General features: G+C 40.7%; 5 protein-coding genes and 1 non-coding gene across 8 annotated transcripts; 4 read left to right on the forward strand and 2 right to left on the reverse strand.

Annotated features, from left to right (window-relative positions):
• The first annotated feature begins 3,322 nt into the window (after positions 1–3,322).
• Positions 3,323–46,803, forward strand: LOC121866063 (high-affinity choline transporter 1-like). The gene is made up of 13 exons (XM_042365659.1): positions 3,323–3,464; positions 11,743–11,915; positions 23,460–23,567; positions 31,588–31,743; positions 32,424–32,572; positions 32,694–32,849; positions 33,193–33,322; positions 33,826–33,914; positions 34,251–34,373; positions 34,655–34,758; positions 44,228–44,358; positions 44,794–44,968; positions 45,151–46,803. Exons 2-13 carry the CDS (start codon positions 11,750–11,752, stop codon positions 45,341–45,343), a joined length of 1,680 nt encoding a protein of 559 aa, XP_042221593.1. The 5' UTR covers positions 3,323–3,464; positions 11,743–11,749; the 3' UTR covers positions 45,344–46,803.
• Positions 46,804–49,934: 3,131 nt separating this feature from the next.
• On the forward strand, positions 49,935–89,339 carry LOC121866064 (muskelin-like). Of its 3 annotated transcripts, none has more exons than XM_042365660.1 (17): positions 49,935–50,021; positions 53,754–53,823; positions 53,999–54,141; positions 55,495–55,594; positions 58,438–58,536; positions 62,489–62,681; positions 63,195–63,340; positions 64,291–64,401; positions 65,215–65,328; positions 67,010–67,194; positions 67,876–68,056; positions 68,928–69,125; positions 71,352–71,431; positions 72,306–72,417; positions 75,509–75,648; positions 76,446–76,749; positions 86,313–89,339. In XM_042365660.1, the coding sequence occupies exons 1-17, from the start codon at positions 49,936–49,938 to the stop codon at positions 86,325–86,327; spliced, it is 2,277 nt and encodes a 758-aa protein (XP_042221594.1). In that variant the 5' UTR covers position 49,935; the 3' UTR covers positions 86,328–89,339. The 3 variants fall into 3 exon arrangements, with proteins under 3 accessions (XP_042221594.1, XP_042221596.1, XP_042221597.1); XM_042365662.1 differs by having other exon boundaries at positions 67,010–67,182; XM_042365663.1 differs by lacking the exon at positions 49,935–50,021 and adding an exon at positions 53,571–53,629.
• LOC121866069 (translation initiation factor IF-2-like) lies at positions 87,793–93,513 on the forward strand. The gene is made up of 2 exons (XM_042365668.1): positions 87,793–87,807; positions 92,605–93,513. The coding sequence occupies exons 1-2, from the start codon at positions 87,793–87,795 to the stop codon at positions 93,511–93,513; spliced, it is 924 nt and encodes a 307-aa protein (XP_042221602.1).
• Positions 93,514–104,286: 10,773 nt separating this feature from the next.
• LOC121866066 lies at positions 104,287–108,434 on the reverse strand. Its single transcript, XM_042365664.1, has 4 exons — positions 108,355–108,434; positions 106,956–106,999; positions 105,754–105,913; positions 104,287–105,396 (listed from the first exon to the last, which is right to left on the reverse strand). Exons 1-4 carry the CDS (start codon positions 108,400–108,402, stop codon positions 104,455–104,457), a joined length of 1,194 nt encoding a protein of 397 aa, XP_042221598.1. The 5' UTR covers positions 108,403–108,434; the 3' UTR covers positions 104,287–104,454.
• A 2,716-nt stretch (positions 108,435–111,150) lies between these two features.
• Positions 111,151–111,222, reverse strand: Trnae-uuc. The gene has a single exon. It is a non-coding gene; the product is annotated as a tRNA-Glu (tRNA).
• Positions 111,223–121,447: 10,225 nt separating this feature from the next.
• Positions 121,448–126,567, forward strand: LOC121866067. The gene is made up of 4 exons (XM_042365665.1): positions 121,448–121,918; positions 123,934–123,962; positions 124,715–124,877; positions 125,230–126,567. Exons 1-4 carry the CDS (start codon positions 121,871–121,873, stop codon positions 125,941–125,943), a joined length of 954 nt encoding a protein of 317 aa, XP_042221599.1. The 5' UTR covers positions 121,448–121,870; the 3' UTR covers positions 125,944–126,567.
• Positions 126,568–144,179: the final 17,612 nt, after the last annotated feature.

Genomic DNA, 144,179 nt, shown 5'->3' on the forward strand with positions numbered 1-144,179 from the left:
AAGCTAGAATTATTGTTTGGTTTAATTTGTATTTTATAGTTTTTTTTTTCATATAGAAGTTTATCTGTTTTCTAGTAATATTAGTCTGTGAAGTTCTGTAACGGACACACATTTAACTTTTATGTGACCCAAATTCCTCTTTTCTGCAGCGGAAAGATATTATGTTGTGTAAATACGAGTAAACAACATTGCGTGTCTTATATTCAAGATGTGTAAGAACCCCAAGACCTAAAAAAAATGAATCGTGTAGTCGCTTAATCTGTGCCTGGGAGGGGTAATAGGGGGGGGGGTGGGGTTGGCAAATAGTGGTGGTGACGTCGTGGGGTGCTAGTGGGTGAGAAGAGGGAGGGGGGAGGATTGCCGAGGATCCGAGGTAGATGCGCCATCTATCAACTTTACACCTGTGAGGAGGCCATTCATGCCAAGAAAGCAAGACGGTGAGTCGACCAATAACAAGCAACCTTATCCATCGCACAACCAATCACCGTACAGCTCACACCTGAAAGAGAAATTGTGTTGAATGACCGAGTGTTTGGTGATTCACAACTTAATTCAGGTTAATTGGGGGTTACCTACAGGGTGAAAGAAATGGAAAATTTGGACTGACGAATTAGTTCCATGTAAATTTTTGCTGTACATAAAGGAAGCAAAAGCTGGTCCGTGATTGGTGCATTAGGTAAGTGGAGCTTAGGAAGCCCTGGCTATCATTGGTTGATCTAGTACGATCAGTGGTCGGTTATGTTCCCACAATCCTTTTATACCCTGCTCTTTACCTCTTTAATATCTTAGTCTTTGTTCCGTCCACTCCTGCAGCTTTGTATTCCCTCAGACTGGCTATCTATTTCTAGACAATGTTATCTCGTGGTGTCCGTTCAGCCCCTGAGGTGTACATCCTCTTGGGTACTTACACGATGTTCTCACTCAGGGTCAGGGTACGGATATCTGCTCTTTGCTTATCGTCCCCCAGGGTTGTTATCGCTATTCAGGGCGACCTTGTTGACTACATTTCTTGATTAGTCACATTTAGGGCTTGCTACATATTCAGTATACTTATGATTGACTATTTCTTCCACCGGTGTCATTTCCTTATGTTGGCCGTCTTGACAGTGGTTCCCTCATCTGGACTAGCCATCCTCTTTTTCTTGATGGGTTGAGAGAAGTGTTGTTCTCAGCTGTTTGTAGGGGAGTGTTGCTTGGTGTTCTCCTCGGAGACCTCCAAGCACCCAGACACTGTCCTTGTTGTGCTTGTATACAGGAAGTAGATTACCATTACCATCTAGTACTCAATCCTTGGCGTACACTTAGCTGATGCCTCTGATCATGCCGCCCGTATATAGGTTGCTACTTGTTCCCGAGTGACCTCGTCTGATTTCAGCAGGAACAGATAGACCAAAGTAGGGCAGTACTCAGAGATCTGTTTACATAGCTCATTAATGGTTAGCCAGTACTGTGAGCCTTCACAAAGAAGTCATATTCTGGGACAAAAATTGTAAATCGTTATTTCCCAGTAAGTTCTATCACCCGACTCGTCCTATTAGAGTATGAATAACTTCTCTACAACAACTAAACATCAGAACAGTAGTTGGATGGTTAAGTAAAGTAAACTATAACTTTATTTTACTCAGTTGCCAATAAAAGGGTTAAACAGGAGCATCAACTCACAGTGTTTTATAGTACTCGGTGAAGGTTCTGTACTGTGTGACGACAGGTTCCCATCCTCCACCCCGACAATACAGTAATCACCGCCCAAGACGTACTGGGAATACATCGGATCAAGTGTTCAAGGATCGACCCTCGAGTATTTCAGTCGCCACACCAAGTACGTTCTTCACCTTGATGAAATACCTAAGACGTTTGAGACTTTGTGGGATAAGTTCGGCGGCGGGGTCACTGGCCCGACCACAGTGTAGCGGGGAGGATGTGTCAAGACTGTTTATACATGAGCGAGTTTTTTTAAGCGTGTACATGACGGAAGCCATGCTTACTATGTCTCATTCGTGCAGTCTGAGGAGTGTATTAAAACCATTAAAACCTTACAGTGGCCTTGTGTATGTCGTGTATTTCTCATGGGTGTAGGACAAAAACCCCTAGGACAAAAGTCCCTCAGGAGAAGTAATAAGAATTTTTAAAATAATTATTATTTTTTTTACAGTTTATGAACGCTTCTCTAACCTAACCTAACCTAACCTTCGGGAATTCTGTTATAGTTATAAAGAAGAATACAAGGAATGTTTATTAAATCTGCAATGACGTATGTTTTGTCTACTGGGGTAATTACTCCCCTGACATTCCGTGACCTCACTGGGCCCTAGGGTCACCTCATTAAATACTGAATGAATATGAAGGTAAAATATGTCGTCCTTTTTCTTTTTTCTATTTATTTAATATTGTTCTATATCGAAATTGAAAGAGTTCTAATATTCTAATTATTTAAATTGTAATAATTTCATATTTAAATCTATATATTTTTTATATTTCTAATGAACCTCTCTTTAACATAAAAACAGGGAGCTTCTGTCCCATTTTGCACTTCTACTGAGGGGCTTTTGTCCTCGGGGGCTTTTGTCCGGGCCCCTTTTCTCATCTTGAAGGGTGAACAGAGACTGAGGAGGAGTGAGGAAACCCCTTGGGACAGCAGGCGTCCACCATAATCAGGTCACTAAGCCATTACCCAAACCTTTTTACCTGGTTACAAATTTTCTCAATGATAAAACTTTAAAATTTGTACATGCCATTACTCATATTCTTGGTAACTGATTCAGTAGGCAAAATGGGATTATGTTCTATAATTATTCCTATTAATAGTTAAATTGCAAGGTAAAATTAAGGAGGCATTAACTCAGCCAATGCAATGATATATACCTCTCTTAACAACAAACACATTATTGAATTCCTGACCTATCCTAACACAATATTAATGCTGTAATGCTGTTTGAGTGTAGCTACAAGATCCTTGCCCATCTGGTCCATATTTGTTGTACTTGGCAACCCATAACAACACATCAAATGAATACTTTCACAATGAGGCTTGTGTGGAATCTGCATTCTGTACCTATGGAGTAAAAGGGGAATTCTTTTACTGATAAGAACTAATGGGCGTTATGTGTGTATGATATAGAGAACGTCGCTCCCCTGGAAGTAAGAGATAAGGGGTGTTTTGTAAGAGGTGGGTGGGTTGGTGGGGACGTTTTCGTGGGGATGTAGAGGACACTCCCTGGAATTATGGTGAAAGAGGGCGTTCCCATGGGAGAGCAAGGGGGCGGGGCTGGGGTGACGTGCCCTTGGGGGGAGGCAGGTAGGCTACCTTAACTTGCTGGCCGTGCACTAAGAGTTCACACTGGTTGGCTTGGCCGGCCGTCAGTACCAAGTTTGCCCGCCTCAAGTGTAGGCAGCCACGTCTCGCCTCCACCTCTACGCTCTATACACTCTTGCATAGTCTTCCTATCCTAGTCCCTGCAATCAAGGTGATTATTAGTCTTCCATAATTGAAAGTGAGAACACACTCTATCTAACCTGCTCCGTGTTATTATTAATTTATCAATATGAAAGTGATAATACTCATTTCTATAGTATATGTATATTGTGTCTGGTGAAAACAATTCTTTCAAAATCCTTTTATATAATGAAGAATTACTGAAAATTCTTTGCTTGGTGGTGCACCTCAGCGAGTACCGCATCTTCAACAGTCTGCGTCTGAGGTCTGTAAATGTATACACACGAGGTCTTAAACAGATGGCGTATCTATTGTATATCAGTTTTTTGTATGTTACATAAGAACATGAGAATGGAGGAAAATGCAAGAACATTCTGCATATGTGACTTTGATAATCCGCACAACCTAGCCAACACACTTCATTATACAGGTGTATCGTAATTTTTTTTTTTAATGACTACTTATTAATTTGTCATTGCAAATCAAACACTACCACTCCGGGCGGCGATATGGCTGCTTGTGTCTCACTATATATTAAGAGTGAAGAATAATACGATTTCTAGAGATTAAATTTGATATTAAATTTTTAGACATAAGTGTTTTTTTTTCATTCTTTAGGTGGTCTTGGTATTTTATTAAGTAGATGTTGCTAGACATAACAGTCACCACCGGAACAAGTAGCGGTGGATTTCAAGTAAAATCTGTGTGTAGATACTAATATATATAGTACTGTATCTCAAGTTATCAAGTTTATTCAGTAATCAGTATTTTCTGTGATTAATGTTAAGGGATATGACATCTTAGACTTTGGTGCAACTCGGCGGGAATTTTGGCCAAATTTGTTCCATGCTGGCCAAGGAGGGGGGAGGGACATAGTTTGCCTGGGCGTGCAGTATTCGTCAGCGCGAGCGGCGGCAGATTTTGATTGAATTTGGTATTATATGTTGATAACGACAGTATCATTTCGGATTTATATTATTATTATTATTAGTAATAGTAGTAGTATCTATAATTAAAAAAAATAAGGGCAGTTCTAAAACAAAGGAGCAGTCGTATATACATAACTGTACACTTGAACTGAGTCACCGCATTTTGCATCACTTTTACCTCAGGTGCGCGAGACAAATTAATTCGACAGTGCGAGTATCTGCTAGTGGTCCGCCGAGACTTAGATGCTTTTAAACTAACTGGAGTTGCTCTTAATGTGAAATATATTAAAATATCACCCATTATGACATAAACATTCAGGTTTACAATTTAAGACAGCCGGTTACTCGACACTCCCTATTTCAGTGTGTCCACAATAAGAATTCGTTTGTCGAAAGTCGAGTATTTTAAAAAGCTGATTCAGTGAAGAGAAAAATATAATTAAGGAAACAAAGATTCCATTTCTCTGGCCGAGGAATGTTTACAGTCAGCGAACGAAGATGACCTTGGCACCTCGAAGAAAAATATTCATACCAAATATAAACTCGTGTGTGTGTGTGGCGCAGGGGAATAGTAACGGTGACTAGTGCTAAATTGTTTCTGTGGACAATGGACAATACAAACCTTTCTCATGATGCCGGTAGACAAAGTACAGTACGTCAGCTGTTGAGATGGAAGAGACTAACGGAAGTAATAAATGTTCCTCTTACTCTTGTACAGGTTAGGTTAGGTTACGTAAACTATACCAAATAATGAGAAAAAAGTACAATAAAATTAATAATAAAAACTTAGTAATATCCTGTACATATAAATAAGAAAAAATATGATAAACGAATGAAGAGAATTGTGTTTATATTTATACAGTATTTTGTGTATTACTAACCGCCATAGAAAGCCTCTAACTTCTATATAAGAACATAAGAAAATAAGAAGTCTGCAATAGGCCGGTTGGCCTGTGCACGGTAGCTCCTGTCGAGAGTTATTACCACTCTCTATCATCCATGAATCTATCTAGCCTCCTTTTAAAACTTTCCAGCGTTCCAGCACGTACTACAAAGTTGCTAAGCTTGTTCCACTCGTCCACCACCCTATTTGTGAACCAGTTCCTTCCTATCTCCCTCCTAAACCTAAACTTATCCAACTTAAATCCGTTGCTATGAGTCCTATCCTGCTCGGATGTTAGAAGAACTTTATCTATATCACCTTTATTGATTCCTTTCACCCACTTAAATACTTCTATCATATCTCCCCGCACTCTTCGTCTTTCTAGGGAAGGCAAGTTTAGTTTCTTTAACCTATCCTGATATGAAAGGTTTCTAAGTCCCGTAATCATTTTCGTCATTCTTCGCTGCACCGACTCCAGTGAATTGATATCCATTCTATAATAAGGGCACCAGAACTGAACCGCATAATCGAGGTGCGGCCTGACTAGCGCAAGATATAGTTGCAATAAGACCTCTGCACTCTTATTACTTACACTTCTAGATATAAACCTAATACTCTGTTTGCCTTATTTCGAACATTAACGCACTGTTTTCTAGGCCGTAGGTCCGGGCTTACAAGTACCCCTAAGTCTCTTTCACAAGTCGACTTCTCTACGTTGATGTTGTTAAGGCTGTATACATTGACAGTATTTGTTCTTCCAATATTAAGTACGCTGCACTTGCTGGTGTTGAATTTCATTTGCCATTTTTCTGACCACCCCTGCAGTTTATTTAAATCCTTCTGTAGTGCATTTGCATCCTGCCCTGAATTAATCTGCCGCCCTATTTTGGTGTCATCCGCAAACTTGCTTATGTCACTGCTGATCCCAGTATCTAGATCGTTTATATAGATTATGAACAAGAGTGGGCCTAGAACTGACCCCTGGGGAACCCCACTGGTTACACAGCCCCACTCAGATTTAACACCATCTACGCTGACCCTCTGCGTTCTGTCGGTGAGCCATGATTTTATCCAATTTAAAACTTTCCCCTCGATACCATGAGCCTTAACTTTTCTCAGAAGCCTCTGATGCGGTATTCTGTCAAATGCTTTGCTAAAGTCTAAGTAAATAACATCGTAATTTTCGTCATTATCTACTACCTCGAAGACTTTCCTAAAAAACGTCAGCAGATTTGTTAGACAAAATTTTCCCTTTGTAAACCCATGTTGAGAGCCGTAGATTAATTTGCTTTTCTCTAAATGCGATCGGATGTTATTTGCTATAATTGATTCAAGAAATTTCCCCACTACTGACGTCAAACTGATCGGCCGGTAATTTGACGCTGATGTTCTATCTCCCTTTTTGAATATGGGTACTACATTTTGAAACTGCTTTAGTATATAGATAGATTTTTTTATCAAGAACAGAATACAATATTTATTAAAGAAGAGTCATGTTCTCTTTGCCATAATGATTGATTTTTTTTCGACCTGGGAGTAAATGAACTTATTTATTTAATGTAAGTAACGGTTTATAAACGACCCGTAAACGTGTGAGTACGTGTTATGTGCAATTTTGATTTTCCCTGGTAAAGATAAAATTATATTAAAGGGAAAAGATACTCAGGAACATACATATAGTGCATTCAATCCTTGGCAGTACCAGTAGCAGAGTATGAAGGCTGAGTTTGACAGAGCGACCGTAGTATAAGGGATAACGAGCATAAGAACATCAATAGTAAAGTGCATCCATCCCGTGTTTGGAATACTTGTATGATATTAAGGCAGAGGGGCAACAACAGCACCTTATATCCCATCTTTGATATAAATAAAATCATAAAATTAACGTGAGAGGAAAAACAAGAGGTTGTGTCCCTCCTGAGAGCGTGGGCAGGAGAAGCAGCAGCAGCAGGGTGTGGCTTGTGAGGCGGAGATCGCCTCAACCAAAATAGTAGGTCATGGTGGTCGAGATCAGGCCGCCCCATCTCTCACCTTATGTAGAGGGTTGCAGCCATAACGCTCGTGCCTGTTATAGACCTCCCCACCTGACACTCGGCCACCTACCCACACATCCACCCGCCCGGTCTCCCGCCACCACCACCCACCTTCTACCCTCACCGCTACAAATACAATATAATAGTAATAAGTATAAAATAATTGTATACTATTTAAAATGCTGCTTGTTTATGCAATTGTATTTTCTCAAGTTCATTATCGAAATACCTGTAGTTGGCAGAAGCTACGACACTGGGCGCAGAGCCAGGGAGTAACGCTTGCTGTGTATGTGTAGAAGGACTCGGGGGCGGGCAGCAGGGGTGGGAGGAGATGGTGGAATATGGCTGCCTTCGTTTCCCCTGGCTGTATATTGCCCCGTTTCACTGAATGGATTAAGTTTCATATACCTGACCACGAGCGAAACTATTTGACAACTATATATTTCTAGAAGTATATGGCCCGGGAATGCCTTTATTTTTATACTTATTTTGCTTTGCTTGTTGACATATAGCATACTTTAGGGTGCCTGTTGCTGGTATTACTGTTTCTGTTGTTGGGCTGAACTGTTAGGGGCTAAGGCTTCTGAACGAGATCTCGGTAACTCTTTGACTGGTTTGTTTGTTATCAAGGGTACAGCACACACAAGCGCTCCTGCACTGAGTCAGTTGTCTTCATGTTTACAGGAAGACATACAATGGTGGTTCACATATGAGCATGACGCATGACACACCCTGAGCATATAATGTGAACCTTTCTTTCCTAAGTGATGGAGGACCACACTTCCAAGTAAAATTCAGAACTTGATAAATGTTCTGGGAAAAAACACCACCCCATCCTCGAACACATGCCTTCCAATTCTATAATAAATATGTATTGAGCCGTACAATACATAAGTGTTGTCGCTATCTGCTTAAAACTTACAGGTTCGCGTCTGGGGTAACCTCATTCGGCCCAATTGAAAATGGGTACCTCTCTACATTTGGGAAAGTGAATGCGGTCAAGTGCCGTATCCTCGACACTGCCTGCTTGTGTCTCTGCAGTGACCCTAACTGGCGCTTGGACTTTTGGAACTCACTTTTAAAGCACATAGTAACATTGCCAGACGAATGATAACTCTCACACATGTTGGATAATTTTACACTCGGTGACTAGAAACGAAAACTGATTAGATAATAGCAAATATTTCTTTCCCAACAACCTGAATTTTGCTCTAATACTACTGTAAGTTGTTTAATGATGAGTAAAGAATATATTGGCTGGTTCCCTCTCTGGGTATAACTCACATCAGAACTGCATGAATTATCCGTCAGTTCTGGACATTATTTCTGAAGGTAAACACATTTTGTTTAGACCTGCACATTAGGTACTGACATGAGACACTAAAGATCGTGTTAGGCATCAACGTCTGTCTACTTGCCAGGGTTTTCAGTGTGTTGGAGTGACCAGCGATATGTTCGTCCACATTTGAATAGGTTAATGCTTAGCACCCCAAATGATGATACTAATAATGTCAAGTTAAATAAGCTATCTGTACAGAGACCTGCCAGAGAATGTTGTGAAAAATTGTGAGCTACTTGAAGTTCGGTCTTGACCAACACTGGCATATGCTCCTGTACTATACATTTAAAACCCGTGCATGCCCTGCCCGGTTCGTGTCAACAGTGCATAACAGAGAACAGACCAACCGCCTGACCTAGTAAGCTAACAAGTGGCGAAGAGGAAAAGGCAAAATAATCGTCTTCATTTACAGCCGCCGGGTCTCGTCTGAGCCAGGACTTGATACGCCATACTTCTACTTCCGTTTCTCCCGAGAACTGGGCTCGTGTGTGTTGGATGACGTGTGGCCTACATACTTGGCAAGAGCTACCCCGAGTGTCAAATGTCATATCCACTTGACATCTAATGACCCCTACCACTCACTTGGTTATAACTTCTCTAACAAATATAACCAAACTTTTCTTACGTTTTCAATCCAAACGTAAATTTCTTGGTTGTTGTCTATAAATAGAACGATTATTTTTTTGCATTTGTTTACTCAAGTACTTCTATTTCGTACATTTTTATTATATGAGTATTTAATTTTCTTCTATTTATATTACTATTCAGAAAATTAGCTAAAGATAAGTAAGACCTTCTGAGACACAAAAGTTCAAAGGGATATAAATCGTCTTTCACACACCTTCAGAGAAATAATTGGTGACAGAAAATCCAGTTAACGAGTCGGCCACCAGAGAATAACAAACTCCTTCGTGATGTAGAGCCAAGTGAGACTCCCGACACCTTCCTCTTGATAACGTCGTTCCTGTTTAAGTTATTCTAAAACCTTGTGATGGTGATGACATTTATTGTATTGTATTTGGTTCACTTCGTCATGAACGTCATTACTGGGTCACTGGGGCTGTTAGCGATGGTGTACTTCTGGCCAGCGATCACGTTATAGTCTGCGTATGTGTACGACATATGCTGGCGCTGATATACTGTACCAAGGAAAGTATATATGTTCTTTCCTTCTACTATACTTTAGACATATTTACGTGTGATATACTTTAATCATACCGATTTTTAATTCTTGAATGAAATAATCATGTTTACTACTACTTCTACTACTACTAAATTAATTAAGTTTCTTAGTATTAATACGCAAACTTATCCTTGAAGTTCTCATTGAATAATTTTCCCAAAGAATTAATTCGTGTATAGCAATATATATGTCATATACCTGGCTAATGTTTTAGTACACGCATACGTGATAAAAAACCAAACAACTATTGGTGCAAGAGGTAGTGTGTGTCAACACAAACATCCGTGGTGGGACGATACATATTTTTTACGAGTAAGAAGCTCCACGAGATATTGAACAAGTGAGTGTTCGTATCATCTAGCCACCCGAGGTGCCTCTCTTGCCAACTATTTACCTGATATAGGACACCACGACGGGCTGGCGGGTAGGAGGGGGTAAGCACGCCTGAGGGGTATCCCCAGGTCACACTTGTGAATGGGTACCTAACTTAACAGCTTAGAAAAAGGAGGCGATCGAGTGTAGTGCCGGCCATGCTGCCATCTCGCATACCAAAGGCTTAGTATGCACTACACAGTGTGCTGAATCCACACACTGGGACCCACTTACAGGTGGTGTATATACTGTAAAATAAGTTGAAGGGAAAATACAGTAACTGAATCAGCAACTCGAAAACACTAGATCGACACCGCGAGTTGCACTACAGGCGCCATCCTAACCAAACAAATCTCCTTGATTCATCACACAGCACAGCTGGATTGTGTAGCAGAAGAATGTGGGCGAGAAGTTAATCAAATGGTTCAATTTGGGGAGAGGTGGACTGGTGCTAGAGTGCCGCCCCCCCCCCCCCACCGAGCCCCACAACACCAAATCCACCACTGGTTCTCTATACTATATTTCAAAGACCTTAAACTGATACTGGTATTTGTGACTGAACACTCGGTCACCTCGTGTGTGTGTGTGTGTGTGACTGCAGCCAATGTATCCGCGCTCCGCCTCGCCCTCCCTATGCCTATTCACGCATATATTTATAAAGCCTGTGAATTAGTAAAAACAAATAAAAATAGAACCTGTGAGATTTGCAAAAAAAAACATAAAAATACATCGATTTACTCCACCCAAAGTGTACTGACGTTTTTCAAAGATACGTTTTATTTTCCTGAGTGTCCTACTAAGTCAATAGCAGTCGGTACATGTATGCAAATAAATGAGGATGTACGCTGCTTGAGCTCGCAGTTCCTCTACGTCTGTCGTGTTCTGTGGCTCAACACCTACGGGGTTTTCCACCTACAGTATGTTTACATATTCTTTGTTATTTACCTTCGTCTCATGAATACACCTTGGGAGTATGAGTCATTTATTAACCACCCCAGTTTAGTGCCGGATTTAGACCCGTGGGAGGCCGGTACAGTTTATACAGACTTTGAGTCACACACTACGTGACACCAGCAAGCTACAACGCCCCCCCCCCCACACACACAAACACACACACACATTGAATACCCTCGGCCTACGATATTGGAAATTTACTTTTACCTGAAACCCAATAGCAAGCAACGGCATATCCTAGCTTATATACTTGTACTGTACATACACCCTCCCCACCCCCAAGGTTGTCAACTGCATACAACAACGGAAAAACAAATTAGTAAAACCAATAACATAATAAGAATAAACTTAAAGAATGTAACTTTTTGTTTTTGTTATTTTTTTGTTTTAAGTTTGGATAAAATTTCCTTTGTTGCATTTAAGACGTCATTTATCATCATAAGCAAGCCAAATTATACCTAAAGTACGTTAGGTTAGGTTAGGTAAGGCAAGGCACGGTTAGTTAGGCTTTCCATTGATTTATGTGTACGTTGATGATATATATTGTACAAAATATACTCCTCGCCTGTAATATAGATCTAAAATATACTTAATATACGTGTATGTTTTGCTGCAGGCTCAAGATGCTGAACGTTCCGGGACTAGCGGGCATCGTGGTGTTCTATGCGCTCATCCTCAGCATAGGTGTGTACGCAGCATGGAAGAGACGAGGCAAAGGCGGCGAATCAGATGAGGTGATGCTAGCAGGTCGATCTATAGGTCCCTTTGTCGGCGTTCTTACCATGACAGGTGAGTGTAATGTGCTGTGTAGGTGTGCTGTGTGGGTGTTAGGTATAGTAGGGGGAGAGCAGGAAGGTTTGGTGGGATGTGGTGATGATGTTAAGAGGATGTTTTGGTGATGCTGATGTGTTGATGATGTTATGAGATGTTGCAGGAATGTCTTAAGTTTAGAGAAGCACTTGATGTTAATGTTGGTATCGGTCTCTGCTATGTTGCAGTTTAGTATTATAGATAAGGGACATCAGTACCGTAAAATGAGCAATTAAACGTGGTGGTGGTGGTGGTGGTGGTGGTGGTGAGGGTGTTTGGTAATCTATTCCACGCATCCACATCTCGTATTTCCAAACCAGTGTTCACTTAATTCCCATCTATATTTAAATTTCCCTATTCGCTCCTGATGTGATAGTTATAGTATTAGTTATATTATCTTTATTTAACCCAGAGTTACATTAATGCACTAGGACCATATTGCCCCTCATTCTACGTCCCTCAAGATCATGGAAATTCAGCTTTCAGTTTTCCTAATATGTCATACTCAAGGTTCCTAATGCCCGGGACTAACTAACTTATCATCCTCAATTCTGGTCTTCATAATATCCACCACTACTTTCACTGACCCGTTATTGTGTGGTTGACGGGCGACTCAGTACTGCTACCCGCACAAAATGCTCCAGTTTAGTGCTTGTAATAAAACATTGGTAAAATCGTAGCTGAGACAATAAGAAAATATTAGAATTTACGCTAGCATAGAGGAACACAGGATGGCGTAATCGTGGCTTAGTAGGATATGTCATCAAACTCACAAGCGGTGTCAAGGTTAAAGCGTTTGAGCCTGTCGTCACTCATCCGGGTTGCTTGATGGATGTGATCACTATCTCATGTTTGTGTAGAATATCACAACCTCAACATTTTTATTGTTTACCATAAATGAAATTAGCCAAGTTAATATTTTTGGTCTTGAGGAAGGATGAGTGTAACAAAACAAAACTAACCTAACTTAACCTAACCTAACCTTTTGAGTCCTGGAGGGTTAAACCATCGTCCCCAAATGTTTAAAAAGGGTTAAAGGGAGTGAATGGGATCCTAACACTTTATAACATATTTTTCTCTTTCTTATATGCTGATTTTTTTACAAGTGTACACATTACGTAGAGGCTTTTTCCCACCCATTTAATTAACTTATAACGAATTAACTGTTTGCTCCTGGTTGGATAGTTTGAGTCTTTGTTTAACCCTGACTTCCATTTATACACCTCTATCATGTCGCTCCTCACTCTATGTCTCTCGAGGGAGTGCAAATTAAGATGCTTTAACCTGTCTCTGTATTCAAGGTTCCTAATGCCCGGGATTAGTCTTGTCATTCTCCTCTGCATTCTTTCTAATGATTCTATATCCATTCTGTAATACCGTGACCAGAACTGAACTGCGTAATCCAGGTGAGGTCTCACAAGCGCTAGATATAATTTTAAGATGACCTCGCTAGCCTTGTAACTAACACGTCTTTGTATGAACCCAAGTACTTTATTAGCCTTGTTTCGAGCAAAAACACATTGTTTACTTGGCTTAAGATTCCTACTTATCATTACTCCTAAATCTCTCTCGCAGTTGGATTCCACAATGGCATCATTGTTCATCTGGTAACTGGTTTCCCTGCTTACATCTCCTATACTGAGTACTTTACATTTGTCCACATTGAATTTCATCTGCCATTTTTCCGACCATTCGAAAAATTTGTTTAGATCTTCCTGTAGTTTTGCAGAGTCCTCGTCAGATTTAATTACACGTCCTATTTTAGTGTCATCAGCAAATTTACTTATGTTGCTGTCTATGCCGATATCTATGTCGTTTATGTATATAATAAATAATAATGGTCCAAGTACTGAGCCTTGGGGAACTCCACTAGTGACGTTGCTCCAATGCGATTTAGTGCCGTTTATGCTCACTCTCTATTTCCTGTCCCGAAACCACGCCCTAATCCATTTAAGGATATTACCTTTGATGCCATGCGCTTCTACCTTTCTAATTAGCCTTTAGTGGGGGACTCTGTCGAAGGCTTTACTAAAGTCGAGATATACCACATCATAATTGTGCCCCTTGTCCACCGATTCGAAAACTGATGAAAAGAATGTTAATAGATTAGTTAGACATGAACGCCCGCTTGTGAAGCCATGTTGGGAATCATTGATCAACTTGTGCTTCTCCAGGTGGTTTCGAATAGAGTTTGAAATAATTGATTCTAGTAATTTACCTACTATTGATGTTAGACTGATTGGGCGGTAGTTAGAGGATAGTGATCTATCCCCCTTCTTGAAAATCGGTATTACATTCGCTATCCTCCAGGATTCTGGTACTACACCTGTTTTTAATGACATGTTAAACAACTTTGCTAAGGGCATACTAAGCTCATCCTTACATTCCTTTAATACTCTGGCAAATATCTCATCGGGACCAGGTGACTTATTAGGCTTCAGTTTGTCTATTTGCTTATTAACATCGTTACTAGTCACTACTATCTCGCTTAATTTGTTTTCTTCACTATCTCTGAATAGAGTCTGTGCCTCGGGTATCATGTTTAAATTTTCGGTGGTGAAAACTGTTGAAAAATATTTATTCAGATTATTGCTCATTTCTCCGTCGTTATCAGTTAGCTCGCCAGTATCTGAACGTATTGGTCCAATCTTATCTCGTGTTTTAGTTTGATACATTTGGTAGAATCCTATGGGGTTTGTTTTCGCCTCCCCTGCTACCTTCAGTTCATAGTTCCTCTTGGCTTTTCTTATCTCGGTCTTAACCCTACCGGCCAATACCTTATAATACTCCCGGAGGTAAAATTCGCCACGATTTATCCTTCTACCTATAGCCTTCCTTTGGCCAATAATGTTCTTTAAATAATTATTTATCCATTTAGGGTCATTGTTGTCTGATCTGAGTTTTTTGTATGGCATGTTCTGCCTTTGTGCATTAAGTAACTCGTTATTTAAATTGTCGTGGAACTCGGCAATCTCAGATCTCGTTATCAGGTTGGTGTCATCTTGGTTCACATCCAAGCGTGATACCCCCTCTCTCAGCTGCCTCTTTAAACTATCAAAGTTTGCCCTTCTGAAATCTGGGACTTTAATGGAATTCCCTTTACGTCTGACCTGAAAATCTAACTGGAATCTAATTTCTTTGTGATCGCTGTTTGCAAGTTCGTTCCCTACCTCGACATTGCTAATGAGGTTTTCTCTGTTCGACAGAACTAAATCGAGTATATTATTACCCCGGGTGGGTTCGGTTATATGTTGACTTAGGAAACAGTCCTGGATCGTTTCGAGGAAATCCTCTGATACTGAGTTACCCATAAGGTCAGTCCAATCTATTTGGACAAGGTTAAAATCGCCTACTATACAGACTTTGTTGTGTATGGAAGCCCTGCGCACTTCATCCCAGATAAGTCACTCATTAACTCTATCAAGATTGGGAGGTCTATATATTACTCCTATGATTAATTTTTCCCTACCGTCGATTAATTCTATCCAAATTGTTTCTGTATTCCGCTCAGTTTTTATTTTCTTATTTATTTCGCACTTCAGATTATCCCTGACATAGATGGCAACTCCGCCTCCTTTCCTGGACGGCCTATCAGTATGGAACAATTTGTAATCCGCAATTTGGTATTCGACAGGTAACTCACGTGAGTCTAGGTTGATCCATGTTTCAGTGAATGCTATTATATCGATTTTTTCGGTACATACCAAGGCCTTAATATCATCCATTTTGTTTCTCATGCTTCTACTGTTCGAGTAGTAGACATTTAAGTTAGTCATGTTCTGAGTCCTCCCTTTACCGCGTTTAGGTTTAAATTCCCTGTCTAATTTAGTTTTGTCATCATTCCTAACACTATTTCCCTGTAATCTTTCACTTGGTTTACCCACTACCACTGCAGTTTAAAGACTTCGATATCTTTTGAACTGCCCCCTCTAGAGACCCAGCCAGGGTTGCCACCCCCTCCCGAGACAGGTGTACCCCATCCCTAGCATAAAGGTCCCTTCTGCCGTAGAAGTTGTCCCAGTTGTCAATGAATGGGACTGATATTGACTTGCAATATCCGTCAAGACGGCCGTTGACACCAACTGCCCTTGACAACCATTCATCGCTAACTCTCCTTCTAGGCAGGACACCACATATGATAGGGATCCCTCCCTTAGTCCTAATACGATCTATAGCTGTCTTGAACTTATCAAGAAGCTCCTCACTCCTACACTGGCCAATATCGTTGCCTCCTGCACTGAGGCAGATAATGGGTTTGTTCCCATTACCAGACAAGATATTGTCCATCCTGTCAACTGTATCCCCCACCCCAGCCCCTGGCAAACACACCCTCATCCTATTTTTATTTTTACCACAAAAGGCTCTGTCCAGGTACCTTACCTGTGAGTCACCGACAATTAAAGTTTTTATACCTTCCTTGTCAGCCCTGTCCCTGACTGTACTAACGTCCATTTCGTCTATCATTCACCGGCTTTCCTTGTCCCGTTTCTTCCTTCAGCGTTGCTATCTCTTCCTTTAATTTCAAGTTTTCTAACTCTAATTTCAGGGTTTTTTCCTTGGATTTCTGTAACTCTGCCCACAGAAGGGCGTAACCCCGTTCGCCAGTAGCACTAGCCATATCTGATAATTATCCTCGAGAGCAGAACTAAGCAGCCGTGACCTTTCCTCTAGTGAGGTCAGAACACATGGATTAATATTGTTTTTTGTTTTTATAATCTGGATGCTTCACCTGCCAAGATCTTTTAAGCATTGTTGACTAAGCCATATATATAACATCCTTTGAAAACAACAAGATGGTTTATTTTCATCGTTGTCAAAGTTTTGGGGGTTTATACCTAGCACGTCTCTGGCTGAGCAAGTAAAGTATGTTGCTGTTTTTATAATGAACTATCGTGCTCAGACAGAATATATTGTTAAATATTACATAAGACAACGGTGATAATTGTTGCAGAAGTCTTGAGGGTTACTAAGAAATAGAAACTTACATCCGCTAAACAAACACATTATTGAGATAAACAAGAGATAGTGTTATGAGATTAGAAGATAAGGAAGAAGAATGTCGTATATGAATATCTTGCAAAATATGTACTGTAATTGAAGAGATATTGTGGGATGGATTATGAGATATTGAATGGTACCCAACTCGTCTTCACACACACTGGCTTCAATATTATGAGGAACGCTTTAATATCCGTTGTGTTTTGAGTCCCCGTTGTATACTAAGTCATCGCTCCACACGTCAGCTTTGCACCCGACCGCCGAGATACCATTTACAGCTGCTGGGGTTAATTAAGTTGAGTAGTCGTTAAAATAAGCTAGTTGTACCAAAGTTTTCATCATTTAACACTCGCAGGTATAGCACAGTAAGGTATATCACAGCAAGAACGTATATTTATTATCGCTGGCCCGAGACGCATGATAAGCCTAGCAGTTGTTGAGTAAACAAAGAATGTGGACCTATTTATCGCACCAACACCCCTCCCCAGTGACCTATTATCGCGTGGCTGTTACTATACGTATGAACACCACATGAACTAGCTGTTTGAAGTGGCTAAAGGTCCTGTAACATTACTTGTGTCTTAGTTTATACATATGGTCATTGTTAATTTTTCTCCTCCAATTAATGTTAAATGCCAGAGATTTATATACTGTAATAAATCATAATTAACTCGACTATACGTTTTTATATTTTGAAAATTAATTTCTCCGCTCGATACCATAAACCTAACTTTTGCAATCCCTCCCAAGGCAGTCAGTCTCTCTTATATCCCCCTATTCTCAAATCTTCCATTATTTTACTAAGAATCATACCAACGACTCTTAGGACAGGAGACGAGTACCATATCCACTTGTCCACCTTACTAGGTCCACTCATGTACTACACTATATCCACTCAATCACGGCACTATATAGCAGTAAAGAAGGCCCAATTTCCATCCGTTTAAGTCACGCCAAGCCCGAGTGTTTTGGTAGCTTAGATTAAACAGGTGTGTGTTGTGTGTGTGCTACAGCGTCTGAGTAGGTGGGGGGAGACAACATCGAGAACATCTGGCAACTTGCAGCTGCGGGGCCGGTATAGGCGTCAACCCACACTGATTCGTCCAGTTTACTGATTCACCCAAGTACACTTTGTTAGAGAGAGAGAGAGAGAGAGAGAGAGAGAGAGAGAGAGAGAGAGAGAGAGAGAGAGAGAGAATGTGTGTGCATGTGTGTGGTAATCGCTGAAGATAGAACACTGTTATGAGCCAAATTCCTACTAGACTTTGTACACGTGTATCGATAAACAACTCTACGTCAGGGATTACGAACAAACAGCAAACAACTTTAATATTAACTTAGTAATCTGGTGTTTGGGAGCCAATATGTGACGGAGAATAACATTGAATATCTCACAGTGAAGACAATAGCAACCATTGATATAGTTTATATCTAACTAATAAAATATAAATAAATGTTACTCGATGATTAAACTAGATGTTGTGAGTTTGTTTCACGGTATAAATCTCACGACGGGAATTTTTAGAACCTTCGAGAGAGAAGCTATTTTGCGTCATCGATAAGTTCCCCACTACCTCTTTCTCCTCCTCTACCTCCTCTTCTTCTCCCTCCTTCTTTACCTTTGCCACCTCCTCCTCCCGTCCATTTTTAGTATACCCACTACGACGCGAGGAAAATGCGATGTGTTAGGTTGAAATTTCCCCAAATGTTTTCCCGGAGTGGAGGAAGTGACTCATGTGGAAGCATCTTGAAGACTCGCTTCTCATGTGATGGGATAATGGTGGCCAAAATGTCAACAATGCGGAGCTTGAGATTTTTGGATATCATTATGCTTTACTTATCCTGTAGCTAAAGAATAATAAATTACAACGATAAGAGTCTGATAATCCAAGTGGTGATGGTGGTGGTATTAGTGGTGGTGGTGTTGATGTTGGTGCTGGGTGTGTGGTACTGGTGGAGATGGTGGAGTAGCCGAGATAATAGAGGAATGTTAATGAGGTAATCCACTGTCTGCTCACCTGAAGACTCATCATACTCCATTATCATCACCTGCTGTTTATCACCTGAGACGCCTCCCGTGTTATGATTCGATGAACGTAATGTACACACACACACACACACACTCTTTCTCTCTGGAATAAGGATAACGTACAGTGGGTGAAGACAACTGGTAAATTAAAAGGAAAACAAACGGAAAACTACCTGTTTGAGAGGACGGAAATGTGTGCGGGGGTAAGAGGATGGAATTATGGGTGTGAAAGGATGTTGATGGATAATGATTCAGCGGAAATGATTAAAGTGGGGTGATTAAGGGTACAAGTGTGGTCAGTGAAGCAGGGTGGGAGAGGGAGGGTGTGGTAAGGAAGGTGTGGGTGTGATAGGGAAGGTGTGGGTGTGATAGGGAAGGTGTGGGTGTGATAGGGAAGGTGTGGGTGTGATAGGGAAGGTGTGGGTGTGATAGGGAAGGTGTGGGTGTGATAGGGAAGGGGTGGGTGTGATAGGGAAGGTGTGGGTGTGATAGGGAAGGTGTGGGTGTGATAGAGAAGGTGTGGGTGTGATAGAGAAGGCGTATGCTTGGCAGGGAAGGGTTTGGACGGGCCACAAGAATTTCCTGGAGGAGTGACAAGGAAGGGAGAAGATATGAGCGCCACCATACAGCTTATACCTTTCACGTCATGTAAACACACCCATGTCTGAGTGTGTTCTAGCCGCTGGTGTCGTTGCATCTATTCAACCTCTTCTGAAATGCAATTGACTTCTATGTCGCTTCTAAAAAAAATGAATTCCTCTCCGTTTAATCCACTAACTATTTTAGACCAATACTAAGATGATCCATTAAGAATATTAATTGTTTGTGAACTATATGGCTGATTCCTTCATGTTTATTATTGAGTCCAAGATCTTACTTCATTAAAAAATAGTAAGAGAATACCTAACTTATTTACTCAAAGCAAAACACGTAAATAACCTGGAAATTTTAACTTAATTTACATAATTTCATTTAGCATCAGAAAAACGTGGTCGAAATTTGGTCTCTGTTGGTATTCAGTGAAGGTAAATAGTAAAGGTAGAGAGTTAGTCTCAGTGGGATTTTTTTTTTCTCTTAAGTCAATCACTTACGTGTATTCTTTACTCACGAGAAATAATCGTCGTGTGAACCCTTGAGAATCCTGATCCATTGGCAGACGTCTATTTTAGAATTCTGAATTAGACTCATCTTACTGCACACACCATCACTCTGAAATGCGATTTACCCACTAGATACTGTAAGACTTACAGTTTTGGTGGTTTTGGGCCAAAAATTAGATTTTGCTGAAAATCACAGTATGGGTACTCCTGAGCTTGCTGATTATGAATATGTGGTCCACGATTCGATTGCAGAGTAATTAGTGACCAAAATGACCCTTGAAATATTTTACTGACATTTTTCAATGCTAATTACTCATCAACTATGGGTTTCCAAGGTGTGATTTAGGGTTTGTGTGTTATTCTGAAAGTACTTAATTAGTTAAACCCCTTAAATTTCAATTCTGAGAAAAAAGTATATTTTTGGTCAAAAATTTTGTAAGGTATAAGTGACTAGAATGTCCTTATTATTGAGGACATTATGTACACATCTAATTTGGGATATTAACCATCGAATTAATTATATTATGTTCTTAATGTATATAATTATAGCATATATAAATCCCTTGTATCACTGCGTCATTAAGTCAGGTCGTCACTGTAATGTCACTGTCAGAAAACAAACAAGAGTAAGGGTGACAATATTCAGAGATGTTCACGTCAACATTTCTGATCCACGGAAGACACACACAAGGTCATGGAGTTGTCAGCCAAAACGACGTGACCTTGTCTTAGTACCTGATGACGAGTTCACTGTTTGATCCGTGTGACCTTAATTTAACTCCACGACACATCACAGAAGCAGCTAAGATTATTATTCGTTAAAATCTAAGCGTCAGTGTATATATATTATGTCTAGAATGGGTGGAAAACACTTGTTGATTTTGTGTTACACTTGGTTTCTCATGATTAAGAGCTAAAAATCTCACTCGACTCGAATTGCGTTCTTAGAATCTGTTTTCTTAAGTTTTGAGTATTGTCTTTGGTGTTTCCCCGAACGCGGTGATCCTTCCCTATAAAAAAAACAAGTTAGAAATAGACGCCCAAATTAATGTTGTTGTTTTTCGTTGTAAATCTTGGAAGCTTTACTTATACCCCCCCACCCACCTGCCATGCCCTGCCTCCCTGCAGCCCTCTGCCTCGCCTCCCCTGTCCCCCACCCATCAGATGATTACTTCGCACACTCACACACTCGTGCTTGCTACGCTTTTTTTTTGGGGGGGGGGAGTGACAAATTACCCATTAGACACAGTAAGCACGTGTCTCGGGGCCACTAAGGTGAAGGGGTCCTCAAACATAATATTCTGTAAATAATAAAACAGTAAACATGTCTTAGTATCATGATATTTGTTATTGATTTATAAACGTGCTTAAAATTACAAAACAACAAACTTTTTTGTTGTTTACTATAATAACATAAGTACTTTGAAAACTAAGAGGAGGGGCCCCACAGCCATGGCGTCTAGGGGCCACACAGCCATGGCGTCTAGGGGCTCCACTGGTCTGGCCCTACACATATATGTGGCTTATTGTTCCCCTCATCCGTGTTCTGCTAAAATAAATAACAATTAAAATAACACAAACGATTGGATCTGAGAGAGACAAATTGGTCTTCGTCATGTGAGAGGTTGTCATGCCAATGATGACGCCTGAAGACCGTGGCGCCAAGAGGGCCGACCACCTCCCCCCTCCCTTCACTTTCCTCTCACCTCCTCATACCTTGACTCATACAGCCTCCTGAACTACCGCTCTCTCCTAAATACCTCCCTTATTTATTTTTTATTATATCTGTATTTTATATTCCTCTTAATACCTTTATGAACCCCCGAGGTCTTCCTTAAAGGTTAAATCTTCGGCATACTTCAATTTCAGATTTTAATTTCAATTCATTCTGTTTCTGCTTCCCCTGAGATATTTCCGAGTCAGTGCAAACATTGAAAATCTCTCCTGTGTGTGTGTGTGTTTTGTCACATCTGCTCATGTGGTGACGGCAGCACCCTCCTCACCCCACTCTTGCTCCCTCGAGCCTGATACACACTGAGCGTCAATGATGTTGGCCTGGCGTCAAACATCACTCACAGGTTGATGTTGGATGGATTGTGTTCCTTTTTTGTCTGGATGTTTGGGAATAAGTTGAAGATATTCATTACTAATAGAACTTACTGCCCTGCCCCTCTGCCTATACCAAACTGTCTTTTTTCCTTGTTCTCTTTTCTCCTGTTCCTAATGCCACACTGCCCCCATGCCACGCTGCCCCCATGCCACACTGCCCCCATGCCACGCTGCCCCCTGTCGTGTTACCCCGTGCCCCCTGCCATGTTGCCCCGTGCCAAGCTGTCCTTCCTCTCTGCCCTCCCCACCAGTTTACTATATCCTGCCCCCCTGAACCCGTGCCCATTCCGCCGACTTATTCACTATCCCCTTCTCACGCTGCCTGCGAGACTCGTGCAGTGCTGGGTGCCAAGCCAGACTGGCGCCGACTTACCGAGTGCAGAGGTCGGTGCCAAGTAACGCCCACAACACAGATGCAGTTAAAGAAACAGTGAAATGTACACTCTCCCAGCCTATAACTTGTTCCTCTCCCACCGTGAAGTATACATCTCCTACACCTCTCACTTATTACTATCCTTAAGACACTCACAGTGAAATATACACTCCCCCACCTTGTCTTCCCGCCCCACTCCTCCCACTTCACATAACCCCAAAGAGAAAAAAAACCGAGCGGAGATACGGTCAGACGATCTCGGTGACCAGGAAACGTGACCGCCTTTACCCAGCCAGCGACATGAAAGTCCAAAGTCTACCCGAGAAACGTGCTGGACACTGTTGAGCTGAGAGAGCTTATCACAGCGGCGGTGGCCCCAGTATCCCTCGAGATGTTAAAGAATGTGTGGAGGGAAAATTGAGTTCCGTGGTGACTTAGTCCGTCTATAAATGGTGTGTGTATTGAACGTCTGCCCACCTAACATATCCTTATATACCAGAGTAAAATATTCCCATACACCAAATGAAACTCAAGTATATTATCAGCTATGTGAATATTCTCCTGTTTGTATTAATCAGTAAAAAAAATATATAAGGTTTCAAAGTTGTTTCATTTCAATATGGACACCTTGTATTTTTATTTTTATTCCATACTGTTTCGTCACTCTACGGAAGTGAATTTCTGCGAGTTAAGGACAGGTATCTGTTGTGTGTGTGTGTGTGTTGCAGGAAGGTTAGTAGGGGAAGGTGAAGGGGGCAGAGGTTATTAATGTCCACTAAGTTTGTCTCTGCTGAAGATACTTAGGTAAATGCAGGTAATAATTTATTTTGTGCTCTCTCTCTCTCTCTCTCTCTCATTTACTACCTTCTCCCTAATAATCGTCTTAGCACTAACTTGAGCGTCCATGTTTACAGCGACGTGGGTTGGGGGCGGCTACATCAACGGTGCGGCGGAGAAGGTCTTTGACAAGGGCCTCATCTGGTGCCAGGCGCCATTTGGTTACGCCATCTCCCTCGCCATCGGTAAGTGCCACCACTGCCAAGGCTCCTTCCATCTGACTGCAGGCTTTCGGTTTTTTTATTTTTATTACTGTATTGAAATCTTGTGCTGGCGAGGTGTGTTGAGGCTTAAATTAGGTTTCGTTGTGTTTTGTTTGGAGGTGTTGACGATGGTGACGAATTACACACAAGCATTACACTCACTCACTCACTCACTCCCGGGGAAAAATTGACTGGTACATATTTCTGTTATAGCATATCCGTAAAGTTATATACAAAATATTACAGTAATCTGGTATATAATTTCCCCCGTGTGTCCTTCTTATAGGAAAGATGAACAGTATCATGAGAAGTAAAGAGCACGTGAAGATTAGACACCCCAGCTTATTTTACCTGATAAGTAAAAACACTAACGGTACCTGGGGAGGTTTGGTTAGGTTAGGTTAGGTGCTTAATCATCAAGTGAATTATGCTGGGGTGCCTAATCTTCATGTGATCCATGAAGTGCGAAATAAACATGACGTCACGAAAGCTGTCAGTTGTGTGTCGATATATCTGGCTATGTGACTTACAGAAGCTGACACATATAAGGTATACAGTATAACAGAGCCGCAGCCAAATTTTACTGTGATTAGGTCAGGGGTAAAATTATATATCCGGAAAGAGAAACACACACACACACACACACACACACACACACACACACACACACACACACACACACACACACACACACGGCAGTATATAAACAATTCCAACGACCATTATTTTGGGTTCACTCTTGCATATAACCTACGGTATTTAACCAAAACATAGGTCATATATATGTGTGTGTGTGTGTGTGTGTGTGTGTGTGTGTGTCACCGCGTTTGGCACTCAACCAACCAATCTCCAACTCTCACACGCTTGCCAGGGTAAACATTCGCCATTCCTTGTCATAAAATTTGCTATTTAATTTTTTTATTGTTCATATATTTGTTGCAGGGAGTATATGACTCTCGGGGAGGACAACATATAGTCAATTGACGTCATATCTACATCTAACTACGTTACTTAACCAATACATGAATTAAAATTTCTTTCGAAACTTTGGCCAAAAAAAATCAAAATTTTGTTTGTAAATTTAACCATGTCCAAATTATTGGTGTTGGGGGTGGTGTTGGGGGCTGTGTTGGGGGGACGCGAGAGCTCGTCCTCTGACGCCATCAACAAGACCAGTTATTCGATGGTGGACTTGAAGGCCAACTCTGGTATCCTACACCAGGGTAAACCCTCAGCGAGTGTAACGGAGTTGACTGCCGTTAACATGGGCACTACTCCGTCACGCCCCACCAACGTGACTACTCCGTCACTCGCCACCAACGTGACTACTCCGTCACTCGCCACCAACGTGACTACTCCGTCACTCCCCACCAACGTGACTACTCCGTCACGCCCCACCAACGTGACTACTCCGTCACTCCCCACCAACGTGACTACTCCGTCACGCCCCACCAACGTGACTACTCCGTCACGCCCCACCAACGTGACTACTCCGTCACTTCCCCTTACCAACGTGACCTCATCTGTCATTGCCCTCAATTCAACGTGACTATCTGTCACGCTCCACCAACGTGATCTACATCTTGGTTACTCCCCAATTAACGTGACTATCTTTGCCACAAGCCCCACCAACGTGATCACCTGTCACGCACCATCAACGTGACTACCTGCCACTCCCCATCAACGACTACCTGTCACTCCCCACCAACGTGACTACTCCGTCACTTCCCCACCAACGTGACTACCTGTCACTTCCTCACCAACGTGACTACTCCGTCACGTTCCCCAATTTCAACGCACTACTCCTGGTCACGCCCCATCAACGTGAGGACTGCTCCAATACGCCCCAATTAACGTGACTCACATCTGTCACCCCCACCAACGTGACTACTCCGTCACGCCCCACCAACGTGACTACTCCGTCACGCCCCACCACGTGACTACTCCGTCACGCCCCACCAACGTACCGCCCTTCACGCCCCAGCACCAACATGACTACCTGTCACCCCACCAACGTGACTACCTGTCACGCCCCACCAACGATTCACATCTGTTCGCTCCCCCACCAACGTGACTACCCGTCACGCCCCACCAACGTGACTACTCCGTCACTTCACCAACGTGATCATCTTTGCCGCCCCTGTTCAATGTGTGGCTCCGTCTCCGTCGCCCCACCAACGTGACTACTCCGTCACGCCCCACCAACGTGACTACTCCGTCACGCCCCATCAACGTGACTGCTCCGTCACGCCCCATCAACGTGACTATTCCGTCACGCCCCACCAACGTGAATACTCCGTCACTCCCCACCAACGTGACTACGTCGCGCCCCACCAACGTGACTACTCCGTCACTCCCCACCAAGGGTACTCAACCCAAAACCAAAACAATACATCCCCCTCATAGATGTCGCTGCCTTATTGAACCATCTGCCCGGTAGGTTGTCTCACCTGTGGCAATATTTAAACCTATTTTAACTGGGTATTTTATTTGTTTTATGGAGTGAGTTTGTTTTTTTCTTCGTTTGAGCTGTGGGGTCCTGAAATAGTTCTCTAGTTAGCGTCTTTAGAAGTTGTTTTGGCTGTGCGATGGTGATATGAGGTGTCTCTCTCTCTCTCTCTCTCTCTCTCTCTTAAGTTACACCACACCCTCACTACCTCCAAGCCACGTCCCTCATTGACACGCCTTTTTCCAACGTCAGTCACTCCTCTGAATGCCCACCCTGGCGAACTGACTGCCTGACTCAAGGGAACTTTTTGACCATCCCACGCTGACGTTGTTTAATTCTTGGTTGTCTTTTGTTTGACCTTTTCCACCACCACCGCCACCACACTACCACCACCACTACTACCACCACACTACTACCCACCGCCACCACTAACTACCACCAATTCGACTACTGCCACCACCACACCACCACCGCCAACTTCTACCCACTTGCCACCACTCACCACTACCACCACCGCCACCCACACTACCACCACCACCACCACACACTACCACCACTGCCACCACTACTACCACCACCACCACCACACTACCACCACTACTACCACCACCGCCACTACCACCACCACTACCACCACCGCCACTACTACTACCACCACCACCGCCACCACACTACAACCACCACTATTACCACCATCGACACCACACTACTACTACTACCACCACCACCACTACCACGCTACCACTTGAGCACTACAAACACACACACGCACACACACACAAACAAACAAACAAACAAACAAACAAACAAACACACACACACACACACAAAGAAACACAAACACAACAGACTCCGGAAGGTTGTGCCAGCGACGTGATGAAGAATTTATGAATTTGGCAACAGAATTTTGTTTACTCACAGAAGCAAAACAATCGAGTTTGTTTCATGAGCGGAGGAGAACACCACTCAGCCTCGTGTAGTTTATTGTATGTTTCTTTGAGTTGATCTTCTGTAGCGAAAGGAAACAGTATCTTGGCCAGTGGTTAGGTTAGGTTTGGTTTGGTTTGGGTTAGGTTTGGTTTGGGTTAGGTTAAGTTAGGTTAGGTTAGGTTTGGTATGGTTTGTTTTGGGTTAGGTTAGGTTAAGTTAGGTTAGGTTAAGTTACAATTCGGGGATATTTAACATATAATTTAAAGTCTCGTATCCTGGGTATGAGATGAACGGGTTAAGTGATGACAAAACACTCTAACCTAACCTAACTTAACCTAACCTAACCTAACCTAACATAACCTAACATTCCCGTATAAGTACTATGTCCTAATATGACCCATGTTACTTTATATTTGGATATTTTATTTAATTTGGGACGTTACGTATATATATATTGGGACATGTTACTTATATTGGGAAGTTACTTATATTGAGACATATTACTTATGATGATGTAAACTTAGAGTCACTGAGGTCATGACATATTTACCCTGGCACTGAGGTCATAGGTCATGGCACATTTACCTTGGCACTGAGGTCATGGCACATTTACCCTGGCACTGAGGTCGTGATTACGGTGACACCTTAACTTTGGCACAGAATTCGTGGCTGTTGTGATATATATAGTGACCCCACCATAAAAAAATGTCATGACTGTCATCAAATACACCGTGACCTTTGACCTAGGTAGAGAGCAAAACTATTCAGATTCATGCCCAGCTAAAGATTGATTTCGCTTTAATTATTCCATGAAATTGTCGGGTAGTTTGGATGAGATATACGTTGTGTGTGTGTGTGTGTGTGTGTGTTGGAGGGACTTAGCACCGGTGAGCAAGGATAAAACACAGAAATAATGTCGCTGGCCAAGAAGAAATGGCAGCCACCATAAGCATTCATTTAGCACCTGGCGTTCCCTACCGCCTCTCTAGGTCGCCAAGCACTTACGGTATAGCTGCCAGATGAACGAACATAGTGTCAACAGCCAAGACAACATCATACCTTCGTGAAAAATTATTTGTTAAGTTAGGTTAGGTTAAGTTGGGTTAGGTTAAGTTAGGTTAGGGTGGTTAATCTTAAGGTAAACTAACCTAAATGAACCTTACTCAACCTAACTCAACCAATCCTGTTCTAACCAAATGGCACTTAAGGTTCATCAACTAAATTTACCTATGTTCCATCGTCCTCAAAGGGTGGGTGAGTACGGGGGTAGAATGTTAATATAGAGACGTGGGGTTGGTGCGATGTCTGGTTGGCAATGTGTTCCTTTCCCTGTCCACTCCCGTCTTCCTCCCCTCCCCCCTCCCCCCTTCCCACACCTGGTGTTTCATAAGACGCTCCCCGACCTTGTATTATCATCTTTTATCTTTGTTTTATTCGTAATTTTTTCTTTGTTTAATTTTTTATTTTTATTTATCTATTAATTCATATTTGTTTTTTATTTAAGTTTTTAATTTTTTTTTATTAATCTGTTCTTCGCTTTTTCTTTTTCTTTTCTATTTATTTTTCCTCCTCTTTCCTTCTTTTGACCTTTGATGTTCATTTGATTTATTTATTTATTTTACCGTTCCCTATCCATCGTGAGAAAAATTAGTGTGGCAACTTTCCCTCATTTCCTGCGTCCGTCCGTCCGTCCATCCATCCATCCATCCATCCGTCTGTCCGTCTGTCCGTCCATCCGTCTGTCCGTCCGTTCTACCTAAGTTTGCAGCAACACGACTGAAATGTTACCTAGCGTAGAGGAACACCTGATTAAATAATGATTAAGTTGTTTCTTGTTGGGTTTGTATAGTTGAGGTCTTGTTATTATTATTGTTATTGGTGTTGTTGTTTTATTATTATTATTATTATTATTATTATTATTATTAGTAGTAGTAGTAGTAGTAGTAGTAGTAGTAGTAGTAGTAGTAGTAGTAGTAGTAGTAGAGTACCGGCCGTAGTAGATGAAATTTTGCAATACCGTCCTAGTTTATCACAGTTCCCCCTAAGTCGCTCAGGTTTTCTCTAAGCAACACCCAAGCTGCAGGCAAGAAGACGGGCAGTACACCTTTTAAAATCCAATCCAATGTCGTTTTATCTACAGAAGGTATTTTGAAACACTTTTCATATCTTGGATTGTGGTAGAGTTCATAATATGTGTAGTGGTGGTATACGGACACTAAATTAAGATTATCAATACCGTAATTATCGCCAGAGTCTATCTATGTTGATGTAAACTTCTACCAACTGTCGATGTCGGACTAGCTAAGAGGAGGTAACAAGGGTGACTCAAACAAACCTTCTCAAACACAAGAGTGCAACCTAATCTAACCTAACCTAAATAAGAATCATTTGGGAGCAACGGCTTTTGCTGGATCCATCACATAAGCGGGTTAGAAAATGTCAATAAAATCCTCCGCCAAGAACACGAGGGAAAACATCTTCGTCCACGTGGTGCGAAGAGTTGCAACATCCTGGAAATAAACTGAAGAAATTTATATCTGGTGAAACAGCGAGATCAGTGTACGATGACCTCTCGAGGTAGTAGGCTGCTACCAAACTGGGAGGTACCACCGCCTGGGAAGATATTGGAAGCATAATGTGTTGTCTAATGGTAGACCCTGCTGCCATATGTGACCAAGTCCCAGGTTGCTGATCTAACTTTCTGCTTCATTTACGCACAATTGCAGGGTCTCAATTGTTTCTCTTACCATTGACAACACAACATACATATATCGTTTCTCACTTTTGATCTTTTTTTCATTTTTGTATTTATAGTTCTTTATTATTAAAATTATTATGATTATTACAGTTACTGTATTATTATCATTATTTTATTATTTTATTTTTGTTTGTTTTATCATAAATTTTATTTATTATGAATTATTATGACAATTATTTATTTATTATTATTATTATTATTATTATTATTATTATTATTACATTTTCGCCCCCCAGGCCCCGATGTGGGTCAGTCGTATGTTATATCAAAATCCTGAGATATTTGGTGGTGGTGGTGGTAGTGGTGTGTGTGTGTGCATAATGATTTATATAAGCTCTAACCTTCTCTCACCTCTCTCTTCTTTCCTCACTTTTGAACTTTTTTCTTCTTTTCTTATGTTTTTATTTTTTTATTTTGTTTATACTCATACCGGTGACGTTGATTTCTATAACTCTTAACCAAATATCTGTTTGCGACACTTCAATTAGTTAGTTACTTAGAATTTATATGTAATTTCGTCACCATTATCGTCCCAATTGTCTTTATAGCTTAGGTCCCTTTACAAGAGCTTATTTCAACCTGAAGATTTGACACCAACGCTACCTGGGGAGTTAGGTTAGGTGAGATTATATTAGGTTAGTTTAAGTTAACTTAGATTTGGTTAAGTTAGCATAAGGGTAGTTTAATCTTCAAGTTAAATATACTGGGGTGGCTAATCTTCAGGTAATCTGGGGAACAAATATGACCAAGAAATTGTCATAAAAAACAATCTCACGCGGGTAAATATTATCAGTTAAGACAGTAAGGGCGCACACACACTGGAGCAAACTAAAACTCAACCAAATACCAACGTGTGATTCTTTAAAGGTAAATAGAACTCTTGGCCCCATAGTGGCGCCTCCACCTGCATGCGTCTCCAACTGCCGAGTGATGTGTGTGTGTGTGTGTGTGTATAGGGAAGTGGAGATATATCCTGGTCTCTCTCTCTCTCTCTCTCTCTCTCTCTCTCTCTCTCTCTCTCTCTCTCTCTCTCATGTCAGGGAGAATTAATCACAAGGACATTGACAAGGTTAAAAAGGGGTGAGAGAAGGCCGTTCAGATAGGATAACTTGGCTGGATTAAGTTAGGGTAAGTCTGGGGTAATTAGGTTAGGTTAGGTTATGTCTAGGGTTAAAGGAGATCCTGTTTTAAGATGGCTTAATGGTGGGGTACGTGTATAGGGTGTGTCAGGGTATGGGAACTGTCTGGAGGAGGCAGGGTTTGTGGCTTCGAGTTGTGAGAAGTGTGTAGTGGTTGGTTTTTGGCAGGGTGTGGAGGCTGACACGCATTATGTGTTGGTTGGCGGGGTTTTGGGGCGGGGGGGGGGGGGCTGACACGCATTATGTGTTGGTTGGCGGGGTTATGGGGTGGGGCGGGGGTGGAGGCTGACGCATTATGTGTTGGTTGGCGGGGTTTTGGGGCGGGGGGTGGTGGAGTTGGCAGAGGGTTGATTCGAGCGATGTGTTGTGGCTGAGAGAGGCGCTGGAGAACATAACAAAGTGTTTAGTCTGCTAAGGCGTTCACTCTCTCTCTCACTCTCTCTCTCTCTCTCTGGAAAGCAAGGGATGTAGCAGGGTGAGATGGCAGGATGCAGGGGAAGTCACAGAGTAAAGAGAGTGGAATGGTTAAGGACTGGCAGGATTTGGTTAGCAGGGGTATGGCTTGGAAGGGGGATGGACGAGTAAAGGAAAGAATATGACTGGGGTGGTGACGGTAGGGTGATTATGGCAGGGTGGGGCTACATGGATGCAGTGGAGATAGTGGCGAGGTGTTGTTGTGATAGGGTATATCATCGAAAAGGTCTAACCAATCATGTTTTTCTCCAGGTGGGATGTTCTTCGCTAAGCCCATGCGGAAGGCAGGATACGTGACTATGCTCGACCCACTGCAGAACGCCTTCGGGAGACGCATGGGCGGCCTCCTCTACTTCCCGGCTCTCCTGGGCGAGACATTCTGGTCGGCAGCCATTCTCTCCGCTCTTGGTAAATGTGTAATTTATCTTGTGTGAAAAAAAACAATAACCTTATAAACTTTAATTATCGTGTTGACTCATTAATATAAACAAAAACAATTGGGGGATTTTTTTTTTAATCACATGTATTTGTTTTGGTGTGTTTTATGCATTCAAAAACATGTAATTAGTTAAGTTTTCGAATAATATTGTTCTATGGCTGTGAAATTTGAACCGAAAACTCATATAAATTTCTTTTCATTACCTGACACTTCTCTTCTCCGTCTATTCCTTATTTTACTGTTTACTAAATTTCCTTCTCTAAACTTCAAATTCTATTGTTTTTGTTATTGTTGTGTGTTATCCCGCCTACTGATGTGTATATTAATGTTGTACTCTTTTTTTCCGTGTCCTCTTTCATATTCTTTTGTTCAATTTCCTCTCCACTTCTGCCTTCCCTTCCCTCCATGGCTTCCTCCTTGTTTGCTTTCCTTCCTGCCTGCTCCTCTCCCTCCCTTCGTGATTATTCCTTCCCTCCCTGTCTCTCTCTCTCTCTCTCTCTACCTCGCTTCCTACCACCCTCCTTACTCCCTCCCTCTCTCCTTCCCTGCCTGCTTGCCTCTCTCTCTCTCTCTCTCTCTCTCTCCCTCTCCCTTCCAACCTGCCCTCCTCCTTACCTCCCTCCCTGGTGACCCTCCTCCACCACCACAGGCTCGACGCTGGCAGTTATTCTGAACATCGGCAACACTGTGTCTATCTTAGCGAGCGCTGCCATTGCCGTCACTTATACTCTCTTCGGCGGCCTCTACTCCGTCGCCTACACAGACGTCGTGCAGCTCTTCTTTATCTTCTTTGGCCTGGTAGGTGTCTGGTCTAATGGTCTGATATACCCTAAATTTACTGCATTTAACACAACTCGTGGATTAAGACCATCTGTGTATACGTGTGTGTGTGTGTATGACTGTATGTCCTTCTCCACAGTGGCTGGCGGTGCCCTTCTCCATGATGAACGAGGCGGTGGGCTCACTGGCCCCAAATGAGACTAACTGGGTAGGCTCCATTGAACCTTACTCGCCTGAATGGGGACTGTGGATAGACTACTGGCTCTTACTCATCTGCGGCGGTATCCCCTGGCAGGTGAGTCCTTGGGAGCCTTGTGTGTGTGTGGGGGGCTGCTGGTAAGAATAGTCTATCATAGAAAGTCCAAACCTATAATCTCACTTAATGTATCCCAAGCTAACCTGACTTGTTCCCTAACCTTACCTGAGTAATTCTAACTTAACTTAACCTAACCTTATTTAACAGAGAAATTGTGGTTAAAGGAATGTTGTCCAGGGTTTACCTTCAGCCCACTACTAAATCTTATCAGAGTCACAATAACACGAGTTCAGTCAGCCTCAGCGTATACATTTGGCAGATAACGTGAAGTATAACCACCCCGGGAAGAACCTATGTATAATGTATAGTCTTACTTCTACAGGTGTACTTCCAGCGCGTCCTCTCCTCCCGGACTCCAAAACACGCCCAGATCCTGTCCTTAACCGCATCAATCGGTTGCATTATTAGTGCCATCCCCGCCTGCATCATCGGTGCTATCGCCAAGGCAACAGGTACGACCTTCCTGTAGTAACTCAGGTATGTTCCTCCTCCTTCTCCTCCCAGTTAGGTTCTTCCTGAGCTGAGTCTTCCCCCCCCCCCTCCTCCAGGTTCTCCACCGCAAAAGAATGAAAACTACTGTAGAACCTCCGTCAGTACACATAAGGTTACGCTAGTGTAATATCTTCTGAAATCTTAATGCTCGTGTTTACATTTGTAGTGCACCCGTACCTGTCTTACTGTAACTAAATGAGCTATACACCATAGAATAAAACTGTTAGATACACATATTGATTTTGCTGACAAATTTATGTTAACCAAATGGCCAAGAAAAAGACAAATTTGCTTAATGTTGTAGCGGCTGTAAGAGATTGTAAGGCTGGATAGTGAGAGCTGACCCATTTTCGTGTCCATGACGGCGGGAACTGATTCATGCTTTATCTGTGCGTTAATCTTCCACATTAGCTCCGGACCTCCCGACCATGATGGCGGGAACTGAATATGTGTGTTTTGGCAGATTGGAGCCAGACAGACTACGGCCACACGCCAGAGGGTTACCAAGTGAAGCTGGTGCTGCCCCTCGTCATGCAGCACCTTACACCACCAGTAAGACTTCCACCTCTTGACCACTTCTAGCTCACTTGTACCTTCATGCCCACTTCTGCCTCACTTCTACCTTCATGCCCACTTCTCCCTCACTTCTCCCTTCATGCCCACTTCTCCCTTCATGCCCACTTCTCCCTCACTTCTCCCTCACTTTCATTCCCAATTCCATCTGTACCACCCATCGTATTCTTCATTATCTCTTCTGCTTGAGTCGTAACTCTTTATTTTACACTTCTCATCCATAATATTGAAGAAAACTAAAAAAAAATAAGTATGTTGAGGAAATATCTGACAACGATGCCCAGAAGGGAACATAACCTGTTGTGTTGTTGACAGTGGGTCGCCTTCATTGGTCTGGGAGCCGTTAGTGCAGCTGTCATGTCCTCAGCCGATTCTTCTGTCCTCTCCGCTTCATCGATGTTCGCCAGAAATATTTACAAAAACGTCTTCAGACAAGAAGTAAGTCGAGCCATTATTGTAGGTGTGTTGTTCTTGTGTCTATATGGTGATGTAAACATAGAAGAAAGTGGGGTCTTGAAAATGTGGTTACTTTAGTCACCCACAGTAACCCACACAGTCTCGCAGTAGCCCACACAATCTCACAATAACCCACACAGTCTCGCAGTAACCCACACAGTCTCACAATAACCCACACAGTCTCATCAAACCCATTCAGTCCCACAGTAACTCACACTATAGGGACGCTGCAGGAGTCCTACTAACCCGAGTTTCTCCTGCAGGCGAGTGAGAGAGAGGTGATCTGGGTGATGCGAGCGGCCATTGTGGTGATCGCGGCCATTGCCTCTACTATAGGCATCCTCATCCACAGTATATATTATCTGTTGTAAGTTCCCCTGTCTGCCGTCCTCACTCTCCTCCTGTCGCAGCTACTACTGTTTTGACATCCGTTGCTGCATTTAAAAATATTTCCTTCTGCTTAACCTTACCGTATATAGCCAATTATCTACCGACATCTTCTTTATTATCTTTAGCGTGTGAATATTTTCGCGTCTTTTGCATGACTTTCCAGGTATACTGTATACCTGGCTAATTAGTATAGTGGTGGTTAGAACATCTCCAACCTTTATATGAGTTGAACGAACACCCTAGAGGTTAGACACCATCCTCACTCTTACAACTGAATGCAAAACTTGACTAAATTATCTGGAAAAGAGTTTCAAGACATCTCAAAGGCAGACAGAATCCTTCAATTGTGTGTCATTAATATTGTCAGAAATAGCTTTATACTGCTCTTCAATGCTAGTGAGAAAATAATCCCCGTTTAAATGAAATACTGTAACGAATTTTTACCAAGCTGATTTTTGTGTCAGTTGTCTTTGAGATTGAATTATGTTTAGTCAGTATTAACACTAGAGGTAGGCGGGTGAATTATTCCAAGTGAAAAAAAATAAACAAAATGTGTGAATGTGCATGTTATCTCTATTGCTTCCCACAAATTTATTTTTCCCGACTGATAACAACAGTACGCACGGTGACTTTAGTTAAAAATTTCGTGGTAAATAAGTGGATAGTTTTTTCTTTGCGGTAGTAATTGCAAGTTATTACATGTGTTTGTTGTTACGAATCTGTGATAAGTATAACCAATCTTGTTGAGCGGTTACAGAATGTTTGTTTTCTCGTAATATGTGACGAACAAGCCTAGTCAAGGTTCATACTACTCTATTGGTCAGTTGGTATATTATGGCATACAAATAGTACTATATTACTCTACTTAATGTTTGTTGTCCATTATTTTTGCATCGTACAAGCCTAGTCCAACTGATGCCTTCATGATTTTTGTCCCCATTTGCGTGACAGACAAACCCACGTCTAATTAAAACCACATTTCATATCTTCTACCATATTTTCTCCTACGCTTGGTTTGGGTGTGATCTATCATCCTCAAGCCTTACCTCTGAACCTTGGCTTCTTGTGGCGTCACTGTGAGCTAGCAAACACTCACAGATAACGGAAGTGTGTTACCTAACCATGTCGTGTCACCTTAGAGCCAGAAGTCGTATCTTATAACTGTGACGTCTTATGTGTTTGTAAGCGCTATCTTATGCACGAGTACACTGTGTTTTATGTTTCTTTAAATGTTTGTTGTGTGTGTGTGTGTTAAATAGAAAATTACTAAAGAAAAGATAATACGAAGCCTAAATGCTACTGGTTCATATTATTATGCATTAATACATTACTGTTGCCTATTAGTATTAATTGTGTTACTGTTACCTACTAGCTGTAACTGTGTTTATGTTACTTATTTCTTCAACGGGTTAGTGCTGCCAAATTCACTATTTAAATGCTGAAGTCATTATGATACATAAAGACAGAATGCAGCATGACCACCAGTTACTGACAGTATGCAGTATGATCACCAATTTATGACATTATGCAACATGACCACCAGTTACTGACAGTATGCAGCATGACCACCAGTTACTGACAGTATGCCACCAGTTACTGACAGTATGCAGCATGACCACCAGTTACTGACAGTATGCTGCATGACCATCAGTTAATGCCATTATGCAGCATGATCACCAATTAATGACATTATGCAGCATGACCACCAGTTACTTTCAGTATGCTGCATGATCACCAGTTAATGACATTATGCTGCATGACCACCAGTTAATGACATTATGCTGCATGACCACCAGTTACTGACTGTATGCTGCATGACCATCAGTTACTGACAGTATGCTGCATGGTCACCAGTTAATGACAGTATGCTGCATGATCACCAGTTAATGACAGTATGCTCCATGACCATCAGTTATGACAGTATGCAGCATGATCACCAGTTTATGACAGTATGCAGCATGATCACCAGTTAATGACAGTATGCAGCATGATCACCAGTTTATGACAGTATGCAGCATGATCACCAGTTAATGACAGTATGCAGCATGATCACCAGTTAATGACATTATGCTGCATGACCATCAGTTACTGACAGTATGCTGCATGGTCACCAGTTAATGACAGTATGCTGCATGATCACCAGTTAATGACAGTATGCTGCATGGTCACCAGTTAATGACAGTATGCAGCATGGAAATATCAGTAGGTGGAATCAATATAGTGCTGTGTTGTAGTAAGTTGGTGATATTTTTGTACTGCGTTCAAGTGAAGGTTGAATTTAACGTGACCAGGTTTTAGTAGAAGTGCATGACAATATTAAGTCCCACTGCATGACTACCTAGATTAAGATTTAATCATCACCAGAAAAAAATCTACGTTTACATTAACATAAAAAACAATCCTTATGTTTGTTAATATGTAAACAGATAATTATATTCATGATGGTTCCTATATTTTTGTCAAAGTCAATTTCTCTTAAGAGGATTACTTTCTCATTGTTGTCACTCTTACTTGAAGTTATAAACATTTGCATAAACTCTTCAAATTTGTGTCCAGGAGCTTATTGACATTCTTGGTTGTTTCAGCCATGTCTTGCCTCGTTCAGTGTGGATGTGTAAGTTGTAGTCTATAGTAAGTCTCCGTGGAATACTGTAAATATATATATTCTTATACAGTATATATATATATGTGTATATATATATGCAAGTAAATCACTGTAGGTAATTCACATCTTCAGGGGTGATTACAGTCTGTACTCACCCCTGAAGATGTGAATTACACGAAAGCGCTTGGGAACTTCGTGTTTTCTTCTTTCCTTGTGGTTATCAGCACACATATATATATATATATATATATATATATATATATATATATATATATATATATATATATATATATATATATATATATATATATATATGTTCTTGAAGAATAGGTCTAATTTTCATCACTTACCTACCTCATGAGGGTTTTTTATATATATAATATTATAGGTGCATTTGATAATAATTATTTTTACCATGTGTGTTGTATAGACCATGTACTGTACATTATATATATATATATATATATATATATATATATATATATATATATATATATATATATATATATATATATATATATATATATATATATATATATATATATATATATATATATATATATATATATAGGTTGTTAAAATAGCGCCCCCCTAAACCTACAGTACACCCCAACACTGTGAATAATGCTTCATTTACCGTAATACATTTTCAGGTACTTTGCTTCACATTTCTCCTAGTCACCAAATGAAGTTTTTCGTAGCTGTGTAAAAAAAGTATTAGACCCTCTAGAGATTATATCATTCGTTGTTTAAACTTGTGATAATACTAAGAAATTCGAATGTGTTAATTGCTTTGACATTGTTACACAGTTTTCAACCTTCAAAGAAATGTTTTACGGCTGTGTGTGTGAGCGACAAAAGTCAACTTGATGCAGGTGAGTGGGTGTGTAGGTCAGACGTACAGTACAGCCGGTGGTGGTGTCAGCCTCACACTTTATAACCGTCAACTCTTGTCTGTGTTCCGTCTCTGTGTCAGCCAGAATCTTATTTTAGTTAACAGTCCATAAGAGTCATATTGAGACTAAAACAAAGTGACTCACTTGATTTGCCACACCTGTTCATAAATAAACTATGGTGTCTTACCTTTAATGCACTTGGAAGGTTTTATGAATAATATAAACTTATTCATTTTTCGGAACGTAAGAGATGGTTAATATCAGTAAGCAACTTCAGTGCTGACGGGGTTGACTTATCTGTGTGAGCTGACGGCGACACAATACGGCTGAGAGTTCCTTAAGTAATATCAACATTCTCCCTTAATGTTTTGGTCTGTGCTGGATGTGTACACAGAGGCCTACACGCTCATTATACAAAGTTGTCTGGTGGCTCCCTGAAGCATCGTTCATTGTGTGCAGTGCGCTAACATCAACACAGTAATAACATTAGTTACATCAATCCAATGTAAATTATTATACCAGTAGATGCTAATTTGATCTGGAATAGATACATCAAAGACATGTGGGACGCCAATCCTAACCAAGTCCCAGGTTGTGGTAGGGTGACTGGCTCACAGGCAGGGAGTGCCCGTTGGTGACAGGTACAGCACAGCGTTCCTCACTGCGAGTGACGGAGTGGCCTGTACTCACCCATACCCGGCCCTTCCCCCCCACACACTACTCATCCATAAGTTGTCCATTAGCTTTGGTGGATACACGTACACAAAACCTTTTCCTTGCTTTGTGTCAAAATGTGCAATAGTACTTCCCAAGTAGCCCTGTTGAGATGTTAGAGAGTGTAGGATTTGGATGAAAATCTTTGAGAGCCCATGATGGAGAACCTAAGATAGAAGGAAAACGGTGAGTAGAACGTAGAGTTGAAGAGGCAAGGATGACATCAAGGCTTGGGTGATTAATTAGGAAAAATGGTTAAGGGTATTTGAGGCGTCTCTAGGGCGGTCGGGAATGTTATTGTTTAGCTGCGTGTGGCTGTCCTGGAGGGAGGAGTGAGGTGCAAGTTGTTGAGGATTAGCGTCGGGAGGAATGTTTCAGTCAGCAGACAACGTCAACACTGAAATTACAAAAGCCTCAGATTTAGCGGAGGGACTCTGACGAAGGAATGCGTTAAGCCTTACCGCTGGGCTCAATATGGTCTATCATGAATTGGTAAACAGTATAGGCAGCAGAGTGGTGCGGCGGCTGATCTGTATAGCGCTCTGAGGGTCTCTGAATGATATCTAACTTTATAACAGGAGAAAGTGAAGGCGGTCGAGATAAGAGCCAACCACTCTGTCTCATTGAATGCAAAAAAAAAGGTTTAGTTTAGAGGCAGCAATTAAAGGTAGACATTTGAACAGTACAACTGCAGACACTCCTCCTTTCGATAGTAGTAGAAATGAGACAAAATGAGTAATTTGAGAGAAGGAATGGGATATATCTGATGGCCACCGAAGCTAAAGGCGGCCATGACGAGGGAAGGAGGCCAGTGGCCTGTGTAAGATCCCCCTATTGTTCTTGAGAGTCTTGCCAAGGGCTATTTTGAAGCCCAGTACTGTTATCGATTCCGCAAATTTGAGTTGGTACAGACTGTTCCCTACATTTATCACCCCCTGTGTGAAGTATTGCCTTATATTCATCCTGCATGACACCTTGGCGAGCTTGAAGCTGTGTTCCCTCATGTTGGTGATGCGTGACTTCACGAAAAATTGGTCTGGATTTGTCTTTCATCCTTTTCAAGATTTGGAATGCCTCTACGAGATCCGCTCTAGTGTGTCTTGTCTCAACAGTTGGTAGTCCTAAATTCAGTCTACTTGAATGATCAAGATGATACAGTATAGTTCAGGAATCGTCTTAGTTGTTTTGTGTTGGATCTTTTCCAGGGATGTCATATATTTCGGAAGTCACGGAAGCAAATTGATGAAGTGTACTGGTTGACCTGTCTGTTTTGTCCTCTATCATGCAAAATTAAGATCGCCAAATTCTTTTCCTGTTATGGCACTCATTCATAGCCTTCACCAAGTCACGTCCTGGTCTTGTACTTATCCTGAACCTGCACCAAGTCACGTCCTGGTCTTGTACTCAACGTGAGCCTGTACCAAGTCACTTCCTGGTTTTGTACTTACCCTGAACCTGCACCAAGTCACTTCCTGGTTTACTACTTACCCTGAACCTGCACCAAGTCACTTCCTGGTTTACTACTTACCCTGTACCTTACACCAAGTCACTTCCTGGTTTTGTACTTACCCTGAACCTGGAACAAGATTACCTGGTCTGGTATTTACTTACTGCAATTACCCATAGCCTACAACAAGGTCACCTCCTGATCTGATACTTACCCAATAAGGTTTATTAAAAGACAGTGACCCAATCACCCACCCTGCATGACCCACCTAAGCTTCCCCGTCTCCCACCAGTCAGACTCAAGACTTAACCAACTAATGTTTTGCTCGTGTCCTTTTAACGGTGTCTGGCGTCACGTCAGTCGTGTGTCCACCCTTCGTTATGTTACTCCAGTACACACATACTGTACATTTTCTTAACCGTACACACACAAGACGTCATACCAGACTTACGTGAAACGATAGACGAGCTTTACAAAACATCTTTATATATTTTTGTCTGACGAAGGAACTAACAAGTGCCTTAGTCTGTCAAACTCCAGGATTATTATTTTTTTTGTTGAGAAGTTCATAAGAAAAATTGTAAGTGATGGAATGGTGACGAGTAAGTGAAGTCTGTGAGACTGAACAGCGTGAGTGACGTTGCTCAGTAAGTGTGACGTCACCATTCCTTCACCAGTAAGAGTTGTGGGAGCTCTGAGTCACTGCGCTGGGTCAGAGATCACTGCGCCAGTCACACCCCGCCCGTGAAGGTTAACCTTCATCACACTCACCACGTCCTTAAATAAATCACTCCACATAGTCCTGACTTAGCGTGAAGCCATAGCATCAAAGATTGGTTTTCCTTGCAGTCTAATTAACTTCAACAGCACATAAACCACGGCATAAAAACCCATTTTCCTTAAAGCCTTATAATTGCCTTATCTTAATGTTATGGTGGCAACACACAGGCAGGAAAATGCAAAATGCACGAGGTGGTGAAGATGAAGTAAGGGAGTGCGTGGTGGTGTGTGTTGGTAGGCGGGGCTGGCGCAGGACCTGGTCACATGAGCAGTTCAGTGACCCAGCTGAGCTTGGTTAAAAACTTGTGGTGTGTGTTTCCGTATGTTTCAGCCCGGGCAGCGGTGAACACCGTGCCGGGTGACCACCAACCCGCCGCGACAAGAGCCCCGTCACTCAAGCTGCCGGCTAGGTCTTGCAGCCACTGCTGCGGCATTTGTATTCGCACTTGAGCCGTTGGTTGTACGTTCATGACCACCCTAACGTCACCATCACCCAATCCTCGCCAGAAACACCCGTTGTATCACTGCTGCCATACATCGACTTCTTAAGTCAACTCAGTTCATGTCATTCATGTCATGCCATTGTGACATGTGAACCATTCATACCATATCAAGACTCGCATCATTCACCATCATTCCTCGTAGACACTTCCTATAATCACTCATATATTCATAAATGTCGCACTCTTGCACATCTCAGCTTCTCTCGGCCACACAAACTAGACCTCAGAGGTCCTGAAACCTCTTCAAAACACTTCCTCTCTACTGTATTTTTGTTCACTCATACCATTCAATAATTGAATGGACACTGTTCTTACAGATTAAACTGTCACACTCTCAACAGATACTCCTATAACTACATCAGTTAGCCCTTACCATTCATGCATCTTTACACACATGGCTCTCTCCTGGTTAAGTAGAGTGCCATCCCTCCTCACTTCTCCTGCCAGCAAGCAACTGTCACTTTCCATGACACTATCATGGTCCTGTCACGCCTCTTGATATTACCATGGCTCTATCACGTCGTATCATGTTTCCATAGCACCAACACTCATGTCATATCGATCAGCACCTCAGTCATGTCATCTCCCGGGGCATCTCGTGTTCTCAGGCGACAATACTCTGATGTGCAGTTGTGTTGCTTCATCCTTCTGATTGGCTTCATCTGCCACTACAAGTGTTCCCCTGATGCAGCTCCTGCCAGTGGTCAGCTGAACATATATGGCTTATGAAGTTACTTACGATTCCCCAAGGCATTCATTCACCTGTGACTAGATTACCTTTCTAAACTTACCAACTAAATTCAGTTCATAGTTCAATTTATAGCTTAGAATAATGTTTGGAGATATTTTTCACTAAATTTACCGAGTGGATGTGACTTTAGAATATGAAAACTAGCTAAGAATACATGTGAACAAATAATCATCATAAAGTTTATAGAATACTGTCTCTTATCTTACATGGCCATTATCTACGTTTAGGGTAGAGTACACGGTGCAGAAGCTTCCGTAAATAATTTAGGGGTTAGGGATAGCCAAAAACAGTGTTCGTATCATTTAGTAAAGTAGCTGTGTGTTGGCTAGACCATGACGTAGGTGAAACACTCGCTACCTACCCAGTACATACATATTCTAGATTGTGGTAAAATAATAAGCAAAATTTAGGTAGAAGGACGAAGCAGAAAATAGGAAAAGAAAGATTAAAAGAAAAACGAGAAAAGATGGTGTTTGAGAGTAATGTGAGGATGACCATTGTTGCAAGAATATTATGATAATGATAATATTCAGTAAAATTGTCTTACAGTTTTACAATTGGATAGGCATGCATACAAACCAGACAGTAAGATAGATCTGCATAGATATAGACAATGTGCAGGTAGGCCGTATAGCGAGACAGTGCAGGTAAACAAGAATAGTAAACCGTATGAGGTAACTTGACCAAGAATAGAAGACAAAGTTATCAGGTGTTTATATCCAGGACGGTTATGATAACTCTTAAAAGACCTTCAATAGTGCATATACAGTAGTTAAGCTCAGAGATGATAAGGTAGGCTACTACATACAGAACTTAGGGATCCTGAGTCTAACACAAGTTGGTAGAGGAAGATATCAGAGCAACCACCACTACTACTACTACTACAGGTCAGCTTAGAGCACTCACCACCACTACTACTACAGGTCAGCTTAGAGCACCCACCACCACCACTACTACAGGTCAGCTTAGAGCACCCACCACCACCACTACTACTACAGGTCAGCTTAGAGCACTCACCACCACTACTACTACAGGTCAGCTTAGAGCACCCACCACCACTACTACTACAGGTCAGCTTAGAGCACCCACCACCACTACTACTACAGGTCAGCTTAGAGCACCCACCACCACCACTACTACTACAGGTCAGCTTAAGGTTTTACATATTATTATCATTCAGTTGGTGTAGTTTAGGTAGGTGTTTCTGACACGCTGTAGTAACGAGAACAGTATTGGATAACTTGGGGAATTCGTTCTATAATATTTTTTTTATTTATTTATATATTATTTGTGAATAGTGATCTCTTGTTTGTCATGAGTCACTGATGATTTTGTTGCTGCCACATTTAGCTCATCCTGTAGAATATTCAACTAGTAGAGAGTGACAAATGTATTGTTGTCTTTCCACTGTATATCTTTTCTCTATTGTTAATATCGAGAAGAAAAAAATTACAGTTTCGCATTTGCTTTAACATTTACCTCATATTTGTCTTCCCTGTATCCCTTGTACTTCCTTATAATAGGTTTTTAAAAATTCAATTCTGACTCATTGATTGTACAAATAGCTGACCTTGTGTTTACCTTATCATCTGTATATGTCTTCCTTAAATCTATATAGCTAAGCATCATTAAACGTCCATAATCACTTTTTTCTGTGTTGGCATTTTTTTTTTTTACGTTTTTTTTACCTCTTTACACTTCAACTCCATTTCAAGGTCTTAATGGGATTTATTTTTCTGTTTGTCTACAGTAAGTTGTGTGGAGATCTTGTTTACGTGATCCTATTTCCTCAACTCCTGATGGTGGTCCATTTCCGGGAGTACGTCAATACTTACGGCTCCTTCATCGCCTTCTGCCTTGGCTTCTTGGTACGACTCTTAGGTAAGACTTGTAAACGTCTTTATTTGCCTTGTCGTGTGTCTTAACTGCTTCAGAGTGAAACATTTATTTAATAGGACTATATGGAGAGGAAAGTCCATTATGTCAAGGGTTCTTTAGATTTGAAGTGACGGCCCACCACTATCTAACGAACAATATTGGTATGAAAGTCCGTTATATCGAGGATCCATTAGATGTGAACCCCTTTTAACGTATTATATATAGAGAGAAGTCCATTATATGGAGGTTTCACTTTACAGCTGACACCTAGATAACACTGTTGCATCTCTCACCTACAATAGAAGAGAGAGAAACAGTAGTAAAGTGCACGAGTAAATGGTTGACTCGTTTTGGGCTGGAAAAATATGTCTTGCCAAATAACATGTGATTATGATTGACTTTTCTTGGACGATTATAATTTTGTCTCTATTACCTCAGGTGGAGAGCCGTACATAGGTGTGCCGGCGACCATTCACTACCCCTTCTATGATGAGGTGCTGGGCCAACAGAACTTCCCCTTCAGGACGGTGGCGATGTCCGTGTCTCTCATGAGCCTCATTGTGGCCTCTGCCATCGCCAAGGCCATCTTCACGCGCGGCCTCCTGCCTGCCAGGTAACCCACCACTCCTGCTCATGCTTAACAAACATTACCATTCATAAGTCATCAGCAAGTGAGGCTCCTAAAAAATTGCTCAGTCATCGCAAGGAATAACTTAACTTAGGCTGTACATACAAAGAAAATCCTACCTTTCATTTCTTGCTCTCACGAATTAATTAATTAATTCCTGGTCTCAGGTACGACTTCTGTCGGTGCTTCGATCTTGGCCCTAAAAACAAGGATGAATCAGAGGAGCTTGCCAATGGATCCCTGAAGGTCAATGGTCTGGTGATTCCAAACAAGGAAGACCCTTCCCCCCTGAGGGCGGCGGAGGTGAAGCTGTACAAGCCTCAGCAGGCGGGAGAGCAGCAGCCTGTAGGGCAGGTTTGAGGTCGCCAGTATATCGCCAGACTACTGGAGGTGCACCGGCTGAGGCCACTCTTAAACACAAACGCTGAAGTCTTATCTACCGACAACAAACATTATTACTGTATGCTCGTTACTTGACGCTGTAAATCGTCTTCGCATATGTATCTTTACATTCAAAGATTTACCAAATGAACCCAATCGGATGGAAATTCTTTGTCGTGTTTACTTGATATCTGTTGTGTTTGTGTTTGTGTTTATGTGCTTCATCAGCTAAAGTCTTTAATCATATTCACGAAATCATTTCATACACTTAATAACAACTAATGGTAACTTCATAAAATTGTACTTCCTGTACTGTATACTGTACCATACTGTAGGTTCCCTGTATTTCTGTGTTGAACAAATAAGGTCTTTAAACGCTTATACTAAGTTTAAACACTAGACAACAAATACCATAAAGGAACTGAGGAAGATACTTTATATTTTCAGATTTCATTTATTTTGTATGTGTTATTTTGTTGTTATGACCTATTTTGTGTATTCGTACAATATCCATCTTATTGACTGAAGACTAAACACTTAGATGGTACTAGAATAGTGGACGCATAGTTTACTTTGATTGTCTTTCATCCAAGTTTGTAGGTAATGAAAAAAATTGACGCGTTTTTTTTTTTTTTTAATACAGAATCACTTTATTTGTTGTCTCTGTTGGGCCGAAGTGATAAGGGATCAATCAAACTTGCAGTGGAGTCTGTGCGCTCAAATACGGGTGCGTTTAAAGATGTGTGTCCTGGGTGCGTTCATTCACTAATGGGTTCCAGAATTGGGTCCCTTCTGAGGTGGATGTGTTTAGAAGAGTACAAGTGAAGAGGGATGAGCCTAAGCTACGCTCAAAGTCTAATATTTTCTAAAGTATGCCTAAATCTGGATGGTGTGGAAGGTGCAGTGTTCAGAGATGAGAGGAAGTGTGTGTGAAGTTGCTGATATAGATAAGTATAACCCGTAGGCAATATGTGTCTTGCCAAGTAGTGAATTTTATATATATATGATATTCATTCTGTCCAGATGGCTTGAGGAGGTATTTTTATAGTAGAATTCCATTGTCGGGTGAGGTAGTGTTAATGGCAAGTAGTGTTCAGCAAGTGGTTCCAGGAGAAGGGAAGCCTAGTATGTATAATATTACCCGTCAGATTCATATTTGGGATGCCTATGAGGTGCAATTATGTAAAAGTTTATGTAATCATCACCAGCCTCGGGTATTTCATGTAACCCAGCTGATAAAAGTGTAAATTTGTGTAGAATTATCCTCAACTGTCTTTATCACTAGACGAGTTACATATGAATCGTAAAGTGGAATAATCCCTATCTTTGAGCGACCACCTGTTAAACAAATATATATAATAATGGTACCGTATTATGTATTTTTATTACTTTTAACTATTTGTACCGAGATATTTCGGTTATAAATTACGATGCAACGATAGTGTGTTTAATTATCCACTGTTGTCAGCAGTATACATAATATCATAAAGATAATGAAACAAAATGGTGTATTCATTCCCTAATATTTTCACTTCATAACATAGGTATTGAAATGTAGCTGTTAAGCGAATCAATTTTGGTATTGCAAAAAAAAATATTGTAGTGATCGTAGTTTAGATTGTTTCTATGTGAACTTGACTTGAAACTCAAAAAAATAAAAATCGAATAATACTGTACATAAGAATCTACTATCATACACTACATCTAAACTCACATAAAAAATTATTTTGAGATTTTCACATTTGACACAACAACATTGTTTAGAGAACTGTCACTACTATATAAATTATCGTGTTAGGTTCCAACACTGAAAATATAGAGTACAACAAACAAGACTTAGAATTGATTAAACACTATATTATTTACAAATAATAATTCAATTTTCAATTTCAATTGTTTATTCCTTGATAGAGGAAGCGGGATCCTAGTGCTGTCACTAGGTACCCCTGTACAATGACACCAGAAGCATCTGGCAAGTGTGAAAAGTATATACAGTATAAATATTATAAAGGGGCTTACTAAAGCCTAAGGAAGGAAGGATGTTCCTTTAACACATAACCAATATTATTTACAAAATATCTGGCCAGTATTGGGAGGATCATCGTGTCTCCGTCAGGGGGTCGTGGAGTGGTGGTCCAGCAGGCGTCACGGAAGCGTTGTGTGTGGGGACATCTTAGGAGGTAGTGAATAAGGGTGCGGCTGTCGGGTCTTCTGCATAACGCACAAGAGCGTTGCTCAGGGGATGTGGGGATACCAATCTCCCAAGCAAAGTCATACCCAATGATGATACGGGCAGCAATCACGTCCCCCTTCCGCGACCCTTTCCCGTAGACGTACGAGAGGTCAGGAAGTTTACGGAGGACATCGTACCATGTGGGCGGGGAGTCCAGGGGGATGGCTGCTTCCCGAGCTTCTCTCTGTTTGCGGCGGATTTGGGTCCTAATCTGTAAGAGTGTTCGAGGAACAACGTAGTCAGGTGTGGCCTTGTTGCAGCCAGTCTTGGCAAGGTCATCTGCTGCCTCATTCCCCAAGATACCGACATGACTGGGTATCCATAGGAATGTCACAGGGCGGCCTGCATCCTGAAGTGTGGATGTTAACCCTCAAATAATAATTGCTGTAAAACATGCAATAAAGTTACAAGATATACGAGAGAAGAACGAGAGGTGTAACTACCCTTTTGATAATTGATAATAAAAAGAAAACGAGTGGGGTGAAAATCCAACAGGTAGCAGCAATTCTTTCCATGTACTGTACACGCCCCCCCCCCCCCAGGACATAAACTAAATAAATAAACTGAATAAAATTAATAATTTTTGTCAGAACACTTGGTCGTAATTGTGTCCCAAATTCAGTTTCCTATCTTAAAAAGTGCCTGAGATATTGCCTGGACTACCAACCAACCAACCAATCGCCTGGAGAGTGAATGGAGGAAGGGAAGGGAAGGGAAAGTGTAAAAACATAGTATTCAGTAAGTGAGCGAAGATGGCTATTCCGTGGATTCAGTCAAACATGGTCGGACTCCTTGATAAAGGTATTTACTTTTACTTTACTTTATCCTCTTTGCAAGCGGTCATTTCACTTGCCGGTAGAGAGGTCAGTCGGTTCTCTGTTATGCACTGCTGGGAAGCATTGGACAAGTACGGTACCTAATGGCCACCCGAACTAGAGGTGTCCATGACGAGGGAAGGAGACCAGTGGCCTGTGTAGGATCCCTCCATTGTTTTTGATCAAGAGCTATTTTGAAACTCAGGAGTATTTTTGCTTCCACAGCTTGAGCTAGTAGACTGTTCCAAAGGTCTACCACCTTCTGTGTGAGGAAGTTTTCCTTTTGTTCGTCCTGCATGACACCGCCACCTTGGCCGTAGGAACGAAAAATGGAACTCAATATGTGCAAGTGTTAACTAAGTACAGTTTTAAAGGAACTCCACTCGGTATTTCAGGAGTTTACAACTTTTATTCCAAAGAAGTTAGCCCTGACAGTTTTATTTATTATCTCACTGCTTATTTACCCGTTGGAGTGGTTGATCTACCTAGTGTTAATACAGGAGGAAACCTGTGATGTTTGGTAGGGTCACGTTATTGGATAAACACCCTTCTCAAATGTGTACGGGCTCGAACCCTTGAAATATTGGTGAGACATACGTATGTTACGCTGTACTTGTTGCTTCTATCTTTAACCTGAGGATGTGACCGCCAGTGGTGTTGTCACCGAGAGCTCCAGATACGAACACTTGGCGGTAGTACTATACTTTCTGGCAATGAAGTAAAAATTTACAATAAACAATGGGGTACTGCCCCTCCCCCCCATCCATTAAGGAGGCAAATTAACAAAAGAATACCGAGAAGTTAATTCTGACAGTTTTCTGTACTGATAGCTTGTTTTAATTTAAACCTGTTTCAATTCAATTCAAACTGTTGATGTACTTTACACACCTCTACTACTGAATCACGAACCCCGAGATTCAGACTTGTGAATCCGAAGCATTTGTGGACAGACTAATGCATCAGTGTCTACTGCTTTGGATTCACGGGAACCTCGGGGTTTGTGATTCAGGAGGAGAGGAGACAGAACTTTTGCGGTTGACTGTACAGTTGCAACTAAAATTCTATTAAGTCCCCTCTTGTCAAGTGTAGACTAAGCTTGGTAGTACAACATAAAGTTCGGGTCCTGCTTATCCCGAACACACGTGGTAAGAATGTTGTCAGTGTGACTCTCACTACCACACATCACAGGTTTCCTCCTGGTACACCGGTTGCCTCCAGTGCAGTGGTCGACCGTCCGAACGACTAGTAAGCTGATAAGTGGTGAAACGATAAATAATAAAAAAATCTTTATCTCTACTGTTTTAGAAACATTTGGGTGGGGTCAACGCCCTTGCCGGAGATCAAATGGATTAAACGTATATTAGTCATATGAATGAGATCCCACGTTAAAGTAATTAATACAAATTGCAGATCAATAATGTAGTATGGTTGAAGTGTAACGTAGCAAGTTTAAGTTTGCCGCCACAGCAAAGGAGCAGATTCGAACGCCGCCACCAAACAGCTGTTCCCGAATCATAACAACAATGGCAGAGGCAGCTAGTGACAACACGCAACCTCTTAAGTATTCTATCCATAAATTCTCAACTTATTCTTCCAACTATGTCCCAGAGTAAGTGAATTATCACGAGGAGTTTGAGTATGAAATTTGTGAGTGAAATGACCTTTTGGAAAAACTCTAGATCTGAAATATAGTAGCAGTAGTGTGGTTCTTTAAATCTATCAAACTTTCTTTTATTACTAGAAAATAAGTAAAATTTATGAGATTGCATTAATTGTAGGTCCTTATCCCTCATATATATAATGCATATATGTTTTCGTAAATTAACATGACAGGTTGATACTAAAGTTTTTGTAACTAGGTTAGCAAAGTGTTTTACCTTATTTCCTGGGCGTGCTGCTGTTGGGAATAAATAAATTGCATAATAATAATAAGTTATGATAAAGATGCAGGAGACAGTTAGCACCAGAAGGACTTTATGGAATTGCACCAAATTTTCAGATGGTGTTTGGATGAAACCGAGTAATAAAATAAAAATGAGAACACTGTACTATTTTTTTCTGTTTAGCCTATCCTTTGATCATAAATTACTTGTTAGTGAGTAGGGCATGAAAGAAGAGGGAAGTAACGGAGTATAAACACTACGAAAACGGAACATGTGGCAGGGGTTTCATGCCTACGTCCTTTCTAGGCAAAGAAATAAAATCTTTACCGTAATTATGGTGCCGTTGGATTGCCCTTGGCGACCATGTTTTGGCTCGCATCATCTGACTTATGGGAGTATCTGCGGACTTTGTTTACATGTCAAGAAATGAACAATTATCTCATCGGGCGTATTGATTACAGTATTATGTATATTATGTATGTTGTTTGGTTGATAATAAGTAAGAAAATCGAACCAACAATGCACAGGTTAGGAAGTTAGATGAGATTAGGTAGGTTAGGTAATAGGTTCTGTGCATTCTCGCTTCCATTTTCTTGTTCAGTATCATGCAGTTAGTATCTAGAAATTTTGGTTCATTTCCATAAGTTATTTCTGGTGGTAACTGTCTCCTTCACCTTTGTCCAGACACTTATCTTAATTTTCGTGGTAATGGTCAAGATCACACTCTACTATGGGTAGACCTTGTTGACATGTGGTGTACATCTTTTGGATGATGATTTCCAAAATATAAGCTATTACACATACACTTATCACATACCACAGACTAATATTAGCAACAGATCCTTCTTTTACAAGTGCCAAAGCTTACCATTGAGGTGTCTAGGTATTGGCAGTTAAGCACGGGACTCTGGCCAAACAAGTGATATGTTGTGCGTGGGAATTTTCAAATATCCATTTTTTTTCTTGTTATTACTCTTCTTATTATGAATTTTAAAAAGTTAGTAGCTATTATTGGAGAATTGGAATTAAAATATATATATATATATATATATATATATATATATATATATATATATATATATATATATATATATATATATATATATATATATATATATATATATATATATATATATATATATATATATGTATATATCTATCCTCGAGTATTCTTGAAAGTGCTACAAAGAATTACTGTGAAATATGGATTACAATACAGTATATATCAATCTATGTACAGTATTTCAATAGGATATACATACAGTACAGGGTTTGGAACTGGAGCCCAAAAAAATATACCCAAAATTGATTCAACACCTTCAATACTTCATTTGGCTAATGTCAGATGATATTATACAGGACCGAGAGAACCTCCGTACACAAGAGATTAAGATAGTTTCACCCGACCAGACCCACTGCCAGACTACCTCGATGAAAGACCAACTCACATCACACCATCCATCTCATTCTCATTGGCAGCCTCGCTAGCAGACAACTCTCCTCATAACCTTGATAGTCATGCTTCCCTGGGAACTGAAATGAAACATTTTATAAATATTTAATGCTTTTCTAAGAAAAAAAAAAAATGTGATTGATTTTAAACATGTAAAAAAAGAAATTAAATATTTTTCATGAATATTTAATCTAAAAACACTTTCTTTTCATTCACCTGGAGAAATGGGTGGAAAGAATGAGGTGATCGTCCTCTGCTTTTGGTCGTGGATCAGCTTATCTAGGATTGATTTATTGTGGTAATTGCATCCTATGAGTTATCTGTAGGTGCAAGTGTGGCTTTTCTTTGCGAGACACCAGTGCTGTCATCTAGTGAGACGTATGGAAAATTTTACTTGTCTATTTGATAATATATATTGGACAGTAATATTCCAAATAACTGGAACAATTGTGTTCAAGAGATTTCGGGGTATTGAGACGAATCCTTATCCCTGGAAAAAATCACATTTTTATGGAATTTTTCTGGGCATTGGTGAATGTTGGAGTCTAAACTATGCTTCTGGCACAGAGCACCATTGCTAGGGAAGCTTAACTGCAGTCAGACAGCCACAGAGCTGTATTAATTTAACCAAACACTATTGTACAGGTACATTATAGTAAATAAACTTAACATACTACTGTACTGTATACACTATAGTACTGTACTTACCAGCAGATGCTGTCTTCTTGAGCTTGTGGTGCAGGGAAACCAAGTGGTGATATGATGATACAGGATGGCCTGCCTTTGTCCTGTACCATCTACTGTAGAAGGTGTTGCTAACTGTTACTCTCCTTGCATGAAGAAGGGATTGTACAGTTGCCAGCAAAAGTCCTCCCACAAACTTGCTTTACAGGGCTGTGGGAGAACTTTTGCTGGTAACTGTACATGTGCTGTATACTGTATGTATACCCTCTACACATTAGCCTACAGTTGGCATCACTGTTCACCCTGCTCTGTACAGTACTGTATGTACGATACTTTCACAATTTCTGAATGTACAGTGTATGTAACTGTACAGTACTGTAATCACTTTTCAAGTCTTAATATATACAGTAATCTACAGTTCCGAACAACACATCGTATGTGAAAACAGCAGTGAGCGAGCAAACAAACTTGTACAATGGCAACAGACAATGAACTAAGAGTGCATCATGATGCTAGAGTTTGAGGGAATAGACTGCGAGATACATCAGCTAATCATAGACATCCTAAGCATTCACTTCAGTACACTATGTGTTTTTGTGATTATGATATGGATGATGCAATACACGCTAGTCGGAGTTGTCCTCTGCTCTCTTCCCGGGAGGGTTACCATCACTACTGTTCAAATTATTTTACCTAAAATTTTACCATTTTTCTGTGGGTGAATGAGTTGAACTGTTAAAGCTTGGGCAGTCAGCGGACTAGTCAAATTTATGTAGACACTGTCATTATGACTCGTAAAGCAATTTTTTTTTTTTTTTACATTTTATCTATATGCAGTAGTATTAATCAATCTTTACTCATTGTTAGTGCATCAGCTAATGAGTCATAAACAATATGCACACATTGTCATGTTTATTGTTATTTATTTTTTATTATACCAATCAATATAGATTTTTAATATGTAGTTTTGTAGAGAAACTGGAGGTAAATTAGAGAATTGTACAATACAAATTATGTTCAATATATAACCTTTCAAAATTGTAGGCTCTACTTACAAGGTCTCTCACTTTCACATGAGGCAAAATTACTACTCGCCTGTCGGGCTAGTGATTTTTTAATCTGGCTTGCCCTAAGGATTTTCCACTCGCTGCAGGCGAGCGGGCGAGTATGATTCGGCAGCCCTGCTGATTCAACTGGGTAAGAAACTGCTGTTTGCAACAAAATATAATTTGGCCTTGATTGTGTGGAGTTTACCAAATGGTTTTGGCAGTATGACTGTACTGTGCATTCATACTTTAATTCCTTATTTTTGAATTTCCAGAAATATCCTCGAAGACAAGCCAAATGACCAGGCATCTCGGTGGTCATCTGATTCTAACAACCCTCCACAGGTAAGACCTGTGCATAAAGATTGTGCCATAAACACACAAAAAGCACTCTGTGTGTGTATGAGTGAGAGAGAGTACAGTCTGTTTGCTTGTACTGTAGTGTTTTTATTTCACTTTTTATACTTGTCTTCATCACTCTCCCTTCTTTTTAAACTGACAAGACCTTTCTCTTTTCCAGTTCCTTATCTTGAAGCTAGAACAACCTGCTGTTCTCAAGACCATAACCTTCGGCAAGTATGAAAAAACTCACGTATGCAATATTAAGAAATTCCGTGTATATGGTGGACTCTCAGATGACAACATGATACTCTTACTGGAAAGGTACAGTAAATTTAGGAATTGTGTTTATAAGAAGATACTGTAGTTATTCCTTATATATTCAAGATTTTAGCTGTTGAAAATATATATTTAGTCGATGAGAAGATTGCTTATATACAAGTTATCAGTTGCTGTGTTGGGAACTAATTACTGTATATAACTTTTCATGTAGCTCTGGTGACTCATGTAGTCAACAGATCCATGGCTTAACCCACATAAGTGTGGAAAATGGCTGTAAAATCTTGATGATATGTGATGAAAACCTCAAGTTTCCCTGGGCCTAAAGATGTGATTGGAATGTTATTTTATTATCATCACCATATTACATCCACTCTCTACACTTGTGAGAGTTAACTGTGATTAACTGATGTCAGCTGTCCATAGCCTCTCTCATCAAGTTCTTATCTCTGAGGTAATTTCTCACAACCTCTCCCCTGTCATTCTTGGCCTGCCCGTGGCTCTCCCCTACACAGACAAACCCATGAATCTAGACCCAAATGGTCTTCTCCACATCACCTGAACCATCTCAGCCTACCTTGTGCAAAACCTCTCCAATGCTCTCAATACCCAGGTGCCCTCTTATCTTTGAATGGAGTTTCTTATCTATCAACATCTCGTTACACATCCAGCATCATTGTTATTCATTTCATTCAAGCCTATGTCTGCCATCCTCTTTAACTGCCCATGTTTCACTATCATGCATCACACTTGTCATACCAGTGCATACAACTTTTTTTTCAATAGTCACTAGATTCTTACCTACTAATAACTTAGAACCAGAATTCTTACACTTCTAACACCTTCTCCATCCACTTTTCAGGCATGAAAATCCCTACACCACCTGACCCAGAATCATTACCGATCCTGAAGATTTAGCACCTCTCGTTCTAACCAGTAATCAATTTGGTCATCTTCCTTTTCATCTAGTTTTTTGTACACAGCATTCATCCATCATTCTATGGCTCAGTGTGTTAATAACCTCACTTGATCTGATCTTCCCCGATTAGTACCAACATTCAAACTTCCAACTCTAAATCCAACTACATCAGGTTCCTCCACTTTGCTTTCTCACTGTTTCCTTTGGTAGACACAGTTTTTAGGTGATTCATGTGTAACATGTTTGCTTTGGATCATTGGTTTTACTGTCACATTTGAGTAGTGTTTGGAGATGGGTATTGACGAGAGTGGTGAAACATGAATTGAGTATACAGTACAGTGTTTGCAGATTCAGCTGGATTTGCTTTGTGATTCTGTACATAGTTAGGGAAATCTTTTAGAGCTGTGTTGAGAATGGTGGATTGATATTAGTTACTGTAGTGAATAATTGTAAACTGTTATTTCTCTTTATTTTTTCAGTGGTTTGAAGAATGATACAGTTCCTGAGACATTCCTATTAAAACACACAGTCTCAGGTCACCAGTTTCCCGTCCGATTTGTAAAGATTGTTCCACTCCAGGTAAGTTCAGGACTGACTCTACAAGACTTCATAATTTTCCACATTTTATTCAATACTGTATACTAAAGGTACACATCTTTTCCAGAAAAAAGTTTGACCTCATCAGGAGAAAGGTATTTTAAGTCTTTTTGTTTTCACTTATGTGAATGATGTGAACTTCGTTGGCAACCTTTGTGCCAAACTATTGCAGCGCATTAAACCTCTCAGAGCCCTTGTTGGTAAGAGCTATGGAATTAACATCACCTATGCTCGTACTTTCTATCTTCACTTCATTCCATCTGTAGTTGATTATCATGCTCTTCATCTTTTAACTAACAACTCAACAGCCTGGCGGTAGTACAAAATGAAGCCATGCGCATCATTCTAGGATGCCCCAAATCTACCAGAATTGTAAACATGAGGAAAGATCTCGGACTGCCCTCCTTATCTGAGAGGATAGCTCTACTTAATACCATATTTTGTGTCAAAGTTTTGAAGAACAATGGTCCCCAAACTACAGCTCAAACTGAGTTGATGTTCTATCTAAGTAAAGCCGACTATTTCGCTAACCTTCCACAAAAGACTCTCTTTGGGGCTTGGCTTCATGAAAGTGTTGCAGATCTCTTGAAACTGAATTTCCCAATCACCCCAGACGAACCCATTAATGCCATTCCTCCTTAGCTGGATATATCACTTCCTATTAATTACACTCCTGTTAATAGTAAGCAAATGTTAAACACCAATGTGGTGAGATGTGTTACACAAGAAACTATTAACAGTCACATAGAGAGTATTAAATCAAGTGAATGTTATGCTTTTACTGATGGTTCTGTGCAGACAAACACAGGTAGAACGGGTTGTGCATTTGTAATATATAAAGAAAAGGAGATGATAGTGTCAAACATGCAAAGGCTGAACAACTGGGCCAGCACAACACAAACTGAACTAATGGGAATCTACTTAGCTACAGACTACCTTAAAGAAAATGGAGGTGGGGTGATATTTTGTGACTCCCAAAGTGCTTTGAAACCAATGACCAGTCTGTCAGGCTCTATTTCTAAAGTTGTTTGTGATATTAACCCTTTGGCCCCGGGTGATGTTCCAGAACGTCTGACCAGTGCGCCTCGGGTGACGTTCCAGAATGTCCGCCTATTTCCCGCCATATTTATATTTTTATTTATTTTTATTATTTTGGGAAAAGTTAATTTTTTTCTCGATTTATCCCCATGAGGGGAGGGGGGGACTGCCAGCAGCACCCTAACCTGGGGCTTAAGGGTTAAAAGAAATGTGATAACTACTAAGGAGAACAACTTTTGTACAGTACAGTATAGTCTGGTTTTACGCGGATATTTTTTGCGCGGAAGGCCATTTACGAGGCACCTGTCAGAAGAGATAATTATTATTTATACGGTAAATTCCATCATGTACTCGGCAAGCAGCAGGGTGAGGTGCTGGGCGCTGACGTCAGACTCGCGCCGGGAATGTTGCAGACTGTGATTGGGCCACGTATCCTTACCACCCACACAGCCCTCTGCCGCGCGCTGTGATTGGTCTAGGCATCCTTGCCACCCCTGCCACCCACGCTCTCCGCGTAAAACCAGACTATACTGTATTGAATTTGTGTGGATTCCGTGCCATGTTGGAATTAGGTATTATGACTGTGCTGATAGACTGGCCAATGAGGCATGTAAGAAAGAATATGTGGACCATGACCTTGGCCTGTCCAATGCTGTACTTAAAAACATTCAAGTCAAAATCATGAACTCCGATCTAGAAGAACTGAGAAATGCAGAGAGACCTGGTAGTTGTAGCATTAGTAAATCTGACAAATTTTGTGACAAGAGGTACCAGTATGGCCAGCATAAGGACAGAACCAGACAATGTGATCTAGTCATGGCTAGAATTAGGCTAGGGTACAGACACATCTAGCAAGTTAGTGACGCTGTACCCATACCGGAATACTCAGCATGTAAACTTTGTGATAAACCTTTAAAGCATACACTTGAACACTATATTATTGAATGTGACACTGTCAAAGACTTCAGGCCACCTGGCTTTTTGTATCATGAACTATGTAAATACTACATTGAATCAGGTGTGCTTGAGGACATTCTTGCTGTTTATCCCAAATTTACTAGCCCACACTGATTAGTCCTCAAATAGAATATGACTTCTACTGTATATGAACTAATGTCCTGCGTGGCAGTGAACAGTGATATCACCCACATGACTCTGAGCTATGTATACTGTTAATGAATATGATCTATTCTTTTGTGTTTGAACCTCTCCTGCATGGCAGTGAGAAGTGATAGCACCATCAGTGCCAAGACCTGACTGAATTACTCAGAATAGGCAAACTGTACTCCAAACTTTGCTAATAAATTTGTTAACCGTAAATGACTCCTCCCTGGCTTAACTATCTCTTATAATCCCTTTGTATTGATTGGAAATAGTTTTAATTTGTTTGATTTAATTAGCAGTTGAATGTGTATAAGTTGCTGACAAAGGGATCCAGCACAAGTCATAATGATGAGGCCTTGTTATGGGGAGACATCTGTGTTGTTTCATTTAGAATTTATTCACTGGAAGATTGAGTTAAGGCCTAGATATAAATACACTAAATTTCTGATATTTTTTTGAGAAGTTTGTTCAGTAGAAGACCGTGATGAAGTTAACATACGAGTAGATTTATCTGATTTTACTTGGAAACTTTGCTCAGTCATGTGATGAGGTGTAGATATGTGTGGTGAGTAAGATCATGATTTTACTGATAATTTTGTTAAGAAGAAAATAATTAAGTTCATGTTTAGGCCTAGGTACAAATACGGTACAGTATTTATTTATAATATTATCCTTTGTTTCAGTCATGGGGATCTACATTCAACTTTAGTATTTGGCATGTGGGCCTCCGTGGTTGTGATGACTGGACGGTGGTGCAGAAGTGTATCAACTGGTATACAACAGTGAGTACTTCTGCCATATATCAAGTGTTTAATTAAAATATTATATGGCAAATTACGTGTGTGTGTGTGTGTGTGTGTGTGTGTGTGCGCGTGTTCAACAGGGTATATAAAAGAAGAAATTGGAAGAAATATGTAAAAAATTAAGAATTTAAGTATAGGCAGTCCCATTTTATGGCTAAGTGAATGAGCTGTGTGATCTGATAGATTTAACACCATTAAGTGGCCCTTGATAAGCTTAGAAGGAGAAGAGCTAGTATAAAGACCATGCATGCCCAATGAGTGAAGGAGAATGGGTAAAGACTGATTGATAAAATGAAGAAAGTAATGGCTGTTGGTGGCTCTGGTGTAGTGACAAAAATGTTGAAAGCATCAGAGGAGTTTGGTGTGATGATATAAAGGAAAACATGTTGTAGTTGAACATGAAAACTACAAGATTCTGAAACTGTTGGATAATTTATTAAATCCTCTGCTTGGAACCAGCCAAATCAGCTGATTGCGGCAGGCTATGTACCAGCTGATTCGGTTGCAAGCTCAAATTTTGCGCCCTTGACATCATTGGCTTGGTTTCCTTTCATTGGTAAGAGTTCACATCAGTTGCTGAGGGCTCTAGAGCTGTAATTAGCTGTGATTGTCAACAATTCACTGCCATCTTGGGTGAAAAACTGAATATTATTGTCTGGAATGCAAAAAGCATGGGAACTGATGATCGTGGTAGGTTTGGATGATTGCGTAGTGCTATGGACAAAAACTGCACAAAACTGCATGTCCATAGTGAAATATGATTGAAAGTGATTTTTGTGTTGGGAAACATAGGTTTGGATGTAATTTTAGGCTAAAAACTGACATAAAACTTGCAAGCGTCAATGGAGTCTAAATTATCAGCCTACATGTAAGAAAAACACATAGAAATTTTGCAAATAGACATGTGTATACAGTACTGTACTGTATACTTTTTTAAATACTGTACTATATGGATATGATTAGGTGTCGAAGTGACATTACTGACAATATCTGAAGGAAAAAAGTATGTTTCAATGTGAACTACACTATAGTACAGTCAGGCCAGGCCGGTGGTGTGTGATGATATTTGTAAGAGGAATTATTAAATATAAATGATCAAAATGCTTAGAAAATGCATTTTAGTGAGTACAGTATACTATGAATACATGTATAGCCTAGTGCCACTGGCATATATGGGGAGGATATGGTTGAATGTCTTCCCCCATTTATTACATAACCATGGCAAAAAATGAACAGTTTACGTACATTGTATGTCGTGTTATAGATGAAAAATTTTCTGTACAGAAAAAAATATAGCAGTTGACATAATTATTTAAACAAATAAAACAGTCAACAAATTCCAATCAGTGATTTTTAAAAACAGACTCTGCTCTGAATAATTTATTGGATTTTGATGACAAGAAAAGGTATTTATAGTGACATTATAATTACAAGGTATTTCATATTTAAAGATGAAAGATTCTTTCTCTACAGAAAAAAATGGCTTTTGACATAATGATTTATACAAATAGAACAGGAAATTTGTCTGTTACTTCGCTTCATAACAGCAACATATACAGTGGTCCCTCGGTTAACGAGCACAATCCGTTCTAGAAGGTTGCTCGTTAACTGAAAAACTCGTTAACCGAAACCATTGTTTCAATGGGTTTTGGGGTAATTGGTTCCAGCTCACCGAAAATTGCCTAAATTCAACAAAAAAGGTAGAAAAGTACACTTACTTTGAGGTGTGTATGTAGAAGGCTCCTGGATGATGATGATGATGGTGGGAATTAGAATGGGGGTGGAGGAGAAGGGAGAAGAGAAGGCATTGGGGTGGAAGAGAAGTCACCCCATGGCGCCATTTCACCCATAAAATTTTAGTTCTCTTGGTGTAATTCCAGATTATTTTCCTTAAATCAACACTGCACTGCATTATATATTGTCAATATGTAAAATAAATTTCAAAATGACCAATAATTTGCTTGCAAACACAGAAGAAAAGCATTTAGATGAAGAGAGTCTCAAGCAAGATGTTACCTCCACTGAAAAGACACAATGACTGACGCCTGTATGGCGTGTTGAGAGGATGGATGGCGTGCGTAAAACTAGTTTCATTAGCTTCAATTATGTTCAATAATTGTTAAAATGACTTAAAAATATAATTTTAAACTTTTAAAATTATTGAATAGTATAAACTTCTTGATATTTGCTAAAATGGTAAGGAATTTAAGCCCTAGAACCGATTACTGTATTGGCGGACTAATACTACAGCTGGTGGACCGCCAAATGCAGGCAAAAACATGTTCAGGTCAGCTCGTAAGAAACTCGTTAATCGAGGGATTGCTCGTTAACCGAATTTAAGAATCTTATGGAAGGTAACTCATTAACCGAAATCTCGTTAACCGAGGCGCTCATTAACCGAGGGACCACTGTATTGTACTTTCCAGTTGGAGATTTTTGAAAATGGTCTTCTTTGAATAATTTATTTGATTTTAATGACTATGATAATATGTCTAACAGTAGACTAGAGGGGAAGCAGTTAGGCCGAATGTTTCCTCAGGTTACTTTATAAAAATTCTGTTTACAGGAAATATATGAGAATGCTCAACTAAAGATCAGAAGAAACCAAGTAGTCAGGGTACAGGAAGATGAGGAATTCCAAGTAATGTACCCCCACTAAAAAATTATTCGGCACCCTCATGGCGTGATACAACATGACATGGGTGCCGAATAATTTTTTAGTGGGTGTACCAGTCCTCCCACTAATAGGGGCATGTGGCAAACTAACTGTAAATAATGTTAACATAGTGCATGATGTAGCTTTAAACAGTACTGTACTACTAACCCAGAGAGAACAAATTCTTAAGCAACACAACATTAGATTGATTCTACTATCCCTCTAGACTCAGTCTTTCAGGAGGATAATAATAGAAACCAGACATCATTGGAATTAGTGAGTCCTGGGGTCAAAAAGATGTGTTTTGGGGTGAATTTTACTTACCACAAGAGGTGGTGGTGTACTACTATGTCAAGGAGCACCTGGCAGTAAGCAGTAATATTGAGCTAAATGAAATGAGATCATCCAAATCTGTTTGGTGTAATTTAATAGCACAAAATAAAAGCAAGTTGATAGTAGGTGTGTGCTATGGGGTTGACTCCGCCTTGGAGGAGGAAGTAGCAGTTCTTTGTAGATTTTTCCAGACAGCATTCAGAGTACAAGCCCTCATCATGGGAGATTTTAATCATGAGACAATTGACTGGGTGAATCTTACCACACAAGCCGAGGTAGAAGAATTCCTTGATCTCATTCAAGTCTCACTCCTCACACAACACGTGTCGGAACCCACGAGGGGAGACAACGTTCTGGATTTAGTCTTGTCTTTAAGACTGAGGAGTCTATGGTGGACGCGGTCCACGTTGGAGAATAACTAACATTGTGCCTACCGGTAATACAGTACAGGTATATTCAATTTACAAAGATAAGTACAGTATAGTCTTTGTATATTTTATGTATTTTATTCATATACTACAGTATTTCTATTACATAAAGAGGTAAATTTCTCGGTTGCAGAAACCATTACAGTACTGTATGTGATAATTACTGGGTGGTCAGAAAGTAAAAAATAATTTTCTCATACGTGCCATCAGTGTCAGCAATGCTCATATGTGTGTATGTATGTATGTATGTATGTATGTATGTATGTATGTATGTATGTATGTACGTATGTATGTATGTATGTACAGTACTGTATACTTAGTGACAAGAATGGAGTATCTCACTCACCCCACACCACCAATATTCCATGGGGTATGTGATGATGACCAGTACTGTACCTATAAAGGTGTATGGTGGGCGATATTGGCTGTGTTTGTTGCAGTTTTCTTTGTTTTGTTTGTCACTTGACTGAAATAATAAAGTGAGAACATTTTGAATTTATTTTTTATATTTTAGTATCGGGAACGAGAAGCTATTCGACTCTGCCTGAAGCATTTCCGTCAACACAACTACACCGAGGCGTTTGAGTCTCTTGAGAAACGAACGCGGGTCACGTTAGAAGATCCTCGGTTAACACAACTACATAAACTACTTGTGGATGAGGGAGACTTTGATGCCTGTGAAGAACTTATTGGTCAAGCTGCTCAGGGTAGGTGCTTCCTCTTATACTGTATAAGAAGTAACTGTATATAGTATATACTAATATGATGCCTCTGTTTTTCACAAATTACTCTGATTAAAGTAATGTAGTATTTGCGGTTACGGTAATTATATTAAGTACTGCATATTTTAGGATGTATCATGTGTCTGCGGTCAGCCAACACATACAAAAATATTAAGACTTTACACTGTATATTGTATATTTCCTATTGAATCTTAGATGTTTAATTTTTCCAAACTTTTATTGATTATAGGGATGACAAATTTATTGTTGGTGTGCATTTTGTAATCAGTACAGTATATTAATTATTCATGTTTTCAAATTAGTTATTTATGTCTGGGATTGTTCCAAGGTTTGGTATTAAAATGTGTGTTTGTGTCTTTAGTTTTTGTGTTTCCATCTTTTCATACACATTATAGTATAGTACAGGTATACTATACATAGGGTGACTGAATCTACTGAACTTGATTATTAAAAGTTTATTTTTTGTATCCCACACAGAGGGACTGTTCCAACAATATATCAGCCAGCAGGAATACAAGCCACAGTGGACACCTATCATTCCTTGTCCCGGAGGGGCTGCCAGTAGTCGTCAGCGGCCAGGAATGAGAGGCGGACATCAGATGTGCATCGACACCAACACTCAGGTAATAACCATGTGTGTTGTTTAACCAGAGAGAAGTATCTATCCTTATTTTTAACTGTTGATGACAAGTGTATTCTTTAATATAGAATATGTGCTTACACCTTAGTTGTTGAAACAATAATACATTTTATCAACAACAATAAATTAGCTGGATGATGATTAGTGGCATATGGTATTGACACTCTTTTGCCTTTTTAATACTCCTCCTTCTAGTTCAGCTTAGTTAGGATGAGCCTTTACAGGGGGATATCTTATCAATGGTTTACCTGTATTGATGGCTTTCTTACCTTCCATTGTGGCTCCCTTGGTATTCACCTTGAAGTTACAGCAGGAAGGGATTGAATTATTCATGAATTTGTCCCATTCCACTAATGTCTAAGGTATTTCTGAGTTTTAACCTTGTGGACTCGATAGGATAATGTATAAGTCTCTCATTTTGTCTTATTAACTCTCCTCCTTTAGTTGACAATCTCTCTTTCCTTTCTCTTTGCCACAATGTTACTTCACTCTCTCTCTTTTACAGGTACTTTAACGGGCAATATTCAGTAGATTTGGCATCCTATGTACCGCTGGCAAGGCCGTGGGCTTGTAACACACGTCTTGCCCGCAGTGCCCACCATTTCTCTGTGGATGTCGGTCACACTAGAATAACCTGTTATTGTACAACCTTCTTTCCTCACACAGCCAAACTGTGGAATGCTCTGCCTTCTTCTGTGCTTCCATACTCATACAATCTGTCTCACTTTAAAAAGCTGGTTTTCCGGCATCTTTGCAGTGTAAATTAATATGACCTTTTCCTTTTTCTATTTTTAATTTCTCTATTCTTTTTTTTTTGCTCCCTAGCCCCTGATGTGGGTCGTTGACCTGTGCCCGGGTGGGCCAATCCTCCTTAAAAAAAAGAAAAAAGATTGTCATAATTTAAGATATCAACACCAATCCTCTATTTTTCAGACAATTTACCTGTTTGGTGGATGGGATGGTATGCAGGACCTGAGTGACCTATGGTCTTACCATATACCATCCCAGGAGTGGACATGTATCACCAGAGATACTCAAGCTGAGGTATGGTTGTTATATGAGTATATACTGTAGTTATACAGTACTGTATCAGTTATAAATGAAATAGATCATAAATTTTTCAGGTTAGCTTTAAATTTAACATTCAGTCATACCGTATAGTGTACCTGGCCAAAATCCTTGTATTCCCAGAGGAATACTTAAGTTACCTGCTCTCAGTACCAAATCCTAATAATTTATTTACTTTCATATATTGATTATTAGTGCAAAATTCATATCAGTGTCTTACCTTTGATATTTTTGCTTTCTTTCTTTCTTTTTATTGTAATTATAAATAGTAGACTGGCTGGTGTTCAATCCTTAGGTGCTCTATGCATTTTTATCACCACATGAAACTTACTGTATCTAATTTATTAATTCCTAACACTTCTTGTTTTTCTGAATAAACTTTGAGTGATTTCTGTAGCTCTTTGCCCTATGTTAACCATCTACATACGGCAGGAACACTTGGTAGTCTGTTAAGGATTCCCAAGAACACATAATTCTTTCACTGATGGTTATTTTACTTTTCATTATCTTTTCCAGTCTTTCACCTTTCCCAGAGACAGATTTGATGTAGCTTCTATTCACTTATATGTTAGCTAACAATCATTTACAATTGTTCATCAGATGTGTTCCTGCAGTGTTTTGAACAAATCAGTGTTTTGAGGTACTTGTGGATACAATGTATGGGAAGGAGACTTTTCCTATGGCTGGACCCACTAGATCTATCCTTAAAGTTATTAAGTACAAAACACTGTAGTGTATACAGTATGTATATGACAAGTCTCATAAATCTCATGAAAGCTTTCCATTTAGGGTGGTCCAAGTGCTCGTTCCTGTCACAAGATGTGCTTGGATCCTGAGCGTCGGCAAATCTTTACTCTAGGCCGTTACTTGGATTCCGTGTTACGTGTCCCAGAGAACTTGAAAGTGAGTATTCATTCTGATAATTTATGGATAATACAGGGATCAGCACAGAAAAAGTATTCAAGAGTGTTATCATCTGATAAAGTGTTTTGTTAGGACATTGTGTGTAAACAACGTTACACATTATTGTGTCAGATTTCTGTGAATAAGTACAGGGGGCCCCCGAAATTCGCGGGGTTAGGTTCTCAAAATGGCCGCGAATTACCAAATAATCCACGAATAACATTTGCGGAACGGGGGGGGGGTACATTTTTACTTGTGTACAAAAATATGTATTGTATATTCTCTTTATGTGTTTGCCCTTAGGACAATTATTTCTTTTACCTGTAGTATTGTATAGGTGTATGTGTGTAGACACACACACACACACAAATCAATAATAATTGGAAAATCTTATCACAAATAATCAGAAACAAATTTATTAAATGTGACAGTCTTCCCTCAAGTCCGTGTTCTATTAATAAAGTACTGTAATAGAGCACGGACTTGAGGGTAGACTGTCACATTTTTAATAAATTTGTTTCTGATTATTTGTGAGAGTATTTTCCGATCATTATTTATTTTTATGTGTTTTGTGTGTGTGTATGTGTGTGTGTCTACACACACACATACCTCTCCCCTTCCTACTCCACATATCAAGAAGCGCTCAACACACTGACCCTTTCGACTCTCACTGACCATCACCACGACCTCATCTGCAAATTTGGTAAGAAGCTTCTACACCATCCTCGACACCGGCTCCTACTACCACCTGAGATTCCTAGCCCGAGAATTACTGTTCGACACCACAACCGCATCCAGCCCATACGTGCACGAACTGATCGCTATAAGAACAGCCCAGTCCCAACCATTGTAAAAATTATCAATAACTTGTAATAAACCAGTGTATTCACTCCCAGTAAATACTACTTCTTGCACTGTCACTATGTTGAAATGCACTGTAGTTTGAGCTTTTCCCCATCTAGTTATTATATATCTTATTTGTATCACTTTTGTTACTTGTATATTATTTGTAATTTGAAACCCATTCCCCAAATATGTAACTGTATATTTTCAGCCTTCTGGCTGCCAAGCTCTTTCAATAAACCGTTAATTATTATTATTATTATTATTATTATTATTATTATTATTATTACACACACACACACATATTTACAATACAGATAAAGGAAATTGCTCTCTCTAGAATGAATGGCTCCCTGTCCCAGCCACGAAAATGCCGGCAACTTTAAAACTACCCACAGACATTCTTGGGTACATCCAGAGTGTCATCCGAGAATAACTGAGAACCGTGAAGTAAAAATCCGCGAACTTGGGGGGCCCCCTGTATTCACAGAAATCTGACATTACAGTTGAGAGCTGAAATTACTAGTGCAATTAAAATTAGGTATCTTTTGTTATTCCCCATAAATCTGCAGAATGCATTAAATATTAAAAATGACTGATTTATTTTTTATTTTTGTAGTACTGTACTGTATAGTGGAAAAAAATTTACATCGATGCCAAAAACTCATATGTGGTGGGCTGAAAATCAAGTGTGGCAGCCCCAGAAAGTTAAACCTCTTGTGATGACCTCTATATTGTCTCCCCCAGTACAACTCATTGCTTTTGTTTTATTTACACCAACATAAGTTATTGCATGTGCAAGGTAGCATCTGACTATGTATCCATTTCTTTTCTCCAGAGTGACTTCTATATGTATGACATCGAGAACAACAAGTGGACTCAAGTAACTGAAGACACCGCTTCACTGGGAGGTCCACGGCTCATCTTTGATCACCAGATGGTCATGGATGTTGAGAAGCGGATTATATATGTCTTCGGGGGACGTGTCCTCACCCCCTCAAGATGGGAGGGGTGCGTTGGGGGGTACATAAGTGTTGCTTTATATCTGTATTCCTGTTGATACATAGATATACACTCACATATGCACCGATATCTATCTCTCTTCTCCACCTTTCATTTGAATTTCCTCCTCACTTGCACTCAATTTTTTTAATTTTTTTCATATTCCTGCATCAAATTATCTAACTAGTTTACTGTACTTATAGTTTTAGAATACTCCTTATATTTAATTCCTCATTTCTGTTGTGATGGAAAACAGAGCTATGGTACAGTATTATGTGTTCAAATAATTATACATGAAGTAAATTTTCTTCTACTGCTGTGTGGGATTAATTTATCACATATCTTAACCTATAAATGGCGGCCATCATCAGTGGGCATTTCCTTAGCTGAACTTTTAGGGTTAATTTGTGATATGTTACAGGATATGACGGAGAATAATGTTTAGCTTGAGAGTAATGCTTAGCTTACTTTTTCACCGTGTTATTACGTAGATGCAGTTTTAACAAGAATGTTTTGCTAAATTTTGTGCTCTAGGAAGGAATTATTTACAGTATACGTATTGAGGTTTAATTTAAATGATTAATATTTTAATGAGAGTCTTTACTGTTTCTTGCTGTAGGCTGGGATTATGTGTAAATAATGCTATACAATGTTATTATGTTTACTTTTAATGATAATCTCCCACTGTGTTTCTTGTTTTAGGCTGGGATTGGATGAGCTCCGCAGCAGTCCCTACACTCCAAGTGAAGCTATTTTCTCCGGTCTGTACGCATACCATGTATCTACAAATACCTGGACCAAGTTGAGAGAAGATTGTTCTGGTAACTCTTCTGGTCCTCAGGACATCAAGTCTCGCATAGGTCATTCTATGCTGTTTCATAGTGTGAGTTTTTAAGTATGGTAACACCTTTCTAGCTCAGTGGAAGTTTCAGCAGCACCCAGTTTCAGTTGTAATGAATTCTGAGGTATAGAGAGAAAGCCCCCATTGTGTGTGTAAAAACAAAATCATCTTACTTAAAATCTGCAAATGGAAATGTTATCCACCATATCACCCATCATTACAAAACACCATCCTTTGCACATTAAAGTTGAAAATTGAATAATAAGGTTGTGCTTGGTACTGAAACACTCATTTTATATAGTATATAGAGTGTATTTAGTGATATGTAGGTGTCAAATATACATAAACCCATTGTCTGTCAAATATGCCACTCTCAGACACAGTATGTTTGCCTGAACAGAGACATACAGTACACACTAATTGAATATTTTAGTAACAGATGGCAGCTATACTGTACAGTGTTAACCCTTGAACAGTGCTTCATCTGCCCCCAACAGATTCAAGCTCACCAACAACTGATAATACTAGTCAAACAAAAATGAATAACTGGATATGATAAAAACCTTCTGAGAGTAATGTATAGAGGATGGGCCAGTATTTTAGTGTACCTAGCTAGTTGATGACAAAGGTTTGGCTGAGGAAGTTATCCACAAGCTACTTTCTTTTGTTAAGTATTGTTAGTGTTGTTATATATGTTTTTCTATATCTTCAGTAGGTAAATTTACACTACCTATACAAATGTGTGACTCAGTCTTGATACTTTATGAAATATCCTTGCTTAGTGTAGAGTCCATTGCTCCCTTGAACTAGCTCTCCAAACCTAAAAATGAAATGGGAATTCAGGATCTATCTCTCACTTTTATTAAAAAATTATCCCTAATATTACTTAATTTCTTCTTCTTTTATTCTCCAGGGAAGTCGTCAGCTGTTCATCTTGGCTGGGCAACGAAATAAGGAATACTTGACGGATTTTTTTATGTATAATATAGACACGGATACAGTTAGTTTCATAAGTGATGGAACACGCAAGGACTCGTCATCTGTACCTGCTGCTGGATTTACTCAGAAAGCTACCATAGATCCCCATCTTAATGAGATTCACGTGTTATCGGTCAGTGGTTTTTCATGTTATCTGTTTAATACAGTATTTGTTTTCCCTTACCTGCTGCTAAGTTTTTCTTGTTTTCAGTTTGTATTGCAGTCCTTTAAGTTTCTACTGAAGTACTGAGTAAGATTGCTATAAATATGATATTATGGATGTACAAGTAAGACATCAACTTACAACAACAGCTTCTTTTAGAAAACCCTTTACTTACTCCCATAGAAGTACATGCACTTTACATAGACATTGAAAATCAGGTACAGTAATTTACTTTTTGCATACCAATTATGATTTATGTAATTAATGATATATGTTGCTGCTTTATCAGGCTCCTTCTTTCTGGCTTATGCTCTTCACCAGGTAACTTTTCATGATACAGGCTGGCATTGTGGTGTTTTATATCCTTGGACAAAATCAATAAGGAAAAGATATGAGTACACACCGGCTGTAAGACAGGAGGCCTTATTTGTAGCTATTTCTTACTAGTCAGGTTACATTGAGCCAAAAAGCTGTGGATGTGCCACCTTATTTTGGTTCTATCTGTCATCTTTGGTTTGGTTCCCAGCCAACACCATTGAAAAAAGGTATCCATAGGTGTTCCCAAGTTTGCTCTCCTTTCAATTTCATATTTATGACATAAAGCTAAATGCTTTGCTTGTGTTACAATCCATCAGCGTTTTAAGCAAAAAACTACTAGTTCCTGGTGTTACCAGGTAAGCAAGAGTGTTAGTAAGTTTTTATTTTATTGTTATACAGTAGTCCCTCGGTTAACGAACACAATTCGTTCCAGAAAGTCGTTCGTTAACCGAAACCATTGTTTCAATGGGATTTTGAGTAATTGGTTCCAGCTCACCGAAAATTACATACAAACTAAAAATAAATGCAGTAAAGTACATTTACTTTGAGGTGTGCATGTAGAAGGCTCCTGGTTGATGATGGGAATTAGAATGGGGGTGGAGGAGAAGGGAGAAGAGAACGCATTGGGGTGGAAGAGAAGTCACCCCATGCCGCCATTTCACCCATAAAATTTTAGTTCACTTGGTGTAATTCAAGATTATTTTCTTTAAATCAACACTGCACTGCATTATATATTGTCAATATGTAAAATAAACTTCAAAATGACCAATACTGTAATTGTACTGTAAAAACGTAAAAATAGTTTATGTAAAAGAGAGTCTCAAGCAAGAAGCTTCCTCCACTGAGCAGGGACACACACTGATGCCATTTTGGGTGTGTTGAGTGGCTGTTTGGCGCGCTGAAAACTAGTTCCCTGTACTTCAATTATGTTAAATAATTGTTAAAATGACTAAAAACTTTAATATAAGACTTGGAAAATTATTGAATTGTACAACCTTCTTGATATTTACTCAAATGGTAACGAATTTAAGCCCTAAAACCGATTACTGTATTGGCGGACCAATACTACAGCTGGTGAGCAGGCGAAAACATGTTGGGAAAAATTCGTAAGGAATTCGTAAACCGAAATTTTTTTGTTAACCGAAGTGAAGAATCTTATGGAAGGTAATTCGTTAACCGAAATTTCGTTAACTGAGGCGTTCGTTAACCGAGGGATCACTGTATAGGGGTTGTTGACGTATTTACCATTTTTTTAAATTTCAGGCTTTTATGCTTTTGATGTGAGCAAAGGGAGTAAAATATTATTAACACAATACCTGAGGCCACAATCCCTCCCCTAACCCCATCCCCAGACAATTCAAAATTCAATTCCCCTCACAAGGACTGGGCCATGGCTAAATGCTGGTCACTACTAATGTTAGCTGTCTTATTACCTTGGGAAAACCATAAGCTCTTTTCTGGCATGGAGGCTCATTGGATGCTCAGAGAGCTTTGGATAGCAGATCAATACATCACATCTGCTTGTCACTTGTTTTATTTTCAGGATTCAGACATTTTTAAGTCTTCTAAGGGTCTGCTGTTATCTTGGATTGTATGTTTCTTCAGTGATATATTGTACCCTCTCATTAGGGGCTTGGAAATATATCCCTAGTCTAGCCACAGTTTGATGTTACAATTTCCTTTTTAAATCTTATTATGATGGACAAATCCAGGTCTGTTAGGGCTAATTAACTGGGGTTTGTTCAAGAACAGAGAATGCCTCAACACCCAGTCTGTATTACAGGAAGCTGCTGGCTATGGGCTGTGCCAGAAAAAGGAATTTCAGGATCAATATATCTTTATTGTCAAAGTGATATTAACCAATTTTTTTTCTTGTAGGGCCTTAGTAAGGACAAGGATAAACGAGATGAAAATGTTCGCAACTCATTCTGGGTTTATGATATATCTCAAAATAAATGGTAAGTTTTCTCATTTTTAAAAGTTTTGTTTGGATTGTGATTGAATAAATCAGAATACAGGTTGTCCTTGTTGATGCTGGGGGTCACATCCCTAGAAGAGTTGGTGTCATCTACATTATGAACAGAAACATAATTCTGGCTGGGGATTTTCAAAGAACTTTTCATTTTGACTGAACAGTCACCCACAAAAGTCCTTTCGCCTCTCCTGAACGACAAACCCCAAGATTCAGACTTGTGAACCCGAAGCAAGACACTGATACATTATTCTGTACATAAATGCTTCAAATTCACGAGTCTGAATCTCGGGGTTTGTGGTTCAGGAGGACTTTTGTGGGTGACTGTACATATGAACCTTAGCCCAATACCCTGTACTACAAACAAAATTTTGGTACAGTGAGTGGAAATCCAGCTCTTGCAAAACTGGAATAACGAGGGTGACCTGTTTCATTATTCCTTTCCATTTATAAACATAGGTTTACAAAGAGTATGTTACATCAACAGAGATGCCAAAATTAGATAGGCACCAGGTACAGTGACTGGCTGTAGCATTAATTTTGTTTGTCTACTTGGGCTGATATTTTAAAAACAAATAATTAAACATTGACTGCTGATAAATAGTATAGTTCAGGTATGTTTATTTAGTGCCTGAGGTTTCAAGAAATAGAAAATGTAAAGGCAATTTGGAATAATTGATCTGCCCTCAGTGGATGCATCCTCTCAGATCCATCTGTTAATACAGTATTCACAACTTTTTTCAATTCCTCTTGTTATTGTTTATCTTCCTCTTCTTCTTCTTCCAAATAAATAAACTTCATTAATTACATTGAATTCATAATATGACCATAAGAAATTTTCTGGTGTTCTTGTGCTTCAGGTCATGTATATACCGCAATGAACAAACTGGAGAGTCATATTGGAGTAAAATGCAACATGTGGAGCCTTGCCCTCGATTTGCCCACCAGCTTGTCTATGATGATACGAAAAAGGTCAGTGGTAATTCTGCATAGCTTAGGTGTGTTTTTGACCTTTATAGATCTTGAAAAGAGAGATTGTACAGTGTGTGTTAATTTTGTTAAATGTGTTAGAGGATTGTGGAATTAATGTAAGGTTAGGTTTGGTTAGATTTATAAGTTGTTCTAAGATAAGATAAGGTTAGGTTAGAATTAAGTATTAGGAGGGTACTGAAAATTAGTACTCCATTAATTAAAGTGATATCAGTACCAGTAAAAATAATGCAAGTGTTTTTAAGAATTTTTTAATGCATATATTAATGGAAAACAGTTTAGTTTAGTTTAACAAATTTATTGGCAGAGCTTGTAGTACAGTTTGCCTATTCTGAGTAATTCAGTCAGGTCTTGACACTGAGGGTGGTATCACTTCTCACTGTCACGCAGGACAGAGGTTCACACACAAAGAAATACATCATATTCATTAACAACTATAAATGTATATAGGTCAGATTCATAAGGGTAATGTCATTGTTCACTGCCATGCAGGACAGAGGTTCGTACACAAAGAGTTGCATCATATTCATTGACAGTACATATACATATATGTAAACACACACACATACATATACGTATATACATACACATATACATGTACACATACATATACATGCACACATGCACACATACATACATATACGTCGGTCAGATTCATGTGGGTAATGTCACTTTCCACTGCCATACAGGAGAGAGGTTCGTACACAAGGAATGCATCATATTCATTGACACTATATATAGGTCAGATTCATGTGGGTAATGCCACTGTTCACTGCCACGCAGGACAGAGGTTCGTACACAAAGAAGGAAATACATCACATTCACCAGCAGCATATATAGGTCAGTGGATCACATACATTGGAGTCATATTCTAATTGAAGACTAATCAGTGTGGGCTAGCAAATTTGGGATAAACAGCAAGAATGTCCTCAAGCACACCTGATTCAATGAAGTAATTACATAGTTCAAGATACAGTAAGTCAGGTGGCCTGAAGTCTTTGACAGTGTCACATTCAATAATATAGTGTTCAAGTGTATGCTTTAAAGGTTTATCACAAAGTTTGGAAAACAAAACATCAAATCTAATAACTTAGAATGTTGGGAAGTTGTTACTTATTATGAAATACAGTAATACTGTATCTCCATTAGCCGGAATCCCTCAAACCCGGAACTCTCCGATAGCCGAAATTGAAATTTTCTCGGAAAATCGCTCCCAAAGCTGTAATTTTCCAGAAAATTCCGGCTTTGGGAATGATTTTCCGAGGGGCACATTTTCTGGAAAATTCCAGAATATTCCGGGGATGGGGGAGTTTTTTCCGAGTTTGAGAGATGAAAATCAGGCACATTTTCTGGAAATTGTGCGAAAATTTTTCCTTTACCCGGAAAAATCCTGGGATGAGGGATACTTTTCCGGGTTCGAGAGATGATGTACAGAAAGGTCGGGATATATCGCAAGATAGGGTCCAAGGATGTTCGCTATATACTAAATCGCAATATATAATTACATGTAATCAATGGGGAAAATAGGGTTAGGTTCTGGTGGCCAATAAAAGTGACTAAACTTGATATAAAATGGCACAGTCTAAAGTTAGTAGAATATAAATTGCATTGCTGGAATCCTTGTAAGACAGCGAATAACTTGAATATATTTTGCACAAGAGAAAAAAATTTCAACTCGTATTTTTGAGGCAATTTAGGGGATTTTTAGGAATGTTTCTGACTTTATAGGGTGTTTGGCTTAATGTGAGGTCCCAGGAACATAACCCCATGTAAGTTGTGAGTCTACTGTAAATAAAATTATCTCTATATACAGCTCCTCCCCGACTTACGACTGGGTTAAGGACCCAAATCCAGGTCGTAAGTCGAAAATGCTTAAATAATACATAGAAAATCTAAAATGAGTGTCTCTTTTTCTACTCAGCACCACAAAACTCTCACTTTTAAGCTTGCCAGCAATTTTAAAGTGAATTACAAACGAAAATTTTGTCTGTGTACTGACATTGGGTCTCGAAAATATGTAATTTGACAAAATTTTGGTACGACTGAGGCAGGTCGTAAGTGCGGGTGGTCGTAAGTCGAGTAGGTCGTAAGTCGGGGAGGAGCTGTATTGGAAAATTACGATAATTTTGGTAGTACGTAGTGATAAATTTGAAATATTTCCGGCCCGATTTCCCTCGCGAAATAAAAAAATTATTGCTATATATACAGCTCCTCCCTGACTTACGACCTACTCGACTTACGACCACCCGAACATACGACCGCCTCAGTCGTACCAAAATTTTGTCAAATTACGTATTTTTGAATCCCACTGTCAGTGATTGCGCTGTGTACTGACAAAATTTTCGTTTGTAATTCACTTTAAAATGGCTGGCAATCTTAAAAGTGAAAGTTTTGTGGTGCTGAGAAGAAAAAGAGGCACCCATTTTAGATTTAGTATGTATTATTTAAGCATTTTTGACTTATGACCTGGATTTGGGTCTGTAACCCCGTCGTAAGTCGGGGAGGAGCTGTATAGGAAAATGTCGATAATTTTGGTAGCCGCTTATAAATTCGCTATATATCCCGACCCTACTGTAATGGGCAATTTCTGGAATTTCTGAAAAAAAATTGCATTATCTGGAAAATTCGGGAAAATTCCGGGGATGAGGGAATTTTTTTCCGTCTTTGAGAGAGTCGTCTTGTTACCCGGAAGTGCCCTGCACCAATTGTTCCGGCTAACGAAGATATCACTGTATATGATATACAATACAGTATGGGTAAGTAACAGAATGTGGAAAGGCCACACAGATATGTTAATAATGTGCAGTTATTTAAAAAAGGATTATGTAATGGAGCAGTATCCTACAATAGACCGGGTTGGCGGACATTTCACCACCGGACTGTTAATACTGTATTAAATTTATATAATAATGTTTTTATTTCGGAGGAGATGAAGCCATGGTTAGGTTAGGCTTTCACTGTACCTATGATCAAATGTCCTAGAACCGATCGACTGACACATTTCTTTTTTACTATCAAATGTCAGCCACTGGTCAGTTAAGAAGTTTGAAGACTCGACCACATGTTTTCACAGGTTCACTACTTATTTGGCGGCAACCCGGGAAAAGCCTCTCTTCCAAAAATGCGTCTGGATGACTTTTGGTCGCTAAGGCTCTGTCGACCCTCAACACAGCAACTCCTACATACTTGTGTCCTACTTATCCGGAAACATAGGTAATTGTACAGCCTCGTCTTGTTAAGTTTAGTTATTTATGAAGTTTTTGGTAATAGCATGGCTAGCCTCAGAGGCGTGAGAAGTACCTCCATAACTCTGGCCCCATACACCTTGGAACTTCCATTGGTTGAAGTGAAGAAAATATTAGTAAATTTTTTTAAAGACATATACACCTTAAACTCATTACTCATCAAATCATGATTGATTATACAGTACTGTACAGTATTTGGTAGTGCGGGACAAGTCAACATCTGAGCCCCATTCGAATTTAATTTGTTTCTGCAGAGTGGTACCTGTACAACACTCTGTACTTGCAAGATCTTACTGTATCTAGATATACTGTACATTGTTGTCCTGTGTGACCTTGGTGTAACTAGATGTACTGTACCCCATTTACATATTGAGGCAAAATAATCAGAAGGAAGAGGATTGATGTCTTAATTTCAGTTGAAAAGAACATGAAAGGTTGTAACAGGATAGCAGGTCAGCAAGAGATTTGGTTTGAAGTTTGTTTGATGATTGTCTAATTATTCAGTACTATGCAGGCTAAGATGATCAAGGTTAAAAAGTACAATTGAAAGTCAAAATTATAAAGTTTGAGAAGAATGCAAGGAATACAATGCAGTTTTGATGTATAATATGTTCATTATGTAAAGTTTGCAGTAAAAAGGATTTGAGGAGGGAATAAATTTTGTAAATTGGTATTCAGTTATTTATGTAGAGTCTAAGAAACGAGGAAAAAGTACAACTGCCTGTATCTCATACAGCTTATAACTTTTTTTTATATTTTTTACAGGTTTAGTGAATTAGCTCGGGACAATTCAGTATTAGCGCTGAAGTATCTTCAAACCAAACTCCACAGTGCTGTTGACCATACCGACCCACAACAAGTTCTGGAATTCCAGGCCCTAGCCACAACACTCTTTCAGCCTCATGAAGACTTGGCCCTCAGTCACACACATTCTTTGTCAGAAGATGAAGACAGTAGTTCAAGCCCATGTAGCACTGATTTGGGATGGCAGCACAGTACTCGTTCACAGCTGTTTGACCAGCTGACGCAGTTCTTCCCAGAACACATGACACAGCCTAGAGGAAACTTGGTAGACCTTATACCATACTGATTTGTGTCGTGTTTGGTTTATTATAAGAAAAGAATATAGTTATCAAAGCCATGGCTTACTCCTAATTTTATTGAACAACCAAAGCTGTAGACTAGTATTCACTGTTGCCTGTCACAATAGTACTTGGATTTTTAAAAGTATCTTTACCATATTATTTAAAAAAATCATAAATTAAAAAAAAATCTTTAGAATCTGGAGCTTCTGTAAGTTGCCTTTGACTGATAAATTCCTGACAATTAAAGTAAGTGGTACATTTATAAATTTACATCAGCATTTTAATGTTATTTTTAAGTTTCTTCAATGTCTTCTGAACAGTGCTTTGCTTAATTCAAATTATGCCCTTTAGTTTCTCTGAATCTTTCCAATAATCTGAGAATTAACACACACACATTGGTGTACATGGATAAACTCTCTGGTAATATTAATGTACTAGCATGAATACACACTTTAGTAATGTTAGTGTACTAATATGAGTACTCTCTTCGCATGAGGTTATAATACAGCGGGGTAAAATTTCAATAGCTTCACCGTGAAAAATTTCAAGCCATATAATTATCATGTTTTGTGTCCTTGAGATATACTCTACATCGTTATGATTTTTTTACTATATTTTCCTGTAAAGTCTATGACACTAATTATAAAAATCTGTGGTAACTTGATCAGCCAAGGAAGACTATTAGATGATGAGAAAGTAAATTTAAACCTAGTATGAGTAAGCCACTAATGCTGTGTGGTTTCTGCTACAGTAGATATGGCAACCAAACTATTTATGTGTATGGTATCTGTTACAGCAGAGATGGGCCAGGTTATGTTATTCATCCATAATGGGTCCACTTAATAGTTTGGTTCCAGTAAGGTCCGTTGTGCTGTTTGTCTATATGATGTGTACTGTAATGGTTAGGTCAGCCATGGCATCTACTAAACTGATAGGTTTGCCATTGTGTCTGATGGAACTGATAGGTTTGCCATTGTGTCTGATGGAACTGACAGGTTTGCCATTGTGTCTGATGGAACTGATAGGTTTGCCATTGTGTCTGATGGAACTGATAGGTTTGCCATGGTGTCTGATGGAACTGATAGGTTTGCCATTGTGTCTGATGGAACTGATAGGTTTGCCATTGTGTCTGATGGAACTGACAGGTTTGCCATTGTGTCTGATGGAACAGATAGGTTTGCCATGTTGATTTATCTTTATGGCATCTACTGCAGCAGAAAGGCCAACCATGCTGTTTACCTTTGCTGTCTCAGTTCAGGTGCAAGTTGCCTTATTGTTGGACCAGTTTAGGGATATCTGGTAGCAACTGCAAACTTAGACATCTTGGATAATTACTCTTGTACAGTGAAATTATATTCTCACCTTACAGTGACATTAGAGCAAAATAATGATTTAAGTACAAATGCTATTTTCTTAATGGATTCATCTAGTATTGGACTAAACTGACTGAATATAAGTAGATATTTTTACTATTCTATCTGCTATAAAAAAAGGGATGTCATCATTCACTAAATTACAGTACTGATATATTCTGTATTTCTTTCCAGTGATTATAAAGGAAGATAGTCTTGCATTTATTAGCACGACATATTGTCTTCCAGGGATAAGGTAATAACAGTCTTCTTGCTATCTGAAATTAATTGTATCATTACAGAAGCATATGTATTTTATCAGTACCGGTATGTTAATATGTATTGTTTGTTCTCCGAAACTTTGCAAATTAGGCCTAGAGCCATTTGTAACAAGACAGATGATTGGCTAACAGGATGTCATGCGGAGTGTAACTCGACTGAGCTTTAGTAGTCGTATATCATTTATCTTACCAATATTCTGCACTTTTAAGGAATAATAACTATTCAATGCTGATCTCTGATAATTTCTTGCACTTGGGGAAGTAAAAATTAGCATGCGAAATGCTCTAGTAACATAAATATCATGAAGAGAACAAGAAAATTATTAGAAAATTTTGGTGACATTCCCACCGCTTTAGCCACCATGCTGCGTGATGTCACATGGCGAGGGATAGTTTGAAGTCTTTATAGTCACCAGTCGATATTCAGTTGCCACCTCAAGATCCCCCCCCCCCCTTAAGTGAATCCATTAAACTCCATTCAACAATTTTTCTTTCTTTTGGTAGTGGGGAAAAAATTACCTTGAGGTAGATTTTTACTAACCGTTCCATCCACTGACCTATCTCCTCAGTTTCTTGGACTTTTCTGGTGTATTTTTAAGGATGCAGGTGGTCATTTAGCCAACCCAAAACCTTTTTCATTCTCTAGGTTCATTTTAAAGTTCAATTATATTCATTAGATTTGATTTCTTTTTAGCCAAAAGAGTTTTGTAAGTGTTTTAATACAGCAAGTCTTCGCTTAATGTTGTTGCAGACAATGTTGTTTTACTACCTGCCCGATTCATTATAATGTCGCCCTCATGTTGTCATCCAGCACAGACTATTTTGTATGACGTGTAGAATATGGCCTCACACATCTTGCTGAGCTACGCTTTCTCTCGTGGAGCATCAGGGTGTCCCCAAGCATCTTCTTCCCAGTGTTTCTTAAGCTTCCACAGCATACGGACGTGTTAAGTGTTTTTGCTGTAAATATTGTACTGTACTGTAACCCGGAATGGCTTTCAAGTACCCGTCAAGTGGTAGTGATGCTAGTGTTGTGAAGAAGAAATGCAAGACCATTAGCCTTGCTATGAAAATGGATGTTTTAAACCCTTTTGATCAAGGTGAATGTGCTGTGGATATTGGTGTACGGTGTAGCGTTGGACCTAACCCTCACAACAATGTGTAGTATCTGGACCAACACAGACAAGATTAAGCCCCATTGGTGAGTACAATAGAAAATGATTGTTTTATCTCATCAATTAAAGTTTCTATTTATCTTTTTTTAATGTATATTATGTATTTCCTATAAAAATTCCATTGTATTTATGTACAGTATATGTAATGCATTTTATGAGTCGAAAGGAGGCTGGGGATCGTAACTATCTTATTTTATCTATTTCTTATGGGAAATTTTTTTTGTGTAATGTTTTTATCCGTTAACATTGTGGTTTAAAAGAACTTAACCACAACATTAAGTGAGGACTACCATTCCTACTATCTTACTGTTCTTATCACATTCCCTTTCTCTTTTTTTCTCCTTAATTGTACAGTGTGCTCCATTTACATCTGACACATTCTTATGGTCTGCATTTCAATGAAATATCAGTACCTGTATATTTAAATAATTAATTTCCGATTTACAAGTGAAGCCCTGGAGATATTAACTATTTTTTAGATAAATTTATACAGCAGAAATGTGTCATTAATGGGACACCCTGTATATTAATTGCAGTAAATATTTACAATTTGAGATAATTATCAGATGTTAAGGAAAATTTCTGCTCCAAGATCGTAACATTTCTATTTAATTGCCTACAGTTCGCATTCAGAATAGTGTTGCCGAATCTCAAATAATAATTGTGGGCGATGAAATCCAGCTTATTTGTTGGTCCTGCAATAATAGCTACATTTACTGTATACTGTATTTTATGAGTGAAGAGAGTTAATGTTAACTTATTTTATTGATACTTGGATGCTCTTCTTGACATAACATCTGGGAAATGTGATGCTTAATAAACTGTCTGGATATAAATGGCATCTTTGCCTGTGCTTATGATGTCAGAGTTTCTGAGCTCACCCTGGCACCTCTAGGCGACCGAAAAGGGCGCTTACGTCACTGAACTTTTTTCGTGTTTTTTTCCCTTTATGATATTTATATTGCAAGTGCATTTCACTTGCTAATTTTTGCTTCATCAAGTGTACAAATTATCAGACAGCAACACAAACAAGAGTATAAATAAGATAATTAAATGCTAAAGAACTGCAGAGAGACCCTTAGTGTGTGTGTCCGCCAGCCAATCTGCTGCCTTGCTAGAAAGTGACCCTAGGCCTCATTTGCAGTGTTTAAGTGAACATACTTAACTGTATATTGAAATTTAACCATTCTAAAGATCCAGTACTTTTACTTTTTATGCATGTTGTTGGGTGTTCAGTAGTAAAGGTCTTGCCACAGGCACTGCTGCATAGGCAAAAATTTTCCCAACTATGAAGTCGCTCCTTGAAGTGCAAAATTCTTATATTGATGGTATATATTTCTCTATCCAGGAGGCATACCATAAGGCCAAGCAGCTGAAGAATATGGCACATATGCAACCAAAAATTTCTTAAAGCAGCTGTGAAGAAGTAATCTTTTGATGTGTCACATAATTTTTTTGGGTGGCAACCCTCAGGCAACAAGGGTTATTCATGTGGAACCCCCTGACTTCTTTTGTGATTGGTGCACTAATCCACACAAGCACTATTTTCTATAATACCTAATTGTGTGTAAGTTATTTACTAGTGGCTTTTAATTGCATTATATGGGAGTCACTACCGCAACATATTAGCGAGTGTTGGTAATGGCTACATAATGGTATTGTTTTTATTCTGAATATTTTATTGTCCTACTCTTACTGTGCAGTTTTTTTAAAGTTATTACTATTAAAAGCAAATTCCACCTGGGAGGTCTCTATAATAACTGAATCATTAGGCCATCGTTTAGAATATCAGGACATGAGCTTAATTCCAGAGCTGTTTACGTTGACATTTGCTGTTCTTCAGGTGATCTGTGTAAGGCTTGGGATGGGAGTCCTCTAAACTAGTAATACTGTACCAGTCTTTTGTTATATGACCAAATTGGATGCAACTATTGTATGTTGTTAGGTTTATGACAGCCTCTCATCTTAAATCTTTTACATCCAGACACAGTGATCATCAGGAGCCATGGCTAATGTATTGCTCCACCATTAGCAGTGGAGATAAATGTGTTATAAAGAGTAATCTCTGTGTATGCTGTTAAAAGCCTTATGTGTAAAACCCTCACTTGTTTTTCACCACCCATTAAATTAAGTAAGTACTTCTCTTTCTGTTCTTAAGAGTAAGGCTTAAGGTTATTTCTCCATATTTTGTTATTACTATTAGATTATTGTTATTACTGGAAGGTTTAATGTTACATAAAGTGGTTGCACTTTGTTCATGTTTTGGATGAACTGTATGTTACAATGAGGGAGTAAGTGAAATGTGCTTAGGAGTAACTTTCCTCCAGATTAGAAAAGCTTTGATAGACAATGTTTTCTTGTAAATGTTTGTATGTACCATTAAAGAAAGTGTTTCACATATTTTCAGTATATGTATAGCTTTTGATCCTCAGTGGATTTTACCTTCTGGAAAACTTGATATTCATAGGAAACAATAAGAATTACTGGAATTTTTGATCATAGAAATATGAACAGAATTATAAAACTAAATTTTTGGATGAAACCTGACCTGTAGGCTAACAATTGTAATTAAGTACCTGCAGCACATGGCAGTGCTCATAAACATCGGAGAATAATTGTGCTGATTACTTTTGCATATTAGAATTGCTTAGACAGTTTGGAAATTGCTTAAAGAACCAAAGATATGTATTACCAGATAATTCTGTGATTTGTAGGCTCAAGCAAGGTTATTTTACAGTGTACAGAGGTTTACTTATAAGAATATATTTACAACATAATATTTTTATTAACAATCAGGGTAACTTTTTTTTTTTTTTTTTTGGTAGGGGAGGGAAAATGCAGGATTAGGAGAAAGGGTTGGAGTAAAGATATGAAAGTCTATATTCAAAGATATCCAATTGTGATTTTTTTTAAGTAACAGTTAGTATGTGGTGAGATAGTATGGGAATCCCTTGATGTTTGGGTGTAAAGAACAGTCACATGAGTACAGGATACATCATGTTAATATATATGTTCTTACATTTTAAATTTTGAGCTGTTGATGATGTATGTATTACTTAATTCTTGAGGGCAGACAATATGTAACAATTTTAAATATATCACTTCTGAACTTTCCCCCATTTAGGGGCACTACAGGACATAAATATGTGTGCTTGTAGATTTGTCATAGTGAAACTTCGTAACTGTAGTACCCCCTGTATTCTGTTTTAAATTGAGCATCTTCTCAACTTTATTACATCCTATGGATGTATGGATACCCAAACAAGGAAGTGCAGTACAGTACTGTACCAAGAAAAGGGGATTGATATGACTAAGTGGTTGGTTGTCTAGTCTGTGGTAAAACTGTGTTTGTTTTCTCCCTTTTTTGTGTAAGCAACCTTAAGTTTAAATATACATAAATATTTGTGTTTGTGTGTGTGTGTGCGTGCGTGTGCGTGCGTGCGTGCGTACGTGCGTGCATGTGTGCAATATGGCTGTATCTAGAAATCAAATGCTCAAGCATTTGCACAACGAAATCCAAACAAACAAATACACATACACACATTTTAAATGTACAGTATATACCTGTAGTACATACATTGCGATCCTTTACTTAGGAATCCTTTGAGATATATATCTTAGGGAATGCATCAATAGAGACCTAAAAATTTGTATGATTAAATTCAGATGTTGCATGTAAAATGTGCATTAGCACAAGCCATTCACATACACAAACTTTTAAGTGAGTGTTAGGAAATATATTAATGTCATTAATACACCCAGTTACCCTCAGTCTTATGATGGTATTTCAGTGTTGTTTTGGTGACCAGGGAGTGTCAACATGAAAAAATATGAGCATTAGTCAAATGATGTTACAGTAGAGAATTAGAGAAAATGTGGTAAATAATAAAACTAAAGTTATAAAAGTCTGAAATGTCTATTGTAACAAATTCACTGTTCATACTCTAGTGCAAGGAAGGTTGTCAAGGAGCTTAAGCATTATTTGCAGCCACATAGAGAAATTTGTATAGTATCTTACAGTGAGGGCTCCTAAGGCTGGCAGGAGACATGATAATGCTGTGGATATTTTGTTTTATACAGAAGAAATTTGGTTCTATTTTTCTGGCTATGTTAATTCACCCCCCAAAATTAAGGTAGAAGTGTACAACCAAATACAATGCACAAATTACCTTTACAATCACAGAAAATTGATGTGCTGTAATCCACCATAGGATAATAGGCCCAATCTTCTTCACAAAATACTGTAATATCTGTCCACACTGTGTGAAACATTATGAGACTGCGAATGATAGGTACTGGGAGATGTGCGTTCCTGCCTTGCATAGTGTAACATTAGTAATGCAATGTGTATTTATTTTGGCATAATTAATATGATGTTCAGTTACCAAGTGTAGTGGGATCAGTATACCACAAAGCCATGCTTACCAACCTTCCCTCGACATCATGAATTGCATGTAGCATTTTGGAAGTCATTGCACCCATCCTGGCAGATACTATTTTTTTTAAATACTGTACAGTACATACATGAAAATAATTTGTGAATTTTTAAGGGCACCTTACAAAAGATGAAAAGGCACAGGGAAGTTATCAACAGGAGGGTGTCATAACCTCACTTGGCAGTACATTTTGTCTAAGCCATTCTGGCCACCTTGATTCATGGATATATGTTTTTATTTGAAGGACATGGTCTTTGTAATAAATTCACATAGTCTTTGTGAATTAAAGCAGACAGAGGCATCATCATCTCTTTCTCCATCTAAGGATTCAACTTGGGACAATGAATACTTCCTCTTAAATGTTGTGACTCCACTTGTAGATGGCTGTGGTGATCCAAGAGACGGAGATGATATCCTGCACTTTTTCACCAGAGTCCAGTTGCTGTAGTTGACCCAGTTTTGCCTCAAGGCGATGGTCTTTCTCTTTATTTTTACAGTGGCTCATAGTGCTGCTGTCTTCTTTGGACTCACTGTTGGTGGATTTAATCATTAAAGTAATGAAAAACGAGTTAACTGATGCACATTTCACAGCATAAAGAACATGATGATAAACAGATGCTACCAAGTTATCTAGGCTTACTGGCAGCTCAACCAATGATAGAGGATAACTTGCCTGACCCCATGAATGATAATATGATCTGGATCACTTGGAAATTTGCTCGTTAAATTGAATTCGAGTTCAGTCATTGAATTTTTATACTCTAAAATACTGCTCGTTAAACTAAATTCTCATTCATTGGGTTCAGTAGGACCTTACTGTAGTCTGTATAGGAAAACTTGCTGAGAAGAGCAAATTTGTGGATCCAACATGGGGGTGGGCATTTTCAGGCTTTATTATAGGTAATAATTTATATGATTTAATAAATATTTATTTGTAACATTAGCATTTAATCATAATGATTTTAGGTTTCTATCTGATGTACAGTATGTCCAAAGTTATGGTTACCATTCAAGGTGCATGTACTGTATATGTATGTGTGTGTGTGTGTGTGTGTGTGTGTGTGTGTGTGTGTGTGTTTTAAGCTTGGATAGACATTAAGTGATCCTTCACTTATATCCTACTTAAAAATAAATACGTACATGGGAAACAGATCTTGTAATTTGATAAAACCCTAATTAATTTTTTGTTACACAATATTTCTTATTTGAAGTGAAAGTGGGAGAAAATATGTTTGGAGATACTTGTTTGCATACTTACACACAGTGACACATCTGTTAATATCTGCATAATATAGTATATATGTAATTAATACAATGACACAAGAAGTTATTGGCATGTCTGGATAGACGGATAAAAAGAACTAACATACTTTGCATGGTCACAGGGAAGAAGGATTAGTTTAGTGTGAGGTCTTTCACTAGCCAGAGTGATTAGCTATGCATTCAATAGCAGTTAATTCCTTCAAGCATGTGTAGTCAAATGCATGTTAAATAACACATTGGGGATGGAAATACGATTAGAGCCCTATGCTAGTATACTGTAGATCCCCTTTGTGTAAATATGTGAACTATGCACTCATTTAACTGTAACTTCGCTTTTTAATGGCTTACTATAACACTCCTAGGTTACTAATTAGCAATGTTCTGTTAATGAAAATTGTGACTAGCACTGCTCTTAATGAAGCATCTGTTTATCATGAGCTTTGAACTCTACATGAAATAACAGCAAAAAGGCTTTCATCTATGGATTGTATATTGCTTACATTTCAGGTATAATTAAAAGCCTTATTTTGATAAATTTCAATTCCTTTATGTAAACCTTTTTCATTGTCTTTTTTTTTTTAATGGGAAAAAGCTATAGATGACAAAGGCAATTTTCTGTGTTTTATCTTGCTATTTCTTCATTCCTTACTCTGTTATTTGCTTTACATAATGTTTTTAAGATATATAACTCTTTTATCATTTTAATTCACACTTGAGTTAAAGAAAGGACATCTCAATTACAAGAACAACAGCTATAAGTTATCCAGAGATAATTTTTATTTCCTTCAATTTCATGCAGGCAGTGATATTACTGAAGTGCTCAATTTTATATAAGAATAAAACAGGATATACTGGCCTACACTTGATGTGAAGCTGTTATTAGTTGCATAATGTAACAGGACTTTAAAACAATTCTTCCTCTCCTTTGTACCCCTCATTCAGTATGGCCAAGGAGTAATGACCTATCTCAAGTGTCTGTCTGTGGGTGTTTGTGTTTACCCAAAGCAGCTTGTTAATGTAACTTTGTCTCTACCCTACAGGTTTGGATGGATTGATTTAAAATTAGTTGGGCCTCATCATTACTGCAGTACATAATTTTAAGTCACGGGAACTAAGGTCAAGGTTACTTTAGCTAACTGACTAAGGGATCCTTTGGGATTTTTTCTTCCACCTTTAAATTTCTTGCATTTTGAAGATAAAAATCCACTGATGATATGTCTCTATTTTTCTAAATCTCCAAATTTCCATCACTGTTACAGATAAAGTAATATAAATCACCATTCTGTTGGAACCAAGAAACTGGTCATAAACCTCATAGGTGAAAGTGTTGAAAAGATTTGTAAATTGTGCAATGAGATGAAAGCTGATCATTAAGTCTATGTATTGCTCTGTTTAGTTAACTAAGTACTATAATTTTGTATACCTGGAATGCTTAGATTTGGAATTTTGGGAGAGTATTTTTTTAATGCAGTAGGTTTATTGTGAACCACACAAATTTTATCAAATAAGTGAAAGGTATATCATATGTAATAATATTTGTCAAAATCCAAGATTTTGGTGTATGATAATCCAGTTACTGTACTGGTACATACAGTTCCTGGGGTAAATACGTACACACGTCCTGTACACGACAGACTCGGGACAAACGTGCAGTTCCTCTCTCTCTCTCTCTGAAACTGTAAAGTTGAATCAGGTTATTACATATTTTTATTCATTTCACTCTTACAAATAATTCCAAATAATCCACAATTTTCTAATAAACCCCTGTGGGCTCCATAATATGGTTCCACGTGTGCCACGAACTACAGGTTAGGGACGACTGCCCTGACTCGTGTGAAAAGTGTTTGTTCAAAATTCTGGTACTTTATCAGATGGCTTTCCTCCCATGTTATAATTATGAAAGTAGGGTCATGTTTTAAGGAGTTTAAAAAATGTGGTTCTCTGCAGTTAAATACTGAACTGTACTTTTCTCACTGTGGATCTGAAGTTACCAAATATCATGCTTTTGTTAGGTTTATGACTAGTTAGCAGACTTCCTTACTAGAAGCATCAGCTATGTAATATTTTAAATTAAGCCTTTAATAGATAAAAAAAAGCAAATTGGATACTGTAGTTATTACTCTCAAAGCTAAAACTGGATTTATTTGGATTTTGTACAAAGAGTGGCATTCTAATCAGAATTTTCACATGATTATTGATCATTATGTTAATGAATAACATGATAAATAATTAATAACTGTCCGAGATAAATGGTGGACTTTTGTCATGTAGCATATAAGAAGAGCAGGCAACTCTTCCTTATTTTCTGTGACCCAGTCCTTGATATAAGGCATTTAACCTCACACATTTAATTTTACCACCAAATGAAGTAAGATGTAAAATTAATTACACTTTTGGAATGGAACTCAGTATGGTTTTACAATTTTGGTAAATGGTAAGTGAAGTGAATGCTTTTTCTAACATAATGAATGTGTACATGCATGTGGTGTAGTAGAGCACTGAACACCAGGTACTGTGTGAATGCGTGATGTACAGGTACGTAATTTGTGTATGCAGCAAGTGACATAATTTAATTCATCTCCTATTTAATTACATTCAAATCCTGAGCATACCTGTCAGAAAGTGTTCATTATCACATTTGTGGTTGTTTCCAAGAAAATAAGCATCATTACATCTGTCATACCTCTGTCCAAAACATGAAGCTGATGCAAATGATTATTGATAATCCAGATGCAAATAGAGTAGTAGTTGCTTTATGTATCCTTATTATCACCTTGTAATATACTGTAAATCACAAACAATACTCTCCATTATATAAAGTTATTTAAAGTATGATATTTTGGAGGGCAACTGGTTGTTATACAGTACAAATATCTCTTGTAAGTTATTGATGCATTTGAAAACACCTTTGAATCTTTCAAAGTTGTTAACGTGAACATAATTTCATCATGGAAAACTCTATATCTGTTTATTATTGGCCAAATTTGAACATATTTTTGCCTCAAACCTATTTTTTCATAATTTTTTTATTAAAAATGCTGCATACAGTAATTCTCTTATGCATTTCTTAATAATTTATTGCAAAAAGTAATAACATAAGCAAATCATAGAAAATTAAGTACTGTACTGCATATAGTACTCACTAAAACAAGATGTCATTTGAATGCATAAGGGAGGTAACGTCTGTTCCGGTTCGGATGTTTAGAGTGCGCACCATGTTTTTTTTGTTTGATGGTGTGGTCAGGAGAGAGAGAGGTTTTCTGGTTCATCTTCAGATGAAGATTTTAGTTCTTTCCAGATACATGCAAAACTAGTAGAAGGCTGGAGTTCATTAATGACTTGTTTGAGTGGTCATGATGGTGCACTTCTAGGAAGGAAATACAGTACGTTATGTTCTTGTGCTGTCCTTCTTCTCAGTACTTGGCTGATCTTTATATCCCAATAAGTTTAAGAAAACACATGTAAGTGACCAGTAAGCCCAACCATTTATTGCCATATGAGAAATTCAAATGAGCACTTGCCAGTTTATGAGGTTTTTCGATAACTTAAGAAAAATGGGATAAAGTAAAATGTTGCTAAAATATGAATCGCTAATTAATGGGGGATACCTGTACTGTATCATTTTTCATATAGTAATCTGTATGCTCTCTTAGCTCATGTCCTAGTACTGTATTGTGTAGTTGTGTTATTTTAATAAAAATACTTTGACTTTGTTAATCCAGGAAGGAATAAAGGAAAGTTCATTAGTTGTTATTATTTACTGTACTAAAGTTCTGTACTGAATTTAATGAAGTGTAAACCTTGTTTTAAGTTAATTTGCAGTGATTTGACAAATAGTTTAAACTTTAGACCCACAAGGACAGTGCTTTTTGAAACTTAAACCCCCTCATAATGCTATGCTTGCTGTTTTAGAAGTCACATTACCATATTTTTGTCTTGGCCTTGTGCAAGCTTTTCACAGAAGTTTTAGAATTTTTATACGATCTTCATGAGCTAACCCTCATTTTGATTTACATGCAAACTTGTCCAAAGCTGTACATATTTTGTAAATAAAATAGATTACTGAACTGTTGTATGATTTCATTATCAAATTTTTAACCAAAAGATGAGAAAAGTAAACTGGTCCATCGTAAAAATAATACCATTGGGAAATTTTCTCTAAAATTTTCATGTTTGTAAGGTTATTTAACATCTGAACAGTACTTTACTTTTCCTCTTTGCTACTGATTGGCCTGTTATGCACTGTTGACAAATATTGTACTCGGCATGTCCTGGTTCCAGAATGTATCTATACCTGTGTAGCAAGAACAGAGCAGCGGGCTCCCATAACAGGGATAGGACTAACCAGGGCCGGATTCAGGAGTGGGCAATGTGGGCAGCTGCCCAGGGGCCTCCACAATCTGGGGGCCTCTACATATTACAATGTTTTATTTATTTGTTTATTCATTTGGATTATTTTTATTTTCATTCTTTAAAATTCATGTTTATCTATTCCATCATGGCTTCAAAATTCTCCAAAGAAGTGTTCAAATTTCAAAATTTTCCCAGGGGGAAACCCCCCCCCTCTCCCCCCGGAACTCACAGATGTTTAAGCTCGCTTCACTCGCCACCCCACCCTCTTGGGTAGTTATAATGAGTGGGGCCTCCACAAAGAGGCTGCCCATGGGCCTCCACAGGTCTAAATCCGGCACTGGGACAAACACTTGTAATTTTCTCTCCTTTATTTACAGTAGAAATCACCTAAGGAAGGAAAGTCTGGGACCTAGATCAGACATAACTAGTCATTATACATTGTACATACAAAATAAGCATCAACTGTTGTCATAATCACATATTGGCACAACATAATAGTAGCAAATTAACAGTACATAACAATAAACCTAACCCACCAGCATAATAAGTGGTGGACGCTTGGCTCCGACTTATTCAGGGGTGGCGGGGGATGAATGTCTGTAGAGTAATGCCTTTATTAGCCTTGTTCTGGCTTACAAACTACCTCCATGCATTCATCACATTCTTCATATAACACTCATTATGCTCAACCTATCAAACACACTAATAGTTAAAAATACTTGGTGCACACCTGTTGCTGGGCTCTGTTAGCGTGTAACGTAAAAAAAGTAGCATCCTTTCCTTGCGTCGGGCTGCCTTTGCTGGTAGCAAACCCTATTTCGAATCCACAAAATATACTTTTTTTCCTCATCAGGAGATACAAAAATGCATATCTATATTAAAAAATACAGTATACACGTAGTCTGGATTTACGCGGTTTTGGTTAATGCGTTTGGTCATTTACGCGGTGCCTTGCCAGAATTGAAATGCTTTAATTATGCGGTAAATTTGGTCATTTACACGGCGAGTCCAGACGCGCTGCGCCATTTTGGATTCAAGTGGCCCAGGCGACCACAAGCGGCGCGAGTAAGGTTGCGCAGTATGTCGCTGTTGCGTTATCAGTGACGTCATATGACGTATCGGACTGTGATTGGGCCACGCATCCTTACCACCCACGCATTCCCTCCGCCGCTAGCTGTGATTGGTCTAATGTAACATGACGTGCCCTGCCACCAGAGGGTAGAAGTCGCTGACCTAGCAGGGCCTGTGTCATCGTTCTCAGTCCGCGTATACAGTTTTCTCTTGTGCCCGCTATTCCCCTCACAACTCACAATGGCTTCCGCGGGACCCCCACCACCAGAGAAAAACACTGAATTACCTGGACCAAGCCATGATTGTGTGAAGGAAATCATCGCGTTGGGGGAGAAAATTTAGCTCATCCTTAACAACGACCCAGACAAGCATCGGTATGAAGCGTCTAATAACCATCTGACGAAATTTATGGAGCCGTATATCCAGATCTATCTTGACAACATCAATGCTAGTCGTCAACGTAGTATTGAGGACTTCCTCGCCCGCAACCCAGCACAACCACAGCCAGACCAAGTCAGTGATAGTGATAGTGACGATATGGACTTTGAGAGGTTTCTCTGGGAGGCCCTGCAAACCTCTGCGAGTAGTGAAAGTGAAAGTGATTCACCGGAGGGCAACCAATCTGCCCTCTGTCTCGGAACCAGCCGCCATCCACGTGTGCCGATCCAGCTTTTCTACTAACGTAAGTGTTAAAAAACCTAATATTATTGATATTTCTCTTAAATATTAATTATGTGTGCATCCATCATAAAATTAAGATGTTATTTTTACTACAACGTACGTATTGTGTCGGAAAAAGTGGAGTTTGGGGGTCGGCCCAGTCTCTATTTCAATTAATCCCATATGTTCTGTTATTTCGTTTACATGTTTCTCGTTTTACGCAGACCTCCGACCCCCACGGGTTCAATTGACCGCGTAAATGCAGACTATACTGTACTCTAAATTACAAAATAGTTGTCTCTGGAGTTCTTCCTACCACATATGCCCCCACTTAATCCTGTCATGGTCCCCATGATACCGGGAATAAAGAAAATAAATGACCTAACATTCTGAGGCGTTGAGCAGTAGGAGCTAACAATGTGGAACTTAAATCTATAGCACCAAGATACTTTTGATTGTCGATTTAGGTAACCTAAACATATTGGAGTGTTTGCCTGCCGTAGCTCTTTTTACTTCTATGGATTGCAAGGGCACCTTGAGACTTTTCCTCACTACTGCTACTAATACTATCTGCTACGGGGTCCAGGTCCTCATTAGAACTATGTGTCTACCTCGTTCCTAGACTTTTCACTACTGTTAGGATGTGGGTCCCCCACCGGGCAACTGGCATCGTCATCATCACCATCATAGCTATCTGTCACATCTGAGCCATCAGCTTCCTTTGGGGCTGCCCTCAAATGCAATGTGGTGTATTACCTTTGAGGCCCCATCTCCTTCCTCATTCAACACATGGGATATCACATTTATATCATCATACCAGTTGTCCTGGATTTTACTCCTTCCCTTTCCATGAAGGTTTCGCACTATTACTGTACATGTTGACCAATGTCCAATACAGCTCCTCCCCGACTTACGACCTATTCGACTCACAACCACTCGCACTTACGACCTGCCTCAGTCATACCAAAATTTTGTCAAATTACGTATTTTCAAGTCCCAACGTCAGTACACAGACAAACTTTTCATTTGTAATTCACTTTAAAATGGCTGGCAAGCTTAAAAGTGAGAGTTTTGTATGCATAATTTAAGCATTTTCAACTTACGACCATTTCGACTTATGACCTGGATTTGGGTCCTTAACCCCGTCGTAAGTCGGGAAGGCGCTGTACTTTTTCTCTCGCTTTCTTATCATACAGAAGCTTCCTACTCTGACATTTACTCTCAAAATTACCATTTTCAACTCTACAGGCATTCTCTAATACTTCGCCCTCAGAGTCCCTCCGAGGGACAGGGTTGATCCGAGGGGCCCTGTCAGGGGCGTTGGCGCCCACAGGGGCTCTCCCAGAGACAGCGGCGCTCCCAAGGGCCCTCCCAGGGACAGGGCGCTCCCAGGGGCACTCCCAAGATCGGGGGAGCCTCCAGGGACCACTCAGGACGGCAACGCCCCCAGGGGCCCTCCTGTGGACTGCGACGCCCCCAGGGGCTCTCCGAGAGATGGGTGCGCCCCAAGGGGTCAACGCCAGCGTCCCTGGCTGGGCCCCTGGGGGCGCCACCGCCCCTGGCAGGGCTCCTTGGGGTACTGCCGTCCCTGAGACAACTCTTGGAGCGCCATCGCCCCTGGCACGGTCCCTGAATGCGCCACCGCCTCTGAGAGGGCCTTTGGGGGCGCCACCAGGTTCCCTCTCAGGGAAGGCAGTGATCCCAAAGGCCCTGCCAGGGGCGCTGGGACCTCCAGGGGATCTCCCAGGGACAGAGATACTCCCAGGGGACTCCCAGGGACCCTCCCAAGGGCAGTGGCGCACCCAGAGACCCTCCCAGGGATGGTGGCGCTTCCAACGGACTTGCCAGGGGCCCTCCCAGGACGCTAGCGCTACCAGGTGCCCTGTCAGGGGCGCTAGCACCTCCAGGGGCTCTCCTAGGAACAGTGGTGCTCTCAGGGGCCCTTCCAGAGACGGCGGCCCCTTTAGGGGCCCTGCCAGGGGCGTTGGCGCCCCCAGAGGCTCTCCCAGGGACTGCCACGCTCCCAGAAGTCCTCCTAGGGGCGGCGACGCCCTCAGGGGCCCAACCAGGGATGCGGCACTCCCATTGGCCCTCCCAAGACCGGAGACCCCCCCAGGGGCCCACCCTGGACTGCAGCGCCCCCAGAGGCTCTCCTAGAGATGGGGGCGCTCTAAGGGGTCGCACCAGCGTCTAAATAGCACAAAAACTACTGCACCCAGGGGTCCTACAGGTCTGTCACCCCCAAAAGCTCTCCTAGGGACGGCGGCGCCCACAGGAACCTTCCCAGGGGCGACAGCACCCTCATTACCCTCCCAGGCGTGGCCGCGCCCCCAGGGACCTTCTCAGTGACGGCGATGCCCCTAGGAACCCTCTCAGGAGCGGTGTTGCCTCCAGGGGCTCTCTTAGGGACGGCGATGCCCCCAGGAGCTCTCCCAGGGGAGGTGGCGCCCCAAGGGGCCCTCCCAGGGGTGGTGGCGTTCCCATGGTCCCACTCAGGGGAGGCAGTGCCCCTAAGAGCCCTTCCAAGGGGCGGAGGGTAGTTGTGCCTCCATGGGCCCATTCAGAAGCGGCGGAGCCCCCAGGATCCTCCTAAAGGTAATGGAGCCACCAGGGACACTCCCAGGGACATCGGCGCCCCACGTAGCTTCCCAGGGACCCTCGCAATGGCGGCGGAGCCCCCAGGCACAGTCCCAGGGAAGGTGACACACCCAAGGACCCCTCCAGGGGTGGTAGAGCCATTCAGGGACCTTTCCCGAAACGGCGGCGTCCGTATGGACCCTACCAAGGATCCCAAGGGGCCCTATGGCATACTTGATCGTTGTGTCATATATATTACATACTTCCAGCAGTCCCTTACTGAACTATGATTGGTGGTCTATTCTTTTAACCCACTAAATTACAGCCAATAGGAGAAGAAAGCTGTCAGTCAACACAACACCACAACTTATGTTGTCCTGTTGGAAATTATTCTCCTCTACCTTCTTCAGAATGCAATGTTACTGGAAATGTGAAGAGCGGTGTATTTACTTAACGTTGCATCTCCCAGAGTTCTAAATAGCACAAAAACTACTGCACCCAGGTGTCCTACAGGTCTGGCACCCCCAAAAGCTCTCTTAGGGACGGCGGCGTCCCCTGGGAGCCTCGCAGGACGGCGACGCCCCCAGGGATCTTCTCAGTGACGGCGGCGCCACCAGGAGACCTCCTAGGGGGGTGGTGCTCCTGAGCTTGCTGATTATGAATATGTGGTCCACGATTCGATTTCAGAGTAATTAGCGGCCAAAATGACCCTTGAAAGATTTTACTGACATTTTTCAATGCTAACCACTCATCAACTATGGAAATTTGTATCATAGAAAATGGGAAATATCTACTTTCCGGGAAAGTTGGTTACCTATTTTCCCAAAAAGTAGATTTTCAAGTTTTCGGGAAATTAGATTATCGACTTTTTGAGAAATATTACCTAATTTTTCTAAGTAGATTATCATAGAAAACGGGAAATTTGTATCATAGAAAATGGGAAATATCTACTTTCCGGGAAAGTTGGTTATCTACTTTCCCGAAAAGTAGATTTTTCTACTTTTCAGGAAAGTAGATTATCGACTTTTTAGGGAAGTAGATTATCGACTTTTTGAGAAATATTACCTAATTTTTCTAAGTAGATTATCATAGAAAACGGGAAATTTGTATCATAAAAAATGGGAAATATCTACTTTCCGGGAAAGTTGGTTATCTACTTTCCCGAAAAGTAGATTCTTCTATTTTTCGGGAAAGTAGATTATCGACTTTTTGGGGAAGTAGACTATCGACTTTTTGAGAAATATTACCTAATTTTTCTAAGTAGATTATCATAGAAAACGGGAAATTTGTATCATAGAAAATGGGAAATATCTACTTTCCGGGAAAGTTGGTTATCTACTTTCCCGAAAAGTAGATTTTTCTACTTTTCAGGAAAGTAGATTATCGACTTTTTAGGGAAGTAGATTATCGACTTTTTGAGAAATATTACCTAATTTTTCTAAGTAGATTATCATAGAAAACGGGAAATTTGTATCATAAAAAATGGGAAATATCTACTTTCCGGGAAAGTTGGTTATCTACTTTCCCGAAAGTAGATTCTTCTATTTTCAGGAAGTAGATTATCGACTTTTGGGAAGTAGACTATCGACTTTTGAGAAATATTACCTAATTTTTCTAAGTAGATTATCATAGAAAACGGGAAATTTGTATCATAGAAAATGGGAAATATCTACTTTCCGGAAAGTTGGTTATCTACTTTCCCGAAAGTGATTTTTCTAAAATAGATTATCGACTTTTTAGGAAGTAGATTATCGACTTTTGAAATATTACCTAATTTTTCTAAGTAGATTATCATAGAAAACAGGAAATTTGTATCATAGAAAATGGGAAATATCTACTTTCCGAAAGTTGGTTATCTACTTTCCCGAATAGAACACTACTTTCAGAAAGTAGATTATCGACTTTTTGAAGTAGATTATCGACTTTTTGAAATATTACCTAATTTTTAAGTAGATTATCATAAATTTATCATAAAATGGGAAATATCTACTTTCGGGAAAGTTGGTTATCTACTTTCCCGAAAGTAGATTTTCTACTTTCAGGAAAGTAGATTATCGACGTTTTGGGAAGTAGATTATCGACTTTTGAAATATTACCTAATTTTCTAAGTAGTTATCATAGAAACAGGAAATTTGTATCATGAAAATGGGAAATATCTACTTTCCGGGAAAGTTGGTTATCTACTTTCCAGTAGATTTTTCTACTTTTCGAAGTAGATTATCGACTTTTGGGAAGTAGAATTATGACTTTTGAGAAATATTACCTAATTTTTTCTAAGTAGATTATCAGAAAAACAGGAAATTTGTATCATAGAAAATGGGAAATATCTACTTTCCGGAAAGTTGGTTATCTACTTTCCCGAAAAGTAGTTCCTACTTTCAGGAAAGTAGATTATCGACTTTTTGAAGTAGATTATCGACTTTTTGAGAAATATTACCTAATTTTTCTAAGTAGATTATCATAGAAACGGGAAATTTGTATCATAGAAAATGGGAAATATCTACTTTCCGGGAAAGTTGGTTATCTACTTTCCGAAAATGAATTTTTCTACTTTTAGGAAAGTAGTTATCGACTTTTGGGGAAGTAGATTATCGACTTTTTGAGAAATATTACCTAATTTTTCTAGAAATGATTATCATAGAAACCAGAAATTTGTATCATAAAATGAAATATCTACTTTCCGGAAAGTTGGTTATCTACTTTCCCAAAAAGTAGAAAAAATCTACTTCAATGAAAAATCTACTTTTCAGAAAGTAGATAACCAACTTTCAGAGAATGATATTTCCCATTTTCTATAGTACAAATTTCCCGTTTTCTATGATAATCTGCAGGTAGGTAATATTAAAATGATACAAAAGTCGATAAAACAGTCACAAAAATCTACTTTTCGGGAAGTAGATAACCAACTTCCCGAAAGTAGATATTTCCCATTTTCTGATACAAATTTTCCGTTTTCTATGATAATCTACTTTGCAAAATTAGGTAATATTTCACAAAAAGTCGATAATTTACTCCAAAAAGTCGATAATCACTGAAAGTAGAAAAATACTTTTCGAAAGTAGATAATCCTTTTCCCAGAAGTTTCCCGTTTTCTATGATAGTCTACTTTGCAAAATTAGGTAATATTTCACAAAAAGTCGATAATTTACTTCCCCAAAAAGTCGATAATCTACTTTCCTGAAAAGTAGAAAAATCTACTTTTCGGGAAAGTAGATAACCAACTTTCCCGGAAAGTAGATATTTCCCATTTTCTATGATACAAATTTCCCGTTTTCTATGATAATCTAATTGGAAAAAATTAGGTAATATTTCACAAAAATGCAATATCTACTTTCCCGAAAAGTCGATAATCTACTTTCCCGAAAAGTAGAAAATTTACTTTTCGGAAAAGTAGACAACCAACTTTCCCGGAAAGTAGATATTTCCCATTTTCTATGATACAAATTTCCCGTTTTCTATGATAATCTACTTCGCAAAATTTGGTAATTGAAAAAAAATCGATAATCTACTTCCTCGAAAAGTCGATAATCTACTTTCACGAAAAGTAGAAAAATCTACTTTTCGGGAAAGTAGATAGCCAACTTTCCCGGAAAGTAGATATTTCCCATTTTCTATGATACAAATTTCCCGTTTTCTATGATAATCTACTTCGTAAAATTAGATAATATTGCACAAAAAGTCGATAATCTACTTCCCCGAAAAGTCGATAATCTACTTTCCCGGAAAGTAGATATTTCCTCTGTTTGTCTTTGGTACCCCCAAAATGTTCTACACTACTGAGGGTATACAGAAACACTTGTTATCTTGAAAATAGGTTCTTATTCTCGTACGGGAGATATACAGAGGGAACAATAGACAGAGGGCTTCCTCACCATAAGGACTAGCGATCTCAACTCGCTGTATTACTCCGCGCTGGCATGTACAGATGCCAGCATTCACAAGCTGAATACATAATATGTAAATATGATAATTCACATACATAACATGGTGCATAATAAATGGAAATATTACATAGGATCAATACATGTTCTGTAATACTTTACTATACATAATTAATAGAGTAATATAAGAATACACAGCTTAAGGTACTACTTCGTGTCCATATTATACATTTCCCATTTTCTATGACACAAATTTCCCGTTTTCTATGATAATCTACTCCGTAAAATTAGGTAATATTTCACAAAAAGTCGATAATCTACTTCCCCGAAAAGTCGATAATCCACTTTCCCGAAACGTAGAAAAAGCTACTTTTCGGGAAAGTAGATAACCAACTTTCCCGGAAAGTAGATATTTCCCATTTTCTATGATACAATTTCCATAGTTGATGAGTGATTAGCATTGAAATATGTCAGTAAAATCTTTCAAGGGTTATTTTGGTCACTAATTACTCTGCAATCGAATCGTGGACCACATATTCATTATCAGCAAGCTCAGGAGTACCCATACTGTGATTTTCAGCAAAATCTAACTTTTGGCCCAAAACCACCAAAAATGTAAGTCTTATACCTTTCAAAAACTTTGACCAAAATATACGTTTTTCTCAGAATTGGAATTTAAGGGGTTTAACTATTTAAGTACTTTCAGAATAACACAAACCCTAAATCTCACCTTGGAAACCCATATTTAATCAGTAATTACCATTGAAAATGTCAGTAAAATATTTCAAGGGTAATTTTGGCCACTAATTACTCTGCAATCGAATCGTAGATCACATATTCATTATCAGCAAGCTCAGGAGTACCCATACTGTGATTTTCAGCAAAATCTAATTTTGGGCCCAAAACCACCAAAAATGTAAGTCTTACAACTTACACCTTAGTAATTTTTCGACCAAAATATACTTTTCTCTCAGAATTAAAATTTAAGGGGTTTAACTAATTAAGTACTTTCAGAATTACACATTAACACCAAAATCGCACTTACGAAGCCCATAATTGGAGATAAATTTGCATTGAAAAATTTAATTAAATTTTCCAAGCGTAATTACAACCACTAATTACCCCGCAGTCGAATCGTGGACCTCATATTCGAAATCACCATGCTCAGGAGTACCTATACTATGTCTAAATATCTATAAACCTCTTTATAAATTAACATTTATATAATGTCTCGGAGACCGTGGAACAGTTAAGACAAGTATGCGCCAGTTATGGCATTTATCACACCAGTTGTTGAGTGTGAGCGCCTGCAGTCACCTTAAGAGAACCAGTCTCGACAGACTAGATGTATATCTAAGAATACTTCTTAAAAAACTATCAAATCAAGTAAGACATAATAACTGCCCAGTGCTCAGTAAAGGTATATACGTATTAATATGGTCAAGAGGGAAGATTCGAAGGCGTAGTCTCCCTTTCAGTTGCCCATCTTATATAATTTGTTGTAAGAATACATGAAGAATACTGGTTACTATTATATACTGTAGTTCCCATCATTATCTTATATGGAAGATTATGTACAATTATCATCCTACTTTTAGACGGTCAGTTTGTCCACCACATTCTAAGCTGCATTTAAAAAAAAAGTATATAACACATTAAATACAGGTGATTTTAATTACTGTACTGCTTAATACAGACTTCAGTTGAAGATATACTGTACCCTATGTAGACTAATAATAATTCCATGCTCTAAGGTTTTGTTCCAACCACCAATAATCATAATGTGAGGAAATGCTCACTTAGGGTATGCGAGAGTCTGGTGCAAGGACACTGAGAAGTAACGTGAGAGATGCAGAGAGCAAAAATATTATCAGATCAAGAGAGATTTATAAAGAAAATACATTACACAGAGTAGCAAGATAAAGTAGCAGTATATAAGGTGGTAAAGTAGGTTATTTAAGCTAGTGAGGAGAGGACGCGTCTGCAGATTATTGTAAACTCCCAAGGTGAGACTGGATACATATTTAGCCGAAGTTCTCGTAGTAACGGATGAAGTATGGGAGACGACGACCCTGGTTGACTTGCCCATAGGACGTGCTGACAGTTTTTGTGAGTGGGTTGGGACCACAACTGAGCACACCAATTTTAGATACCTGTGGAAGTTATTGGAATATTAATAAGGCGAAGAAAGGGTATTGTTAAAATTTTAAAACCACTGCACATTGATACAGGATTATTAGATTCGGTAAAACTTATATTACACTACAAAACTTATTCATTTATTTCATATATGCTATTCAAATGATATGCGTTTATAGCAGTAGATAAATTAAGAAAAGATAATTTTGACAGTAAGAGCAGCGTACAGTGCTGATGTGGCACGAGAGGAAGTTCTCATGGGGTGCAGAAGTTAAGAGTGAATGAGTGGTACTCTGACTCGCGGAAGGCTGTACACCATAGTCTCACCCATTGTCCACTGAGGTACTTGAAGTTTGGCGCCCTGAGAAGTATTAAAAGTGTCTTACAAAGGACAATATCACAGTGGGTATCAGTTACACTTTTCGATAACCATTTACTATTGTGATGAAATACATTTGCAACTTTCCATCTCTGGCCAATTCTTTCCACTGGTTATGTCTTTAGTGCAGTTCATCCACCAGGCAGGTAGTGTATGATGTTAATGGACGATCTTGAAATGTGTGAAAATTTACAAGATTGTCAAAACGACCCACAACTTATTCCAATCTGATGAGTTTTTAAATGTATCAATGCCAAAATTCGGACTCGATATCACCCGGTATGATTCTCAGGGCGATCACCTTCTAGGAGTCACAGCTGGTGGGTTGGTTTTGGCCTGCAAGTTGTTGACTATACAGAAGGGTTCTAAAGGACATGTAATTTGCGAAAAAAAAGAGACAAAACATATTCATGGACCCCGCAAGAGGGGGTAATTATTAGTGATTTATTTTCTTCCACCCAAACATCACACCAGCTAAACTATCTACACAAGAAACCTAAACCATCAACCACCTATAATAAACCCTCTCAATAACAGACTTCTTATTACTGCTATATTCTCATTAACAGAAACCTCCCAATAATGGACAGGGCTTGCAAAAATTAGTCCGGTATTTGATGGGTTTGCTATAATTGCTAAAACAGCATCGTTCCAGTTAATTACAAAATATTAAGTTTCCTCAACACACCTGTAGAACTTGACCTTCACTACATCAGAAGGCAGCAGCTCTGTCTCCGAGACTGATGATCTTGTCCAGGGTATAGATGATGCCTGGGATGATGAACAACAACCAGAACCTGTAAGAATCAATGATATGCGTAACTCTACAGAACTCTGGACCGGAAACTAAAGAATACAAAGTCAATCAGATATTAATTACGAGCTGAAGATTTATTATGACTAACTTTAGACCATGGTTAGGTTAGATTAGGTTCTAACAACCCTGGCCCAAAACAGACGCCCTACATTCCTTTAAATTCCCATTCCCTCGACCTTAGAAACTGTATACTGGGTGTGTATACGACAGTAGAAGGCACATACTTACTGCATATCTGAATGGTTGAAATGACGTAGTATCACGTGTTAAACCTAAGGAAGATTATCTATAACTATAAGTAGCTCTATATCATTATTTATCTCTATACTGTGATCCATTACCTTTATTTATATCGGTGTTGTATAAGGTAGATCAGGTGGCACAGAAACCTAAATAAAGAGAGGAAAAATAAGATAAAAGGTGTGAGACAAGGGAAGACAGTAACACCAAATATTAATTCAATTCATAGCTGTATAATAATTTTTCTGTCAGGTTGGCTTGGGGTGGGTCCCTAAGGGTCTTCAATTTCTTGATTAATATCATATATATCTTCTTTAAATTTCCGCAAAATATATACATATTATTAAAAATCCATGGTATACAGCAGGGTGGGGAGGACCACTGATTGCTATACATGCAGCTTTGTAGATACGGGTACAGAGTCAGCCAAAGGCTTGAGATGGACATCTGATCCGAAGTTGAATCTCTTCATCGATGTCCGCGGTGGTGGACAGGTGGGAGCCGAGATACTGAAAGTGGGTACTATTAGAGAGGGTAGTACCTGTATGGATGATGGAGGTGTGGCTGAACCAGGGGCATGCTAGAAGAGAAACCGAGTCTTATGTACATTCACCTCAAGGTCGCATTGCCTTGAGCAATCTTATGTTGAAAAATTCCTTCCTTCATGCGGTTCTGGATGTCCACCCCGCCAGCTAAATTGGCACTGACACGAGTAAGAAAGGCAGCCAAGAAAATGGAGAAGAGAGTTGGTGTCAGTAGACACCCTTGTTTTACCCCCGTTTGGATGGGAAAGAACTCAGACTGGATTCCATTGTGCAGGACACTGCCGTTCTTGCCATCGAGGAGTTGCCTCACAATGGCGATGAATTTTGTGTCGAAGGCCTTGGTAAGGTGGATGAAGGCCATGTAGAAGTCACGACGCTGTTCTTTGCACTTTTCCTGTGTCCGACGGGCTGCAAAGATCATGTTAGTGGTGCCACGCGATAGTATAAAGCAAAATTGAGATTCTGGAAGTTTACCACCTCAGGAATTAGTCTGTTTAGGAGGACTCGGGCGATAATCTTTCCAGCTACGGACAGCAGCGAGATCCCATGGTAGTTGCCACAGTCTGATCGGTCTCCCTTGTTCTTATACCGTAAATATTGACGATGGAGGCGTCTTTAAGATCATAGAGGATTTCCTCCTTCTCCCATACTGTATATTCTCCAGGTGAGAGTGGAAACGGCTGGTAACACACACACACACACACACACAAAAGCTAGGTCAGGACTCAAGGGGTCCTGAGGAGCACGTGCCCCTCATCATAGACACACGCAAATGTGCCTCTGTGGCCCTGAACCATGAGTCTATATACAGAGGCCTGACAGCATTATTATACAGTTCACATAATTTAAAAGTCCAGTACTGTATAACTTACTGTCACAACGCCAGAGACCGTTGTGACAGCACCGAGTCTGAGCTCCTTCAAGACCAGACTTGACCAACACTGGGACAGGAAAAGAATCTGAGATACAAAATACATCCTGGAATCAGTACATGCCCAGATGTAAGAGACCGTCCAAGTGGCATAACAAGCCGCTAAGTGGGGAAGAGGATAAAGCAGGCTAAGCCAAATATGCACTTACAAGGAACTGTATGTGTGGTAAGGTAGGGGAGATGGGCGAAGCTTGACTATATAAATCCTCATCAGATGTTAAGTGTTGAATAATGTCACTAATAATATATATATCTGACCATTTGCTATGTGAATTCGAAACTGCTATACATAAGTGATGGTGCTATTTTAAGTGATTATTATTACACACTTATTACTTATCTTAGTCTTTTAACGACCATTCTAAGGTTATCTAACGTCTTAATTGTCACACAAAACTTTAAATGGTAATATTTTAGAACAATTATATATGAATATTAAATGGTATTGTTAATTCTCGTAAATAAGAAAGAAGGGTAATGACTGGCAGCTGTGTGTTTAGGTATGGGTAGATTAGTAGAGAAAACGTAAGTAATGTGACGTTATTTCCGCCTTGGGAGGCTTTGGGATACTCGGGAGCCACCGTAGCTTTTGATGTACTATAAATTCGGTTAAATGCACTGTAAGCTGTCCCCCTTTTTATCCTCTTCGCCACTGATCGGCTCCTTATCCACTTAAGACGGTCGGACACTCCTCTGTTACACACTGTTGGCAAGTACTGGGCATGTACGGGCTCCTGAGTGTATCTGTACCTGTGCAACTGTTGGTTAAGTCTGGTCAGGAATGAGCTCATACTCGGTGCCCATGTTACCCACAAGAGCCCATGTTACCCACAGGTATCTGACTGTCTGTGTCCCCTCACATGTGTCCGTATTACTATAACTACTCAGAATTTATAGTGGAGTCAGCAGCTCAGGCGGGCAAGTTAAGGTTGGAACTGAATAGTGAAGCTAACACAGACGGGGAGGTGAGTGGAGGTTCCCAGGCGAGCACAGTAACTCAGACATGGGGAAAAGTAGGAAAAATATTTTCAGTGACAAGCTTAAATTATTCAGTTTATTATTAAATCCTCTCTCTCTCTCTCTCTTTCTTTATATATATATATATATATATATATATATATATATATATATATATATATATATATATATATATATATATATATATATATATATATATATATATATATATATATATATATATATAGAACCGAGTGGCTCTTGGTCAAACAGCAAGAGGTGTTTCACTGTGGCAGTTAAATGCCTCAGAGTAATAAGCAGAACATTATTTAATGAATATTGTAAGTCTCTAACACTGCAGCAGGCTTATCAAGATGCCTGGAATGAACTGTTGTATAAGCTAAAATATTAGGAAGAAAATGAGAAAATTAAAGAAAAAGGTTGGCATGAGTAAAACAAATACCTTTTATGACACGGATATAATTTATTGATCCAACAACGAATAAATAATTAACAAATAATTCTTAACAAAGTATAACAAGGAAAATTGGTGTGGCGGGTGGTCAAGGGAGGCCAGACCATACATAAGGCAGGTAGGATGGCTGGTGAGGAGGACCTGAACGGGTCTTGCTTCACTGTTCTGGAACGTCAGTCGTCTGCTCTGCTAATTCTTGGTTCTGTGTCTCCTCCGTTGGTACCTGGTTCTGTGTCTCCGCCAAGGTCTGTACCTCCGCCAAGGCCGGTATCTCCGCCGGGCTCTGGTTACACTGGTCCTGGGAGATGGTACACTTGTTATATCTCACCGGTGAACATTTCGACTTGCTGGTGCCTTCCAACACACAGTGTCCGTACTCACTCCTGGCAGATGGGTCCCACTCGTAACCCTCTGGACACTCGTGTAGGTCCTGACGGAGGCCTGAGGTGTGGGTGCTGTCAGCCACACACTCGTAGTAGCGGTTGCAGTTGAGAGGGTCTGGGAAGCGGCCCTCCTTGGAACATGTGAACCTGCCAGTCTCCCAGGAGCAGGGGTCTTCGCACTTGCCGCTAGCCTCATTGTACATGAAGCCCTCTTGTGTCGCGTTGTCGCAAGAGAAGGGCTTCTGCACCCACCCATTGATTGTGAAAATGCAGGTGTAGTATTGTGTACAGTTGTTGACGTTGGCAAAGACGCCGACGTTGGTACACTCTGGCAATCCAGCGTAGTTCGTACACTGGCTCATTGTAGTGTCGAAGACCTGGTCATCAGGGCACTGATAGATTTGGGGGTCCGAACCCTCGTTTGAACAGAAGAAGAAGCGAGCATCGTCGTAATTATCTACCTTGAATTGGTTGGGTTGATCGCAGGTGCATTCTAGAGGTTGGCCAGGGTAACACACCCCGCCTCCAAACTCAGGCTCCTTGAAGGCACACAGGTCACCAGACCCACAAGGTTCCGGATAGGCAGTGCCATTGACGCAATTGACAAGTGTCTTGCAATCGGCACACACAAATTCACTGCTGGCGCCCTCGCACACGAAGTCCAACTTGGGGTCAGAGACGAGAGCCCTGGCGGAGCGCGGCTTACAAGTGTGTACCTGTGGAGAGTTTCACCATCACCCACCTCACACCACCAACACCTCCATCATGCAGGCTACAGGACATATTGTGTTACACTATGATAACTATATATTCATAACAATACTGCACATTACAGGCTACTGGCTAACCTTATAGTTTATTACTAACTGGATCCCTAAAGGATTTTATTTGTTGGTCTATCCTAAAACAAATAGCTTGCAAGAGTTCACACTTGGCGCGCTCACAACATTCTCTGGCAGGTTATTCTAAAAGATCACAACTCATACTCCGGTAAAATTAGTACCACCCTGAACTACCCTGACGCTTCAAAATCCAAGATATAATGTAATCGAGTCGTGAAATACGATACGTACCTTCTGCAGGCTAACACACTTCCTGAGGGTTGGATGGTAGGCTCGCCCTCTGCAGGTTCCCTCACGAGCTTTAAGGCCTCCAGCACCGTCAGGCAGACAGTCCACGAAACCTCCACAGTCCTCTGGGTGGGGGAAGCGGCCCTGGGACACACATCTCATGCTGGGGGGAGGATGGTTTATTGTTGTTATAATGTTATTACTGCGGTTCAATAACGAAGGTCTTTAAGCGCGCAACAATGTTAGTAATACAGTATTACATCAACAATTAAAATAATATAAGCTATAGAACTCTCTGTAGTAGACGGACCTTAGTGGTGTGTGTGTGTGTGTGTAATAAGACACACAACATCTAACTTCCCTGTATTATAATTTTCGTTCATTGTTGCCATTTAAATCATTTGTGGAGTTCATTGTACTGTAGATGGAAAGGGAAGTCACATAAACAAATTTGCTCTAATTTGGTTTTTGCGTTAGTTTGTTGATTATTTTTGGCGTGTCCGATTCCGTGGATATAACCGGGAGTTTGGTGAGCTTACTGTAATGCTGATACCAATTCGAACGTCATTTACATGTTTTCGTTATAAGTTAGCAAGTTTTAACATCCCCAGTTACGCACACGAACCTTTGACAGTCCGGGACCAGTTAATGAGTAAGTTCCAATATTCTTCTGAGTGGTTTCTACTCTTAATCTCACTAGAATTGTCGAAAATCTTTTAAAAATGTGACTGGAATCGTAACATGACTTCCCCCGACAATATATTAAGAAATCTAATTAATTATGACATGATTTAATGTAAATTTGGTGTATAATTTTCTACCACAATTACACAAAATACAGCAAATAACAATTTCATTAGTCATTATAGTCTAATGTTTATTTTACCCCAATAGTACCGTACAATACCACCAGCTATAATACTCAAATATTAAGTTATAACACTCAAAGGATTGTTGTAATGAAGTCTAAGGGTTGTCATGGCAATGGAAGGATCATTCCTATAAGGTTAAATTATCGTAATCAATCGGCCGCCATCACACCCAATAGGTTAAGTTATCGTACTCAATACTCTACCATCACACACAATAGGTTAGGTTATCGTACTCGAGGGATAAAGTTGGAGAGAGTAAGGGAGAAGTAGGGGAGAGTAAGGGAGAAATAGGGGAGAGTAAGGGAGAGACAAGTAAGGTGGAGAGTCTCTCACCTGATGGGCGTATGGGCCTGTTTATGTGACGTCACCACACACACCTGTAACAAAGAAGATGGTTAGTTATATATAAGACACACCTGCACCCTTATATATATAGGCAGTACACACGTGAAAACTCCAACACACATACAATAATATTTAGTGTTGGTAAAAATATAAACACGACAAACATAAGAATAACATTAAAATTCCACATAAAACAAATTAATAAACGATTAGAACAAGCGAGGGAGCATAATGATGAGGGATGTATAATGCTCTAAAATTCACGTAGAAATACAGGACATTATACATTGGAAATACGAGACTAATCCTCATACAGTAGGTATCTCTGTTGTCCGAAGTAAAAAGTTACAATTTCTACAATATAAACTCGTTTTCATAATTTTATCCCAGTTTTAATGATTTTGTCCCTATTTTCACGATTGTGTGCCTGTTTTTGTGAGTTGTCCCTATTTTTGTGATTTTGTCCCCATTTTTGTGTTTTTGTCCCTATTTTTTGTGATTTTGTCCCTATTTTTATGATTTGTCCCTATTTTGTTCTGCTACACTTTTTGAATGTTTTTTGATGAATGAGTAAGTCACTGGGGTATTGGTGAAATTGTGATCGTGGTGAGAGACTGGGGTGGTGGTGAAAGACTGGGATGGTGGTGAGAGACTGGGATGGTGGCGAGAGACTGGTGGTGGTAGTGATGACGACGAGAGACAGCGAGAGATAAGGTAATGTTGTTCTTAGTAAGCCAAGGGGAAGGCCGGGGTAGCGAGCGTCCCCCCAGACACCCTCCGTTATAACAATATTGACGATACTCTCTGTCTCACTTTGCCTCTATCTCTCTCTGTCTCTCCGCGTTTCACTCTCCTCTAAACTTTACTCTCTACACTTCAACAACTAAGGTATTTAAGCACGTAACAATTTATTTAATTACACTAACCCATCAACAATTAAAAGCAATAAGAGAAAGAACTTGCATCGTCAGCTGAGACCAACTACACGATAGTTCATGACGCCACCACCAAGTAAACAGTCACTCCCGGCCTACAATACTGAGAGGAATTCTATCACATTATATAACCGACACAGATTGCTCTTCCCTAAAAGGAGAGTTTTAAAGTAGATTACATAAATAGACGAAAGTTGACTGGCATGTGTATGTAATTAAGGTAAAAAATATTGTTAAAATACGAGACATAAAAATAAAGAAGCATTTATGTTATACTGTGAGGATAAGTGAAATGAGGGTCAGTATATATGCTAAGAGGAAGGAGTGTAGGGTAGATATTTCTGTGTATGGAAGCAAGAAGAAAAAGAGGCACCGGACTTTATAGCAATGGGAGGAGAGGAGAGAAGGTCATGTAACCTCCTTCCTCAAGATGATTCAGACTTCGGACTTACCAGAGCGGCCAACACGGTAGAAGACACAAGCAGATACGAAGCAGCCATGGTGACGAAGCCCAACACTCCAACTCTACCACCTTCACAAACCCAGGGATCTTATATAGCCGGGCAATCTTCATCAGTCTCCCCCCCCTACTCCCCCCTTCCCTCCCTCATGCTGCATCGAGTACCTCACCCTCCCTCCCTCCCTCCCTCCTATATCGCCCCCAAGCCTCCTCCCCCACACACACACTTTGCCTCGCCCTACATCCCCCTACCATTTTTCACTCCGCCGCTTTCCCTACCCTCGTTTTCTCTATACAAATTCTCCCTCTGATTTGATTTCTAATGCAGGGGGTAAGGAGCTCCCTGGCGGTGGTATGAAGGGGGCAAGGAGCTCCCTGACGGTGGTATGAAGGGCAAGGAGCCTCCTGACGGTGGTATGGAGAGGGCAAGGGCTCTTCCCCTGACGGTGGTATGAAGGGGGTAGGGAGCTCCCTGACGGTGTGGTATGAAGGGGTGAGGCTCCTGGCAGTGGTATGGAAGAGGGGTAAGGCTCCCTGACGGTGGTATGAAGGGGGGAAGGGCTCCTGGCGGTGTATAGAGGGGTAAGGAGCTCCCTGACGGTGGTATAGAAGGGGGCAAGGGCTCCCCCTGACTGGGGTGGTATGGAAGGGGGTAGGGGAGCTCCTGACGGTGGTATGAAGGGACGAGGGCTCCTGACGGTGTATGAAGGGGGCAAGGCTCTGCTCTGACGGTGGTATGGAAGGGGTAAGGCTCCTGACGGTGGTATGAAGGGGCAGGCTTCCCGACGGTGGTATGAAGGGGAGCTAAGGCTTCCCGACGGTGGTATGAAGGGGAATGACGGTGGTATAGAGGCTTCCCCTGACGGTGGTATGAAGGGGTAGGGCTCCCTGACGGTGGTATGAAGGGGGTAGGGCTCCTAACGGTGGAAGGAATGTCCCTGACGGTGGTATGAAGGGGGGTAAGGGGCTGAAAGGGGTGGGGCTCCTGACGGTGGTATGAAGGGGTAAGGAGCTCCTGGCGGTGGTATGAAGGGGCCAAAGGGCTCCTGACGGAGGTATGAAGGGGTAAGGGCTCTGGTGGTATGAAGGGGGTAAGGAGCTCCTGACGGTGGTATGGAAGAGGGGTAGAGGGCTCCTGACGATGAGAGCTCCTGACGGAAGTATGGAGGGGTAAGGGGCTCCTGACGGTGGTATGAAGAGGGGGAAAAACTCTGGCGGTGGTATAAGAGGGGTGGGGCTCCTGACGGTGGTGGTATGGAAGGGGTAGGAGCTCCTGACGGAGGGGAGGGTAGGAGCTCGGCGGTGGTATGAGGGGGCAAGGTCCTGACGGTGGTATGAAGAGGGTTAAGGAGGCCCCTGACGGTGGTATGAAAGGGGTAAGAGCTTCTGACGGTGGTATGAGACGATGATAAGGAGCGTCCTGACTATGGTAAGGGGTAAGGAGCGCCCTGACGGTGGTTTAAGAGGGACCAACGCTCTCCTTTAGTCAACAATAATTAATAACAATACATCAGTGTGTGAAGCTGTGGCACGAGAGTCAACACCTCTGCCACCTTGTTCTTTATCACCCGCCAGTCACCAGCGGAGTAGATGGCATATTTTCTTGATGTCTTGAGATTTTTATAAGTTACAAAGATGGGATATATTTATTAAGGCAGATCAGCAATGCAATCCAATCCTAGCTTACCGTGTATTGAGTCTCTAAAGTGAAGTTTATAATTTGGAAAACATGAAAGAGAAAGAAAAAGTCACCCAGAATTGAGCGATGGTTGAATTAAATACCAGAGAACCAGGGAGAGAAATCTTGGTGAACGAATAAAGTTTTTACACCTGTTCATATAAATCAGACTAAACAAATTTGAGAACTCCAATCACCTCCAACGTTCCAGATACTGTCAGTGATTTATTAGGTTAATGGGGTTATGATTGTTAGTTGATTTGAAACTGAATCTGGTGTTACTGGAAGATTCCCATCGACAACCTCCCCATTAGGCGAGCCAGCATAGCACCAGCAGCTCCTGAAGAACCTCACACCGTAAATACACCAATTTTTTGTTGTACCCAATGATGATGTTTGACTCGGTTACAATTCATGAGGTGTTAAATTTATATTCAGGAAGGGAGTTATTAAGATTGATGAAATTCCCTGCCTCCCTCCCTCTCTCTGCCTGTTCCCTGAGACACTGAGTTAGAGGGAGGGAGGGAGGGAGGAATATTTTTCTGGGACACCCTATATATTGCTGTGAGACTCTACCGTAAAGTAAGCCACATGTTTCGTTCTCAGTTAAGGGGTTATATAAGAAATTATTTTTTTTAGGATTCTGGAACAATATTGACTATCGTTGCTCTAAGACTTAGAGCAACGACTTAGTGTCTTAGTCCTAGCTGGGAGCTCCATTCTTCTAGCACCAGACACCACCAGGACTGAGTGACACCCAGACATCTATCACCACAGTCGATCCCAGACAAGTTACGGGTATATCTCCCGAGGGAGAATCTGTTGTCCTTCGTCTTCCACCTCCCATGGCCGTCACTGACCTGAGGACGGTAACCTGACGCAAGACGGATCTTGCCTGGTCACCATCTTCACTATTTGGTTTATCTTAAAAATTATTTCACCGTAAGAGACAAATTAAATATTTTAATTTATATTTTCCAGTTTAACATTTCCGAAACTTTTTCACTTACTATTTTTTTTTCTTTTTTACTTTGTTACGACCCTCAGTGCTCAGTGTTAGTAAAGAACTAAACCGGAGTACAGTTCCCGGAGAAAACCTGCCAAAAATTCTTCCCATGCCGGGAATCGAACCCGGGCCTCCTGGGTGAAAGCCAGGTATCCTAGCCACTAGACCACATGGGACTTGAGAAAATTGAGTTACGACTAACTTTAGAACCAAACATTTTAAGGACGTCGGTAATTGTTTTAAACTTACTGTATATATTATATGACTGAGTACAACGCAGTACTTCATGAGTCTTTTAGCATAGATTACGACTGATAAGATATAGGATGGGTCAGGTGTGAGAGGAAGAACCGTAAACAGCACAGGTAACCCCAGACAGGTGTACATCAGTCAGAAAGCGTTTCCTTGGTCACGGTTTATCTGCCTGAGGGTTTACCTGGCCGTGTGATGACCGTGTTATTGTTCTCCCGAAGTTTCTCTCCCGCTTGACTGTCTGTGTCTGGCTGTCTGTGTCTGGCTGTCTGTGTCTGGCTGTCTGTGTCTGACTGTCTGTGTCTGACTGTCTGTGTCTGGCTGTCTGTGTCTGACTGACTGTGTCTGGCTGTCTGTGTCTGGCTGGCTCTGTGTCTGGCTGTCTGTGTCTGGCTGTCTGTGTCTGTCTGTGTCTGGCTGTCTGTGTCTGGCTGTCTGTGTCTGGCTGTCTGTGTCTGACTGTCTGTGTCTGGCTGTCTGTGTCTGGCTGTCTGTGTCTGACTGTCTGTGTCTGACTGTCTGTGTCTGTCTGTGTCTGGCTGTCTGTGTCTGACTGTCTGTGTCTGGCTGTCTGTGTCTGGCTGTCTGTGTCTGACTGTCTGTGTCTGACTGTCTGTGTCTGACTGTGTCTGACTGTCTGTGTCTGGCTGTCTGTGTCTGGCTGTCTGTGTCTGACTGTCTGTGTCTGACTCTGTGTCTGGCTGTCTGTGTCTGGCTGTCTGTGTCTGGCTGTCTGTGTCTGGCTGTCTGTGTCTGACTGTCTGTGTCTGACTGTCTGTGTCTGACTGTCTGTGTCTGGCTGTCTGCTGGTGTAGAGCTTCACACACTCTCTTGGTTTACCCTTTGTTTACTCTCTACCCGTAAGAGGTGAAGACAGTGAAGACGCGAAAACTTTGTGAATTTTTCAAAAGATCAATTGACTGACAAAAACTACACGATACAGACAAGTCAAACATTATACACGAGACATAACAACTTACAGAGCTTTACTTCTGCTACTCATTCTCCCCCAACACTTGAAGAAGGACCTGAGCGTCGATGTTTCTTAGTTTCTCGAAGTGGAAGCAGCTGTAGAAAAGTCCGCCACACTCCAGGAACCAGCAAGTAAAGGATCAATCAGCTTTATTAACTCTTTGTAAGATTCGCGTTACACCGAGACCCAAGTCGCTGGAACACACGTCTATATATGAAGCATTATAATATATTTTTAAAAAGACAAAACAGCCATCAGAATTTACAGTCAAAAACAGAAATCGCGGGGATCTGAGTGAGTGTACACAACCTCGCTCAATGCAGAGAAGTAAACAGAATTTGGGTGGACCCGCCAGCGACATGGACGGGTGTTTACTCTCCGCTACGGCTTCCTCTTAATGAACTAATCATCACACCCACCTGCTCCTTCCCCCCTTCCTTCCCTCGCCCCTTCCTGCACCCGGCTACACCCCACTGATCACTATATTCAGAAAATCTTCACCATGAGATACGTGTAGTGACACAGGGGAAGAGGAGAGACGCATAAAAGAGGAAAATGCTAAAATGGATTCGTATTTCGACCTGTTAGCCTGGGCGAGGACTCAATAGGCAATATTCCTCATAACCAAAGATATAAGAATGCACATAACTGTTTAAACTAATGCACATAATTAACATACAAAAATAACACCTAGATTATACTAAGACTACCTTAACTAGATACCAGTTAGGACTGTGTAATAATGCAGATGTCTGCATTATTACATATTCAAATGGCTTGCAAACGTAATTACAATTTTCTAAAAGCCAATTGAACAAGTAATAATCCAGATATCAATTTTTGGTCAACAGATCCTTAATCAGCATGTTCAGGAGTACCTATACTGAGATTTTGAGCAAAATATATTTTTTTGGCCGAAAATGACAAAAATTGTAAGTCTTATGCCTTACAGGATTTTTGGCCAAAAGATAGATTTTGTTCAAAATCTCAGTATAGGTACTCCTGAACATGGTGATTAAGGATCTGTTAACCAAAATTTGATATCTGCACAGTGCCGGATTTAGACCTGTGGAGGCCCATGGGCAGCCTCTTTGTGGAGGCCTCCCTCATTATAACTACCCAAGAGGGTGGGGTGGCGAGTGAAGCGAGCCTAAACATCTGGGAGTTCCGGGGGGCGTTAAGCCCCCCGGGAATTTTTTGAAATTTGAACACTTCTTTGGAGAATTTTGAAGCCATATGCAGTTATATTAAAAATATGTAAATTATACTGTTCATAGGAAAACCAGGTATTCATGAATTTCAAGGAGTAGTTAGCCTAATTTGTATCACGCTTCTTGCTGAACATAGTTTTACGTGATGGAATAGATAAACATGAATTTTAAAGAATGAAAATAAAAATAATCCCAATGAACAAACAAATAAATAAAATATTGTAATATTCCATCACGTAAAACTATGTTCAGCAAGAAGCGTGATACAAATTAGGCTAGCTACTCCTTGAAATTCATGAATACCTGGTTTTCCTATGAACCGTATATTTTTAATATTTTTAATATAACTGCATATGGCTTCAAAATTCTCCAAAGAAGTGTTCAAATTTCTAAAATTTCCCGGGGGGCTTACAGCGCCCCCCGGAACTCCCAGATGTTTAGGCTCGCTTCACTCGCCACCCCACCCTCTTGGGTAGTTATAATGAGGGGGGCCTCCACAAAGAGGCTGCCCATGGGCCTCCATAGGTCTAAATCCGGCACTGGGGACACAGCGTTAAGACAGAATCCTTTTGAAAATTTTGTCCCTTAATTCAGTTTTCATAAGTAATGTTAAGAGGATGATGTGCCAAGTTAAGGGAGAGTATGAGTATAAATATAATGCAATTTTGGTTGTAATGTTTGTGCTTTAGCTCAATGAGACAGTTAAATGCATTCATTCTTACAGCTTTCCTTACGAGTAATATTTACCGTAGGAACCTTTGTGTATCTGGACAACCCCAGAAAATACTTACATCAAGATACACCTTACAGCCAGCAAGATCAAGAGGCGACATAAGGAATACGAATATAATTCTTGAATGATTACATTGAGACTGATTATAATACTTCTACACGTTGACATAATAGCCTGACAACATAATACTTTTCTGTGGTGCGTAAAAATATATCTGTGTGGTGGTGGTGATGGTGTAAAGGAGCAGCTAAGTGACAGTACCACATCTTAGCACCACAACCACCAGTACCTCGAGTCACCATCTTCACAGCACGGGGAGGGTCATACACACAGGCTGGTTCATGTGGATATTATTAGGTTTACAATTGAGGTTAATCTTTGAGTCTGTCCAGTTCTCGTCAAATACTGATCCAACTCCAAACTGTGCCGTGTTGAGGTGTGTCTGTGTTTATGGTTTACCGGCCTGCAGGTGTGTGGAGACATCAGACATCTGACTGTACGACACAAACATGGCAGCCAAAATAAAGACAATACCTCACTGAGCCTAACTTCAATAATGCGTTCCCTCATCGCCAGTAAGAATATCAACAACAGTTTTAGAAATTCCCGTCACTTTGCCATAATACCTATTTAATTTAATAAATATATAAAACATAATTATACTCCATAGGTAAATACGATTCAAAGATTAATTATCGACTAAGCTATACTGAGAAAGATTATGTGTTGTTGACCAGGAAGCGTGGTGTGTGTTGATGCCGCTTGCTTAAGAAACTCACTAATTGCAATGCAAACTATAGACCAGTAATGATAAACTCAGCACCCCCTCCCACCCCGCGCCGCCATGCAGGAGGGGAGGAGGAAGGGGTAGATGAGAGGGGGAAGGGGGATATGCAGAAGAAAAGATGTATAGGGGAAAAAGGAAAGAGGGATGATGAACGAAGTGTTTGAAGGGGGGAGGAAAAAGGTATATTAGGGTAATAGTAGAGAGGAGGAGGTAGGTGAGAGAGGAGGGAGGTGGGAGAGGGGGGAGAGGGGGAGGTGGGAGAGGGGTGGGAGAGTGGAGAGAGGAGGGAGGAGGAGGGTTAGGGAGATGGAGGTATGGGGAGGTGGGGGAGGAATTAAGGAGGGGAAGGAGGTGAAGGGTATGGGGGCGGGGGTGGAGGAGGAAGAGGACCTCGGACGACAAACACTAGGGGTCAGCTGTCTGGCTCAAGCACCTGCCGCCCTCACCGTGACCCTAATAAAGAGTGGAGGTCAGTGACTTCTCTCGCTGAGGTCACCACCACCATCACCACCATCACCACCCACTGTCAGGGTCACCACCACCATCACCACCATCATCACCCACTGTCAGGGTCACCACCACTATCACCACCATCATCACCCACTGTCAGGGTCACCACCACCATCACCACCATCATCACCCACTGTCAGGGTCACCACCACCATCACCACCATCATCACCCACTGTCAGGGTCACCACCACCATCACCACCATCATCACCCACTGTCAGGGTCACCACCACTATCACCACCATCATTACCCACTGTCAGGGTCACCACCACCTACTTAATATATACCTGATAATTCACTACAAACATTATTATTAAAATTAAGAATAATAACACGAATACTTTCCTTTCAATCAATTTATACATCATTAACTAAATCTACAGCTCATCTTAATATCTTCTCACCACATAATCTACCCCAGATGTCAGTAACCTTCAACTCGTAACAATTTTCTTCATGTTTCTTGGTCAACTTTCTGGTGGCGGAGGGTCTCAAAAGGTTGGTTTTCTGCCTTTGTCTTGGCTAATTACGTCTATGAGATTGAATATATAGATCACAATGTCTGTTTGTTAGTTGTATGGATGTTCGCTGTATACGGCTACAGTTATGGAGATAGAGAACTAAGATTTGGTATGGTCATGTACTGCACACTGGAGAGGTGAGTTGTCTCTTTGGTCCACCAGGCCTTACGTAAATAAACAAATAAAACAAATAAATAAATAAATAAATAATCAGACCTAACTTAATCATTTACAATCCCCACAATAAATTAAAATAATCATAATATAACCGAAAACGTCATTAAAATATGTAAATAATCGCAATTTAAGACAAAAATACTGAAATATCAATAGAAGTTATCATATGGGAAGCCTAACATGGATTAGTTCACAGTCACCCACACACACATTCACCAACAACAACAAAATCATTTAGATGCTGTATTTGTGTTTTAGCTTAAATCAACCTGCTGAGTGCATGCTTACATCTTCAGTTACGAGGAATATTCATTAAATAAACCTTCAAGAGTCACTAGGTTTACGCCCGGAGTTTTAAACACTCTGTTCCGTTGAAGAGGGTCATCGTGTTTCAACCAGAGTTTAAAAAAAATGAGTTCTGAAGGACACCGCAGTACAGTACTTGACGGGGATGGTGTGGCGGTAAAATTAACTAATTCCAATAAAATTAATTTATAATATTGGAATTAGATAATTTTACTCGAGCAGTTGGTCGAGTGTTTTGGAGACCTTTAACCTCAGGAAAGAGACTAGGGATTATTCAGGGAAAATTCAGATATTTCCCTGAGCTCTGGTTAAGTATAGTCTTCTCTCATCACCCCATTTTTTTATTATTTTACAAAGTTATATTTTATTTTTATTTCCATATAGACTAACATATTCCCATTCAAAGACTCTCTCGAGCTACTCAGGCGAGGGACGAGACCCCAACGAGCAGCAAGTGTTCTGTCTCTGGGTCCCTACGTTTGAGGCGCTGAACAAGTAACCCGGCGGCCCCCTACTGGCCAGTGTGTACAGTAGTACTCATGGCCCAGATACGTGAGAGCAGCTCGTATAGAGTCAAACTACAGTATTATGTTAGTTGATAATAAACGATTACTTAACCATCTAATTTCAATAATCAATAATATAATCACGAACAAATCCTTATATAACAAACTCGTACTCTCTCATAGTACACCGTGATGTACTCATTGAGTCCAGCGACGGTGAGTGAGATACAGTTCTTTAAATATTTGTGGTGGAGCTGAGGGGCGGGTAGCTCATTCGTCTTCCAGTTTCGCCTGGGCTAGTGTCTATAGAGAGAGACTTTCCTCCTGAATGGGTTGTGGCAGAGAAACTTGAGGGGTCACACATAGGACACACCTGCTAACTCTCTCTCTCTCCTCTACAACCTTACACTGCGAGCCCTTAGTTACTTCTCTTGGGTCTTTCTTAAGTTTCTGTTTCAGTTGGGTGTGTGAGAGTCAGGGTGTTGGGTGTGAGAGTCAGGGTGTTGGGTGTGAAAGTCAGGGTGTTGGGTGTGTGAGAGTCAGGGTGTTGGGTGTGAAAGTCAGGGTGTTGGATGTGTGAGAGTCAGGGTGGAAACTTTCAGAAGACGTCAACTTTTAAATATGTACTCGTTGTAGCGGACCACAAGACGCCTGAGTCAACTGAAAGCTGGCCCTCCACCTTACCTTAGGTCCTCCTCCGCCAGGTACTGAATCCCCCCCTCCCCCTCCTCCCTCACCTGCCATCCCCATCACCCCCTTCCCTGTGAGCCTCAAACACCCCCCCTCCTTACCTGACAGCCCCTCAACCCCCATCATTAACCCCTTCTCTCGCTCTCTCTCTCACATGCAGAGTAAACAATTTAACATAAGTGAGGAAATTAAATACCTTAGCCCCGTGAAGTGTTCAGACAGGTGTTACAATACTATAACTTCTTCATTAACTTTCTAAATTAAAAACAAAACAAGAGAGAGGTGATGATTTTCGTTTAATATACCTGTGTGTGTGTGTGTGTGTGTGTGTGTGTGTGTGTGTGTGTGTGTGTGTGTGTGTGTGTGTGTGTGTGTGTGTGTGTGTAGTGAGTTTAAAATGTCATTCTGGTCATAATTTAATAGTTTTCTAATATATTCCTATGTGTCTGTCTATCTGTCTGTCTATCTGTCTGTCTGTCTGTCTGTCTATCAATCTGTCTGTCTGTCTATCTCAGTCTCTGTAGTCAGTAAGCAGAGCAGAAGGGTAATGGAGCCAAGACAGACGCCTTTGAGTGTATACACGGTCTCATTCCTTCACTCCTGTACACACCTTTATAGTGTCTGGTGGCCGAGTTCACTCATATCCCCCCCCCCCTCTCTCTCTGTCTGTGTCTTCTTCCTCTTTGTCTCTACATCTATGTCTATATTCCTTTTTTCTTTTTTTTTCTTTTAATTATTTACTTTTATTTCTATCCTCTCTCTCTCTCTCTCTCTCTCTCCGTTTTCCCCTTTTCTCCATTTCTTTCTTCCTCTTCCTGCCTTCGATCTGCCTCACTATAGCGGGTTTTTTTCTCGCATTTTTATCCGTTTATCAATTCCTCTCTATCTCGGTCTTTGTCTCCACCTTTTCTCTCACTGTCTGTAATTCTTTGTTCGTTCTTCTCATTATCCGTTTCTGTTTCTCTTCCCTTATGTCTCAGTCTTTATTTATCTATCTATCTCATTTTCTGTCTGTTTTATCATTTTGTCGCTAGTCCTCTTTTATGTCATTCTCATTCACTTTGCGGCTCTCTCTCTCTCTCTCTCTGACTTCCTTCCTCCCTACATACAGCTCAGCATACAAACACAAATGAGAGAGAGAGAGAGAGAGAGAGAGAGAGAGAGAGAGAGAGAGAGAGAGAGAGAGAGAGAGAGAGAGAGAGAGAGAGAGCCTCCCCCCCTACGTCTGATCTAACAGGCATAACAAGGACTGACGGTTTCTCTCCTAAAAAAAACATCACCCACAGACGCCGCCACAAAAAAAAACAAAATAAAAAACAAAATAAAAGCAAAAATCAAGAGACGCGTGACTGCAAAGAAGAGAGATATTTGCCGGGAGTAAATTAAAATCTTTGTATAATGGAGCTGTGAGAAGACGTGGTAGAGCCTCGACACCCAGCTATAACGGTGTAAATAAACCTTAGGGAGCGTTCGTCACCACCAATCCGGATCACGTGTGTCTATCAATCCGTCTTGGGTTTATTAGGAGGTTTGTGATTGGTCGAGTTCAAAGACCCTATGCAGTGATTGGTTGTATTTAAAAACCCTGGATTCTGTGATTGGCTGAGACGAAACACAAACAGTAATCTTTGTGACTTGGGTTATGTAAGTCTCCACTGTTTAAATTGGTGAATCGGGAGTCCTACTTAAAGGCTGAAGAATAGAAGAGGAAAAAAATCTCACATAGAATCAACTGAAGGTGTGTTGATGACGTAGTGTGTGTGTGTGTGTGTGTGTGTGTGTGTGTTTATGTTGTCACTACCAACCTCGTTAGCTATGTGTATTTACCTTCATCCACAAGCCCCTGCTGTCTACCACACCCTAACAGTTGTTGTGTGTGCATGTGTCCTATAGGTTGTCGCTAACTAGGGTAAACCACAGATGTATACAGTTGTTTGCTTGCCTGAACACAGCCTCTTTAGTAGTTAATCATGTTTGTCTACGCTTAATGGTCTTCATGGCTTCCTTCCTGCCCTCATCCACCTGTAAATTAGTCTCCAGTTAAGAGTTTCAACATCTGTGTGTATGTGTGTGTGTGTAATAATAATAATAATAATAATAATAATAATAATAATAAACGGTTTATTAATAGAGTTGCAGCCGGTGGCTGAAAATATGCAGACTTACATTTGATTTAGACATAATGATATAATATGAATTGAATACATTTAAAGGGCTGTACAGTACATAAATCAGGAGTTGTTTATTATTGTAACAATAGATGGGATGGTGCTGTTCTTATATCTAACGTTGCGGGCTCGTATGTGTGTGTTCGAGTATGTGTGTGTGTGTGTGTGTGTGTGTGTGTGTGTGTGTGTGTGTGTGTGTGTGTGTGTGTGTGTGTGTGTGTGTGAACTCATTAACAACCTGCTCGTTACCTCTCCATACATCGACAATTAGTTCACCTGGAGATTAGGCACCACAGCTTATTGCACCTGATGATTAAACACCCTAACGTTAACCTAACCTATGCTAGCCCCCCCCCCCTAAGTAGCGTTCAGGTGATTCCAATAATTATGGGATTTAATAATAGTCTTTAGAAATAGATCTTTTGTATATTCTAAATTTTAATTCGTTTATCATTTTTTTCTGGGGATATTCTTCTGTTATGTGAAGTGTAGTCATTTTTATAAAACGATAATTTTGTATATTTATTCGATAATTATTCTGAAATATCGAACAGAATAAATATCTCTTGAAAAAATAACTCAACAATCGATAAATCTAGAAGGGAGGAGAGGAAGAGGGAGAGGGAGAGGGAGTGGAGGAAGAGGGAGTGGAGGAAGAGGAAGAGGAAGAGGAGGGGAGGTGTAGTACATTCATTGTTTTAAGAGCTTTAGATAACAATGACAAGTGATAAGCTTATACACACACGTCAGGATTCCCGGGGCCTGGAATAGCAACTGAGTATATATATATAGACATCATCTCAGGGCGGTTATACTCCGTGACCGACGAAAGACAGGCTGACTACTCAAAATGTTTATGTTGCTATGATGTAGTCTCCTCTGTGTTGGGGATAAATACTTCACATATTATGACTTGAGTAACATAAATCTATCATTTGTCCATTAGTAGTTATTTTTCTCAACTCGATTACGTTTTTTTAACAAGATTACACTAACAGTTGCTATTTGTGTGAGTTAATCGCACTCATGTGGTAAGTATCTACTGAGAAACGGTCCCACAATAAACTCTTTTTAAAACACATCTCGACCGTCGCCAAACACGTCTGGTCAATACTTGGCCGTCCCAAACACATCCTCATAACACACATGAGGGCATAGTGTACGGGGATCAGCAGGACACCACCCAATTTTGTTAGTGAGCAACACTGAGGGTCAGGTGAGGGGCAGACGAGGAGTGTGGTTGGACCCGGGCTGGGCTGTGTCCTGTTGTTTCCCCAAGACAACTGCTCACCCACCTTTGTCTCAGGTTATCACTGAAACATGTGATCCATTTGCAATCAGACCATCCGCCCCCCCCTTGTATCACCTCACTCTTTGATGCCTTGCGGCTATTGGTCAATGCTTTACGGTATGTTGGCTACGCGGTAATGGGGGTGGTTAGGGGGAGGAGGAAAAGGGAGGGAAGGGGATGAGGGAGGAGTGAGAGGGGTGGATGGACGGGGTTAAAGATGTAGGTCTCCACACTTCACCAAGCTCACATTCTCAAGTAGGCTGGGAGCACCCATAGTGGAGGTGTGTTAGTCTCCAGTGCGTATTACAGGAAGCTACAGGTGTGAGTGGCCATGAGGCACTAACAATCGTCAGACGAGTCTCTCCGATCTAAAGCAAACGTGGCAGAATACCGTGTGTCGCGCGGGAACCAGCCAGTGGATCTTTCCTCGTGATGAATACTTGAGTGTGATGGAAACTAGCAGTGAACTGACATATAAAAACATCAAGAAAGATGACATTCGGAAATTTAAGTTCCTGACACAACATTACCACCAAGAGTTTATGAAGTGCTTGAACAAGTGACGTCGTGGTACTTCACCAGCATACTCATTAAAGTGAAGTGTTGTGTTGACTCTGACGACGAGATTTAGTTACCCAGTACTTCCCGTGTAACAACGCTCAGTGTACAGTATTCACTTCAGCGGCGGCTATCACAAAAATGTCTCAATATTTACTTGTTGGCATCATCCACATGTCCCTTCACCAGGTAATAATTAAAGTTTATTATCGTTTTATTTTTATTTTTATCAACGTAAATATTAAAAGTGTTGCATCATCTTCAATAGACGGGTGTCATAAACAGCTGAATTTCGTAAACAATTTATTTCCGACTCTCGCGTTCATACACTCTCAGAACTCCCGATATGGCGGAGTTTATTTTCCTTATGTTGACGCAGATTGATGACGTCTATCCTGACTACATATTTCAGACGGTTGACCTGTGATGCCAGGTTACTGTCGTGATAATTTAACCACTTGTGTACGGGTTCCCCTCCAAGCTGAACATAATCGTCAGCCGTGAGGCAAATAAATTAATTATTAAAAGTGGCGTCCCCGTAGTGAAGGGGTTAAGGACCTTTAATCTGGGGATCGCCTTGTGAGGGTGACCCGACTGACCCGTCAATTGGGCCCCAGTCCTAATAGAACCCACCACTAATAATTAACTTATAGTCAGTTAGCTAGGGATCTATTAGGACCGTGTGTGTGTGTGTGTGAACAGGAGAAAAAATAACATGTAAGGTTCCACACACCCGCACATGTGGCGCGCGTAAGTGTGTGTTAACAAAGAGGGAGGCGCTCAGTGCGTGCTTGTGTGTGTGTTCACCAGGTCTGAGTCCGGGGAATTTTACGAGAGCCAAAAATGGTGGTGGTGTGTTGGCGATGGTGGTGGACGTGGTGATAGTGGCGTGGTGGTGGTGTGGTGGTTTTGACGTGGTGGTGGCGTGGTGGGGGTGAAATGTAGGCAACTCGGTACAATTTTTCTCAGTAAGTGAGGGAAAGTGATACAGTGACAAATTTTCAGTCACCGAATGAATTTGTGACGATTTTTTTCCCCCGTCAATGGTTGAGTGAGTGAGTGAGCCACTAAGAGTCACGCACTGAGGTATTTAGCGTCTCTTAAACTAGCTCAGCATCACCAGTCCAGATACAATGATGCGAGTACAGGTAAATCAGGAAGTCTACACTGCACACACTCCAGAAAATATCTTCACGGAGAGGCGGCCATTGTATTAGAGTCAAACAAAGATCAAATTCTATAGAAATGTCAGTGAAAAATGTGTTTATTCAACAATTTTAAAGTTATTTTATCAATAATAATTTTCACACATAACATTTACCAATTTATCAGTACTGTGCCATTAAAAAAAATCATGAACAGTATAATTCATAACTTGGGAAGATAAGCAATTTTTTTTTTTAAATCTGTGAAGTGAACTTATTTGACTTTTTTCAACATCTTCCGCCTAAATATTGTAAAGTCACTGAAAAAACACAAATAAAATACCGGGGTATCATTAATCAACCTGGTGTTTGAGTTCTGTAGACATCTGAACTGTTCAAATGGTCTCCGTGACTACCGTTGATCGACACAGTAAGGTTGGCTAAAAATAAAATAAACTCCTACTATTATTATTAAGTTAGGGACAGGGATGATCAGTTGTCATTCAGGTGATTGAACAGATGTGAACAGGTAAGTATTAGTAGTCTGAAGCGTGACGTTTTCGTTATTGGTTGTCTCAATTAATCTTTATACTTTTCTTCTTGTTTTCCAGGTTCTGTTGTCTATACTTTCAGTGATGTTGAAATACTAAATTACAAAGTTTATGATAAATGGGTTTTCTCTTCTTGCCAATAAATCAACACAATACAAAGCCAACGAGAGAAATATTACCCACCCAAAATTACCCTTAGTAAAGTGAAGCCATTAAAATATTTCCCTTTTCCCCCTATTTTTCCCTTCTTTTCCCCTCTTTTTTCCCTTCTTTTCCCCTTCTTTTCCCTTCTTTTCCCCGTCCCCTTCTTTTCCCTTCTTTTCCCCTTCTTTCCCTTCTTTTCCCTTCTTTTCCCCTTCTTTTCCCTTCTTTTCCCCGTCTTTTTCCCTATTTTCCCAGAATTCCTTTAACTTGTCTCCCAATTTTTACGATTTTGTTTTTACAGACATAACATACAAAAGGTGCTAAAGAATGGTGTTATTTATCGAGTTTCTTTAATTGTTTACAGGTGATAGTGAGCACCGCCCAGAACCTAAGGTAAGTCACACCTGTAGGAGTCATTAGTGAGGGACAGGTAGGAAGGGGTACAGGTAAATAGGTTTCTCTTTATGGAATCCTCTCTAAACTGTATGATTTGTGTGTAGGTGTGAGTATATGTGTGTATGAGTGTGTAGTATTTATGTTCTAGGTGTATGAGTGTGTATGTATTTGTGTAGGTGTGTGTGTGTACGAGTTCTGGCAGCGCAGAAGCATGAACACTTGTGCATGAACTTAAAGAGAAACTTATAAATAAATGTACTCCGTGACTATAATTACCAAGGTACTTTTTGTTCTATAGCAAAATCAGAGAGAGAGAGAGAGAGAGAGAGAGAGAGAGAGAGAGAGAGCCTCAAACACACTACAACATAATGAACAAGTCGTGACACCTATTCATTCTACGTGGGAATGATCTGTACACATTAACAGGATAACCCTTGGCAGAATGTAAACAAACCTGACCTTCCTATCATGTCCGGGATAAACTGTAACACCTCCATACAAAAAATAATAACTATAAGAAAGATAAAGACACCAATGTTCAGCAGGCTGACCCAAAGAGCCATTTAACTATGCACACGTCACTTGTTTACCCGGAGTGTTACAGACACGTGGAAGAGTTGGCCGGGATGTATCGTGAGAGAAGGTGTCAGGTGTGTTCAGGTATAAGCTCAGTAAATGTCGTCTACCTTCAGGTGTATGTGTGTCTGACACAAAGTTCTTGAACCCAACGTATATGTGTATACCTTCAGCTCACTGTGCCTGGAGGAGGGGAGGTTCCCTCACCCGCGGGAGTGTGGGGGCTATGTGGAGTGTGTGGCAGGGGGCGTGGGGAGCGGCCTCTTCCCTCGGGTCTACAAGTGTCCTGGGGGGTCCTACCACCCCCGTCTGGCCAGGTGCGTCGTCAACAAACAGGTGAGTGCTATGCTCCGATTTCTATTTGATCTGGAAATCATCTTGGTATAATTATTTACCCAGATGCCTATTACCATTGTTTCTGTATTAGTGTGTGCACTATAAACATTGTTTTACACGCAGCAGAAATTATTAACCTATTATGTTGACTAGACGTAATTTTCAAGAAAAACAAATAATTGGCTGTATGTTCAAGATATTTTTGGATAAGAATATAAGTCATCATCAGACCTGAGGGAGCCACTCAGAGAAGTTGTAAACAACTGAGGCTGCCAACACAACAACTTAACTCGAATAATGAACGAGACTTGTTTAATATTCTGCAGCGTTAAAGTTACATCTTGCCTTCCAGGTGCCGCGGTGTAGCGGTGACAAGACCGAATATTTTTCAAGAAGGCGAGAGCTGGCCCCAGTGGTTACTGTCGAGGCTCCTGTCCGCTCTCCCAGACATGATCACCTGTGTGAGGGAGGCGCGGGGTTCGCCTGCGCCTCTTGCATTCACTCTATGGTGTGTGCAGGGGACGAGGCCTTCCTGCAGTCCTGCCCACCATCCACTCGCTGTATATACAACAACAAATTCCCCAAGGGTGTGTGTTACCCCCACCCTTCCCGGCACCAGTGTGTGTGTCACGACAAGCAGCGCGTCCTTCAGGACCCCTATGACTCAACTGCCTTCCTTCTCTGCCACACCAACAACCCCGACCCAGAAATCATCTATTGCTCACACCAACACGAATTCGACGCAGACACCGGGAAATGCATCGTCATTCCTATTTTCCCGTCGTGTACCGCCTCGGGGGTCTTTTCGTTGCCGGAAAAATGTCGATGGTTTTACACCTGCGTGCAGGACGGGTCCAACCAGTGGCAGCAGCACCACAGCCGTTGTCCCAGTCACCACCACGTGTACAGTCAGGTGTTGGGGAAGTGTACCAACCGTGACACCCTGCCGCTGGAGGACCCCTGCAGTAAGAAGCACAGGAAAATATCCCAGTACAGGTGTACCTTCTGGCAGGTGCTGTTAGTGTTCTTCTTCCCGCACAAGATAGGCGCCATCTGTTACTCTTGAGGTGAAGCCTTCGTCTTAGGTGTCCGTCTCATCATCATCATCGTCCTCACACCTCCATCTTGGCTTCCTAACATCTCTCCCGCACTATAGTCATCATCTACACCAATTTGGACATTTATATGTGTATACACACACATCATCGGGGTGCAGAGGCCGAACGGATAGATAACTCGCCTTCTGTCCAAAGGAACGCTGGTTTGATCCCGGGCACTTCCAGTCCACCTTACTTTACAAGTTGGGGGAGTAAGGACGGTCGGGTGCTGTGTCGGCCACACTGCCTACTTGCGTGCCGAAGGGTTAGTAGTGTGACGTATCCATTCACATTATTTCCATCGGACCGTCATCAGGTAGATGGTGCCTAGGTTTCCTTTCACAACTCTGGATGTGTGAGTATTACCAATAACCTCAAGAATATTTTCCATAGTCTACCGTATACATATTCCTTTGCCTCGCTAAATATACACAAACGTCATTAGTCTAGTACAAGGTAAACAATGTGATGAGTAGATATGTCAAAATGTTTCCTGCTGATCTTAAGTTGGCTGCAGTACTTAAGAACTATGAACCCTCCTCCGTCTAGCCTCATGTCTGCTAGTACCAAAGATTTTATCTATTACCATAACAATGTACAATGTAATAAATGATTGATATTTACGTAATCTTTTCTTCATCCTTTAAGAACGTTTGGGCCACGGACGTTTGGTTTGGGCCAGGGTAGTTAGGACCTACCCTACCCTACCCTACCCTAACCTAACCTAACCTAACTTAACCTAACCAACAAACTTTCTAAATTTTTTATTTTATTTATTTTCTCTAAAAAAAGAAAAAAGAAAATCAGGTAATATCCAAGGAAATAAAAGTTCTGTGACGCAACACACACACACACACACACACACACACACACACACACACACACACACACACACACACACACACACACACACACACACACACACACACACACATTACCATAGGCACACACCAGCCCCCGCCTGACTGCTGGACATCCCCCGTCCTGCAGTCATTCAACCCTGCTGCAGGTCCCTGGGTCCACCCCGACCAGGCCAGACCCCGGTTCATTTGCCTCACCAGATCGAATTCTTTTTCCCCCAAATGACCTACGGGAAGCCACGACACTATACAAGCACCATAACACTATACAAGTGCCACGACACTATACAAGCACCGTAACACTATACAAGCACCATAACACTTTACAAACACCACAACATTATACCAGCACACCTGGACACTATACAAGTACCATAACACTATACAAGCACCACGACACTATACAAGCACCATAACACTATACAAGCACCGCAACACTATACAAGCACCATAACACTTTACAAACACCACAACATTATACCAGCACACCTGGACACTATACAAGCACCACATTACCTGTATTGACTCACACACTGTTCTCGTTAGCTGAGTCAACTAGATTTTTATTGTTGTATTTTTAACTTTCGCGTCAGACTAAACACTTGGTTGTTGCCAGAGGACTTTATAATTATATTTGTACACACACATACACACACCCACACGCCCACATACACATACATACCCACGTACATACATAACACACACACACACACACACTATAAGGAGCTTGAATCAGTACTAAAGGAGACGGGATGTGTACAGTTGAAGATTTTTTTTGAGTCTTTTGTTTTGATTCATTATGAGCAGTGCAGAGAGAGAGAGAGAGAGAGAGAGAGAGAGAGAGAGAGAGAGAGAGAGAGAGAAGTACGATGTCTAGTTCAGTATTTTGATCTCTCTCACCGATTTTGTCACCACCCTGACCTTCCTTATGTGTCCATGACCCACCAGACAACACAAACACCTTCAGGTAAGTCCTCGTTCTCAGGGTTCACATTAAAGAGGCCGAGAAGCGCCTGTTGGAGGCCTTCTCGTACAGCTGCGCCCAGGTAAAGTGTTAGTTTGTGAATGCGAGTGTGACTAATTCTAATAACTCACTGGTTGCTTTTCACATTCTTCAAGGACTGAAAAAAAAAGGTGTCAGTTCTTTTAGGTTTTAGTGGCGTGGCGTCAGTGTGAGAGGTAAAACGTTACTTTCTCAACGTCTCTTTACACCCAAGGCAATTCTCTTATTTTTAAACAATAATATATTTGTCTATCATTATTATTTTGTAAAGTTCTAATGAAATTAATAAAATATTTCAATAAACAAAAATATTAAGGAACTTTTAAAGTAAGTAAATCATAATTCAATTCGATCAAAGTGAAATTTAGTTCAAATACACATATACAAATTATCACTGGCACCGTGACTCGTAAACTCTAAGCCAGTACCAGACTGAATCCATAGTGCAAATTTGACCAACTGTTTCACCAACATTCTACGCGAATCCCTTGACCTTAAAATCCTAACCCAGATAGATTCAGCATTGTTTCCTGGCGTGCTCTGCCCTCTTATTTACATATCACCGCACACTTAAAAGGCCTGACCCTGGCAGGAGGAACTCCCTGGATGTTTAGTTAGCTCGGGTGTTGACTCTCAGCCAACACTGGAACAATCACCCGTGTGTGAGTCTCTGAGGCTTCAAGCTCCGCCTTTAGAACGTCTCGAAGCCTCACGTTCTCTGCTCCAAGCCAAGCCTCGGTCAGGGCACTCTCCTGATATTTTGTCAGTTTATATTACTTAAAAAATAGACAATATATACAAGTGTACTTTATGGATATATATATTTCTAAGCATGTACTTCTATTTGTGTATGTGTTCTCTCTCTCTCTCTTTCTCTTCTAAGGTACACATGTGTCTCGTGTACACAAGTGTAATACATGTGTAAGTCAGTTCAGAGACTCGCCATTCTGCATCACGTATGCATGTATGTGTGTATGTACACACGCGTGTTATGTCTGCGAGAGTGTATAAAAACGTTTGTGTATAAACTTGTTTTGGTTGCTCCTCGAGTTACTCATTGTGTTTGTGAGTGTTTGTGTTTAAATACAGACACAATGTACGTATTTGGTGCATAGTAAGAGAAATGGTGACTGTTAATGAACATGGTGTTCACAAAGTCTCTTGATGTTTGTGTTTACAGTCCCTCGAGGAATGTAAACATCAGTAAGTATTCCAGCAAGTGTTCCTTACAATTTCTGTCGTCTAACACCCCCTATCATACACTGGTGAAGACTGTAGAAAATGACGGAGGACCTACTGATGTTCTGGATGTTAAATTCTGCGAGGGACGCTCTAACACACTGAATACTTATATAACTTACGAAAGATTATCAGTTTATTATGTTCTTTACAATACAGGTCATTATCCTTCCCTGACGTGAAAACTTGAGATAAAAATAAAGTCCCGTATTTCTGACTTAACCTGTTCTCGTTATACAGGAGGCAGTGAGGCCGGCATTACACTCGACCACCTCCGTACTCCCATCTGTAAAGTAAGGTGTCCTTTCACGGCTATAGGTTGACTGAGTGTTGCCCTAGACGCTGACCACCGACCCTTAGAACACTCAGCTGGTACTCTTCCCTGGCCTAGCTGATGAAGGTTAGTAGTAGTGTATGGAGGAAGAGTCACACACAAGAAATGATCACAAAGTAACCCGTAAAACACACTCCCTACAGTCCTTTCCGTATTATACAATGTGTAAATAACCAAACACCAGCCTAAAATATAAAGTCATAAACGATTGCGAAATTTATCGTTACTGTTTACCGCTACATCAAATACTGTGGCTAGGGTCGTGGGAATGATCTAGTCGGTGGAAAGAAGAAACACAAGGAGGATAAAAAACAAACATATATTATTTTCAGAGACATCAAGGTGTGAGTGAGAGAGAAAAACCCGGAGGTGTGGTGGAGGGAATGATGACGCCACCCGCCAGGTCATGTTGACGATCATCACACCTTGGCCCGTTAACCCTCCCTCAGGCACCAGTCCCAATGATCACTGTGTTAACATTTTCTCTCAAGCTGCGGCCAAATTAACACGATTCTAGCAACATGCGGTCCTTGTCACCAGTCAGGAATCGATCAGAAACTCGGACTCGTCAAAGCTGTTGTCCTTATACGATAAAATCTAAATCTAAATAAGAATCTTTGAGAATCTAGACTCGTCAGGGTCATTACGTCATCCTGTGTGTGTGTCGGGGTCAAGGAAATGTGTGTCTGTCTGTGTGAATATACGTATGGAGGCGTCGTGGAGTATTTACACATACATACACACACACAAACACCATCTCCATATGTGTACGTCTATGTGTATGTATATGCATCTCCATAACCCTGTGTTAGTACTCAACACCACCACCAGGGGCATCATCACGCACTACTAACGTAAGTCAACAACACGGTAGGAATACTAAGTCACTTCCTCACGCCTGAATGAACGAGGAGGTTACTCATCTCTATCTCCTGACTACTGTCTTGCCCGCTGATGTGTGACGAGAGGGGTGTGTCTGTATCTGGTCAAGTATGTCCTCTGTTTAACCATACTATGAACCCACAACACTATGTCCAGGTGAGCCTCGAAGAACACTCACCACCTCGTTTTAAGCCAGTGTGATGTGTCTTGAATCCCTTCCCCGTTCCCCTACACTAGAATGAGCTCCCCCAAGGTCCCAAACTCCCCGAGACTAAAACAAAAGAGCAGAGGAGAAAATGAGAGCCGAAAGTACTCCCATGTTCTCCGGTTGTAGATGAATTTGTGAGTACGATGACTTAACCACTTGAGTGCGATCACTGAACTGTTTGAGTATGATGGCTGAAACACTTGAGTACGATGATTTAACAGCTTGAGTGCGATGATGGAACAGCTTGAGTAAGGTAACTTAATCCCTTCGGTACGATGACTAAATCACTTGAGTACTATGACTAAACCGAACGAGTACTCATAACTTACCTTGAGTACAGTGACTTTCCCGGTAACCCCTTCAATACAATGACTTAACCCTTGAGTACGATGACTAAACCCCCCTTAAGTACAATGAATGATTTAACCATTTGAGTACGATAGCTGACCACGAAACCCTTTGAGTACAGAGACTTTGAAGTGCTTATAAACTTCTAATAAATTCCCCTTTCCCTTCTAGAGTATAAAAAAATGTGACCCTCTTTTGACGTCCTTAATCAACACAAACACACAAGATACATAGGCCTACACCATTAACTAACCGCCCATCCCAACGTTGGATCCTGAAATCGTAACATATTAAAGGGAATAATTATTACTTACATATAACTTAATAATAGACTAAATCAATAAAACGATATTAGAGCAATCAGAAACACCAATCAACTTAACTTCACAAATCAGCATTAACCAGGTACAGTGCAAAAAGTAAAAAATTACAAAGCATCAAAAAACTTAGATAAGTTACCCTTAAAAATATAACGTTTTCTCTGTTCCCATCACGGCCGACAATTTTCTTTCTTATTTTGTGACTGGTAGAACAGAATCATTCGTTTGCAACTTGTTCAAAGCATAAAAATTCACTACTCTCTCACGATTTCTCTTATAATATAATTTCATAAAATACTTTTTGTATGTTTGGACACGAGAATAAGGAATAGAAGGACATTTCACCCAGTTACACGCACCACCTCCACATCCTATTGCCTCAAGAAGTAATAAGAGGTTACAATTAACTCTTCCTAAAAAAACAAAATGAACGCAGAGATTTTCAGGAATAACAAATATAATCACCATCACGTATTTTATGCTTTCAGGGTTGATTTTTAACAGTAAACAAAGCTAGTGTGTGTATACAGGCAGTGGTGTGGCAAAAATTTTTCAGACTCACAACACACAAATCTCCCAGCTACTGAACATGAAGAATACGACCACGTTGAACACACCACTTCTTGTTCGATCAGCGATGTTCAGTAACGCTGGGTCTGGTTAGTAATTGGATAGGTGACCGTCTGAGAAAAAATCCTAAGGGAAAGACGTGAAACACTGCACTTAATGTCATCATGAATTAGTGCTTGTTATTGCCTAACGCGTGTCTAATAGGTTTAGCTGTTAATGACTCAAGGAGGGGAGGGTTCGCTGGGGAGGGTGCAAGGGGGAGGACGGTACCAGAGGGAGGAGGGTGCCAGGATGAGAAGGGTGCCATGGTGAGGAGGGTGCCAGGATGAGAAGGGTGCCATGTGGAGGAGTAAAATCTTCTAACCATTTATTTTTGGTCAATATTTAATCCACCTTTCCTGACCTGACGGATGGCTGTTCTTCACACAAGGGACTTTATCTTTTACCTCATAACTATAACCAATGAATCTAATACCTAGTTACTCTTGTGTACTTAGATTAGTGTTTTCTATAGCCTAAATACACGACTTTCTCATGTAATTCACGTCACTCTAGGCAGAAGTTTTCCTAAGTCTCCCCTAATATTCGTCACCAAATTCGGAAAAAAAAAAACAATGTTGGTGGTTGTGGATGGAAAGAGGGAGGGAGGAAGGGAGGGAGTAAATGGGGAAGGGAAGAAAGGAGCGAGGAAAAGAGTGAGTGAGGGAGAGGATGAGAAGTGGAGAGGGAGGGATAGAGTGAGTAAAGGTAAGAGTAAGGGAAAGAGAGAGTAGGAACAGAGGGAGAGAGGGAGGAAGGGGGAAGGAAGGAGGGAAGGACGGAGAGACTGAGGAAGGAAGGAATGAAGAGAGGAAGGAAGGAAGAGAATGAGGGAAGGAGAGAGTAAAGGAGGAAAGGAGGGAGGAAGGCTGCCTCACGCTCTACGCTGACACAATTAGACATCTTTTTCACAGCTGCCAAACTCAATTAGCATTTTGAGAATTGAGTTAAGGTGTCGGAGCGGACAGGGAAGGGCAGTGAACCATCTTGTGGAGTCTAGTACTGGTGGTGATGTGTTGGTGATGCGGTGTTGGTGATGATGTATTGCTGGTGATGTGTTGGTGATGCGGTGTTGGTGATAATCTCTTGGTGATTGTACTGCTGGTGATGCGTCGGTGATGATGTAGTAATCTTGGTGAAGTACTGGTGATAATAATGGTGGTGATCATGAGTGTACTGGTGATGGGGTAATGGTGATACACTCAAGAATATACAGTAGTTATTGTCGATTAAATTCTATCTTTCACAACTGCTCTGTGCGTCGTAGCGTCTGACTCTTTTGTACATGGATATAAACTTAGTTTTTCCTCCAGGCTCCAGTGTTAATTAAAAGTCACTGCCTATCTGTTTACATTTACGCTGATGCTCCTCCCACTCATCTGGACAACCAATAGCAAGAGAGTATGGAATGAACTGGTGTAAATTCGTTCTCCTCCTCGTTGGTTTGTTATGATACCGTCAAATGAGAAAAAACAAAGGTAGAACGTTAATTTTCCTGCGGTGTACGATGAATATTTTTCTTTCACGAAATCACGAACAGAAAATAAGTCCCGTTCGTCCATTGACAGACAGTCATAGGGTATTATTTTTATCCATTTAAAGTATAAAACTCCCAGGATCTCCTTTTAATGAACAGCAGGGAGAGAGCCGACACCCGTAAAATTTGGCGAGAAAACTCAATAGAGCAAGAAATTATCAAGAAAACTTTTAGGCTCGAAAGACTAAAATAAAATAAAATGACGTCAGTAATATCTTATTTTTATAATATCGTATTGTCCTCATTCTCTTTTTAGTTTATTGTTATATTGATTTATTGTTTTTGTATTTTTTTCGTGTAATAATGTTTACCTTTGCTGCATTATCCTTAAGTTCCATAGATAGTAAACAAACGCGTATTACTGGCTTCTTCGTATGTACTAATTCAGGGCTGAAATTCACTAACCGTTTACGGAATTCAGATCTGGGAGGTCTCATAAGCTACATAACACGGATATAAGGCCATTTATTCTCTGCTCTACAACCTGTGTGTGACCAAATCAAGCGTAGACACAGCCAGCACTCAACTGAGCAAGCTATAAAGCTATCACCCTCACTCAGTCGTCTTCATGTAAACTGCACAATGAACGAGAAAGAAAAGGACAATAGAACTTCAATTTGTGTTAGTACATGTTCTTGCATTAGGGACCCACTTGTGTTAATAGCTAGAAGATTTCATGCCAGTGACAGTTACCAAAGTGTAGTGCGTGAGACAACTGGAGTAACCCAATCGAGTGTTTCCAGAATTATAGACAGACACTTGCTCTGAAAATAGAAGTGAGAAGAGAAATCACACACAGACACACACACACCTAGGAGTTTAAGTTAAGTTAATATTTCATCAACACAGCTTTACAATGATCCATTCTGAATTATTCTTTTTCTTCATTTTCGATTTTTTTTGTTTTGTTTAGTTTTTTTGGTTTACCTTCTGGTTCGTTCTCATTAATTCCAGTCAGTCGCCGTAAAGCCCCATTTTTTACAGTCACATAAAAGATTTTTTTTTTTCACTGCTCTACGTAACGCTGGCAAGGTGCTCCAACTCCCCCAATAATCATTTCCTGTTTGGTTCCCTTAACACAGTAAATGAACCCGTAATTAATAATCTTTTTTTCTTCCCGATGTTATAGACATTTTTAGCCACGGTGTGAATGGTATGCAAATTTTCTCATATACATTTTGACGGAAATTACAATGTTTTTTTTTTTGGTTTTGTTGTTTTTTAATTCTTTTTAATACTATACATGAAACAGTATGATTGACTCAACCAAATAGGTATTGTTTTCCTGTGTGTGTGTGTATGTGTGTGTGTGTGTGTGTGTGTGTGTGTGTGTGTGTGTCCCTCGTCCGTCCCAACCCACCACGGCCTTGCACACTCCACTCCCCTCCTCTCCTGCAGCCTCTCACACCCCCCCTCCCCCAACCCTGCAGTCTCTTAACAGCTCATCACCAAGAGGGCGTCACAACTCCCTCCAGACTGATACCAGGGATGTCAACGCTAGAAGGGAGGTGGGGGTGAGGGGTGGTATAGGGAGGAGGGGATGGATGGGGGGGGTCACTTTTATTTGGTACTGGTATTAGACGATGTTATTTCCGACTACACAGAGAGGAATAAGAGGAGGGGGCGATAAGACTTATCTCCCCTATCTTCCTTCTCTTTCTCCCACCCTTCTCCCTACATCGTCTCCCCTCTCTTCCTATACCTTGTCCTCTTCTCTCTCCCACCTTTCCCTTACCCCGTCCCCCTTCCCTTCCACACTCCCACTATCCCCCTCTCTCTCTCTCCCACCTTTCCCCCTACCTCGTCCCTCCCCCTTCCACTCCCCCGTCTCCCCCACCACCGTATAAACATTATAACACGGTGACGGGCCGCCATTGTTATGGTGATGTGCAATTTCACAACAGGTTGACTCCTGTGAATATTCTCCTGCAATTTATTCAGACCCGTAGCCAAACAGACAACCTGGCCGCCGCCTCTGCCACGGCCTGCTGAGGAAATTATACCAAGAGGTGAAACTAACGCCGGGAGCACTGGGTGATGAATATACTGAGAACTCCGGTAAATGGTCAATTGAGTCAAATTTCCGCCAAGTTCTCCGGGAAATAACCATAAGGAAATACTGATAATCTCCAAGGAATAAAAAGATCATGAAGTGACCAAACAACACTAGTAATTCATTAACTATAAACCGATCATATGAGCCAAAACCATTACGCCAAAATAATATCAAGTGTCACGGAGATTTGGGTAACAACTGTACACTACAGATCTGAGACGCAAGACGATGGGTGGAGAAGGTGAGGTGGTGGTACAAGTTGGGTGTTTCCGGGGACAGTGCCAGGCTGTGTGGTGACGGCCTCCTGAGGGTGGCTGTACTGAGTCAGGGGAAACTTTCTTATTTATGAGTAGGTATTATCTCCATAGCTCGTTTAGGAGTTTAAAAAAGGAGAGAGAGAAAGAGATGAATGACTTTGCTGCGTAATTACGTGTGTGTGTGTGTGAGCATCCAGCCACTACTCCACAACCGGCTCGCCACCGACCGACAAATGACTCCTGCCGCTGCTTCTATTCAATAAAATTACAATCAGCTCCGATGAAAAATAGACGTCCATTATTTACCTCACAAAAGACGAGTCTCCCGGACCCACACAACCCAGAACAGATCTTATACGAAGAGTTCAAACGAGCGTCTATCGTCTCCCTGCCTGCCCACACACCACACACCCCTACACGGCCCCGTTAAAGGCTAGGAATGAATCACTTTGTACTTAATGTAACATTATCAGAAATTGGCGCCATCTGTCGATCGAACGAAACAATTCACGACTCGTCCTTATTATCAATATGTAAATTTATGAGCAATAAAGGAAATCGAGCCCCGAGTGATGGTGCCTTATGTACTCGTTCATATATGGAACACGGCGGGGTGGTACGGGACGGGGTGGTGCGGGGCGGGGAGGGGAGGAGAAGTAAGGGGCAGGGCGGGGCGGGGAGGGGAGGAGAAGTAAGGGGCAGGGCGGGGCGGTACAGGGCGTAACGGAGCGGAGGTCTGTGTTGGTGACGTCATGTTGTTGTGTTTCTGTCATTGTGTTGATCTTGTGTTGGGTTAAATTGACACTTGTGTTTATAAGGCCGCTTTGATATTTTAAGTTATCGTTGTGTTGTGTTAGTGTTGTGATAGTGGTATTGTGGAAGTGGTGTTGTGGTAGTGGTGTTGGTGGTGTTGTGGTGCTCTGAGTGGTGATGACAAGTGAAGCTCACAGCCTAAACCATGAAGTCGAGGGTAACTGTTTGAAAGATCAGTAATTTGGGGTCAGAGGTCATGGTTACAAAGGTCAGAGATCATGGTAATGGACTAATGATCGAAGTACCATCTTATGATATCTTGTTTGGCGAGACATAAAAAAAAAAACTAGCCAAAGATAAAAGTAGCCCCGACAAAACTAGCCAAGTACAAAAGTAGCCATGACAAAAACTAAACTACTGTAGCCATGACAAAAACTAAACTACTGTAGCTATGAAAAAAAAAAAAATAAACTAGCCAAATAAACACACACAAAACAAACTCCAAAATAATAACAGAAACAAAGACCAACAAAAAAAATACAAAAACAAAAGGAACACGACCATTACCCAGGGCTCCCCTTAGACCTTACAGGACAAAACAAATCTGCACATTTTCCGCTCCAGAAATCTTGCTAATTGGTGTCTAAAATTATGCGAGCGGCCCTTAATTAAGCTAGGGACCTGACACAACACCTGGCGAGCTATGAGACCTCTTGCTGATGCTTACTTGTCAATGATGAATAATCTATCACCATTAAAGTTCATAAAGAAGGAATCTGTCTGTCTGTCTGTCTGTCTCTTTGTCTGACTCTCTGTCTGTCTTTAGTTGCGACGGCCATGACGGAGGAGGTTTATATGTGGTGGTTACGGGTGTGGCGAGGTGTGGGTGTGGTGAAGTGTGGGTGTGGCGAGGTGTGGGTGTGGTGAGGTGTGGGTGTGGTGACGTGTGGGTGTGGTGAGGTGTGGGTGTGGTGAGGTGTGGGTGTGACGTGTGGGTGTGGTGGGGTGTGGGTGTGGTGGGGTGTGGGTGTGGTGAGGTGTGGGTGTGTGGAGGATCCTGGGTGTGGCAGGGTGTGTGTGTGGTGGGATCCTGGGTGTGAAATGACGTGTGGGTGAGGTGTGGGTGTGGTGAGGTGTGGGTGTGGTGGGGTGTGGGTGTGTGGTGGGGTGTGGGTGTGGTGAGGTGTGGGTGTGGCAGGTGTGGATGTGGAGATCCTGGGTGTGGTGAAGTGTGGGTGTGAGGTGTGACTGTGGCAGGGGTATGATGTGGCGAGGCAGGATGTGGCGTGGCAGGACAGCAGAGAAGGGTGAGAGGGTGGGAAACAGGGGGGTAGGAGACGGGAGGTGGGAGACAGGGGGAGTGCAAGGGAGACAGGGGGGAGTAGGAGACAGGGGGGAAGGAGACAGGGAGGGGGAGTGGGGAGACAGGGCATGGGACAGGGGGAGGAGACAGGGGAGGCAGAGGACAGGAGGGCAGGAGACAGGTGGGACAGGGGGTGGGAGACAGGGGGGTAGGAGATAGGGGGTGCAGGGAGACAGGGGGTGGGAGACAGAGCAGGAGCAGGGGGGACAGAGGGGGAGACGGGGGACAGGGGTGCAGGAGACAGGGCAAGAGACAGGGGGTGGGAGACAGGGGGCAGAGACAGGGGGTGGGGACAAGGGGTGGAGACAGGGGGGAGGGACATGAGGCAGGGGGGACAGGGGAGGGCCTTGGGGAGATAGGGGTGCAGGACAGGGGGTGAGACAGGGTAGGAGACAGGGGGTGGAACAGGAGGGTAGGAGACAGGAGGAAACAGGGGAGGCAGGGGGGACAGGGGAGGGCAGGGGACAGGGGTGCAGGAGACAGGGGTGCAGGAGACAGGGGGGGTAGAAGACAGGGGGGCAAGAGACAGGAGGTGGGGGGGAGAGAAAGAAGGGGGGGGGGGCAGTACCTAGGGAGGGACAAGTTACTGCACCACTAACTTGCTTCCGTAAAATAACTTGCAGCAACTAACCGCATTACGCCAATTGGGGAGGAGGCCTTGTGGTCCTGCCTAGCTTGTTGCTCTTACTGTCTCTTGCAGTGGCTCTTGTTGCCTCTACTGTAGCGGCTCTTGTTGCCTCTATACATGCGTCTCCTCTCCTCTAGCTCTCACCGTGACAGTCTGCATGTCTTTCTAACAACAATATTGACATTATTTTCTTTCCCATCCTTACGATAACTACTACAGGTTCTCAAATTGTTCAAGTCTTCCAGCTGTCAGTGCCAAGTCATCCAATTCTGATGTAGGCGTCATAGGTGTTGTCCTGGTGGGTACGTGTTTACAAGAGTTGTCCACATAATCTTTTCATCGTTCTCCTGTGTTGACATGAATCTAGATCCTTCAGGTAATGTTTAAGTGTTTACGAGTATCATAGAGGTCGTGTGTGTAATAGCTAAGTGTGTTTTTATGAGATGTTTATATTTCTTTTCGAGATGACACTTAGGAACTCCTCACTTCTGTGCTGACATGATTCGAGACATCTTAAGGGAGGGGGGGTGTTCTTCAGGTGTTCAAGAGTATCAAAAGAAGACGAAGATGGCATCCGTGCAATAATCAACCACGACAGGACTCTTACAAGACAGTAGAAGGTGAAATTCCTCATAAATATTCCAGAAGTTGTTAGTCAGTTGTATAGTTGCAATAGGCTAATGTCACCGTGACGAGAGATGGTAGTCAGAGAATGAACGACTCAGTGATTAACCTTAAATATTTTTCCTTCAATCAGTAAATAATTTTCCTTCACTCAGTAAATAGTTTTCCTTCAATCAAAGAATAATTCGATTAAAAATAATATTCCCCAAATTAATTTTTCATCAGAATTATTTATAAATCGTAATTATTTCCTTCCTGTCATGTTTCTCTCTCTCTCTCTCTCTCTCTCTCTCTCTCTCTCTCTCTCTCTCTCTCTCTCTCTCTTACTCCTGTCTACCCGCTTTATCTTTCTCTTTTTGTCCCCCGTCTCTCTCTCTCTCTCTCCTCAGGTCTGTGTTTCAATATCACCTCTGCTGGTAATCCTGTGGACGTCAATATGAGCAGGTAGACCACGCCAGCTTTACAGGTGATCCACGTGTCGGTCTTTCCATTACCAGGGTGAAATTGTGTGCCTCATAAGTATATTTGTGTTGCCACCTGTGTTGAGCTGGTGTACGCAGTAACACTATCCTTTGGGGGGAATTGTGTTCCTTGGTGAGTCATTATTTGTGTTATTTTGTGTGTTGATTGACGCCTTAGTGGGTGTGCTGATGGAGGTAATTCTGGTTATAGGAAGGACATATGAAAAGCAACAGATTATGATGTAGCTGCTAGAGGTTAGGTTAGGTTAGGTTAGGTTAGGTTTTGGTTTGGTTTAGGTTAGGGTTAGGTTAGGTTAGGTTAGGTTAGGTTAGGTTTTGGTTAGGTTTAGGTTAGGGTTGTTAATTTTTAGGTGAAATAAACCATAGTAAAGATGCTTCAGGTAATCCCAAAGGTGTAATTGTCTGTATAATTAAAACCAGAGAACCTAATATAAAACCAATTAATTAATCTCTATATAATTACCCGGTTCCCCCTCTATGAATTTGTAGAGACCAAATATTTTCCTCTCTGTGTTACTCTGAGGTACGGCTGAGTTCCCAAGTTACTATTGCCATGTTGACCACCACACAGACTCCTGAATCCAACTCCAGATGAATTTGTCCACACACACACACACCAGATCTCTCTGCTCAGTTCCCCTCCTCCTCTCTCTCCTTAGTGTCACCAGTTTCCTCGTAACAACAAAAAAAAAAAACCCCTACTGAATTGAATTTGTCACAATATTTTAACGAGTTTACCCTCCCCCTCAGTGTCGATAATGGCACCATATTGGGGAAAGATTTTAGGGGAGAGGTGAAAATAGAACTTTGGAAATGGGAAAAGGGGAACTAAGTCCTTGTGATCCAGATTGCAGAGGGGATAATCCGAGTCCCGGGCTGATGAACGGTTCAACTCAAGTCCAGGAAGGGCGAGCCGCTACTGCCTGCCTGCCTGCCCTTCACAAGCACTGCACCTCAAGCAATATATCCGCAAGTTCCAAATCTAATTGAATGGAGTTGGAATGTCCTGATGTATCCTGAATGTGATGAGAAGTGGAAATGTGTCTCACTGTCAATGTAACTTATAAAAATACAGGGTGTCCATAAATGATTACCCTGATTAAACCACGAGAGCCTACTGTTTTTAGGGTAATCATTTATGGACATGGACACCCTGTATAATTCTTTTTACAATTTATCATTAATTTCCACCCACATAGAGCCAGCTGACGCAACTATACAAGATTAAAACAATGCTGCTGTTGTCCACCTCCCCATCTGCAGCCTCCGACATGTTGACACTTGGCAATAAACTCGTCAACCTTTCATTTTCTTTTCAATTGACTTACCGTCCACGAGCACACGGGTGGCGGGGATGGAGCAGTTATTGGCCTAGTCTGTCACGCGCCGTAGGTCCACACGTCAAAGTATAAAACAAATAAACGGGGGCAGTCAAGAGAAGAGGAGGAAGAACAGGAGGAGGAGGAACGAGGAGCGAAGGATGATCAATGAGTGTACAAAGATGGCCGACGACTCCATGATGGTGAAGCCAGTTGAACGGACATGTTGGTACACCCGAACTTATTCCTAGTAAGACCATTACATTATTGTTCTCTTTTATCCCCAGACAACCAATCAGAGGTGCCAACAATACCTAAACAGGGATACCAACAGGAGTGACAACATGTGGTAGTGGTGGCAGTACAGAGTGGACAACTAGTAAGACACCTTGTACTAATGGCAACTATATGGCAAGAGCTATTACTATGGCAACTCAATGGCCAGAGCTACACCAGTGGCCATATGGCAATCTTTCATCGAGGTGGAAATAAAATTAGTTGAGGGGAAAAGAAATGAAGAGTTGTGGGGACACGACCCGTCCATTAGTGAGGCTGAGTTGTTATTACTCAACCTGTGTGTGTGTGTGTGTGTGTGTGTGTGTGTGTGTGTGTGTCGTGTGTGTATCTTTATGTCTGTATATCTATTACCATTCCTACATCAACCAAGCCAACATTCCCATTCCTACATCAACCAAGCTAGCATTCCAATTCCAAGATCAACCAAGGCTATTATTCCCACTCTCCGGATCAACCAGGCCAATATTCCTACTGGGGATCAAACGAAGGGAGAAAAAGTCTTACTCAGTGTTGCCAGAAAGACAAAATCATCCTTGGCTCGGCATCTCATCCTGGTGGACCACTGAAGGGAGAAATTACAGCTGATGGATGTCGGTGCGAACCTTCCGGCTGACCGAACAAACACATCTTGGGAACGATAACTTTTGGGACCATCGTAGACTTAAGCAGCTTTGGGAAATTGGCTCGTAGATTATCATAATCATTCACTAGGACTTGTTGTTGTGTTGGGGAGTTTTAGGGTAGGGGTGGGGTGGGGGAGAGGAGGGGAGGGGTGGGAGGGGGGGTTCATCTGCATGGGTGACGGTATATAGAGAAAAGAGTAAGCTGATGAGGTGGCTGTCTGGACTAGTAGAGTTCTCTTAAAATGTTTTGTGTCTAGGGGAAAAAGGGACGACACACGAATTTGGTAAGTCTTTAAGAATATGTTGTGGTGTGTGTGTGTGGGGGGGGGAGGGGGTTACCTTTTGTCGTTTCAGGGTCATACGAGACACGCAGGGATACACAGAGGCCCATCAAGGACACGCAAGGACACATAGATACATACAAAAATATAAATAGGACATCATGGAACAATGTACTGATACACTAGGACATACAGGGACACAGGAGGACATACAGGGACACAGGAGGACATACAGGGACACGTAGAAACGCAAAATATCCGTGTCTAATATATTGGGGTTGTTTATTGTTTGTGTTGTCTATTGTTTGTGTTGTCTATTGTTTGTGTTGTTTATTGTTTGTGGTCGGTAACGGTTCACATAATCTTGGTTCCATCACAATTCACACACACCAAAAAAAAAAATTACGAATAGGAATAAATATTTGTGGTAGTAAACAAAATATAAAGGTTTTGTATATGGAAAAAAATAATAAAATATTGTGGAAAATTTTACATCACAAATTGCCTGACTAAAATAAAATGTGAAGTAATAGTTAAACGAGAATATGTCACCTACAGCCCTTTATCTCCCTTTCCCCTCCCTTCTCTCCCTTCCTTTCTCTCCCTTCCCTCCACTACCGATCCTCCTTTCCAGTACCGACCCCTCCCTTCCCTCAAAAACGTCCCTCCCTCTACCCCTCCCCTCCATCTGCCACTCCCCCAACATCCTCCACCTTTCTCATTCCCTCTCCTCCCATTCCCACCTCCCCCTTATTTCCTCTCCCTCACCATTCCCACCTCCCCCTTATTTCCTCTCCCTCACCCACCTCCCCTATTTCCTCTCCTCACCATTCCCCCCCCTTTTCTCCCTCACCATTCCCACCTCCCCCTTATTTCCTCTCCCTCACCATTCCCACCTCCCCCTTATTTCCTCTCCCTCACCATTCCCACCTCCCCCTTATTTCCTCTCCCTCACCATTCCCACCTCACCATTCCCACCTCCCCCTTATTTCCTCTCTCCTCACCATTCCCACCTCCCCCTCATTCCCTCTCCTTACCATTCCCACCATCCTCCTACCACTCTCTAAAGACCACTACCTCCTCCTCCTTCCCCCTATTCATTCCCATCTATCCCCTCCCCCCCTCCTCTCCCCCCATCTCCCTCGTTACCCATTGATTCACTCTTGTGTAACCAATTCTGGCCGTCGGTAGCTATTGATTGGTGCATATATAAATATTTGATTAACTGCTGCTGGTGACAGTCAGTGGCAGGCTAGAACCACCTTATTGACGCCTCGAGTCTGAGTGGCAAGAGGAGAAGTGTTGGAAAAATAGTACAGCTAAACAATTGATTTTATAGTCGAACCAAACATACCTGACCTGACCTAACCTAACCTAACCTGACCTGACCTGACCTAACCTGACGTGGGTAAATTTGGTTTAACATCACCAATAACCTAACCTAAGCTAACCAAGTATGTTGATTTAAGTATTGTGGTGTCGTAGTAGTGAACCCTTTCGTGGTCTTTTGGGTTCGGGTTTAAAGATTCGTTTGTGAGATTTAAGGTGAGGCCCTGGACTGATCTCACCTACAGTATACACAGGTAAAATGGCTCCCGGAGGAGGAAAACGATACTGGCACCCGGACTAAAGAACTTGAGCAACGAGGAAAACTGAGGAAAGAAAGATGCCATCAGAGGTTTACTGTTGACTACGGGAGAAAATGAACCAAGTTGACGCCAGAAGTAGATCATAAGGCTAAGTGACAAAGGCTGATGGAAATACAGTTCACAGACACGTTTAAAGACCAGGCTGAAACATAACAACAAATAAGACCATAGACGTATAGGAATAGCCTACTTATCTGTCTACCTGGTGCAAATGGCCTCGTCTCAAAACATGTGCTAACCTTCGAGAGACGACTGGACAGGTGAAGGGCAGGTCGAGATGTAAGGTACAGTATAGTTACAGAGCATCGAGTTACATGTAATACCGATTCAGTACCGATTACATAAGAACATAAGAACATAAGAAAATAAGGAGTCTGCAATAGGCCGGTTGGCCTGTGCATGACAGCTCCTGTCGAGAGTTACAACCACTCTCTATCATCCATGAATCTATCCAGCCTCCTTTTGAAACTTTCCAGAGTTCCAGCACGTACTACAAAGTTGCTAAGCTTGTTCCACTCGTCCACCACCCTATT

The sequence above is a fragment of the Homarus americanus genome, unplaced genomic scaffold (assembly GCF_018991925.1).
Source record: "Homarus americanus isolate GMGI-L3 unplaced genomic scaffold, GMGI_Hamer_2.0 scaffold4854, whole genome shotgun sequence".
NCBI lineage: Eukaryota > Metazoa > Arthropoda > Malacostraca > Decapoda > Nephropidae > Homarus > Homarus americanus.

Coding starts and splice junctions, on each gene's coding strand:
- LOC121866063 (XM_042365659.1), top strand. CDS start 11,750: ATGCTGAACGTTCCGGGACTAGCGGGCATCGTGGTGTTCTATGCGCTC. Junction 32,850..33,192: donor GCGGCGGTATCCCCTGGCAG/GTGAGTCCTTGG, acceptor TTACTTCTACAG/GTGTACTTCCAGCGCGTCCT. Junction 34,374..34,654: donor AAAACGTCTTCAGACAAGAA/GTAAGTCGAGCC, acceptor TTTCTCCTGCAG/GCGAGTGAGAGAGAGGTGAT.
- LOC121866064 (XM_042365660.1), top strand. CDS start 49,936: ATGGCAGAGGCAGCTAGTGACAACACGCAACCTCTTAAGTATTCTATC. Junction 50,022..53,753: donor TCTTCCAACTATGTCCCAGA/GTAAGTGAATTA, acceptor TTGAATTTCCAG/AAATATCCTCGAAGACAAGC. Junction 62,682..63,194: donor TATTGGTCAAGCTGCTCAGG/GTAGGTGCTTCC, acceptor TATCCCACACAG/AGGGACTGTTCCAACAATAT.
- LOC121866066 (XM_042365664.1), bottom strand. CDS start 108,402: ATGGCTGCTTCGTATCTGCTTGTGTCTTCTACCGTGTTGGCCGCTCTG. Junction 107,000..108,354: donor CTACCGTGTTGGCCGCTCTG/GTAAGTCCGAAG, acceptor TCTTTGTTACAG/GTGTGTGTGGTGACGTCACA. Junction 105,397..105,753: donor AGTGTGTTAGCCTGCAGAAG/GTACGTATCGTA, acceptor AACTCTCCACAG/GTACACACTTGTAAGCCGCG.
- LOC121866067 (XM_042365665.1), top strand. CDS start 121,871: ATGTCTCAATATTTACTTGTTGGCATCATCCACATGTCCCTTCACCAG. Junction 121,919..123,933: donor TCCACATGTCCCTTCACCAG/GTAATAATTAAA, acceptor AATTGTTTACAG/GTGATAGTGAGCACCGCCCA. Junction 124,878..125,229: donor GGTGCGTCGTCAACAAACAG/GTGAGTGCTATG, acceptor CTTGCCTTCCAG/GTGCCGCGGTGTAGCGGTGA.